Source organism: Pongo pygmaeus, chromosome 19, assembly GCF_028885625.2.
Source record: "Pongo pygmaeus isolate AG05252 chromosome 19, NHGRI_mPonPyg2-v2.0_pri, whole genome shotgun sequence".
NCBI classification, from domain to species: domain Eukaryota; kingdom Metazoa; phylum Chordata; class Mammalia; order Primates; family Hominidae; genus Pongo; species Pongo pygmaeus.
The window spans coordinates 61,731,074-61,832,361 of NC_072392.2; the positions used below are offsets into that span (position 1 = coordinate 61,731,074).

General features: G+C 43.8%; 2 protein-coding genes across 2 annotated transcripts; both read left to right on the forward strand.

The window, feature by feature from the left end:
• Positions 1-24,435: 24,435 nt before the first annotated feature.
• On the forward strand, positions 24,436-48,238 carry COIL (coilin). Its single transcript, XM_054460186.2, has 7 exons — positions 24,436-25,673; positions 35,433-36,540; positions 36,662-36,748; positions 36,995-37,042; positions 39,926-39,995; positions 44,312-44,400; positions 47,286-48,238. Exons 1-7 carry the CDS (start codon positions 25,429-25,431, stop codon positions 47,367-47,369), a joined length of 1,731 nt encoding a protein of 576 aa, XP_054316161.1. The 5' UTR covers positions 24,436-25,428; the 3' UTR covers positions 47,370-48,238.
• A 2,619-nt stretch (positions 48,239-50,857) lies between these two features.
• Positions 50,858-98,708, forward strand: TRIM25 (tripartite motif containing 25). The gene is made up of 12 exons (XM_054460187.2): positions 50,858-50,974; positions 51,719-51,936; positions 60,974-61,071; positions 71,902-73,007; positions 77,833-77,928; positions 81,918-82,151; positions 84,837-84,996; positions 87,232-87,297; positions 90,404-90,430; positions 90,752-90,835; positions 90,915-91,013; positions 94,379-98,708. The coding sequence occupies exons 4-12, from the start codon at positions 72,411-72,413 to the stop codon at positions 94,906-94,908; spliced, it is 1,893 nt and encodes a 630-aa protein (XP_054316162.1). The 5' UTR covers positions 50,858-50,974; positions 51,719-51,936; positions 60,974-61,071; positions 71,902-72,410; the 3' UTR covers positions 94,909-98,708.
• The last annotated feature ends 2,580 nt before the right edge of the window (positions 98,709-101,288 follow it).

Consider the following 101,288-nt stretch of genomic DNA (forward strand, 5'->3'; position numbering starts at 1 on the left):
GAGACATTTGATGCAGATGTTGGATTTAGGTTGTGTGACCGGATCGAAATACTAAAGGGGAATAACCACCGCCCTTTCTACCCCTCCCATCTCTTCCTTCCCTCAGCAAAAGAACTGACGTTTTCCAACACTGCTACATCTGTGAAAAGTCAGATTAAGCCAGCTGGTCATTGCAAACAGCGGGGTTTCATTTTCAGATATGTATTTTTTAAATTATTTTTCTGTTAAAATTATGTATGTTATAAACGTTTTGGAAATATGAACAAAAAAGTTATACATAACTATTGTTGGCATTTTTCCCATAGTCTTTTACGTCATTTTTAAAACACTAATAAAGATTTTTATTTCTTTTTTTTCTTTTTTGATAATTTGTCATTAGTATTACTCTGTTACGTTATCTTCACAGCAGTCATTTTAAAGAGAGAATCGAGGGTTTGGGGACGGGAAAGGAAGAAAAAGTGGATGACAGAGATGTTTTCCTCTGTGTGTGTGTGTGTGTGTGTGTGTCTGTCTGTCTGTGTGTCTTTCTGTCTGTCTGAAGGTCATTTTTACGTTATAGGGTACTGAATAACTCACCTCACAGCTAGGAGACAAGCTACAGCAGGGGCTGTAGGAGAGGCTACTTCTAAATACTGTTTCAAAAGTACATGTAACAAAAAGCAAAAAACAAAACAAAGTACATGTGGCCACTTCTCTTTTCCTGCTCCTTTCTCCCTCCCCTCGCCCTTGACCCCCATAAATGGAAGTGCTTTTTACTCTGCAGCCATTGTCTGGAGAGAGCCTTGACCCTGCCCTGCCTGTGAGGTGCCCCTGTGCTGAAAGCTGTGGCAGAGAAAAATATGCCGCTGGGTTCTGTCATGCTTTAAGCATGGGATGGTCCCGAATGCATAAAATCCATAATGCCTGGGCAACATATTGAGACCCCCTCTCTACAAAAAATAACAAAAATTAGCTGATGTGGTGACACGCGCCTGCTGTCCGAGCTACTCAGAAGGCTGAGGTGGGAGGATCACTTGAGCCCAGGAGTTCCAGGCTGCAGTGAGCAGATGTTCCATGCCATTTGGGAGACACATAAAAGTACATGCTTAGTTAAAAATAAATAACTATGTAGCAAACTTTTCCTGTCTGAAGCTTCCAAGTTGGTGTGTATCACTAGGGCTTGAAATACACTTACCCTTCCAATGCAGTCAGAATTTTAGGGTTTCAATTTTTTTGCCACAAAAATAACACTACAGCCCGGGCGCAAGGTGGCTCACACCTGCAATCCCAGCACTTTGGGACATCGAGGTGGGCAGATTACTTGAGGTCGGGGGTTTGAGACCAGCCTGGCCAACATAGTGAAACCCCGTTTCTATAAAAATACAAAATTTAGCTGTGCGTGGTGGCACTTGCTTGTGGTCTTAACTACTCGGGAGGCTGAGGCATGAGAATCGCTTGAACCCAGGAGGTGGAGGTTGCAGTGAGCCGAGATGGTGCCACTGCACTCCAACCTGGGTGACAGAGTAAGACCCCATCTCACACACGCACAAAAAAATTGTGCATTTTATAATACGTTAATATGACTTCAAAAGGAAAAAATATAAATAAAATGTCACCTCTAGTTAATGATATTCATATTAAAGTGTTTAGGGGAAGGTATACCAATGTATACAATTTTCTTTGAAATGTATCCAGATGCTGGTGCAGTGACCCATGCCTGTAATCCAGCTCTTTGGGAAACCAAGGTGGGATGATTGATTGAGCCTAGAAGTTTGAGACCAGCCTGGACAATATAGTGAGACCATGTCTCTTAAAAAAAAATCATATCCAGAATATAAGATGGATTGAGGGATAGGACAGAAAGAAGTTTGGATACATGGATAAATACATGATAAAGCAAGTATTACAGTAACATTTTCTTTCATTACAGTTTATAATCACAGGAACAAAATAAACAAAAACCACATGTAGAAACCAGATTAAAGCTTGTTATCCTTACAAGCAGTGGCGAAATTCCAATCTTCAGGGTTGGAGTGGTCTTTGCTTAAGAAAAATACCTCCTTGGTTCATTGAAGTTAGGAGTTGGGAGCTGATGTCATAGTAGCTGCAGCCAAGGCAACAAAAGATAATTGCCAAACTGTGCGACCCAGGAGAAATTTTGTTTTGCTCCTAGGAGAGGAAAGAAGAGAGAAAGATGAAAAGAAGTGAAGGCTATATAGAAAGAAAGATTAGCCAAAGAGAGTTGAGGCTGGAAGAAGAGCCAGTAGAAATTTCTCCGATGAGGAGTGGCTATGTAATCCCCCAATGGGTTCTTTTTGCCTGCTGCCCAGATAGAGCCAGCCAATTTATGAAGGCAGGGGAAATGCAATGGGGAAACAGTTTAATTTGTGCAGAGCTGGCTGAAAGGAAGACTGGAGTTTTATAATTAGTCAAATCAGTCTCTGAGGAGTAGTTTCAAAGATAGTTAAGGGGTAGGAGCAGGGGTGGCTAGGCAATGGGTGCTTGCTGCTGACTGGTTGGGTTGGAGATGAAATCACAGGGAGTTGAAGCTGTCGTGTTGCACTGATTTGCTTCCAGGTGGGGCCGCAGGAGCAGTTGGTAGGTCCAGGTGGAACCAGGTGTCAGACATGCAAAAAAACCTGAAAAGATATCTCAAAAGGCCAATCTTAGGTTCTACAATAGTGATAGTGTCTGCAGGAGTAATTGGAGAAGTTGCATATTTTGTGACCTCAGGAATAATGGCTGGCAATCCTTAGCAGAATTCAGCCTCCTCTATTTTCTTAGCCTGGTGGTCATTTAGCGTAAAGTTTGGGGAAGGGCCATTATCATTTAACCTATAACCTAAATGCCTCCCAAAGTTAGCTTGGCCCAGAAGTCCAGGAATAATTAAAGGCAGCTTGAAGGCTAAAGGCAAGATGCCAGTTGGTGAGATCAGATCTCTCCCACTGACATAATGTTCTCACTGATACAATTTATGCAAAGGCTATCAGCTACAGAACATTTTTTAAAAGTTATGCTTGTGGTTCAATTTGAAGTGGATTGCATTTCTACAATGTAAACCTGTCCTCTTGAGGCAGCTAAAAACTCTAATAGGACTGGGCCAGGCGCAGTGGCTCACGCCTGTAATCCCAGCACTTTGGGAGGCCAAGGAGGGTGGATTGCCTCAGCTCAGGAGTTCCAGACCAGCCTGGGCAACATGGTGAAACTAAATTAGCCGGGTGTGGTGGCGTGTGCCTGTATTCCCAGCTACTCGGGAGGCTAAGGCAGGAGAATTGCTTAAACCCGGGAGGCAGAGGTTGCAGTGAGCCGAGATGGTGCCACTGCACTCCAGCCTGGGTGACAGAGTGAGACTCTGTCTCAAAAAAAAAAAAATATATATATATATATATATATATATATAAAAATATATAAAATATGGCTATAAGGGAGGCAATAGGACTGGAAGAAAGATACTGGGTACTGAACCTCAAAACTGTTTTTAAAATTATATGTTTATTCTGAGAAAGGTTTGGGAGGCTAATGGAAATTGGTTGGGAGCTCCTAAAGGCCCATCCATGGAATTCTTGGTGCAGATGCTTGTGGTAAACCTTGGCGTTATGTGACTATCTTCTCATGTGTCTTCACATCATCTTCCCTTTGAGCGTATTAGTCTCGTGCACTTGTGTCAGGCAACCTAACCAGAGTGACTCCATCTTGAATAAAGGCCAGAAAAAGCCAAATCTGCTGGGTTATATTCCCAGGGGGTTGGGCCGTCTTGGTTACAAGATGTTTATGGTTGAGGGAACTAGTTAATAATGCTAACTAACAGCCCTTTCCCAAAACAAACCCCCTTCTTGGCTGGAGACTAGACTGCCTTTGCAGGACTAACAAATTAGCCACAAGATTAGAAATTATGGTTTAGGAGTAATGCGGCTGGAGGCTGCAAGATTCTGAGCCTTCCCAAATTGCTCCTGGGGATAACATCACTATAGTTAAACCTAAGATCAGTGCTTTAGATATTCAGCAGACCCTGCACTGGATGGATCAGCTGGCATCACCCAGATCGATAAACTGGCTCATCTGTTCTGGTGGCCCCCACCCAGGAACTGACTCAGCACAAGAGGACAGCTTAGATTCCCTATGAGTTCATCTTCAACCTGACCAATCAGCACTCCCGACTCACTGGCACTCCACCAACCAAATTATCCTTAAAAACTCTGGTCCTTGAATGCACAGGGAGACTGATTTGCGTAATAATAAAACTCCTATCTCCTGCGCAGCCAGCTCTGCATGAATTACTCTTTCTGTATTGCAATTCCCCTGTCTTGATAAATCGGTTCTGTCTAGGCAGTGGGCAAGGTGAACCTGTTGGGCAGTTACAGCAGGGGCCACCACGTTCAGCCCCAAAATTCTTTTATTTTAATTTCCATCCATAAAACTCTACTTGATGTAGGTGCAAACATTCTTAATAAAACATTAGCAAATAGAATTCAGCATTTCATAAAAAGAATTAATTCACCATAACCAAATAGAATTTATTGTAAGGAAACATTGATAGTTCATTATTTGAAAAACAATCAAAATGATCAACCTCATTAAAAGGAAAAAGAAGAAAATCATATAATCATATAAATCAATGCAGAAAAGAATACTTGACAAAATTTAACATCACAAGTTTAACACACAGTTTTTAAATTTATTATTTAAAAAATTCAGAAAATGGGAATTGAAGGGACCTTCCTCAACTTGATAAGCAGCACTTACAGGCAAGCTACTGTGGCTCACTCCAGTAATTCTAGTGTTCTCGGACAAAACTGAGGGTTGGGCTGCTATTTCTTGTGCCCCAATAATGAGATGCAGATGAATTAGGGAGAGAGTTTTTATTTCTGTAACCAGTTACAGGGGGAAGGCCTGGAAGTTATTGCTGGACCAACTCCAAATTACAACATTTTCCAGAGCTTACATACCTTCTAAGCTATATGTCTACGTGTAAGTGTGCATTCATCTAAAGACATAAGTGATTAACTACTTTTAATCTATAATTAAGGTCTGAGTCCTGAAGATCTTCCTCCAGAGCAACAGTAAATTTACTTAATCTAAATGGGTCCAGGTGCTGGGGTGGTTACCCTTATCTTGTCTCCTGCTAAATCATGGAGGTTTAGGGAGTTCCTTCAGACCTCCAGTAAACTTGTTTGTGGAGGCCTGGAAAGCTTCTTCAGACTCACGATAAAACTTGTTTAATCCTAAATGGGTCCTGTTAAGAATTCCTTCATTATTTTGTCATGCTTTAAGGCCCAGGAAAGGCCTACGCAAAACTCTTGGTGGGCTTTTGTTCCATCCCAGCCTTGTATAAGGGCCACTGGCTTTTAATATTTAACTTAACCACTCAGTCAATACTGAAACAGTTGTTACAGAAGCCTGCTTTAGTGAGAGCCGCCTGCCACAATCTCCACTGTCAATTTGCACATGATATCTATCATGCTTGTATATTTATTTATCACGAGAATTGCAGGGAGATGGGGTATCATAACCTTTCTGGCTACTTCCTGCTGAGAGAGGGTCGTCGTTATGGAGCACTGAACACAGCACTGGAGTGGAAGAGGTCGATTTGTTCTTGGTAGCACTCTCTGCTTCAGGGCTTAGAGGCAACGCCTGTTGAAACATAATAGTATGCAACAGCGACACATGTAAATACTTTGCAACAGCATAATAGTATGCAACAGCAACATATAAATAGGTTGCTGCTGTTTTCTTCTGAAATTTAAGTTGTTTAGTCTTCAGTTCACAGGGCTTTAAGTAAGCACAGCTTAAGTTTCAGTGATTTCCAGTTGAAAGAATGGGGAAAAAGGAAACGAAAGAGGAAAAAATTGAAAACATTATTTTGGAGACCTGTAGCCAGAAAAATTAGAATTTAATCCAAACTGTAGAAAGTAATAAAAACTGAAAAACATCAGGCAAGACTAGAATTTAACAATAGGTGTACTATAGTTTTTGAAACGTAACTTTTCTGTCTCCAGTTTCCCATTTTTACTAGAGACAAATCATGATAGGACCAATTTGCTTTATTATACTTGGCCAGATTATTTGTTTGTTTGTTTGAGACAGAGTCTCAGTCTGTCACCATGCTGTAGTGCAGTGGCGCAATCTTGGCTCACTGCAACCTCCACCTCCCAGGTTCAAGCAATTCTCATGCCTCAGCCTCCCGAGTAGCTGGGATTTCAGGCACGTACCACCACACCCAGCTAATTTTTGTATTTTTAGTATAGATGGGGTTTCACCATGTTGGGCAGGATGGTCTTGATCTCTTGACCTCGTGATCTGCCCACCTCGGCCTCCCAAAGTGCTGAGATTACTGGCATAAGCCACTATGCCCGGCCGGCCAGATTATTTGCATAAACTGCAGCAAGAATAACTATTTTTCACATAGACCTTTTAAACTGGCTTTGATGGAACTTTGTTCCACAGCAGGAATCTCAGATAAGACTTTAAAGCCAAGCCCAGTCATGGATTTGTCCCATCAAATACCTATGTGTTGGGTGAATTTCTCTCCTCTTGAGGTTCCAAGACAACCTGGGGTTCCATTGGCTCCGTAAGTCAAGTTTGATTTCTTAAAGGAAAGCACACCATTCCAGTCAAAGCCTTGGTAAAATAACCAGTTTTTCCAATTGTGTCCTGTTACAAAAGAAAACAAATTCTTAACTGCACTTATCCAAATAACTATATTGCCATAGATCAAGAATACTTAGAAATAGTTTTCAAATTCTGGAGAAAATCAGCTAGAGAGAAACAAATATGCTCAAATTTTGTTCATGGGAGTATACTAAATTGTTAAAAGCTGTCAATAGCTCAAAAGAAAAGTTTCCTTGACTCTGAAAAACAAAACAAAGAATTAGCAATATTTTAAGCAAAAAGTCAAAAGATCACTTCAGACTCCTATTAGTTCAGTTAATGCAGTTAATTCCTGTCCTTCTTGATATTAATGAGTAGTTTAGCTCCTCAAGAGTCCTGAGGCCTGGCGTGGTGGCTCATGCCTGTAATCTCAGTACTTTGGGAGGCCGAGGTGGGCAGATTGCCTGAGGTCAGGAGTTTGAGACCAGCCTGGCTACCATAGTGAAACCCCATCTCAACTAAAAATACAAAAAAATCACCAGGCGTGGTGGTGCACGCCTGTAGTCCCAGCTACTCGGGAGGCTGATGCAGGAGAATTGCTTGAACCTGGAGGTGGAGGTGGCAGTGAGCTGAGATTACACCACTGTACTCCAGCCTGGGCAACAGAGCAAGACTCTGTCTCAAGAAAAAAAAAGAAAAAGTCCTGAACATTTTTCCTCAGTTCTAATGTCACAATCTCCAAAGTTATCAGAAACCTGCATTCAAGAGCACCTGTTAGAGCTTTATAGCTAATTATAAAACCACCTTCTAAAGAGGACCAAAAGAGGAGAACAATTGTTTATGGATGACAAAAAGTTTTAGGGTAGCCATAGTTAAAGATACAATTGACAAGGAAATCTGTTACCTCTGTGGTACACAATAACTTAACATAACAATTATAATTATTATTGATAACGTATGCTAAGATATATTAGAATTATAGGAGTCTCCCATAACTTTGGAACACATACCAATAACACATTCATACAAATATAGCCCAAAGAAAGCCAAACACCATTTCATATTTGACAATTCTTCCTGCATAATTTTTATACCAAACAAGCCAATTACACCTTTACGTTAGTGTACTATTAATGTTAAACCCAATTCTAATATTTGACCATAAGGTAATATTTTTATAGACCTTTTATAACCCTTTACTAAAAATACAAAAAATTAGCTGGGTGTGGTGGCAGGCACCTGCAGTCCCAGCTGCTTGGGAGGCTGAGGCAGGAGAATGGCGTGAACCCAGGAGGTGGAGCTTGCACTGAGCCAAGATTGCACCACTGCACTCCAGCCTGGGCACAGAGCGAGACTGTGTCTCAAAAAAAACAAAAAACAAAAAACCCTTCACAATTTTTGTTAAAGAGCAGGTTAGTGCTCTAAGAGAAACCCAGTGTGCTTTTATTTTAATGCTCAATTGACAAAAACACTGGATGATACAGCTTTAACTTTAGCCAATATGTTTACACAAAGAATTTCCTTTACAATCAACCTTCCACAACTTGCTTAAACCTTCATTTTTATTTTGTTCAACTTAAAACAATCCTTTAACCTTTAAATTTAGGCAAAAATCCACATTCTCATGCCTCGTTATAATCTTTTTACCAAAAGTATATTTTACTTTCCTTACACTGCTTGCATGTAAACTGTTTCTTTAACAGTCTTAAATACATGTTACGCTCTTAACTCTTGGCAAACTTTACTTTTGTGAAAACCTTGCTAAGTTTGGGATTTTAATTATCCACTAAATGTGGAGCCTAGAACCTAGACAGAAGTGCAGGTAAGTCTGACTTATTCCAGCAGCTAACTCCATGTGTCCTAGGCCTTACCTAGCTGTAAAGCAGGCAAGTTTTACAGCTAAGAGTCATAGAGGCAATTTTTTAAATAAAGTATTTAGGAGGCCTAATCACATTTAAATTGTACAACACTTCTTGTGTAAATTCCCTTTCATAAATTCTTTCATGACTTACACAGGCAATCTCTGACATGCCTCAACTTGCTGACTTGTCCTAAATAGCCCTTTCTTTAAACAACCAGTTCAGTTATTTTACTTTAGGGCAAGAATTTACCATACAAGATCCTTTCTTATATAAATTCTCTTTTCTTTAATACCTTGTTTTATATATAACCTTTAAATAAGTTTCGAATTAGACAAAAATTAGTTACTGTTTACAAAGGACACAATTTTTAGAATGTTTTCCTACTATATATATATATGTGTGTGTGTGTGTGTGTGTGTGTGTGTGTTTTGAGACAGAGTCTCCCTCTGTTTCCCATACTGGAGTGCAGTGGTGTGATCTCTGCTCACTACAAGCTCTGCCTCCCGGGTTCACATCATTCTCCTGCCTAAGCCTCCCGAGTAGTTCCTACAATATATTTTTATTGGAAAATACCCAAATAATAAAATCTCAGTGTTTAATATAACTTTAGATTCTAAATTATGACAAGTTTGTTTATGAGTATTTATCCCGTTACATTTATCTAATTATTTATTTTAATCATTTACCTAGATTATTCATGAAAATTGTGATAGTCTTCATTTAAAGTTATGAAACTGCCATTGCAAAATTATAACTGAGCACCAACATGGCACATGTATACATATGTAACTAACCTGCATGTTGTGCACATGTACCCTAAAACTTAAAGTATAATAAAAAAAATTATAACTGAGACAGTGAAAATGATCTGACCTAACTGACTCCATCTTGCTTCTAACCTCCAAGCTATTCTTGTTCATTAACTTAGTTTATAGTTCAGCTTTGAAACAAAGATGATAACAGTCCTTTTGCAGAACAAACTTCCTTCATGTCTGTGGACTAGACTGCCTAACACAAGATTAGAAGTTTGGGTATTTAACTAAATAATTCAAGATGTAGCTCCTTCATTAAACCAATATTAATGTTTCATTTATTAAAAATTACACAAGCAAAGATCATTCTGTATTGGGCTGACTCATACTTTTGTAGCCTCTATGCCAAATTTTGACACCTTCTAGTATTTAGCAGAGATAAGTATGAAATTACTTGATCAATAAATACAAACAAAAATGTACACTGGCAACTCCTAAGGCATTTCTAATATTACTTTACCAATAATTTTTAAAGCTAGCTTATTTATTAAAGATGTTACTTAAGTCACATAAACTTGAAAAAGCATTTGACTAGTCTTTCCTTTGTTCTGTTAAAGCATTTAAGCGCTTTTATTTTTCTTTGAGCCAATTAATTAGAACTCCTTTATATATTTTCAGTAGTGAAACATGGTGTACACAAGACACAAATATATAGATGTATTAGGCATGCCAACAGAAGCACATTTTACAGATTCATAAGACCTCCTTTTTCCTCTTTTAACTGGATCTTTGAGTTCTGGACACAGCCCATACCTAGTCTTGGGTTTTCAAAAAGGAGACTTATTATGAGGCTAGACCATGTGACCAGTTTTACCGTGCACTTAAAAAATATTTTTTCAAACAAAGACATTTCTAAGTGTCTAAATTATACTTTTTCTTAAAAACTCTAGAGTAGGCCGGATGCGGTGGCTCATGCTTATAATCCCAGCACTTTGGAAAGCCCAGATGGGTGGATCACGAGGTCAGGAGATCAAGACCATCCTGGCCAACACGGTGAAACCCTGTCTCTACTAAAAAGTACAAAAAATGTGGCGGCTGCCTGTAGTCCCAGCTGCTTGGGAGGCTGAAGCAGGAGAATGATGTGAACCCAGGAGGAGGATTTTGCAGTGAGCCGAGATTGCGCCACTGTACTCCAGCCTGGATGACAGAGCAAGATTCTCCATCAAAAAAAAAAAAAAGAAAAAAAAGGAAAAAACCCTACAGTAGCTTCTGTTGCAATAGCTATTAATGAAGAAAACAGAATTCAGTCAACTGAGAAGAAAAATCTTTGCTCAAAAAGACAAGGTCCTAGGAGAGAAATAAACAAACATAAAAACAAAAACATGAAGGCCTTTTATTTTTATTTATTTATTTTTTTGAGACAAAGTCTCACACTGTTGCCTGGGCTGGAGTGCAGTGGCAAGATCTCGGCTCACTGCAACCTCTGCCTCCCAGGTTCAAGCGATTCTCCTGCCTCAGCCTCCTGAGTAGCTGGGATTACAGGTGCCTGCCACCACACCCAGCTAATTTTTTTGTATTTTTAGTAGAGATGGGGTTTCACCATGTTGGCCAGGCTGGTCTCAAACTCCTGACCTCGTGATTTGCCCGCCTCGGCCTCCCAAAGTGCTGGGATTACAGGCATGAGCTGCCATGCCCAGCCCATGAAGGCCTTTTAAATACAATATGCACATATACATATATACATCTTGAATGCTAGCTTTTAATTAAGCTGACTTTTAGCCATTTAGCTCGTAAAAAAAATTTTTCCTTCCCAGAGGCCTCTCAGCAGCAATGGACCCAATACCTCCCATTTTCATGTTTATATGATATCAAAGGGAATAAGACAGATACACAAATAAGTGGAGATGTATTTTGGGCAACACAAGGGGGAGTGCACTCAGGCAAAACAGACTCAAAACCAACTCAAAAGCTGGTCAACCAAAATTCAAAGCAGGTGTATGCATGAGCCCTTTTGCTTCCCTTGGCAGTACCGGACAAATGGCTTAACAAGTCGAGACAGGAAAACAATAGGCTCACAATTAACTCACCCTTTGAGTGCGTCCACTCCTGATCTCCATTCTTCCCCAGTAGTGAAAGAGATGTGCAATTTTGTGCATGTAACAGCCTTCAAGAGGGTCCTTGGGAAATCTCATCGGCAGCTGCTGGGATCCTCCTGAAGATTGCCTCCTTGCAAGCTGCTAGCCGTTGAACACAGCACCATCCCGTCTCTCCTGGCTGGCTTGCCAAATTTTGTTCCCAGACCAGAGTGAGGGTCGGGCTGCTATTTCTCATGGCCCAATAACAAGATCCAGATGAACTGGGGAGAAAGAAAGGTTTTATTTCTGCAACCGATTACAGGGAGAAGACCTGGAAATTATCACCAGACCAACTCCAAATTACAAAGTTTTCCAGAGCTTATATACCTTCTAAGCTATATGTCTGCATGTTAAGTGTGCATTCATCTAAAGACATAAGTGATTAACTACTTTTAATCTATAATTAAGATCTGAATCCTGAAGACCTTCCTCTGGAGCCTCAGTAAATTTACTTAATCTAAATGGGTCTAGGTGCTGGGGTGATTACCCTTCTCTTTGTCTCCTGCTAAATCATGGAGGTTTGGGGAGTTCTTTTAAGGGAGGAAACCACCCCCCCATACTGTCTTACGCCCAATTTCTGCCTCCAAAGTAAGAAAAAGTAAAAACTAAAAGGCAGAAATGAAATCCACAGGCAGATAGCCCAGAGCCGTGCCCTGGGTCTGGTTAAAGATTGACCCCCGACCTAACCAGTTATGTTATCTATAGAGTCCAGACATTGTATGGAAAAGCATTGTGAAAAATCACTGTCCTGTTCTGTTCCATTCTGATTACCGGTGCATGCAGCCCCCAGTCACGTACCTCCTGCTTGCTCAATCGATCACAACCCTCTCATGCGGATGCCCTTAGAGTTGTAAGCCCTTAAAAGGGACAGGAATTGCTCACTCAGGGTACTCGGTTTTTGGAGACGTGAGTCTTGCCAAAGCTCCCGGCCAAATAAAGTCCTTCCTTCTTTAACTCGGTGTCTGAGGGGTTTTGTCTGCGGCTTGTCCTGCTACATTTCTTGGTTCCCTGACTGGGAAGCGAGGTGGTTAACAGACAGTCGAGGCAGTCCCTTAGGTGGCTTAGGCCTGCCCTGTGGAGCATCCCCGCGGGGGACTCCAGCCAGCTTGAGTGACGCAGATCCTGAGAGCTGTCCCTGGTAGGCAATTGCCCCAGTGGAACGCCTCATCAGAGCAGCGCATGGCAGGCCCCCGTGGAGGATCAACGCAGTGGCTGAACACTGGGAAGGAACTGGCACTTGGAGTCTGGACATCTGAAACTTGGTAAGTCTGGTCTTTGGAACTTGCCCACTCCATTTGAGTGGAAGCATGGCCTGATCACCCATGGCGTGCCGGTACCGGCACTTTGGTTTTTATTTTTGACTTGACTTGGATTGCTTGATACTTTGGTTTTGGTTTTGACCTTGCCTGGATTTCCGGATACTCTGATTTTGGTTTTGATTCTGGTTTGGTGTAAACTGTAAAAGTGTGTGTGTGCCCTTTTTACCCATTCTTTGTTTTGTGGTGTGCGTGTGATGTGAGCGTGGTGTTTTATCTCTAAGAAGCATGGGTCAGGCACAAAGTAAGCCCACCCCACTGGGAACTATGTTGAAAAACTTCAAGAAAGAATTTAAGGGAGATTATGGTATTACTATGACACCAGGAAAACTGAGAACTTTATGTGTAATAGACTGGCCAGCATTAGAAGTGAGTTGGCCCTCAGAAGGAATCCTGGACAGGTCCCTTATTTCAAAGGTATGGTACAAGGTAACCTGTAAGCCAGGACACCCAGACCAGTTCCTGCACATAGACACTGGGTTACAACTGGTTTTAGACACCCCCCCCAGTGGTTGAGAGAACAGCAGCGTAAGTGGCTGGCACAGGCAAGGAAAGACCATCAGAGAGAGAAAGAAGAAGAGACAGAGAGACAAAGAGGGAGTCAAGGAAAGAGAGAGACAGAGAGGCAGAGAGAGAGAAAGAGATAGGCAAAAGGAAAGTCAAAGAGAAAAAGAGACATAAAATCAAAGAGAGAAAGAAAGAAAGAGAGATATACAAGTAGTTAAGAAAAAAACAGTGTACCATATTCTGTTAAAAGCCAAGGTAAATTTAAAACCTATAATTGATAATTAAAGGTATTCTCTGTAACCCTATAACACTCCAATACCACTTTGTTGTCAGTATAAACAAGGGTGTATCCCGAAAGCACTGAGGCCTTCCTATCAAAAATCCTTAACCTAGTAACCCATGGATGGCCCAAATGCATTCAATCTGTAGCGGCAACTGCTTTGCTAACAGAAGAAATTTAAAAAATAACTTTTAGAGGAAACCTCATTGTGAGCACACCTCACCAGTTCAGAAGTATCCTAACCGGGGGGGGGGGAAAAAGATGATTTAACATTAACCACTGAAAATTCCCTTAACCCAGCAGGTTTCCTAAAAGGGGATCTAAATCTTAGATCATACAAAGGGTCAGCCAAACCTAGGAGGAACTCCCTTCAGGACTGGACGATAGATGGTTCCTCCCGGGTAATCAAAGATAAAAAACAAGCCATCTATACCAATTCTAAGTTAATTTGGACTAAACAAGGTTAATAGCAAAGGATAATTGAAATCCCAAACTTACAAGGTTTTCAACAAAAATAAAGTTTGCTAAAAGTTAAAAGTGTAACATGTACTATAGTAACTTCTAATCTTGTGGCCTTAGACAGTCTAGTCCACAGACATAAAAGAAGTTCGCTTTGGAAAAGAATGGTTATCATCCTAGAAAAAAAAAGGAAAAAGAGGGGGGGCAGAATTTATATAAAAAGGAATGTTATATGGAAAATTCTTGTCCTGAAATAAATTAACTAGTTGTTTAAAGAAAGGGATGTTTGCAGTAAGTCAGAAAGTTGAGGCATGTCGAAGAATTGTCTGTTAAAGTCATGAAAAAAATGTGTGTTAGAAAAATAAATTTATGCAAGAAATGTTGTGTAATTTAAAAGTAATTAGGCCTCCTGAATGTAAAACTATTGAAGAAAGTTTATATGCAAGGTGTATAAGAAAAGTAAAATATACCTTTGGTAAAACGATTATAAGGAGGCATAAGAATGTGGTTTTTAACTTACATTAAAAGGTTAAAAAAATTGTTTTGAAGGTTTAAGCAAGTTTTGAAATATTAATTGTAAAGAAAATTCTGTGTGTAAACATATTGGCTAAAGTTAAAGGTGTATCATCCAGTTTTCCTGTGAACTGAACATTAAAATAAAAACACAATGGGTTTTTCTTAAAGCACTAACCTGCTCTTTAACAAAAATTATAAAAGGTTAAAAAAGTCTATAAAAATCTTACCTTATGATCAGACATTAAAAATTAAATAAATACATCTACAAAGTTTTATTAAAACTAAGTTTAACATTAATAACATACTAATATAAAGGTGAAATCTAGCTTATCTGGTATAAACATACAGGAAGTGTTGTCAAATATAAAAAGGTGTTTGGCTTTCTTTGGTCTAAAAACTAATAAAAATAGGTGCTAAAGGAAATTTCTCAGTAAGAAGGCACCAAGGACTATAAAGTCCACTGCTGATGTCCCCACATTTAAAACAAAAGGTCAATTTCTTAAAAATTATATACTTATTTTATCTTCCACTTTCCTTTCCCTCAAAACTAAAAGTCTTTTAACACATGTACCACTCCTAGAATTTCCAGTAAACCAGCACCAGCCTGAAGATCATGTTCTCATCAAAGGGTGGAAAGAAGGAAAACTCAAGCTAGCCTAGGAAGGACCCTACCTTGTGCTGTTAACCTCCGAGACTGCTGTTCATACAGCGAAAAAGGGATGGACTCATCACACCCGAGTCAAGAAAGTGCCACCCCCTGCAGAGTCGTGGGCCATAGTCCCAGGGGAAAACCCTACCAAACTAAAACTAAGAAAAATTTAACTCCTTCATCTATTCTATTAATCTTTCTTCTTTCCTTGCTCTATTTCTGACCATCTAGTTATTAATATAAACAAGTCAATTTCACCTCAAACTATTGCATTTAATGCTTGCCTTGGTATACCCTGTGGGGACTTTCCAAGTCAAAGACAGCTCTCTACTTCAGAAAAGTACCTCTGTCCCTCCTGACTCTCCTCAGACTGGGCATTAGTAAATTGGGACCACTTAATCCAGGGAGATTTTGATAAAGACCCCAGTGTCAACCAGGAGTCTTGCCCCTCGATGTAGAGCTTTTATGCCATAGTTGGTCCAACGTTCTGTGGACCACTAAAGAGCAAGGATAGACTGCCCCAACTGGGTTTTGTAATTTCCTAAAATCATACATTCATTTTACTAGAGGATCATAGAAAGACTTAGAACAAACTTTGGCAATTAGGCAGCATACCAAGATGCAAATGCCTGGTTGGAATGGATCAACTATTCCATCCGTACATTAAACAAAAGTAATTATTATGCTTGTGCACATGGCAGGCCAGAGGCCCAGATTGTCCCCTTTCCACTAAGGTGGTCCTCCAGTCAACCAGGCATGGGCTGCATGGCAGCTCTTTTCCAGGATTCTACAGCCTGGAGTAATAAGTCGTGCCAAGCTCTCTCTGCTATATCCCAAAGTCTGACACCCTGTGGGTCAGCCCCGGAGGGTGTTGGGAGACGGAGTTGGGAACTCCGTCTCCCAACACTAAGTTCACTTTGTGTCTCTCACAACAGGGAGGAAACTTAGCGTTCCTTGGAGACCTGAAGGGATGCAGTAAGCTTAAGAATTTTCAAGAGCCCTTTTTCATCCCCGAGCAAATATGTGGTGGTATTGTGGTGGACCTTTACTGGGCACTCTGCTGAATAACTGGAGTGGCACTTGTACTTTAGTCCAATTGGCTATCCCTATCACCCTGGCATTTCATCAACCAGAGGGAGGAAAAATAAGACATTATAAAGCGAGAGAAGCCCCTTACGGGTCTTTCGACTCTCATGTCTATTTAGACGCAATTGGAGTCCCACAGGGAATACCAGATCAATTTAAAGCCCAAAATCAAATAATTACAGGATTTGAGTCAATATTTTGGGTGGGTGACAGTTAATAAAAATGTAGATTGGATAAACTACATCTATTACAACCAACAGCAATGAGTTTTTCATGAGTTAAAAGAAAAACTCATGTTGGCCCCAGCCCTGGGGCTACCTGACCTGACAGAACCTTGTACACTGTATGTGTCAGAGAAAAAAAAAAAAAAGGTGGTTGGAGTTTTGACCCAGACTGTGGGGCCCTGGCCGAGGCCAGTAGCCTACCTCTCCAAACAGCTAGATGGAGTTTCTAAGGGTTGGCCCCTGTGCCTAAGAGCCTTAGCAGCAACAACCCTGCTAACAGAAGAGGCAGATAAGCTCACTCTTGGGCAAAACCTAAACTTAAAGGCCGCCCATGCTGTGGTGACTTTAATGAATACATCATTGGCTAACAAATGCTAGATTAACCAAGTACCAAAGCTTGCTATGTGAAAATCCCCGCATAACCATTGAAATTTGCAACACCCTAAACCCCGCCACCTTGCTCCCGGTATCAGAGAGCCCAGCTGAACGTAACTGTGTAGAAATATTGGACTCAGTTTATTCTAGCAGGCCCAACCTCCGAGACCATCCTTGAACATCAGTAGACCGTGAGTAGTACGTGGACGGGAGCAGCTTCGCCAACCCCTGCAAAATGACTTTGAAGAAGACGACAAGCCCTGCTCCAGTCACACCCGGAAGCTGACTGGTCCACGCACGGCCAAAGCATGAGAAAACTCATCGCAGGACTCATTTTCCTCAAAATTTGGACTTGTATAGTAAGGACTTCAACTGACCTTTCTCAGACTGAGGACTGTTCCCAGTGTATACATCAAGTCAATGAGGTAGGAGAAAAAGTTGCTACAGTCCTATTATTTTATGGTTATTATAAGTGTACCGGGACTGTAAAAAGAACTTGTTTGTGTAATGCTATTCTATACAAGGTATGTAGCCCAGGAAATGACCATCCTGATGTGTGTTATGACCCATCTGAGCCTCCCATGACCACAGTTTTTAAAATAAGATTAAAGACTGAGGACTGGTTGGGGCTCATAAATGATACGAGTAAAGTGTCAGCCAAAACAGAAGAAAATGGGATGCCCAAACAAGTCACCTTGAAATTTGATGCCTGTGATGTCATTAATAGTAATGAGTTAGAAATAGGATGTGGTTCTCTTAATTAGGAAAGAGGCTATATGGCAGAAAATAAGTACATTTGTCATGAATTAGGACTGTGTGGAAATAAATGTAGATAATGGTCTTGTGTCATTCAGGCTACTTGGATAAAAAATAAAAAGAATCCTGTCCACCTTCAGAAAGGGAAAAGTGGCCCTTCCTGTACCAGTGGTCAGGTACAGGACTCTTAGAACTAGCGATACCCTTAGAAGTAGTAATAACCAACCCCCTTGATCCTTGCTGGAAAAAAGGGGAGCGTGTAACCCTAGAAATCGATGGGGCTGGACTGGATCCTCAAGTGAATATCGTGGTTTGAGGAGAAGTTTATAAACTCTCTCCTGAGCCAGTATTTCAAACCTTCTATGATGAACTGAGTGTGCCAGTACCAGAAATTTCAGGAAAAACAATAAATTTGTTTTTGCAGTTAGCCGAGCATATAGCCCAGTCTTTCAATGTCACCTCATGTTATGTATGTGGAGGAACTGTAATGGGAGATCAATGGCTATGGGAAGCCTGAGAATTAGTACCTACAGACCCAGTTCCTGATAAATTCCTGGCTCAAAAGAATCACCCTGATAACTGCTGGGTCCTAAAAGCCTCAATCATTAGACAATACTGTATAGCAACAGTAGGGAAGGACTTCACGCTTCCTGTGGGAAGACTCAGCTGCCTTGGGCAAAAACTGTATAACAGTACTACAAAAATAGCCACCTAGTGGAGTTCAAACCACACTAAGTAAAATCCATTTAGTAAATTCCCAAAGTTGCAAACCGTGTGGACCCACCCGGAGTCCCACCGGGACTAGACAGCCCCCACTGGATTATACTGGATATGTGCGCATAGAACTTACGCCAAATTACCCGACCAGTGGGCAGGTAGTTGTGTTATTGGCACTATTAAACCATCTTTCTTTCTACTGCCCGTAAAGACACATGAACTCCTGGGCTTCCCTGTCTATGCTTCCCACAAAAAAAAAAAAAAAAAAAAAAAAAAAAAAAAAAAAAAGCATAGCTATAAAAAATTGGAAAAATAATGAATGGCCCCCTGAGAGAATCATACAATATTGTGGGCCTGCTACTTTGGCACAAGATGGCTTGTGGGGATACTGGACCCCCATTTACATGCTCAATCGAATCATACAGTTACAAGCTGTCTTAGAAATAATCACTAATAAGACCGGCAGAGCCTTGACTATTCTGGCCCAGCAAAAAACTCAGATGAGAAATGTTATCAAAATAGATTGGCTCTCGACTACTTGCTAGCAGTTGAAGGAGGGGTCTGTGGGAAATTTAACCTTACTAATTGCTGTCTACACATAGATGATCAAGGGCAAGTAGTTAAAGACAGTTAGAAATATGACAAAACTGGCACATGTGCCCGTGCAAATGTGGCATGGATTTGATCCTGGGGCCATGTTTGAAAAATGGTTCCCAGAGCCAAGAAGATTTAATACTCTTATAATAGGAGTTATAGTAGTAATAGAAACCTGCTTACTGTTCCCTTGTTTTCTACCTGTACTTCTTCAAATGATAAAAAGCTTCATCGCTACCTTAGTTCACCAAAATGCTTCAGCACAAGTGTACTATATGAATCTCTATCGATCCGTCCTACAAGAAGATATGGGTAGTAAAAATAAAAGTAAGAACTCCCACTATTGAGTGAGAGTCTCAAAGTGGGGGAATAAGGGAGGAGACCACCCCTCATATTGTCTTATGCCCAATTTCTGCCTCCAAAGAAAGAAGAAGTAAAAACTAAAAGGCAGAAATGAAATCCACAGGCAGACAGCCCAGAGCCGCACCCTGGGTCTGGTTAAAGATTGATCCCCCGACCTAACCGGTTATGTTATCTATAGATTCCAAACATTGTATGGAAAAGCATTGTGAAAAACCCCTGTCCTGTTCTGTTCCGTTCTGATTACTGGTGCATGCAGCCCCCAGTCACGTACCCCCTGCTTGCTCAATCGATCACGACCCTCTCATGTGGACTCCCTTAGAGTCATAAGCCCTTAAAAGGGACAGGAATTGCTCACTCAGGGAGCTCAGTTTTTGGAGACGTGAGTCTTGCCGAAGCTCCCAGCCAAATAAAGCCCTTCCTTCTTTAACTTGGTGTCTGAGGGGTTTTGTCTGTGTTTTGTCCTGCTACACCTTCAGACCTCCAATAAACTTGTTTGTGGAGGCCTGGGGAGCTTCTTCAGACCCACGATAAAACTTGTTTAGTCCTAAATAGGTCTGTTAAGAATTCCTTCATTATTTTGTCATGCTTTAAGGCCCAGGAAAGGCCTACGCAAAACTCTTGGGGGGCTTTTGTTACATCCCAGCCTTTGTATAAGGGCACTGACTTTTACTATTTAACTTAACCACTCAGTCAGTACTGAAACAGTTGTTATGGAGGCCTGCATTAGTGAGACATGGCCTGCCACACTAGTACTTTAGGAGGCCAAGGCAGGAGGATGGCTTGAGCCCAAGAGTTTGAGACCAGCCTGGGCAACATAGTGAAACCCCAACCCTAACAACAAACAAACTAACAAAAAAAGAGCATTTGCAAAAATCTGCAGCTAACATTATACTTAATGGCAAATGACTGAATGCTTTCCCCCTTAAGCTTGGGGATAAGGCTAGAATGTCTACCGTGAAAGTAAAATACCTTGGGACCCCCAAATCACTAAGCTAAAGGGAAAATTCAAGTTGGGAACTTCTCAGAGCAAATCTGCCTCCCATTCTATTCAGTCATCCCTCTGTTCACTGAGATGGATGCATATTTTGTTTGTCTCCTTTGGAAAGGCTTATCAGAAACTCAAAAGAATGCAACCATTTGTCTCTCACCTACCTGTGACCTGGAAGCCCCCTCCCTGCTAATAAGTTGTACCTGCCTTTCTAGACAGAACCAATGTACTTCTTACATATATTAATTAATGTCTCATGACTCCCTAAATGTAAAAAATCCAAGGTATGAGCCCAGGTGTGATAGCTCATGCCTGTAATCCCAGCACTTTGGAAGGCTGGGGGGGGCGGGGGGGGTGGATCACGAGGTCAGGAGTTCAAGACCAGCCTTGCCAAGACAGTGAAACCCTGTCTCTACTAAAAGTACAAAAATTAGCTGGGCATGGTGGCAGGCACCTGTAATCCCAGCAACTTGGGAGGCTGAGGCAGAGACTTGCTTGAACCCGGGAGGCAGAGTTTGCAGTGAGCCGAGATCATGGCACTGCACTCAGCCTGGGTGACAGAGCAAGACTCCATCTCAAAAAAAAAAAAAAAAAAAAAAAAAATCCAAGCTCTGCTCTGACCACCTTGGGTACATGTCATCAGGACTTCCTGAGGCTGTGTCACGGGCTTGCGTCCTTAACCTTGGCAAAATAAACTTTCCAAATTAACTGAGACCTGTCTCAAATTTTGGGGGTTCACACTACTTTTATCACTCATATTCAACATAGTACTGGCACTTTTAGTCAGTGCAATAAGGAAAGAATAAAGAAAAGGCATACAGGTTGGAAAGGAAGAAATAAAACCGTCCCCATTTGCATATGATATTATGTAAATAAAAAATCCCGAGGAATCTACACACATACACACAAGGAAATATGTACATATAAATCTAACAACATCTGTATGGGATTTGTATGCTTAAAACCACACAACGCTGATGAGAGAAATCAGAAAGCTGAATAAATGGAGAGACATAATGTGTTCATGGATTTAGACTCAACATCCTAAAGATGTCAATTCATACCAAATTAATATATAGGTGTAGCACAATTTCTACCAACATCGCAGCAAGATTTTTTGGAGATATACACAAACAAGATTATTTTAAAATTTATAAGAAAAGGAAAAGGAAGTAGAATAGCTAAAGCAATTAGGGCAAAGCATAAATAAAGTGAGTGAGACCCGGCGCAGTGGCTCACGCCTGTAATCCCAGCAGTTTGGGAGGCCAAGGCGGGCGGATCACTTGAGGTCAGGAGTTCAAGACCAGCCTGGCCAACATGGTGAAACCCGTCTCTACTAAAGATACAAAAATTTAGCCAGGAGTGGTGGCACCTGCCAGGAGTTTGAGATCAGTCTGGAAGACATAGTCAGACACTATCTCTACAAAAAAATTAAAAATTAATGGACATGGTAGTCCTAGCTACTTGAAAAGCTGAAGTGGGAGGGTCACTTGAGCCTAGGAGTCTGAGGCTACAGTGAGCTATGATCACACCACTGCTCTGCAGTGTGGGTGCAATCTGTCTCTAAAAGAAAACAAGGGCCAGGTGCGGTGGCTCAAGCCCATAATCCCAGCACTTTGGGAAGCCGGGTGGGTGGATCACTTGGGGTCAAGAGTTCCAGACCAGCCTGGCCAACATGGTGAAACCCTGTATCTACTAAAAATGCAAAAATTAACCTGGCATGGTGGTGTGCACCTATGAAACCCTGTATCTACTAAAAATGCAAAAACTAGTCTGGCGTGGTGGTGCGCACCTATAGTCCCAGCTACTCGGGAGGCTGAGGCAGGAGAACTGCTTGAACCTGGGAGGCGGAGGTTGCAGTTAGCCAAGATCACGCCACTGCACTCCAGCCTGGGCAACAGAGTGAGACTCCCTCTCAATACAAAAAGAAAAGAAGAAAAGAAAAAAGACTGTGTGGTGTTGGTGGAGGGAAAGACATATAGATCAATGAAACAGAACAGAGAATCCAGAAATAGATGTACACAAATATGCCCAACTGATTTCTGACAAAGAGTCAAAAGATTCAAAATGGAGGACATATAGTGTTATTAACAAATAGTGCCGGAGCAATTGGACATCAAGAGGCAAGCAAACAAACAAACAACAATGAACGCTGATATAACTCTTACACAAAAATTAACTCAGGCTATGGCTCACACGAGTAATTCCATTGCTTTGGGAGGCTGAGCTGGGAGGATTGCTTGAGCCCAGAAAGTAGGGGCTGCAGTGAGCTATGATCTTGCCACTGCACTCCAGCCTGGACAACAGAGCAAAAAACAAACAGGCTGGGCACAGAGGCTCCCGCCTGTAATCCCAGCTCTTTGGGAGGCTGAGGTGGGCAGATCACCTGAGGTCAGGAGTTCATGACCAGCCTGACCAACATGGTAAAACCCTATCTCTACTAAAATACAAAAATTAGCCAGCTGTGGTGGCGGGTGCCTGTAGTCCCCAGCTACTCGGGAGGCTGAGGCCAGAGAATCACTTGAACCTGGGAGGCAGAGGTAGCAGTAAAGAAAAAATTGATCGACCAGACTTCATTAAAATTTAGAAATTTTGGTCTGTGATAGGCCTTATTAAGAGAGTAATTAAAAAAAAAAAAAAAAAGCTCCAGAGTTGAAGAAAATATCCGCAACCCACATATCTGACAAAGTACTGTTACTGGTGGAGGGTGTTCCTGGCATCTTGAACAGAGAATTGGACAAAATGCACAAACAAAGCAAGGAAAGAATGAAGCAACAAAAGCAGAGATTTACTGAAAATGAAAGTACACTCCACAGGGTGGGAGCAGGCCCGAGCATAGGGGCTCAAGGGCCCTGTTACAGAATTTTGGGGGGCTTAAATACCCTCCAGAGGTTTCCACTGGTTTCTTGGTGTATGTCCTATGTAAATGGAGAGGATGAGGTAAAGTTAGAAAGTCATTTACTCCTCGTATGACCTATGTAAATGAAGAGGATATTTCCTGTCACAGCTGAAGTGTGAATTGGCCTTATGTTCCCTGTCTCCAGATCCTATTTTCCTGCCTCAATACTACTATCTAGAATATATAAAGAACTCTCAAAATTTAACAATCTAATAAGAGCAGATGTAAAAGACTTGAAGAGAATTTCACTGAAGAAGCGCATAAACACAGGAAAAATGTTCAACATTATTAGCCATTAGAAAATACAAATTAAAACCACAAGAGGCTGGGCATGGTGGCGCATGCCTGTAATCCCAACATTTTGGGAGGCTGAGGTGGGAGGATAGCTTGAGCCCAAGAGTTTGAGACCAGTCTGGGCAATGTGGCAAAACTCCGTCTCTACAAAGATTACAAAATTTAGCAGGGCATGGCAGTGCATGCCTGTAGTCCCAGCCACTCAGGAGGCTGAAGTGGGAGGTTCATTTGAGCTTCAGAGGTGAAGGTTGCAGTAAGCCTTGTGATCACGCCACTGCACTTCAGCATTGGAGACAGAATGAGACCCAGCCTCAAAACAAACAAACAAACAAATAAATAAAACCACAACATACCACAACACATCTACCAGAATGACTAAAAAATAGTGACAATGCCAAATGGTAGTCAGGATGTGGAGAAACTGGGATTACAGGGGTGAGCCACTGCGCCCAGCCAGAAATGCCCGAAAGTTATCCTGTATGGTGTAAAAGGGGAGTAACCCTCAGTTCTGAGGGAAATCCCTGCCCCTTTCCTCGGGATACAGAAAACTCATGAATAATCCATCCTTTGTTTAGCATACAGTCAAGAAGTAACTATAAGTATACTTGACTGAGTATACTTATAGTATGGGCTCGATGCTCTGTCCATGGAGTAGCCATTCTTTTATTCCTTTAATTCTCTAATAAACTCTTTTGGTCGGAGGTGGTGGCTCACGCCTGTAATCCCACCACTTTGGGAGGCCAAGGCAGGCAGATTGCTTGAATTCAGGAATTTGAGACCAGCCTGGCCACCATGGAAAAACCCTCTCTCTACAAAAAATACAAAAATTAGCTGGGCTTGGTGGCTCACACCTGTGGTTCCAGCTACTAGGGAGGCTGAGGTGGGAAGTCACTTGAACCCAGGAGGCAGAGATTGCACCACAGCACTCCAGCCTAGGTGACAGAGCAAGACTCTATAAAAAGAAAATCCAAAAAACCCTTACTTTCAATTAAAAAATTTTGTTTTCAATTCATCTACTGACTCCCTGCTATCTACAATTTAACTAGTCTAGTGAACTTGGGGAAGTTACTTATTTTTTTTTTTTTTTTTTGAGACAGAATCTTGCTCTATTGCCCAGGCTGGAGTGCAGTGGCATGATCTTGACTCACTCACTGCAACCTCCACCTCTTGGGTTCAAGCGATTCTACTGCCTCAGTCTCCCGAGTAGCTGGAATTATAGGCACATGCCACCACACCCAGCTAATCTTTATATTTTTAGTAGAGTTGGGGTTTCACCATTTTGGCCAGGGTGGTCTCAGACTCCTGGTCTCAAGTGATCCGCCCACCTTGGCCTCTCAAAGTGCTGGGATTACAGGCGTCAGCCACTGCTCCTGGCCTCTAGTTACTTCTTAAACTCTCTGAACCTTGTTTTTTTAAAATCCTCTAAATGAGGATAACAGTTCATAATTCCTAACTTTTGTCATGAAAATTAAAGGAGTTAATATATATTATGTGGAGAAATGTAAATTGTAGTTCAAAAAATTGAAGAAATAATGTAAAAACTGATTTATTTATCCGGTGAGAAATGCAAGGACATTTTTGTTTGGTGGTGGGTATTAAAAGGCTAAGGTATTTATATTCCACTGGATACATCTGGAAGAATGATTAACAGTGTTATTTCAAAATTTCAACATTGAGAACACACTAGGACTTAGATCTTTTACAACTCATTATGATGAAAAATTTTGTCAGCGAAATGTGTTACGATTGTTTCATAAAAATCTTTCACGTCGATGAGCAAATATCTTAGAAGACTACTGCTGAGGAGAAATGTTATTTATCCAGAGACTTGCCTTGATTAGGAGACCCTACATAGCGCCCAGTGGAAATGTAATAAAGGCATTTCACTTATTCCCTTCCTCAGCCCTGCCGTGAACAAAACTGAATGAAATCAACCACGCTCCGAGTTCTCGCCTAGACGCAGCCTGTAGTAGCCACGTTCCACCACTAGGTGGCACACGCCAAAGGCTCCGGGGGTGGGGCGAGCCGCCCGAGCACGCCTCTCGGTAGCCCCGTGGTATCTCTCGGCTTCCGTTGAGCACCGAGCAAGATGGCAGCTTCCGAGACGGTTAGGCTACGGCTTCAATTTGATTACCCGCCGCCAGCTACCCCGCACTGTACGGCCTTCTGGCTTCTGGTCGACTTGAACAGATGCCGAGTCGTTACAGATCTCATTAGTCTCATCCGCCAGCGCTTCGGCTTCAGTTCTGGGGCCCTCCTAGGCCTCTACCTGGAGGGGGGGCTCTTGCCCCCCGCCGAGAGCGCGCGCCTAGTGAGAGACAACGACTGCCTCAGGTGCGCGGCGCAGGGAGCGGGACGGCCGGGTGGGCGGTGGGCGGAGGACGCGCCTGCGCACGCCCGGGCTTGAGGCCGCTAGACCTGGTAGTTGAGGGGATGGGGGATGGGGGATGGGGAAGGGGACGAGGGTTGGAGGGGGGTGGGGCTGTAAAAATGCACGTTCGCGAACCCCGGAGATCCTGATGGGTGTAGTCAACTTTGGGGCTCAGGAATCTGCATTTTATTATTATTTTTTATTATTTATTTATTTTTTGAGACGGAGTCCTGCTTTGTCGCCCAGGCTGGGGTACAGTGGCGCGATCTCGGTTCACTGCAACCTCCACCTCCCGGGTTCAAGCGATTTTCCTGCCTCAGCCTTCCGAGTAGCTGGGACTACAGGCGTCCGCCACCAAGCCCGGCTAATTTTTGTATTTTTAGTAGAGACGGGGTTTTACCGTATTGGTCAAGGTGGTTTCGAACTCCTGACCTCAGTTGAACCGCCTGCCTCGGCCTCTCAAAGTGCTGGGATTGCAGGCGTGAGCCACCACACCCGGCCCCTATTATTTTTATTTTTGAGACTGAGTCTCATTCTGTCACCCAGGCTGGAATGCAGTGGCGCGATCTCAGCTCACTGCAGCCTCCACCTCCCGGGTTCAATCGATCTTCCCACCTCAGCCTCCCGAGTAGCTGGGCTTACAGGCGGGCGCCACCATGCCCGGCTAATTTTTTGTGTGTGTGTGTGTGTGTTATTAGAGACGGGGTTTCACCGTGTTGGCCAGGCTGGTCTTGAACTCCTGACGTTAAGTGATCCTCCCGGCTTCCCAAAGTGCTGGGATTACAGGCGTGAGCCTCCGCACCTGGCTGGAATCTGCGGTGTAACGGGCATCTTTCCCGGGATGCTTCTGATGACAGGAGAATCAAACTTGGAAAAACCCTGACGCCTAAGGGCAGGGCCAGGCTTTCTTTCAGCCTTGATTTAGCACATCCCCACGTAGCTAGGCACTGTGCGACTGTGTTCCGTGCCCATGGTGCAGATGTGCGGGAGACCTGGCCTTACCCATGGCGGCCTTCGGGGTCAGGTGCAGGAAGCTGACAAAGGGGAATCGTTGCGTTTTCTTCCTAACATGCTGTTGTCCAACCTTAGTTCTCATGTACCCGGTGTCCCCTGAGACTGGTGGTGTATCATTCTGTGTCTCACCCAGACATTTTGGGGTTCTCTCAAATAAATGTCTTGAGTCCTTTTGGGCTGTAACTTGGGAAACACAAAATAATCTTAAATATGCTTTTGGAAGTTAAAAAAATGATAATGAGGTGAGTATCCAGGAGCAATTGTAGTATGAATTGCTGAAATGTGGTTGAGTTGCCACAGTAAGATGATGGTATCTGATCATTCCAGTTTGGGTTCATATCTTGGACTGATTTATTCAGGCTTTTTTTTTTTTCTTTTTTAAATAAAGAGACTGGGTTTCCCATGCCCAGGCTGGAGTGCAGTGGTACGATCATAGCTTGCTGTAACCTCGGCCTCCTGGGCACAGGCAATCCTCCCACCTCAGCCTCCCGAGTAGTTGGGACTTCAGGCCAGGCAACGACGCCTGGCTAATTTTTGTATTTGTTGTAGAGACAGGGTTTTGCCATGTTACCCAGGCTAGTCTCAAATCCCAGGGCTCAGGCTGTCCTCTCACCTCAGCCTCCCAAAGCACTGGGATTACAGGCGTGAGCCACTGTGCCAGCCTTCCTTCCCCTCACCCCCTTTAAACTTCACCTACAGTTAATTAATTCCAGAGTTGTGAACCAGGCTATTTTCTCTTGCTGCCCTTTGTCGTTGAGTATTCCTTACCCTCAAGCATGTCAGATTCCGTAAGATTTCTTCAGAACTTCAGGGAATTTAATTTGGAACAGTAACTGCATCTTCAAATCAGGATGTTATGATTTATTGAATAATGTTCAACTGTTTCAAATGACAATTTGAAATAATCCAAATTTCAGAGTTTTTTCCCCCTTTTTATTGACTGTGAAATAGGTCTCTATTCTCTCTGCAATTCAAGGATTATTTAAATGTTACAATTCTAAGGATTGTGTACCATCCTATTAAGTTTACTTTCTGAACTGTCTCTTGCCTAATGAGTTAATAACTTGTGCTAGCTAACTATAATTATACTTTAGTGAATCATCTGGGCATTACATTCTTCATAATGAAGTTAACAATGACAAAAACAAACCATGAAAACTATTATAAGTAATAATTACAACATGATGACAGGCAAATCTTTCCTAAATGCTTCAAATGCACAGCTGCATGTGGCAAAAAATACCTCTCTAGTGACTTCAGTGGCAAATGGGCAGACCGTAGAAAAAGATGAATCTGGAAACTTCATCTTTGTTTTTGTTGTTTTATGCCCACAATCATTGTTTTTCCCTGACAAATTCACTTTTCTTCAGAGCTACAGAAGAAAACATAGTCTCTATTCTCAAAGTACCCAATATTGTTGGACCGGGACCCAAATAATGAGTTTCATGCTTTTGTATATTACCTTCTGTGATACAGACAATTAGACTGAATAGTTAGACCAAGTTATACTGGTAAGTGCAGAAGCTGGTTGAGAAAAGGGAGATCAGCATGGAACAAAATGGTTAGGGAATTGAGCAGTACCTTGAAGAATGGGTGGGAAATGTTGGATGATCAAAGCACAGCTGTAGAGACAAAAGCTGGCTGGACTTGGTAAAAAGATGAGTCTGACCAGCCAGAGCATTCTGTTGGGATCATTGGCAGTACTGAGAAGTCTAATGAGGAAAAGTGGAACCAGGTTGTGGGAATCCTGAGAAACAGCCTTTGAGGCTTTAGGTGTACCACACACTTGTATTCCACTGCTGTTTCCTCATAGCCCATTCTCTTAAGCCCCAGGAATCTGGCTTCATCTGCCCCCAGGTTTCTGACAGCAAGTTCCTAAAGGTGGGCTCTAACTCTCCTGGAGGAGGAGGAGGAGGTGCTTCTATTGGCTTGGAGCCCCCTGTGTTAGTTTGCTGGGGCTGCTATAACAAAATACCACAGACTGTATGGCTTAAAAATGGAAATTTATTTCTTACTCTTTTGGAGACTAGAAGTCCAAGATCAGGGTGTTGGCAGATTTGTTTTTTTATTTTATTTTAATTAATTAATTTATTTATTTATTTTTCTTGAGACAGAGTCTCACTCTCTTGCCCAGGCTGGAGTGCAGTGGCACGATCTTGGCTCACTGCAACATCTGCCTCCCAGGTTCAAGCGATTCTCCTGCCTCAGCTTCCCGAGTAGCTAGGATTACAGGCGCCCGCCACCATGCCAGGCTAGTTTTTTTGTATTTTTAGTAGAGATGGGGTTTCACCATGTTGGCCAGGCTGGTCTCGAACTTGTGACCTCAAGTGATTTGCCCTTCTCAGCTTCCCAAAGTGCTGGGATTACAGGCATGAGCAACTGTGTCTGGCGGTTTTTAATTTTTTTTAATTAATTTTTAAATTTTTTTTTTAATCGTGCAGCCCTCAGAATTACAGTAGATTCAGAGAGACTCCCTTATTTTTTGAGACAGGGTCTCACTCCATTGCCCAGGCTGGAGTGCAGTGGCGCAACCTTGGCTTATACAGCCTCGAACTCCTGAGCTCAAGGGCTCCTCCTGTCTCAGCCTTCTGAGTAGCTGGGACTACAGGTGCAGTTTTTTATTTTTAGTAGAGAGGTCTCACTAAGTTGCCCAGGCTGGTCTTAAACTCCTGGGCTCAAGTAGTCCTCCCGCCTTGGCCTCCCGAAGTGTTGGGACTACAGGCCTGAGCCACTGCCCCCGGCCTGAGAAACTCCCTTTTGAAGAGTCAATTCTGTAAGGAAACAGTGCATTCTGTCCTCCCTGACCCTTTTAACTCTGGCAATTAATACTTGATGAAGGCTGGGCGCAATGGCTCATGCCTATAGTCCAGCACTTTGGGAGGCTGAGGCAGGCAGATTGCCTGAGCTCAGGAGTTCGAGACCAGCCTGGGCAACATGGTGAAACCCCATCTTTACAGAAAAATACAACAAAATTAGCTGGGCATGGTGGCACATGCCTGTAGTCCCAGCTGCTTGGGGGGCTGAGGTGGGAGGATCATTTAAGCCTGGGAAGTAAAGGCTTCGGTGAGTTGAGATGGTGCCACTGCACTGCAGCCTGGGCGACAGAGACCTTACCTTAAAAAACAAAACAAAACAAAACAAAAAAACACATTGATTAAATATTAGAGATGGGCCAGGCATGTTGGCTTATGCCTGTGATACCAACACTTTGGGAAGCCGAGGTGGGAGGATCACTTGAGTCCAGGAGTTTGTGACCAGCCTGGGCAACACAGGGAGACCCTTATTCTACCAAAAAAGCCCCAAAAAACAAACAAAAAAAATTAGCCAGGCTCAGTGATGGATGCCTGTAGTCCTAGCTAGTAAGGGAGGCTGAGGTGGGAGGATCACTTGAGCCTCAGAAGTTGAGGCTGCAGTGAGCCATGATCGTGTCACTGCACTCCAGACTGGGCAGCAGAGCAAGACCGTATCTCAAACAAAACAAAATATTAGAGACAAGTTCTCATTTCATATTGCTGTAGTTAGTGGCTCCTTGGATAGTCCAAGGTAAAAAGTTTCCTGCTTCTTTTATCATATACTTTTTCCCACACCTCACTCTCCAGAAGTACCCTTGGTTAAGTTTGGGGTATGGGGTATATCTTAGAGCCAGATTTCCATACATGTGCAACCATATGTACTTATACTTTTAAACTACAAATATCATAACATACTGTTCTGCACCTTACTTTTTTACCTGTCATGGGCTATCTCAGTATATAAAGTATGTGATGTACGTCATTCTTTTCTGTTTGCTACATAGTGCTTTAGTGAATATTCTTGTATTTTTTTTGTACTGGGAAAATGATTCAGTTGGATTTATTCTTAGAAGACATACTCATTGGTCTAAGAGAAGGTACGTATAAAAATTGATAAGTACTGTCAAATTAGCTTCCAGAAAAGTTATACAGACTTGTACAACTTTTAAAAATTCACCAACTTACCCATGATAGGACTAACAACATTCATTGTACTAATAAAAATTAGAGCTAACATTTGGGTATCACTTGTTCTGAGTCAGGCATGCTCTCTCTGCATAATAAGTCACTGAGTACTGTAATTATTGTCATCCCCATTTTTATAGACGAGAAAGGCTGAGGTAATGATTTAAAAAAAAAATTACAGTGGCAGAAATAGCATTTGAACCCAAGCATTCACTTTGGCCTTGGCAGGCAATGGGTAGGGGTATCAGGTTGGACAGATGGGCATGTCAGTGTTTCTGCATAACAGAATCCTAGACGGTAAATTGTAGATTTTAAGGGTGGACTTACATTTTGATAATACCACCCAGTTTGCCTTGCAAAGAGTTAGAATGAAAAGTGGGGATGGCTGGGGATGGCGGCTCACGCCTGTAATGCTAACACTTTGGGAGGCCGGGGCGGGTGAATCAACTGAGGTCAGGAGTTCGAGACCAGCCTGACCAACGTGGCAAAACCCCATCTCTACTAAAAATACAAAAAGTTAGCCAGGCGCGGTGGCAGGCACCTGGAATCCCAGCTACTTGGGAGGCTGAGGCAGGAGAATCACTTGAACCCAGGGGAGGAGGTTGCAGAGAGCCCAGATCATGCTACTGCACTCCAGCCTGGGCGACAGAGTGAAATTCCATCTCGAAAAAAGAAAAGTGGGGATCTGTTTTTTGGAATCAACTCTCTTTCATCACTAGTGACTTAGGTAATTCACTTCTACTTGTGAAAGGACAACTGCATGCACTTTTGTTTGTAAAAGGATAGCTGTATTCTTTGTCTGTGATCCAAGTAAAGAAATAGAGAATATTGCCAGGGAAGGTGCACCTGACAGGAATGGTAACTAAGCAGACCCAGGAGAACCATTTCTTTTTCTCTGGATGGTATTTGCCTCTCAATCTTAATATTTTCTTTTTTTTTTTTTCTTCCCAGATGAGGGCTTACTGTGTTGCCCAGGCTAGTTTTGAATTCCTGGGTTCAAGTGATCTTCCCTCTGCCTCCTGAGTAGCTGGGATTACAGGCATGTGCCACCACACCAGTTTATAATCTTAATATTTTAAAAACTGAAATTATTCTCTTGGGGAACAGTAGGTAGTGGGGCTGCAGGAATCACAGGTCATACCTTCAAGCCAAATAGCTGTAGGTGCATGGTCTTTTTTTTTAAATTTTTTGGAGACAGAGTCTCTATCTGTCGCCAGGCTGGAGTGTGATGGTGTGATCTCAGCTCACTGCACCCTCTGCCTCCTGGGTTCAAGCGATTCTTCTGCCTCAGCCTCCCAAGTGGCTGGGACCACAGGCACGCGCCACCATGCCCAGCTAATTTTTGTATTTTTAGTAGAGACTGGGTTTCACCACGTTGGCCAGGCTGGTCTCGATCTCTTGACTTTGTGATCTGCCCACCTTAGCCTCCCAAAGTGCTGGGATTACAGGCGTGAGCAACTGCGCCCGGCCAATGCATGGTCTTAAGAATGGATGAGACGATGCTAAGAGCTGCTTTGGAAGGCGTGAGGGTGTTGCCACCTTCCAGGAAAGGAAGGGGTTCTCATCAACTGGATGTTACATGTGCTGTTTTCCAGGGCCTTAATAAACCACAGTGACTGAACAGAGTTTTGCAACCATTTTCAACATTTGACAGAAAGTTTGGTCCTATTTGGTCATCTCAGAATTGAAGCTTGGATCATGGCTACAAGTGAAAACAAATTGATCAGAAATGTCAAGAAAAGAATCTGATATTGTAGTGCTTCCATGGTAGTTCTTAGATTCACAGGATGCCAAACTGGCTTTTGCCAGATTAAGGATTATTTCCTTGCTATTAGATGCCAAGGTCCCCAGCTGGGAACAGAGGGGAATGTGTTTTTATAATTTAAAATCCCTGGTCACTCAGCATGTTATTTGTCTCTTTCTCCTACTCCTGATATCAGTAACTCTTATCTTGATTTGTTTGTCTGTGTAGTTATGTTTTCTGACAAATAATTGAGGATTTTTTTCAACTACCTCATTGAGGTAAATCCACAGGATTACTATGCCTTAAAAAATTTAAAGAATGCTTGTAACATATGCTCCTATCATTCACCAGTTGTTCTTTATTTTCAAATACGATTGTCTACATCTTTCCCTGGCCACTAAAAAAACTTGATGAAATATATAGCTGGATGTAAATGCCTTGTAAGTATAATGCGTGTTTTCAGCAGTGGCACAATTACAGCCTTAACCTCCTGGGCTCTGGTGATCCTCCTACCTCAGCCCCCCAGGTAGCTGGGACCACAGGCATGCGCCAACCATACTTGCCTAATGTTTGTATTTTTTTTTTTTTGAGACGGAGTCTTGCTCTGTTGCCCAGGCTGGAGTACAGTGGTGTGACCTCGGCTCACTACAAGCTCCGCCTTCCAGGTTCATGCCATTCTCCTGCCTCAGCCTCCCAAGTAGCTGAGACTACAGGCGCCCGCCACCATGCCTGGCTAATTTTTTGTATTTTTAGTAGAGACGGGGTTTCACTGTGTTAGCCAAGATGGTCTTGATCTCCTGACCTTGTGATCCGCCCACCTTGACCTCCCAAAGTGCTGGGATTACAGGCTTGAGCCACCGCGCCCAGCCTGATGTTTGTATTTTGTAGAGACAGGGTCTCCCTATGTTGCCCAGGCTGGTCTTAAACTCCTGGGCTCAAGCGACCCTACCACCTTAGCCTCCCAAAGTTTTGGGATTATAGGCATGAGCCACTGTGCCTGGCCAACAGGCATTTTTGAGTGCTTACAATTTGCTTAACATTGAGGACAATCTCAAGATTTCCATCATCATCAGACTGCACATACTAGGATTAGCTGTTGCTTGTTGATGGAGGGATGAAATTGCTTTCCTATAGTGAAATTTTGGATGAAGTAGGGTTATTCAGAGAAACATAACCAGTAAGACACACACACACACACAAATACTTACTCACTCACAGACATGGGATTTATTGTAAGGAATTGGCTCATAGGATTGTGGAGATTGAGAAGTCCTAAGTTCAGTTGGTAAGCCATAGACCAAGGAGAGCCAATGGTATATTTCTAGTTCAAGTTCGAGTTTGAAGGCAGGAGAAGACCGATGTCCCAGCTTGAAGAGTCAGGCAGAGAAACAAATTCTCCCTTACTCAGTCTTTTTGTTCTATTCAGGCCTTCAGCAGGTTGGATGAGGCCCACCCACATTGGAAACAGCAATGTACTTTACTCAGTCTAGCAATTTAAATGTTAATCTCATCCAGAAACAACCTTGCACGTACTCCCAGCATAATTTTTTTTCCACTGAGGCAATATATTTGTAAATACATATTACAGCGTTATAAAAAGAATCCCAGGATTTTTCTTCCTATGTGTTTTTGTCTTGCTTCTTCGTGGTCTATGATGCCAGCCGAGGTTGTCAGTACAGTGAAACCAAACTGGTGGGATGGGAGCAGATTATTCTGCCATTTTTCTAGATCTTTGAGTTGCACATCAAATCTGAGGCTGATTACTCCATACTTGTTTAGCCTGCCTGTGAGGTTCACAACAGTTTTCCCAGCTCTATGATCATCAGTGATTTCAGATTTGCCAGTGTAACCATGCTTCATCATTATAGTAAGAAACTGGACGATGGGGCTGGGTGCGATGGCTCATGCCTGTAATCTCAGCACTTTGGGAGGCCAAGGCAGGCAGATCACTTGAGCACTTGAGGCCAGGAGTTCAAGATCAGCCTGGCCAACATGGCAAAACCCCATCTCTACTAAAAATACAAAAATTAGTGAGGCATAGTGGGAGGCGCCTGTAATCCTAGCTATTTGGGAGGCTGAGGCACGAGAATCTCTTGAACCTGGGAGGGAGAGGTTGTAGTGAACTGAGAAATGCACCAGTGCACTTTGGCCTGGGTGATGGAGTTGGGACTCCATCTCAAAAAAATAAATAAATAAATAAAAAGAAAAAGAAAAAGAAACCGGACAGTTACTTTGGAGCTCGGCCTAATAAGAACCTGGCATTTACCTTGCTTTTCAGCTTTGTTGATGCTCTTGAGAGCATCAGCCAGGACATTCATGTGCACCACTGTGGTGGTATGGAAAGAGCCAGCGTAATTTTAACCAGATATCTGGACACCCAATAGCCCGGACAAATTGATACATAAAATTAATCTTCACAGAGTGTCATGGAATTGTACAGATAGCTGTCACTACCCTAGAGAACATAAATTGTTTAGTATTCACCTAAATTAAAACAAGAGTAAAATCTTATTAAAGAAAGCAGCCCACATTCTGAAACAAAATGGATAATCAGCATTATCACCTTTTAGGGTAGGTGACGTGCATATCGTAGAAAGATTGTGAGTTTGAAGTTAGACAAACTGAAGTTTGAATTGCCTTTCTGCTACTTATCAGCTCTAGATTTGGGGCAAGTAACTTGTCTGAGCTATAATTTTGCGATCTGTAAAATTAAAAATACTTTGTGTTGGTACTTAGAGAAAAACGTATAAAAAATGTTTGGGATGCAGTAGCTATTCAATAAATAAAACTAGCCATTTGAAAGTTGACTGTGAGTAATGCTGTATAGGCCATTTTGCTAGAAAGAGTCTTTTGTCTTTAAGTGATGTGACATTTTTTCATTGACTGATGGTAGTTATATTTTGTAGAGTCATCTCAGTATATAACTATGTCCTGGAGATGTGTTTACAAATTGCTCACTCTAGCTTTCTCTCTTGTTCTTTTGACAGAGTTAAATTAGAAGGGAGAGGAGTTGCTGAGAATTCTGTAGTCATCAGTAATGGTGACACTAATTTATCTCTTAGAAAAGCAAAGAAGCGGGCATTTCAGTTAGAGGAGGATGAAGAAACTGAACCAGATTGCAGATATTCAAAGAAGCATTGGAAGAGTCAAGAGAACAATAACAATAATGAGAAGGTCTTGGATCTGGAACCAAAAGCTGTCACAGATCAGACTGTCAGCAAAAAAAACAAGAGAAAAAATAAAGCAACCTGTGGCACAGTGGGTGATGATAACAAAGAGGCCGAAAGAAAATCACCAAAGAAAAAGGAGAAATGTGAATATAAAAAAAAGGCCAAGAATCCCAAGTCTCCTAAAGTACAGGCAGTGAAAGACTGGGCCAATCAAAGATGTAGTTCTCCAAAAGGTTCTGCTAGAAACAGCCTTGTTAAAGCCAAAAGGAAAGGTAGTGTAAGCGTTTGCTCGAAAGAGAGTCCCAGTTCCTCCTCGGAGTCTGAGTCTTGTGACGAATCTATCAGTGATGGTCCCAGCAAAGTCACTTTGGAGGCCAGAAATTCCTCAGAGAAATTACCAACTGAGTTATCAAAGGAAGAACCCTCTACCAAAAATACAACTGCAGACCAGCTGGCTATAAAACTTGGCTTTAGCCTTACCCCCAGCAAGGGCAAGACCTCTGGAACAACATCTTCCAGTTCAGACTCCAGTTCAGAGTCAGACGACCAATGCTTGATGTCATCGAGCACCCCGGAGTGTGCTGCGGGTTTCTTAAAGACAGTAGGCCTTTTTGCAGGAAGAGGTCGTCCAGGCCCAGGACTGTCATCACAGACTGCAGGTGCTGCTGGATGGAGGCGTTCTGGCTCAAATGGTGGTGGACAGGCTCCTGGTCCTTCTCCCAGTGTGTCTCTCCCTGCTAGTTTAGGAAGAGGATGGGGTAGAGAAGAAAACCTTTTTTCTTGGAAGGGAGCTAGGGGACGGGGCATGCGGGGGAGAGGTCGAGGACGAGGGCATCCTGTTTCCTGTGTTGTAAATAGAAGCACTGACAACCAGAGGCAACAGCAATTAAATGACGTGGTAACAAATTCATCTACTATTATCCAGGTAAGTATTATTTTTTGTAAGTTACCTCCTCCCTTTCCCCTTAGAATGTGTGTGGAGTTCATGTCATGGATTCACATTTTCTCACCAGTAATGATGTCACATGACTAACACTGTTTTTCAGAATCCAGTAGAGACACCCAAGAAGGACTATAGTCTGTTACCACTGTTAGCAGCTGCCCCTCAAGTTGGAGAAAAGATTGCATTTAAGGTATATTTCAAAAGAACAGTCACAGCAAAAAAGGTTCATTCCCCTTCCAAATAAACTTACTTAGAAAATCAGGTTAAATGTGTTTGTAAAAGCCCTTCCCACTGGAACCCCAGTGTTGTTACGGGTTCCTGGTAGGGCTCCCAGACTGGTGGGGGTGGACACCCCAACATGGCATGATGGAGGAGCTATGGGAATGTGAGAGGATAAGAGGGCTTATGTATTTGTGGGTTTTTTCTTCTTTTTTAGCTTTTGGAGCTAACATCCAGTTACTCTCCTGATGTCTCTGACTACAAGGTAAGGATGTTTATTTAAAAGTAAGTTGTCAGTATATTAATAAAACTGAAGTCATATTTAATACTACTTGTATGGATAATACAGATTTTTTTTTTACTAAATAAAAATGCCAGAAAGCAGAAAATGAAAACATTAATCGAAATCTCAACTTTTTAATAGTATCACTGGGAAGTCTCCCAGTGTTATTTGCCTTATACTTGGGAAGAATAGAGTAGGAGAATGACGAGCTTAATTTTTACTTTTTTAAAAAAAATATTTATTTTTTGTTTTTAAATAGAGATGGGATCTTGCTGTGTTGCCCAGGTTGGTCTCAAACTCCTTGGCTCGAGCAATCCCCCCATCTTGGCTTCCCAAAGTGTTGGGATTACAGGTGTGAGCCACTATGCCCAGCCAGTTTAATTTTTTTAGTTACTTTTTTCTAATTAGTTGAGACAGCTTATTTGGGTATTCATTCCCTCATGATTCTAAACTTTGAAAGAAAATAATAAATAGTTCTCAGCAAGAAGATTTGATTATTTTCATCATGGGAATCTATTTTACATATTTGTGGATTACTTCTGGTTATTACGATCTAGTATGATTTCTTTTGCATTATCAGTTAACCACAGGTAATTCATAAATATTATCCATGGAATTTACTTACTTAATATCTGTATGAGTCTTTATATTGGCATGTGAGGTTTTTCATAGTTCAGTAAAAGCTTAACTCAGTCAGTGGGATCACAGAACTACATGTTTCTTTTTCACCCACCAACATTTTGTTGAAAATCTTGTTAAAGTGCACTCTTTCTTTTTTTTTGATGTACTATATGGAATGTAAGACCATTTTTTAAGGTAATAATTGGTAATGTTAATATAGTAACATAGATAAAACACAAGGGAATTTGATTTAATCTGGATTGATGCCTTGGAAGACTTAAAATCTTTATAAAAACCTTTCCTCAAGGCTGGGCTTGGTGGCTCCCGCCTGTAATCCCAGCACTTTGGGAGGCCGAGGCGGGTGGATCACGAGATCAAGAGATTGAGACCATCCTGGCTAACACAGTGAAACCCCGTCTCTAGTAAAAATACAAAAAAAAAAAAAAATTAGCGGGGTGTGGTGGCGGGCGCCTGTAGTCCCAGCTACTTGGGAGGCTGAGGCAGGAGAATGGCGTGAACCTGGGAGGCAGAGCTTGCAGTGAGCTGAGATCACGCCACTGCACTCCAGCCTGGGCGACAGAGCGAGACTCCATCTCAAAAAAAAAAAAAGAAGAAAAAATCTTTCCTCAAAAGCAGGCTGGAAGAATCAGTTAATGAAGGGATCTGGTGGGTTAGTTCTAGGTCGTTGGTGTTTTGTTTTTTATCTTCTTAGGCACTTACTATCTCCTATGGATGAGGTCATCAGGTAATTTATCACCTAAATCAGGATACTTGTGAGTCAAAGGGATGCTATTAATAGTTATGCTGGAAAGATGTACAGACCTGTCTTGAACAAACCAGGGTGTTTTGTCACCCTACCATAGATAACTAATTTAATTGTGTGATATATGAGGAAATGGAAATGAATATTGTATTGATACATCCCACAACCTCTATAAATTGTAATTCTAGATGATACTGATTTTTAAAAATTGCATATTAACGGCCGGGCACAGTGGCTCATGCCTGTAATCCCAGCACTTTGGGAGGCCAAGGTAGGTGAATCACTTGAGGTCAGGAGTTCGAGACCAGCCTGGCCAACATGGCAAAACCCCATCTCTACTAAAAATACAAAAATTAGCCTGGCGTGGTGGCGTGCACCTGTAGCCCCAGCTACTCAGGAGACTGAGGCACAAGAATCACTTGAATGCGGTAGGTGGAGGTTGCAGTGAGCTGAGATCATGCCACTGCACTCCAGCCTGGGTGACAAAACGAGACTCTTAAAAAACATTGCATATTAAATTGGTATTAGTCGTCATAGTTATTAACGTTGGAAGGTGATTTGCCTACTTTAGTTGGCAAAATTTTTTGAAGATTTTTGAAATTGCTTTCAAAATCATTTTAAGAGTGAAAATTGGTCCTACTTTTTTGCTTTGACCTCAAACGCAGTTATCCAGCTTGATCATCTGCTTTATTCATTAACCTTGTCTCCAAAATTTAAATTGGTTAAATTCTGTACTCAAAAATGTATAGTCTCCCAAGCCCCTGATTCCCTGTTGAGTCTGGTTTTAAAAAACACCGTTGACTGTGCTCAGAAATTCTAGGTAGAGGCAGGAGGAACTGGTTGCTTGGCCTCTCAGTATATACCCCCGGAGGGTACCATGTGTCTCCCCATCGCCCACACGCATGGGCAGTGCATCCTCTTGATGCATTAGAAAATCAGCTCCCACACCTGGAGACCTGGGAGAAGGGGAATTGGGATCTTATCAGTGATAAAGTGCCTTCTGGTTTCTCCTGGGGGGTTGTGATCACTGTTTTAGAAGGGTTCTAAAAGCATCAGGAACCGAGGCTGCACCATTAGGATATATCTAGTCTCTCCTGATGAATGCTGTGATGGTCAGTGCTCATTTGAATATATCAACCTGGTGTGATTTTTTTCTCCTTTTCCCCTATTCAGTCATTTTTGGTTCCTTGGTGTAATCTTTACTTTCATCGAGTTGTTTAAGGTAGTGTCTGCCATTTATGATTTAAATGTTTTATTTTGCCTCTAAAGATATTTCTGTATATTCACATAAAGTGTTTATCAGTCCATCTGTTTTTATTTTCTCTATATGTGGATTTATTTTTAAATTTTTCAACTGAGATAAAATTCACATAACATAAAATTCATCATTTTAACCATTTTAAAGTCTACAATTCAGTGGTTTTTAGTATATTCACAGTGTTTTACATGTTGATTTTGATTTGGACTTTTATTTTTGAAAGGAAGGAAGAATATTAAGCCACAATCCAGAGACCCAGCAAGTAGATATAGAAATTCTTTCATCCTTACCTGGTGAGTCTTTTAGAAAAGAATTTGAAAATTTAGGCTCTTTCTATCTACAGTGGTTTATAAATAGCTTTTATACACAGGAGATGTTCTCTTCCTTGGCCTCCATATAACTGGCGCTCCCTACTTCTTTCAGCACACTGTAGCCCTGGGGGCTCATAAGAGATGTTGGATATATTCTAAAGCTGTTGGGCTAGTTCTTATTACTGCAATTATATAATTTCATAAAAGATTATATGAACTGATGAAAATTAATTATAAAAAGAATTATTCCTAGGAAGCCTAAGTTGAATGCTGACTCAGGAAATGCTATGAAATTATGGATGAGTGGATCAGCTATAAAAGATTGGGAGGAATTTTGTAAAAACTGAGGAAGATTCTGCACTTAGATTGCCTTGCAAATTTTTGCAATCTTGCCTTATTTAAAAAAAACCCAGGCTGGGCATGGTGGCTCACGCCTGTAATCCCTGCACTTTGGGAGGCCAAGGGTGGTGGATCACTTGAGGTCAGGGGTTTGAGACCATCCTGGCCAACATGATGAAACCCTGTCTTTACTAAAAATACAAAAGTTAGCCGGGTGTCTTGGCACACGCCTGTAATCCCACCTACTGGAAAGGCTGAGGCAGGAGAATTGCCTGAACCCGGGAGGTGGAGGTTGCAGTGAGCCGAGATTGTGCCACTGCACTCCAGACTGAGTGACAGAGCGAGACTCAGTCTCAAAAAAAATTTAAAAAACCCAAAACTGTAAATTGTGGAAATTGCAGACAATAACAATGGTATGGTTTATAAAAGAAAGAGCTCTATTCAGTGAACTCATAAGACCTACTCAGCTCTATTTCAAAAGATTGTCAAATGAATATACTTTTGTGTATTAAATCAAAACAAAATGTCTAAAGTGTGTGTATACATACACTTTCACATATCATTTTAAATAGTTACTGGCTTTATCTCTGATGAACCCCACCTGTTACTGGAACTGAATGCCTGGAATAAGAGGGCTTTTATAATATGTAGCTTAACTTGGGGTGTACTGTAGGGGTCCCTGCCCAGAGGGCAGGGGAGATCCCTTTTCCTTTAGAAGATCCTAAAGCAATTAATTGTTTTCTTTTTTTTTTTTTTTTTTTTTTTGACAGAGTCTCACTCTATCGCCCAGGCTGGAGTGTGGTGGTGCAGTCTTGTCTCACTGCAGTCTCCGCCTCCCAGGTTCAAGCAATTCTCATGCCTCAGCTTGCGGAGTAGTTGGGACTACAGGCACACACCACCATGTCCAGCTAATTTTTGTATTTTTAGTAGAGATGGGTTTTGACATGTTGGCCAGGCTGGTCTTGAATTCTTGGCCTCAAGCAATCCACCTGCCTTGGCCTCCCAAAGTGCTGGGACTACAGGTGTGAGCCACTGTGCCCAGCCTGTTTTCTGTTTGTTTGTTTGTTTATTTATTTACTTATTTTTGAGACTGAGTCTTGCTCTGTCGCCCAGGCTGGAGTGCAGTGGCGCTATCTCGGCTCACTGCAAGCTCTGCCTCCCAGGTTCACACCATCCTCCTGCCTCAGCCTCCTGAGTAGCTGGGACTACAGGCGCCCGCCGCCATGCCCGGCTAATTTTTTGTATTTTTAGTAGAGACGGGGTTTCACTATGTTAGCCAGGATGGGCTCGATCTCCTGACCTCGTGATACACCCACCTCGGCCTCCCAAAGTGTTGAGGTTACAGGCGTGAACCACTGCACCCGGCCCTCTGTTTTATTTTTAAATAAGGGATTGAATAAAAGATTCAGCTAACAGAAATCAGTCAAAAGAGTTTTTGAACAAAGTTCCTTTATGATATTAAGTAAATGTTTATATATAACTTAGACTGGTTTCCTACCTACCTTTTTTTTTTTGAGATGGAGTCTCACTCTGTTGTCCAGGCCGGAGTGCAGTGGGCGATCTCAGCTCACTGCAAGCTCCGCCTCCCAGGTTCACGCCATTCTCCTGCCTCAGCCTCCTGAGCAGCTGGGACTACAGGCACCCGCCACCATGCCTGGCTAATTTTTTGTATTTTTTGTATTTTTAGTAGATACGGGGTTTCACTGTGTTAGCCAGGATGGTCTCGATCTCCTGACCTCGTGATCTGCCCGCCTCAGCCTCCCAAAGTGCTGGGATTACAGGCGTGAGCCACCGTGCATGGCCAGGTTTCCTACCTTTCTTCTGATGAGGTTTCATTTATAGAAATCCCCTTTCTTAGGAATGGTGTACAGAAAAGTTTGTTCACTGTCAAATTCTGTACATACAGCCTGATCAGTGCTTGTCAGGCGATTAATAGTGATGACATCCACTTAGAACTTTTCTTCTTTAGGGCATCAAGAAATGGCTTTGGAGGCCAAGGTGGGAGTATCACTTGAGCCCAGGAATTCAAGACCAGCCTGGGCAGCATAGTGAGACTCTGTCTTAAAAAAAAAAAAAATAGCTGAGTGTGGTGGTACATGCTTGTAGTCCTCGCTACTTGAGAGGCTGAGGTGGGAGGATCACTTGAGCCCAGGAGGTTGAGGCTACAGTGAGTCATGATTGTGTCACTGCACTCCAGGCTGAGTGAGCAAGACCCTGTCTCAAAAGCAAAAAAGAAAGAAATGGATTTATCTGTTCTCTAATAGTAATGTCAGTTGTCCTTGATGTGGTGGTTCTGATATACATAAATTTCAGTTACCCTGGTTTAGTTAAGTAATACCAGTCCCCCAGCAACATTGCATATGTTAACTGTAAGTGCATAAAGTACTGCTAGCTCTTTAGTCCACATATCACTATATAACATAAATAACAGATACGTGTCATGATCCATTACCAGTCAAGTCAGTACTTTCAGAGTCCGTCAGTGACTGGTCACTGTGCATCTGTTATTCAGTTTACATACAGAGCAGAGCATGCAGTTGTGGTGCCTCCTTGTCTCTCACTGATAAACCTGCATGACATTTTACAACACGTGTAATCGAAGTAGGGAATTGGCCCACAAAGATAAAGGCACAGCAAAGAAACAAAAGTGATGATGCTGAAAGTGCCATCCAAACTGAGTTTAAGGAGAGTCTGTAGAAGAAGTAGCTCACTGTAGGAATGTTGACACTGCCAGTGAGGTGAACTTATTGACATAAATGAGGAAAGTGGTTGTGGCAAAAAGGATGAAAATGTCCCCAAAGTGACACCAGCAAAAACAAAGATTTTACAAAGTAAAAAACAAATTCTTTGAGCTATTTCACGACATTAGAAGTTGAAAGGATAAAATGTAGAAAGCAGTTTCAAACTTAGAAAGCATAGAGAAGATGCTTGCTCTGTATTATAAGTTACAGGGCAAGAACACAAGCACTGTTCAAACTCCCCTTGATAAGTTTCTTACAAAGAAATAAAACATGTAGAAAGAAAGAGAAAAAGAAAGTTAGTTCTCAGTGTTCCTAATGTAATTACAGTGTACTCATAAGTACAGTGTATGTACTTTACTATTTTTTAATTTCCCTATGTAGTAAAGGTTTTTAATGTTTTGGCAAAATTTTTTAAAACTTGTAAGACAATAATAATTTTTCCTATTGATTATTAAGAATGTTTTGCGTGGTTTCAGCTTGCACAGTCATTTTTCCAATCCCATTTTACCATAGAAAGCAAGGACTGAGGCCGGGTGTGGTGGCTCACACCTGTAATCCCAGTGCTTTGGGAGGCCAAGGCGGGCAGATCACTTGAGGCCAGGAGTTTGAGACCAACCTGGCCAACATGGTGAAACCCTGTCTCAACTAAAAATACAAAAATTAGTTGGGCATAGTGGTGCATGCCTGTAATCCCAGCTACTCAGGAGGCTGAGGCACAAGAATCACTTGAACCCAGGAGGTAGAGGTTGTAGTGAGTCGAGATTGTGCCACTACACTACAGCCTGGGTGATAAAGCAAGACTCTGTCTTAAAAAAAAAAGGGGACTGCCTGTGTTACCAAGTAGTAGGAAGCATATGTGATTTCTAAGGACAGAGCATCATTTCATATTACCTTCCCTTGTTGAAACACATAAATTAATTAATTTGGGGGATTATCTTGTGGTGCCATATTCAATTCTGGTAGTACTAATGACAGTTCATCAAGCTTATGAAGGAAAGTTTTCCTCTGATAAATGGCTGAGAAGTCCCCCTGGTCCAGGGTTTTTCTCAGGATCCCCCTGTATTGAGCACCCTGTGCTTTCCTGTACATACCCAGCCTTCAGATTTATTGACAGTTTGTTTGTGGCTGTTTTCTTAATGATATAAATTCCCTGTAGAGGAACATTTTTAACTATTGAAAAATGACTTACTCTCTTTCCTCCCTATCTTCTTGTTTCAGCCTTGAGAGAACCTGGGAAATTTGATTTAGTTTATCACAATGAAAACGGAGCCGAGGTAGTGGAGTACGCTGTGACACAGGAGAGCAAGGTAGGTGTGCTTCTCTTCCTGCGTTGCTTGGCCATTCGTTCTCTCTTGACCAATTACCTGTGGTTTGGAAGGTGACATTGCACTACAGGCCCTAGGGGGAATCTGACCTTCTTATGGTATGGCAGTACCAGTGCCAAGTGCCAAATCAGGGTGCCATCTTGGCCCTCATAGAGCCTATGTGACAAGATGCACAAATAACAAACTTTTCTTTAACAGTGTACAGTTGTTTAAAATTATAGCTATATAAGGATTCCAGTAGGAAAGGGTAGCATATTTAGAAACTTTATTGGCATACACATTCAGAGAAGTGCATATAATTGCATGGCTTGAACAATTTTCACATGAACATACCCATGTAACCAGACCCAGATCAGGAAATAGAACATAACACCCACTCCCAGAAGCCTCTATTATGTCCCCTTGCAGTCACCACTATCCCCCAAGTGTTACCACAGTTCCAACTTTTGTTTTTTTTTGAGAGAGTCTCACTGTGTTGCCCAGGCTGAAATGCAGTGGCATGATCTTGGCTCACTGCAACCTCCGCCTCCCAGGTTCGAGCGATTCTCGTGCCTCAGCCTCTGGAGTAGCTGGAATTACAGGCGCTTGCCACCTCACCCAGCTAATTTTTGTATTTTTGGTAGAGAGGGTTTTACCATGTTGGCCAGGCTGGTCTCGAACTGCTGACCTCAAGTGATCTGTCCACTTAGGCCTGCCAAAGTGTTGGATTACAGGCGTGAGCCACCGTGCCTGGCCCAGTTCCAACTTACAATAGCACAACAGTTTGAAGAGTGACATAAAATGATGATCCCATCCTCTGACTTTGTTTAAATCCTTAAATTGCCATTTTAGGAAGTATATGGTTTATACCTTTTTTTTTTTTTTTTTTTTGAGACAGAGTCTTGCTCTGTCACCCAGGCTGGAGTGCAGTGGCGCGATCTCGGCTCACTGCAAGCTCTGCCTCCCGGGTTCACGCCATTCTCTTGCCTCAGCCTCCTGAGTAGCTGGGACTACAGGCGCCTGCCACCACGCCCTTCTAATTTTTTGTATTTTTTTAAGTAGAGACAGGGTTTCCCCGTGTTGGCCACGATGGTCTCAATCTCCTGACCTTGTGATCCACGCGCCTCGGCCTCCCAAAGTGCTGGGATTACAGGCGTGAGCCACCACGCCTGGCCGATTTATACCTTTTTAAGCAGCCAGACCTACCAGAGTTGCTGGCAGTGGCTAGCTCAGTAGGTTATGGTGGCATTAAATAGAAGTTAGATTTAAGAAAATGCTCTCTTTTAAGGTGTTTATACTTGAAATGTTATAGATATTATTCTGTAAGTTTCAATATTGCAAACATATTTTTTCTGAAGTGTGAACTTGTAGAAACCCTAGCCAGACTGTATGTTTTACCTTGTCTTTAAGGTAGATGACACTTTTAGGGATTTATTCCAGAAACACATTTTTAGTGTTTGTGGTAGGATCAGCAGATTTGGCCTGGTCTCCTGTATTTCTTTATTTGCAATAGTTTTTTTTGGTTGAAATTGGAAACCACATTGGAAAATTAAACCTTGGAGGCTTTTCTCTCTATGCCCTAAACAGAGGCTTGAAGTAGAATAGAAAGCCTGTAATTAGGCTGGGCACCGTGGCTCATGCCTGTAATCACAGCACTTTGGGAGGCTGAGGCGGGCTGATCCCTTGAGTCCAGGAGTTCAAGACCAGCCTGGGCAACATGGCGAAACCCTGTCTCTACAAAAAAATACAAAAATTAACCGGGAGTGGTGACACACGCCTGTAGTCCCAGCCACCTTTGGGGGTGGTGGGGTCGACGCAGGAGGATCGCTTGAGCCTGGGAGGTTGAAGCTGCAGTGAGTCCTGAATGCCACTGTGTTCATTCCAGCCTGGACTATAGAGGTGAGACCCTGTCTCCAAAAACAAAAAGCCTGTAATTACCTTTTTTGACACTAGATGGCCCTCATTATTCATTCATAGGACCAAGCCTTAGAGTTTTTCTCTTGGTGGGCTGTGAAATAGTTCCTGTTTTTAGGTAGTGTAGGATAAGAACTACAGAGCCGCGCAAAAGGGCATCAGCAGCCTGGTGATATCCATCTGGACCACATCTAGTTCCCAGAAGGTCTCCAGGCCACCTGTCCACAGGGCAAATCAAATGCAGGGGTTGGGGGAGCTACTCCCTCCCGCAATCCCTGCATCTCCTGCTCTTAATCAAAGAAAGATGAAATATGTTTAATGTAAAATTTAGCTTCATTCTAAGTAAATGAGTTATTTATTTATTTATTTATTTATTTTCCCAGCACAGAGTTTCACTCTGTCACCTAGGCTGGACTGCAGTGGTGCGATCTCCGCTCACAGCAACCTCCACCTACGGGGTTCAAGTGATTCTCCTGCCTCAGCCTTCCGAGTAGCTGGGACTACAGGCATGAGTCACCATGCCTGGCTAATTTTTGTATTTTTGCAGAGACACATGTTGGCCAGGCTGGTCTTGAACTCCTGACTTCAGATGATCCACCTGCCTTGGCCTCCCAGAGTGCCAGGATTATAGGCGTGAGCCACCATGCCCGGCCTCTTTTTTTTTTTTTTTTAATTAAAAAAAAAATAGAAATGGGGTCTCACTAGGTTTCCCAGGCAGATCTTGAACTCCTGGGCTCAAGCATTTCACCCCCTCGGCCTTCCAAAGTGCTGGGATTACAGGTGCGAGCCACAGCTCCCAGCCTAAAGCGTTACTATACCGCAGTTGAACTCAGTTTATTGGAACCCAAATTATTCCCGTTCTTCAGTCATTCTACACAGATGGAAAATTTACTTGGCTGAAAATTTTAACTTACTAAAACCTGTATGACCTCAAAATGAAGTGCCTAAATTGGATATTTTGTCTTTTTCCTCAGATCACTGTATTTTGGAGAGAGTTGATTGACCCAAGACTGATTATTGAATCTCCAAGTAACACATCAAGTACAGAACCTGCCTGAGTATGACCTCTCCACCTTATAGTTTATGAATGTCTTGTTTGTGAAAGTGACTATAACCCAAACTTTTTTTTTTTAAGAGGATTTGGAAGTTGTATGGATTTTTTTTGTTATCTTCACTTTACTGCATAGGAAACAATCTACCTCATCATTTAAAATGACATGGGTGTCAGTTTTGTAGATCTTTGGTTTTTTTGTCAGGTTTAATTTCAGTTAACAAAATGTAAAACATGACATTCCCTGCAGATATTGTTGTATACCAGTATGGTTTCTTCTCTTTCTTTAAATGTTTTTGGCCATCAAGTAGCAGTCGTCAGTAGGAGTTTATAATACCAAGAATGTGCTGCGTATCTTGTCTCAATAAGTTTTAAGTAACATTTAAAAATATTAAAGCATGTTACTTGACCTAATTTTTTAGCATTTGAGTTGTTCCATTAAATGGAGCATCTTGTAAATTTCAAGTATTTTATACTTGCAATTGTTAAGAGTTAAAAGGTAGTTGGATTTGTCGCAGACAATGAGTTAAGGAATCCTTTCACGTTTTTCCCCACTTTAAAATTAAGGATTCTCAGGGCCCTGTGTAGAGCAGTGAAAATAAGATGTGCGTATGTGTGTGTATGACTGGAGAATTGGTGTTCCACTTGAGTGAGAGGATTGGCTGTGAGCTTCAGACCAGGAAATGTGTCATCTTGTCAGGCACCTGGCTGAGTGCGCTGGAGTGAGGATCTTGAACAGAAACTTCCTATTCTGTTATTATTCACTACAAAGCTAAAATGGCCAAATATATACTACGAAAATTGGTTTCATTTAACAAAAGATCAGATCCCTCCTTCAGCTGTACACATTTTTAAATAAAATCATATTGAACTAAACATCTCTACCGAGTTATCATGTTGAGTACTGCAAATTGTTGTCTTATTTTACAATAACGTGAGAGATTACAATTTTCTGTAATAAGAAGGTTTGCTTTGACTGATGAATCTGATGTTGCAAAGTTTGGTCCAGTGGAGTTCATCTGATCTGGGAGTCACTGTGCCAGTGGAGATGCTGGCCAGTTTTACTTTGCATGACATGAATGTGTTTCAAAATGTGCATTTATTGATTTGTAATGAGAAGTATTACTCCCGAAAGGATGAGAGTAATGTGAACAGTGAGATCTTAGCACTGGGGTTCTGTGTAGCACAGTTGCCTTCCAGGGTTTGGAAAACAAATTAAGATAACTAGTAAACATTGACCAAAGGAAAATGTTGACCTCAGGGTGTGTTTTCCTCAGATTATAATCAGTTTATGAGCCACTTTTTTCCTCTGTTGTGTTTGTCAGACTATGAATAGAGTCCCCTAGAAGGATTAGGAAGTCAATTTAGGGGGGCCATGACCAGCATTTTGAAAAATAAAATACAATAGAATAGAAAAACAAAAAGTGCATTACATCCAGCGATGCTTTTCTTTTTTTGAGACCAAGTCTCACTCTTTCGCCCAGGCTGGAGTGCAGTGGCATGATCTCTCTCGGCTCACTGCAACCTCTGCCTCCCAGGTTCAAGTGATTCTCCTGCCTCAGCCTCCCCAGTGGCAGGGATTGCAGGTGCCCGCCACCACGCCCCAGCTAATTTTTGTATTTTTAGTGGAAACGGGGTTTCACCATGTTGGCCAGGCTGATCTCAAACTCCTGACCTCAGGTGATCCACCCGCCTTGGCCTCTCAAAGTGCTGGGATTACAGGCATGAACCACCACACCCGGCCACCATTTTTCCGTTTTCTTGAAGTGCTTAAGTTCTCCAACTCCAACCATATCACTGATACAGTTGGTCTCTTCTTTGCTGTCCTCCTGTTGGGCACTGCGGTGGTAACTTAATTACCTGCTAACTTTCCTTTTTAGCTACTTCCAAATCTGGATTTGTTGGGTTATTCACTTTCTGCTCCCTCAGCTGTTCCGAAGGGATGACATCACAAAAACTCTTTTTCACGGGCAAAAGAACTAGCCCACTCAACTGTGGATACCGTTTGGTTCTAATTTTCAACTTCTTTATACTTAACAGCAGCTGTTGCAAACTTTTTCCTTAAGCCTTCTTCCCCCAATGTCAGCTTGACAACCTTTTGCAGTTCACAAACCAAGACAGGCAGGAACATGTACCTCTCCTTTGTGCCCTTCCCTTCATTGTAATGAATGCACTGATCTGTTTTTCTCCCCGCTTGACTGTTCACAGCTCTTGCTTGCAAGACCTGCTATATCAGTGTAGGTCTAATCAGGAGGGAGAAACCACATAGTAATCCAAACAGGAAAAGTTTAATATAAAGAATTCCTGATTCTCACTGGGATCGGAGTGATGAGGAACTGGCTAGTAAGAAGTAAAGAGAACTCAAAATACAGGAATAGCAGATACAAGAAGCAGCTACTACCCTGGGGCTGAGATATACACCCAAGGAAGAGCCCCCAGACTCCGCCCTCAGGCTGTGAGCAGAATCCTTTGGGAAGGCATGGCTCTACCTCACTGAAGGACATGAGGAGTCACCACGATACTGCACCAGCAGAACTTGCTGGAAACCTGTCATCTTCCAAATGTTGACACATTTAATTAAGCGATATTTTAAAATTGCATTTGTTAATATTGCCAAATATGTGATCTTATCAGGAAAGTCTTAAGTATCGGGAAGTTGTCAGCTCACGATGGCAGATACAAGTTTTCCAAAATTCTAATTTTTGCTTGAAAGCTCAGTTTTTCATTGGCAACAAATACTGTTTGTTCTTGAATTAAGTGGTTCACTTTATTGTCAAGAAAATGTGGGCCGGGCACGGTGGCTCATGCCTGTAATCCCAGCACTTTGGAAGGCCGAGGCAGGCAGATCACCTGAGATCAGGAGTTCAAGACCAGCCTAGCCAACGTGGCAAAACCGCATCTCTACTAAAAAATACAAAAATTAGCTGGGCGTGGTGGCGCGTGCCTGTGATCCCACCTACTCGGGAGGCTGAGGCAGGGAGAACTGCTTGAACCCGGGAGGTGGAGGTTGCAGTGAGTGGAGATCGTGTCACTGCACTCCAGCCTGGGCAACAGAGCGAGACGCCGTCTCAAAAAAGAAAATGTATACCAATCCCCAAGTCTGAATGACCACAAGTTTTCTGTCAGTATTTCAAGTAAAAATGGTATTTTCATGAAAAATGTGGCTAGTTCAGCTTACAATTCAAATAATTGCATAAGTGCTGTTCCTTGAGATAACCATTGTATTATGGAATGCAGAAGTGCTTTATGTATTCTTACGAAGGTGTGTCTCTAAGGGTCAAGACTTAATAATGTTAATAATTGTTACTCTATCAAGGATATTAAGGGCAGTTGGCTTTGCCCCTTACTATGAGTGCGTGGCCCAGTGGTGCCACTGGCTAGCAGATTTGTGCTGAAGTGCAGCGGTTCATTCCGTATTGGTTTTGCACCATCAGAGCAAACATCAGTGCTGTGAAAAGACAACATAATCATAGTAGCTTTGACCTTGCAGATCCCTAAAAGGGTCTTGAGGGCAGCAGTCCATAGACCACACTTGGAGAACCACTGACATCGTGGAAAGAAAACAGGTTTTGAAGTCAGATTTGGGTCCACATCTGAGCCAGGTTACCTAGGGTGAGTGTCTTCGTTTGCAGCATGGGCCTAACCCATGCTCAGACTTACAGTGAAAAGTTAAAATCATGCTAGACTAGACCCTGGCACACAGCAGATGTGCAGAAAGTATTGATCTACTCTTAAGCCTCTAATCAGACTCAAAAGAGGGTGATTAATAAAGTTCAACTCATTAATATTCAGAAAAAGAGTAATGACTGAGTTATTAGCATGGGGTATTCTTATGATGGATTCATTTCACTTTGCAAAAGTTACATATATTTTGAGACAGAGTCTCGCTCTGTCACCCAGGCTGGAGTGCAGTGGCATGGTCTCAGCTCACTGCAACCTCCGCCTCCCAGGCTCAAGCGATTTTGATGCCTCAGCCTCCTGAGCAGCTGGGACTACAGGTGTGCGCCATTGCACCTGGCTATTTTTTTGTATTTGTAGTAGAGACCGGGTTTCACTATGTTGGCCAGGCTAGTCTGGAACTCCTGGCCTCAAGTGATCTGCTCACCTCGGCCTCCCAAAGTGCTTGGATTACAGATGTGAGCCACTGCGCCCAGCCTGCAAAAATTACATTAATTTAATCAAAAGGATATTTGCATCCTGCCTCAAATGGTTGTTCACTCTAAAGGTTCACTGCCTAAATATAAGAGTGCAATCAACACCCAGCGCATGAAACAACCAGGTGTACCCATGAGAATGTGATAGCCATGAGAATATATCTTTCCCATGTTCTTTTTTTTTTTAATGAAATGACTTAAGGATCTACTGCTGTGATCTCCCGTGTTCTGATGGACTCAATGAGGAAATAATGCAGTGGTCTAAACAATGAGTCTCAACTGGAATTTAGGCACCAGATCTTGTGGCCATTGGAAGGTCTTATAACGTTAAAACCAGAAGCCACCTTCCAAATAAAGAAGCTCACCCTCCACTTTACTTCTGAGACAACAGACTCAAGAGGAGATGACATCACAGAGATGGTGAGTGGTTAGAGTGTGGCTGCCACAGTGATGACCCAGGTGCAAATTCTGCTTTGGTCTTAGTCACTTCACCTTAGGCAAGTTCTAACCTCTCTAAGCCTCAATTTCCTCATCACTGTACCCACCAACAGTAGTGTGGTGAGGACGGAATGAGATGATGCATGCAAAGCAGTTAGCACAGGACCTCGTACATTGTTAAGTGCGCATGAGATGTTATTATTTATGTTTCTATTTTGTGACTTGCCTAAGGTCCTGCTCCAGATTTTCAGAACTTGCATCCCATCCTTGTAAATTTATTTTCATCTGTTACAAACAACGTGTGCCACATTTCATATAGCTGCCATATTTAAACTCTAGTTACATCTTTGGGTAGGAGGAAATCAGTCACCTATTTCTCATCAGAGATACTTTTATCTTGTAGGGCTTGGGAGGTTTCTGCTGACTACATTCATCCATTGTCTCCTAACCGTTGTGTCTTCTGATGTTGAATTGACATAGCTTTCTTCCCACTGCTCTAGCCACTTAAAACAAATGATCCCACTTTCAAAGAGGTTATATTAAGACAACAGCGGCTGGGTGCGGTGGCTTATGCCTGTAACCCTAGCACTTTGGGAAGTCAAGGTGGGCAGATCACTGAGGTCAGGAGTATGAGGCCAGCCTGGCCAACATGGCAAAACCCTGTCTCTATCTACTAAAAATACAAAAATTAGCTGGGCATGGTGGCGGGTGCCTGTAATCCCAGCTACTCAGGAGGCTGAGGCAGGAGAATCACTTGAACCCGGGAGGCGGAGGTTGCAGTGAGCTGAGATGGCACCACCGTACTCCAGCCTGGGCGACAGAGTGAGACTCTGTCACAAAAACAAAACAAAAAAACCCAACCCAGTTTTGTGGGGTTATTAAATTGAACAGGAGAGAGAAGTCATTCACAGATGGATTAATGAGAGATTACAGGAAAATAAGCACAGTGAAACCCCAGAAGAATGCAGTTGGGATATAATGGGAATGGTGTTTGCCTCCTGTCTTCTGCAGATGCTCGCCTCAATCATTTTATTAACCTTGCAGTAACAGAAACCCACATGATAAGTGACCAGATTTAGAGACACCATTTACAGGGTTTTGGCAGGGTTTCATCATATAAAATGTGGCAATTAGATTGTGCCACTGCACTCCAGCCTGGTGACAGAGCGAAACTCGGTCTCAAAAAAAAAAAAATAATAAATTGGCAATTAAGGTAATGTCTGGACAGGGTGCAGTGGCTCATGCCTGTAATTCCAACACTGGGAGACTGAGGTGGGAGGATTGTTGGAGGCCAGGTATTCCAGACCAGCCTGGGCACATAGCGAGACCGCATCTCTACAGAAAAATAAAAACAAATTAGCTGGGCTTGGTGGTGTGTGCCTGTAATTTCAGCTACTCAGGAGGCTGCAGTGGGAGGAGGCTGCAGTGGGAGGTCAAGGCTGCAGTGAGCTATGATTGCACCACTGCACTCCAGCCTAGATGACAGAGCAAGGACTGTCTCAAAAAAATAATATAAAATAATGATATTTGTAGGGTACATTGGGGTAAGCAGAGCTGTAGAGCTCAAAGTCTTGGAATGCAGGTAATGTGAGCCATTTGAGCATACCAGTGCGTTGCAACAGAGCAGTTGGTTTAGGGGCAAGGAATTAGTAGTTTAGGACCAGAATGCCCTGACCAGCCCTGACTATCCCTACCATCATGTTGGTCTGGCCACCATCAGCATAGGAGAAGCCATCACTGCCATTGTGGCCCCAGATGGAGACCCACAGCTGGAGACAAGAAAATTATCACAAGGAAGCTTTGGAGAATAGAAATGACAGTAGCTATGTGCCAGCTGTTTTTCCATGTACTTTACATGTATTAATTCATTTACAAAACTTACGAGATAGGTACTGTTATTTTCTCCCTTTCACAGAAGAGGAAACTGAGGCACAGAGGTTAAACTCCTTGCCTATGAATACAGCAAATGAAAGAGCCTGATTGAAACACAGGTTGTCTTCTCCAGAACTTGTACTCAACCACTATGTCCCATAAAGAAACAGGTGCAGAATTAAGTGAAAAAGTAAATTGTAGCACATTGTATACTTACAGAGTTTATTTCTCATTTGAATTTTAAAAGGAAGCTCCTTGGGTGTGGTGGTATGCCTGTAGTCCTAGCTACCTGGGAGGCTGAGGTGGGAGAATCACTTGAGCCTGGGAGGTTGAGGCTACAGTGAGCTGTCACTGTGTCACTGCACTTCAGCCTGAGTGACAGAGTGAGACTTTTTCCAAAAAAAAAAAAAGGCTCCTGATATAGGATATGGATAAAAATGTTCTGGAAGAACATACATGAAACGTAATAATAGTCACTGACTGCTCTGCAGAGGGACTGATGGGTAAGGAGCTTCTTCCCTTTTTTTTTTTTTTTTTTTTTGAGACAGAGTCTCTGTCATCCGGGCTGGAATGCAGTGGTGCTATCTCGGCTCACTGCAACCTCTGCCTCCCAGGTTCAAGCGATTCTCCTGCCTCAGCCTCCTGAATAGCTAAGATTACAGGCATGCACCACCACGCCTGACTAATTTTTGTATTTTTAGTAGAAATGGGGTTTCACCACATTGGCCAGGCTGGTCATGAACTCTTGACCTCAAGTGATCCACATGCCTCGGCCTCCCAAAGTGCTGGAATTACAGGCAAGAGCCACTGTGCCTGGCCATACAACTTTACAAAAGCACAGCTTAGTTTTTATTGACTCCAAATTAGGAAAAATGGAGAAAAAGGAAAAATAATGGAAACATTATTTTGAAGAGTTGTAGCTAAGAAAAATTAGAATTCAGTCCAAACTGTAAAAAATAATAAAAATTGAAAAACATTAGGCAAGATTAGAATCTAGCAACATGTGTACTATAGTTTTTGAAACAATTTTTCTCTCTCCAGTTTCCCATTTTTACTAAAGACAAATCATTATAGGACTGATTTGCATTATTATACTTGGCCTAATTATTTGTATACAGTGCAGCAAGGATAATTTTTTTTTTTACATAGGCTTTTAAATTGGCTTTGATGGAACTTTGTTCCATAGAAGGAATCTCAGATAAGACTTTTTAAAAGCCGAACCTGGCCATGGATTTGTACCATCAAATACCTATGAGTTGGGTGATTCCTCTCCTCTTTCGGTTCCAAGATAAACTTGGTGCTCCTGGGCCTGTCAGAAAGTGACATTCTTTACTTATCACGGGTCAGAAACCCTGTACAGGAACTGTAGACAAAGGTATGAGGCCAGTTTTTCCAAGGGGTTCCTACTGGCTCCATAAGTCAAGTTTGATTCCTTAAAGCACACCATTCCAGTCAAAGCCTTAGTAAAATAAGTAGTTTCTCCAGTTGTGTCCTGTTACAAATTAAAACAGATTCTTATTGCACTTATGCAAATAACTGTATTGTCATAAGTTAAGAATACTCACAGTTTCCAAATTCTGTAGAAATCAGGTAGAGAGAAAAAGACTCCAAATTTTGTTCATAGGCGCATACTCAATTGTTAAAAGCTATAAATAGCTTAAAAGAAAAGTTTTCTTCACTCTGAAAAACAAAACAAAGGATCAGCAACACTATAAGCAAAAAGTTAAAAAGATTACTTCAGACTTCTATTAGTTTAGTCTATGCAGTGAATTCCTGTTCTGCTTGATATTCATGAACATTTAAGGTCTCCATGAGTACTGAAAGTTTTTCCTTAATTCTGATGTCACAATCTCCAAAGTTATCAGAAACCTGCATTCAAGAGCACCTGTTAGAGTTTTATAGCTGATTATAAAACCACCTTCTAAAGAGGACCAAAACAAGATAAAACTTGTCTGTGGATGACAAAAAGTTTTAGTGCAGCCATAGTCAAAGACACAATTGACAAGGAAGTCTGTCACTTCTGTGGCACATAATACTTTAACATAACAATTATAATTATTACTGATAACATACATTAAGTCATATCAGTATTATAGGAGTTTCCCATAATTTTGGAACACATACAAATAACATATTTATACAAATACAGCCCAAAGAAAACCAAACACCATTTCATATTTGACAATGCTTCCTGTATAATTTTTATACCAAGTAAGCCAAATATGTCATTGTTGGACTTTAGGGAACCTATTAATATCTTAAAGAATTACTTAGGTCAGAAAAAGACATAATGTATCATTTAATTTTGGAAACTTTGTCAAATATCAAAAGTTTAAAACACTTTATATTACAAAATAGGATCCCAGGTCATTGTAAAATAAGTCATTCATTTAACCAAAGTAATAATTCAAAGATTTTTTAAAAAGGCAAAAACCTTCATTCTTTGAGACAGGAGACTTAATTTTCCAAACAATAAGCCCTAATAAAAGCGGCATGAAGACAATTAAATTTTTTTCAAAAATTTTATAAACAATCTATAAAATTTTTATCTTGACCCTAAGATATAACTTCCATAAACCTTTATAACCTTTAATAAGGAGTTGGTTAATGCTTCAAGAAAACCCTGTTAATTTGACACAGGGGCCCATATGCTGGTCTTGCATCAGTGTGCCTTTGACATTAATGATTAATTTATAGAGAAACTGAACTTATTTTATCTCTCAAAATCAGCCCTTACAATCTCACATGCTCACCTCTTCTGCAATAGTCCCTGGGCCTTGAGGAGTTGAATAGCTTTAATTTCTGGCCCAGTGTCTAGGAATGCAGTTTGTTTTGATTAGCATCTTCTATTGGGCCTGAAGATGAGGCTTTAATTGCTGCCAGTATTTAAGATTTAGCAAGACTTGGTGTTCTTTTTGGACCCAGGAGTCAAAGCCCTGTAACTCAATGTCACAAGTACTTTAAAAGGGCATACAGAGAGATACAGAGATGTAATAACCTTAATTTAAACAAATTTTAATCTCAGTTTTTTCCCTAAGCAAACCAAAACTTAATAATAATATGACAACTTGATCGTATAAACTTTTTTTTGTTTTTATAAATCCTCTTTGTCTTGAACATCCCTTTCTTAAACAACCAGTTATTTTACTTTAGGACTAAATTTACCACACAAGATTCTTTCTCATATGAAATTATTTCTCTTTAAGCTTTTTAAAATTATTACCAAAAAACCCTCTTTATTTTCATAACTTTCTTTACATCGCTCTTATTTCTTTGTTCCTTTTACCTTGTTTTATGCATGACCTTTAAATAAGCTTTAAATCAGATGAAAATTGTTCACCTTTTTTAAAAGGACACTTTTTTTTTTTGAGATGGAGAGTTTTGCTCTTGTGGCCCAGGCTGGAGTGCAGTGGCACGATCCCTGCTCACCGCAACCTCCGCCTCCCGGGTTCATGTGATTCTCCTGCCTCAGCCTCCCGAGTAGCTGGGATAACAGGCACCTGCCGCCATGCCCAGCTAATTGTTGTATTTTTAGTAGAGACGGGGTTTCACCATGTTTGCCAGGCTGGTCTTGAACTCCTGACCTCAGGTGATCCACCTGCCTCGGCCTCCCAAAGTTTTTTGGGATTACAGGTGTGAGCCACCGTGCCTGGCCAGGATACATTTTTTTAAATAGAAGGAATGTTTTCCTACAATATATTTTAATTGGAAAATACCCAAATAATGATATACCTATTATTTAATTTAACTTTAGATTCTAAATTATGACAAGTTTGTCTGCAACTATTTATCCCATTACATTTATCTATTTTATTTTAATTGTTACCTAGATTATTTATGAAAACTGCAATAGTCATCATTTAAAGTTATGAAACTTGCCATTGCAAAATTCTGAGACAGTTAAAAATATATGACCTAACGGACTCCATCTTGCTTCTAACCTCCAAACTGTCCTTGTTCATTCCTGAACTTTGGGAGTAACTTAGTTTGTAGTTTCACTTTGAAACGAAGATGATAACAGTCCTTTCCGAAACACACCTTACTGCCTGTGGACTAGAGCGCCTAAAGCCACAAGATAGAAGTTATGGTAATCTTATTAAATTCAAGATGCAGCTATTTTTATTAAATCAATGTCAGTGTCTTATTTATTAAAGATGACATGAACAAAGGTCATTATGTTTTGGGCTGGCTTTATAGTTTTGTAACCCCCATGTCAAATTTTGACACCTTATAGTATTTGGCAGGGATAAGTATGAAATTGCTTGGTCAATAAATGCAAACAAAAAGATGTATGCTGGCAATTCTTAAGACATTTCTAATATTAATTTACCAATAATTTCATTTATTTATTTATTTTTTGAGACAGAGTCTGGCTCTGTCGCCCAGGATGGAGTGCAGTGGTGCGATCTCGGCTCACTACAGGCTCTGCCTCCCACATTCATGCCATCCTCCTGCCTCAGTCTCCCGAGTAGCTGGGACTACAGGTGCCCGCCACCATGCCTGGCTAATTTTTTGTATTTTTAGTAGAGACGGGGTTTCACCGTGTTAGCCAGGATGGTCTCGATCTCCTGACCTTGTGATCTGCCTGCCTCGGCCTCCCAAAGTGCTGGGATTACAGAGGTGAGCCACCGCGCCTGGCCATTACCAATAATTTTAAAGCTAGCGTATTTATTAAAGATTTTACTTGGCCGGGCACGGTGGCTCACGCCTGTAATCCCAGCACTTTGGGAGGCCGAGGCGGGCGGATCACAAGGTCAGGAGATCGAGACCATCCTGGCTAACACGGTGAAACCCCGTCTCTACTAAAAATACAAAAAATTAGCCGGGCGTGGCAGCATGCGCCTGTAGTCCCAGCTACTGGGGAGGCTGAGGCAGGAGGATGGTGTGAACCCAGGAGGCGGAGCCCGCAGTGAGCTGAGATTGTGCCACTGCACTCCAACCTGGGTGACAGCGAGACTCTGTTTCAAAAAAAAAGATTTTACTTAAGGTATGTAAACTTGAAAAAGCATTTGACTAGTCTTTTCTTTTTTCCTGATAAAGTATTTGATTCAAACACTTTTATTTTCTTAAGACAACTAATTAGAGCTCTTTTATATATTTTCAGCAGTGAAACATTGTGTACACAACACACAAATACATAGAGATATTAGGCATGCAAATAGAAGTACATTTTATAGATTCATAAAAACCTGTTTTTTTCTATTTTAGACTTTCAGATTCTTGATAACCTCTTTCACAACCCTAGGCAGTTGTCAGTTAAATAGCCTTAAATTTGCATATTAAAGGAAACAACTCAGTTGAAAATCAAATAGCAAAATTTACATCATAAGGTATGGAGAGACAAAGTCTGGTGTGCTAGAGGAAGATTAAAGAGGGATGCCAGATCAAACATAAAATTACAAAAACATAGGATTGTACAAGGAGACCAATTTTATTTAGATAGGTATTACCTGTCTGTTACCTGGATCTCTGGGCAGAGCCCACACTGAATCCTGGGTCTCCAAAAAGGGAAAATTACTATTAGGCTAAACCACGTGATGTTTTTACAGGGGACTTAAAAATTTTTTTCTGTAACAAAGACATTTTTAAGTGTTTACACCCCATGCTTCTTTAAAAACCCAAGAGTAGCCTCTATTGCAATAACTATTTTAGTCAATAAATCAGGTAACACCATATAAAAGCAAGCAGTTTACGGGCTTAGACAAACTTGTCTGTGTACACTCTTGGGATTCCATAAGGAAAAACAGGTTTCTCCCCTAAAGGGATTCTGGTGCCTTCTCCGTTTGCTTTAAGGAACTCCAGGCTATTATAAGCTATTTTAGGTCCCCCATACAGCAGAGGGTGCAAGAGAAAGGAGAGATAGCAGAAGTAAATGAAGAATTCAGTCGACTGAGAAGAAAAAACTTTTGTTCAAAAAAGAGACAAGGTCCTAGGAGAAAAACGAAAATATGAAGGCCTTTGAAATATAAACACACATATGCACAGATACACACACACATCTTGGATGTTAGCTTTAAATTAATGGTGATTTTAACTATTGAGCTCCTTTAAAAAAATCTTTTTAAATCTCATTACCATATTTCAGCGAGGACAATTGCTGCTATTTCAGAAGTACAGCCAGCCATTGCTCTTTCAGTTCAGCCTGGCTAGCAAAAAGGTGGCCTTGTTATGTAAATAAAGCCCCTTAGTAGTCAACATTTTTCCACTTTTTTTTCCTTCTGCTGGCTGTTTTTCTCCCCTCACCACACTAGCTGGTTGTTAATCTTAAATTTAGCCAAGAGAAACCCCAATTCAGTTACTTACCTAGGGATGGGTCTCAGGCTGAAGACAGCTCTCTACCATCCTAGAAGCAGGAAAAAAATTACCTCATCTTCCCTGTTGTAAGTGAGCTGAAACTCCATAAAGGAGTTACCTGCTTTCCATCGTCATGGAAGCAGGAAAAACTTGCCTTCCTTGTGTTGGAAGCAAGTAAAACTCCAAAAAAAGGAGTTGCACAGCAAAATAAACTTTAGATCTCAATCAAATATTGGGAAATCGGAGATTCTCTGGAGGGGGTGCTTCCAGGCCTCAGCAAATTGTCCTATTGGTTTGAGCCATAAAGATAGCTCAAGCTGGTGCCAAGCACCACTAGGAGATTTGTCAAAGGTCAGGGGCACCTCCACGCAGAATCCCTCTGTGGTTACCAAAATGTGAACTTCGGAAATCTGAGACAAGTCTCAGTTAATTTAGAAAGTTTTGGTCGGGCGCGGTGGCTCACACCTGTAATCCCAGCACTTTGGGAGGCCGAGGCGGGCGGATCATGAGGTCAGGAGATCGAGACCATCCTGGCTAACGCGGAGAAACCCTTTCTCTACTAAAAACACAAAAAATTAGCCGGGCATGGTGGCGAGTGCCTGTAGTCCCAGCTACTCGGGAGGCTGAGGCAGGAGAATGGCGTGAACCCGGGAGGCGGAGCTTGCAGTGAGCCGAGATCGCGCCACTGCACTCCAGCCTGGGCGACAGAGCGAGACTCCATCTCAAAAAAAAAAAAAAGAAAGAAAGTTTATTTTGCCAAGGTTGAGGATGCACGCCTGTGACATGGCCTCAGGTGGTCCTGACTATGTATGCCCAATGTGATCAGAGCACCGTTTGGTTTTACACATTTTAGGGAGACAGGAGACATCAATCAACATATGTAAGATGAATATTGCTTCAGTCTGGAAAGGTGGGACAACTCTAAGCGGGGAGGGAACTTCCAAGTCATAGGTAGGTAAGAGACAAATGGTTGCATTCTTTTCAATTTCTGATTAGCTCCTTCAAAGGAGGCAATCAGATACGCATTATCTCAGTGAGCAGAGGGGTGTCTGAATGGAGTGGGAGGCAGGTTTGCCTTAAGTTTGACTTTTCCCTTTAGCTTAGTGATTTTTGGGCCGGCCCCAAGATATTTTCCTTTCACAGTGTGTAGTGGTATCTCATCGTTGTCTTAATATGTCCCATCCCAATGACATATGATATGATGTTGAGCATCTTTTCATATGTTTATTTCCCATCTGGATATCTTCTTTAGTGAGGTGTCTGTTCAGACCTCTTGCCCATTTTTTAAATGGTTATTTTATTGTAGAGTTTTAAGAGGTTTTTGTTTTTGTTTTTCGAGATGGGGATCTTGCTCTATCACCCAGGCTGGAGTGCAGTGGTGCAATCCTAGCTCACTGCAGCCTTGAACTCCTGGGTTTAAGCAATACTCCCACCTCAGCCTCCTGAGTAGCTGGGACTACAGGTGACAGCCACTATGCCCAGCTTAAGAGTTCTTTGTATATGTTGGATAAAAGTCCTTTATCAGATAGAGAGTATATCTCTGCCCAAAAGGGGTGTGGGACATTCAGACATTACCAGGAACTGGTGGGGAAAGAGTAATTGGTGCTATAGACAACATAAAGCAAGTGTAAAATTTCTGACGAGACGGATGCCATTTACCCTTATTACCTGACAGGATTTAGGGGAAAGTTACCCAGGGGAGGTAAACACGGAGCAGGCTGCTCCCAAATCCAATTAAAAAAATTCACTGTCCTACCTGCTACATTTAAGGTTGCCCTTATCTCCGTCCCTTTGATGATGATGTTAGATCTGAGAGCCAGTCAGAGCAGAAAGCCATTCTGCTCAAAGCCATTATTGGATCGGGGTCTGTGGGGGACTTTTGGCTCTTGGGACAGTCCCTTTTTTAGTGGCTGAGCTTTTGGCGCAGGGGGCAGGCCATGTGGGCTTTTTCCCATTTGGCCCATTGGGGCACTTTGTCCTCCAGCAGCCTGGCTTTCCGCACAGATAGCGATTAGCTGGGAGGGTATTCTCAGGGCAGCCTAGAGTGACTGGGAGACTTGTAAAGCAGCTAATAATTGAGCATGCCTCTTGTCTTTCCGTTTCTTCTTCTCCCTGTCCCTGTTCTTATTCTGGTCTCAGTTATAAAAGACTGAGGAAGCTAATTGGAGGATTTCTGAGATGGGGACACTAGATCTCAAAGCTAATTTTTGCAATTTTTTTCCTGGATAAAAGTCCTTTATTAGATACGTCTTATATAAATACTTTCTCCAAGTCAGTGGCTTGTCTTCTCATTCTCTTGATCCTAATAGATTTTTAGCTTTAGGAGACAGAGTGAACAAAATTTTAAAAAATGTAAATGGAAGCTGGGCATGGTAGCTCACACCTGTAATCCCAACATTTTGGGAGGCCATGGTGGGCAGATCACTTGAGGTCAGGAGTTTGTGACCAGCCTGGCCAATATGGTGAAACCCCATCTCTACTAAAAATACAAAAATTAGCCGGGCGGGGTGGTAAGCACCTGTAATCCCAGCTACTTGGGAGGCTGAGGCAGGAAAATTGCTTGAACCTGGGAGGCAGAGGTTGCAATGAGCCAAAATCATACCACTGCACTCCAACCTGGGTGACAGAGCGAGACCCCGTCTTAAAAAAAAAAAAAAAGTGTCCAGGCGCGGTGGCTCATGCCTGTAATGCCAGCACTTTGGGAAGCTGAAGCAGGTGGATCACGAGGTCAAGAGATCAAGATCATCCAGGCCAACATGGTGAAACCCCATCTCTACTAAAAATACAAAAATTAGCTGGGCGTGGTGGTGCATGCCTGTAGTCCTAGCTACTTGGGAGGCTGAGGCAGGAGAATCGCTTGAACCAGGGAGGCAGAGGATGCAGTGAGCCGAGATCATGCCACTGCACTCCAGCCTGGCGATAGAACAAGATTCCGTCTCAAAAAAAAAAAAGTAATTGGAGACAGGGTAGTGCTGGATTAACCAAATGGTGGATATGATCTAAGTTTAGGGCATCGGTAGAAAGGGGAATAAAAGCCACGAGAAACATAAAGTTTTGAAAGACTCTGATATTGGCTGGGCGTGGTAGCTCATGCCTGTAAGCCCAGCACTTCAAGAGGCTGAGGTGGGAGGATTCCTTGAGGTCAGAAGTTTGAGACAAGCCTAGGCAACATGGCAAAACCCTGTCTCTACAAAAATACAAAAATTAGCTGGATGTGCTGGTGTACACCAGTGGTCCAAGCTACCTAGGAGGCTGAGGTAGGAGGATGGCTTGAACCCAGGAGGCGGAGGTTGTAGTGAGCCAAGATCATGCCACTGCACTCCAGCCTGGGTGTCAAAGCAAGATTCTGTCTCAAAAAAAAAAATAAATAAAATAAGAAGTAGGTTTACTAGCTGTTTAAAACAAATATAATAATATAATACTGTGGGGTTACCATATATGCAGATGTTAAATACAACCACAGTAAATGGACAAGAACAGCAAACGAGAGGGTAAGTGAAATTTTAATGTAATAAGGTTATCATATTTTATATGAAATAGTAAAATTTGATTTATTGATTTATTTATTAGAAATAAGGTCTTGCTATATTTCCCAGGCTGGTCTTGAACTCCTGGCCCCAAGCAATCCTCCCAACCTCGGTCTCATTGTACAATGGTAACTATAAATAGACTGTGCTAAGTTAGAGATGCATGTTATCATCCTTAGGACAACCACCACGAATATAGTAACACAAGGAAATTTGGGAAAGTAAAACAATATGTGGAAATTAAACAACAGACTCCTAAGTAGCCAATGGATTAAATAAGAAATCACAAGGGAAATTAGAAAATAGTTTGAGATGAATGAAAATGAGAATATTCCATACCAAAACTCTTGAAATGCAGTCAAAAACATGCTTAGAAGGAAACTTATCACTATACATACCTATATTAAAAAAAAAGAGGAAAGAAAAAAAGAAAGATCTCAAATCAATAACCTCAAATCACCAATTTTGTTGATAAAATCCAATACCCTTTCATGACTAAAACACTCTGTAAAATCAGGAAAAAAGACTTTCTCAACTTAATAAAGGGCATGTAGAAAAGAAGAACAAACTAAACTCAGAGAAACAAAAGGAAGGAAATCATAAAGATTATAATGGAAAGAAAGGAAATAGATAATAGAAAAACAATAGAGAAACTCAATAGTGTCGAAAGTTGTTTCTTTGAAAAGACTGATAAAATTGACAGAACTTTAGCCAGATAGAACGAGAATAAAAAAGAAGACTCGGATTACTAAAATCAGAAATAAAAGTCGTGGCCGGGTGTGGTGGCTCACGCCTGTAATCCCAGCACTTTGGGAGGCCGAGGCGGGTGGATCACAAGGTCAGGAGTTCGAGACGAGCCTGGCCAAGATGGTGAAACCCCATCTCTACTAAAAATACAAAAATTAGCCGGGTGTGGTGGCGCACGCCTGTAGTCCCAGCTACTTGGGAGGCTGAGGCAGGAGAATCGTTTGAACCCAGGAGGCAGAGGTTGCGGTGAGCCGAGATCGTGCCATTGCACTCCAGCCTGGGTGACAAGAGCGAAACTCCGTCTAAAAAAAAAAAAAGAAATAAAAGTCAGGATATTACTACTGACCTTACAGAAAGAAAAAAATACTATAAAGGAATACTGTGAATAATTGCATACCAACAAATTAGATAACCTAGATTAAATGGACACATTCCTGGAAACTCAAATTACCAAAACCAACTTAAGAAGAAATAGAAAACTCGAATAGGCCTACAACAGGTAAAGAGATTGAATTAGTAATCAAAATTCTTCCCTGAAAGAAAAGCCCAGGACCAGATGACTTCACTGGTGAATTATGCAGACATTTAAAGAGAATTAACGTCAATCCATCACAAACTCTCCCAAGAAATAAAAGGATAGAGAACATTTCCCAATTCATTCCTTGAGGCCAGTATTAGCCAAAGACATCACAAGAAAAAATTACAGAATCATATCCCTTATGAATATAGACACAAAAATTCTCTACAAAATACTAGCAAACCAAATTCAGCAACGTATAAAAAGCATTTTTTTTCCATAATATACACCATTATACACTATGACCCAGTGGGATTTACCTCAGGAGTGTGAAGTTTTTTCAACATATGAAAATCAGTACAATTATACCATATTAATAAAACAGTAAAAACTCATAAGTATCTAAATAGATTCAGAAGAAGCATTTGACAAAATCCAACACACTTTAATGATAAATATACTCTGCAATTTAGGAGCAGAAAATTTCTTCAACCTAATAAAGGACATCTATAAAAAACCCATAGCTACCCTCATACTCAGTGGTGAAAGACTAAAAAATTTTTCCCTAAGGTGAAGAATAAGACAAGGATGTTTCCTATTGCCATTTATGTTCAGCATTGTACTGGAGACTCTAGCCAGAACAACTGACCAAAAAGGAAATAAAAATAAAAATTACAAGTTACAAATAAATTAAAAAATAAAATATTGGAAAGGAAGAAGTAAAACTATTTCTACTTACAGATGACATAAACTTGTATATAGAAAATCCTAACGAATTAACACATAAAAACTATTATAAGTAATAAACTAGTCCAGCAAAGTTGCAGGATACAAGATCAATATACAAAAATCAATTATATTTCTATGCAATAGCAGTGAACAATCTGAAAATGAATTAAGAAAACAATTCCGGCCAGGGGCGGTGGCCCATGCCTGTAATCCCAGCACTTTGGGAGGTCAAGGCATGTGTATCATCTGAGGTCAGGAGTTTGAGACCAACCTGACCAACATGGAGAAACCCCATCTCTACTAAAAAAAAAAAAATACAAAATTAGCCGGACGTGGTGGCGCATGCCTGTAATCCTGGCTATTCAGGAAGGTTGAGGCAGGAGAATCACTTGAACCCAGGAGGAGGAGGTTGTGGTGAGCCGAGATCGTGCCATTGCACTCCAGCCTGGGCAACAAGAGTGAAACTCCATCTCAAACAAACAAAAAAGAAAACAATTCTATTTACAATAGAATCAAAAAGAATATAATACTTAGGAATAAATTTAACAAACTAAGTGCAAGAATTGTGCACCACAAATTAAAAAAACTTATTGAAAGAAATGAAATAACTAAATAAATAGGAAGACATCACATGTACATAACTCTGAAGACTTAATATTGTTAATACGGCAATACTCCAAATGACTCCTCAAATTGATCTGCATATTCAACACAATCCCCATTAAAATCTGAGCTGGAATTTTAGCAGATATTGAAGAGCTGATGTTAAAATTCAAGAGACCCAGAATAGCTAAAACAATCTTGAGAGAGAAGAGCAAAATTGAAAGACTCACATTTCCTGATTTCAAAATTTATCACAGAGATACAGTAATCAAGACTGTGGTGCTGGCATAAGGAGAGACATAGACAGAATAGAATTGAGAATCCAGAAATAAGCCCACGCATTTAGGGAGAATTGGTTTCAGCCAGGTTGCCAAGATATTTCGACTGGGGAGAGTATAGCCTTTTCAACAAATGGTGTTTGTATAACTAGATGTAAAAGAATGAAATTGGACCCCTACCCCACACCATATATAAAAATTAATTCAAAATGGATCAAAGACCTAAATGGGAGAGCTAAACTATAAATCTCATAGAAGAGGCCAGGTGTGGTGGCTCATGCCTGTAATCCCAACACTTTGGGAGGCTGAGGCAGGAGGACTGCTTGAGCCAGGAGTTTGAGACCAGCCTGGGCAACATAGTGAGACCTGTCTCTATAAAAAACTACAACATTAGATGGATGTGTTGGCAAGTACTTGTGGTCCCAGCTACTTGGGAGGTTGAGCCCAGGAGGTTGAGGCTGTAGTGAGCTGTGATCACACCACTGCACTCCAGCCCGGGCAACAGAGCAAGACCTTGTCTCAAAAAAAAAAAAAAAAAAAAAAGAAAAGAAAAGCACAGGATTCCAATAGACATTTTTTCCAAAGAAGATATACAAATGCCCAACATACACATGAAACGTTGCTCAACATCATTAGTCATTGTCATTGGGAAATGCTAATCATAACCACAATGACGTAACACTTCACACCCACTAGGAGAACTATACTAAAAAAGATGGACAATAACACATGTTGCAAAACTGGAGCCCTCATATACTGCTAGTGAGATTATAAAATGGTACACTGGCTTTGGAAAACAGTTGGCAGTTCCTGGAAATGTTACACACACAATTACCACATGACACAGCATTTCCACTCAGGTATATATCCTCATGAGAACGGAGAACACATGTTCACACAAAACAAGAAATGTTCATAGCAGTATTCTTTATAATAGTCAAAAAGTGCAAACAACCCAAATGTCCATCAATGGATGAGCGGATAAACAAAATATGTGGTATATCTATGATTGTAGCCATAAAAGGGCCAAATATTAGGTAGCCATAAAAGGGACAAATTACTGATACATGTTACAATATAGATGAACATTGAAACGTGCTCAGTGAAAGAAGCCAGGCATAGCAGAACATAATGTTTGATTCCACTTATATGAAATGTCCAGAATAGGCAAATCCATATAGACAGAAAGTAGATTAGTCATTGCCAGGGGCTGGGATACAGAGGTGAATGGGGAATAACTACTAAATGGGTATAGAATTTCTTTTAGAATAATGAAAATGTTCTGGAATTAGTGGTGATGGTTGTACAACCGTTTGAACATACAAAACACATTAAACTGTACACATAAAAATATGAATTTTATCATATATGAATTATATCTCAATACAAAATATAATGTAAAATACAAAATAATGGAAAAGGTCTGTCAGTAATGAGCCAGGTTAAAAAAAAAATAAAGGAATAATAATAATATGGCAATATTACAATCTTTTGGCCATAAATTCATTAAAGGAAATGAACAAATTTCTTGAAAAATACAACTTACCAAAAACTGACACAGGAAGAAATAAAAGTCACTCAGCCAGGAAGGTAATAAATAAATAAAAATAAACAAAAGAAGAAACAAAAATTCTGAATATTCCTATAACAGTTAAAAAAACTGAATTAGTAATTTAAAACCTTCTTATGAAGAAAATCTCAGGCCAAGATAGTTTTTTTATTTTTTTAAGGACACATGACTGTGACTCAGCCTCAGGAGGTCCTGACGTCATGTGCCCTGGGATAGCTTTAATAGAAGAGAAAGTTAAGGAAATTTCCTAGAAGGCAGAGCAAAAAGACAAAGAAGACCAGTTCAAGAGGTTCAGAATCCATGAATTCTATCAAACATTTAAGAAATAATGCCAATTTTACACAAGCTCAGAAAATAAAGGAAAGAACAGTTCTCAATTAATTTTGATGAAGACAGCATGACCTTGATAGCAAATCCTGACAAAGATATTACAAGAAAATTTTAGACTACCATCCCTCATGCACACAGATGTAAACACCCTTAACAAAACACCAACAAATCAAATCCAGCAATTTATAAAACAATAATGCATCATGACCAAGGGGGTTTATTTCAGGAATGCATGGTTGGTTTGATGTTTCATTTGTATAATTCACCATATTGACCAAATCAAGAAAGAAAAAAACTATGATCATTGTTGTTTAGAAAAGTATTGATAAAATAAAGGAGAGTACCTCAACAACAAAATGATCATAGTTATTATGGAAAAGATAGAAACTTTGTTAGAACTCTTTACACTTAATTTATGGTTAAGAATAGATTTTTGTTTGTTTGCTTGTTTTAAAATTTCATCATGTGGGGGCATGGGTACCATAGTCTTTTCCATATCTCAGGAATGATAATCCTAGGGCTTTGTCTCTAGCCATTTGTGTGATCGTAGGTCATTTAGACTTCTCTGGTCGTCTTTCAAATGAGAAAAAGAACAGATGTCCTTCATAAAGCACTGAGGACTGGAGCACTGGGTGTTAGAACCACACCCACAATCTGACCTTAAATTCTATGAATTGTCATTGGTAGAAATAACTGGCAGATTACATTTGCAGACAAAGTTTATTACTCCACCTAATTTTCCCAGCCTACAGATGCAGAGTGAGAATCTGATTAAGATAGCCAGCCATCTGCTGGATTAGGCCATATAGCTCCCTTTTGACTAGCTGGGTCATATTTGACTTGACAACATTGTTCTACTGTGGTTACTGATGATAAACACACCCTCCAGCCCTGGGGACAGTCCCTGGACCTCCAAAGCCCATTTAAGGATTAATGCTCATGATGCCCCAATCCTTCCTATGTTACTGTAATTTATGTGTGTTTAAACAAAACAAAACAAAACAAAAAACACAAAAGAAACAAGGCCGGGCACAGCCGGGCACGGTGGCTCATGCCTGTAATCCCAGCACTTTGGGAGGCCAAGGTGGGCGGGTCCTGAGGTCAGGAGTTCGAGATCAGCCTGGCCAACGTGATGAAACCCCATCTCTACTAAAAATATAAAAATTAGCCAGGCGTGGTGGTGCGTGCCTATAATCCCAGCTACTGGGGATGCTGAGGCAGGAGAATCGCTTGAACCCAGGAGGTGGAGGTTGCAGTGAGCTGAGATGGCGCCACCACACTCCAGCCTGGGCAAGACAGAGAGAGACTCCGTCTCAAAATTAAATAAAATTGCTGGGATTTACGTGTGTCCGTCCTTCCTTCCTTCCTTCCTTCCTTCCTTCCTTCCTTCCTTCCTTCCTCTCTCTCTCTCTTTTTGTTTCGTGGAGTCTCACTCTGTTGCTCAGGCTGGAGTGCAGTGCCACGATCTCTGCTCACTAGAACCTCCGCCTCCCGGGTTCAAGTGATTCTCCTGTTTTCCTGCCTCAGCCTCCCGAGTAGCTGGGATTACAGGCGCCCGCCACCATGCCTAGCTAATTTTTGTATTTTTAGTAGAGACGGAGTTTTCATCATGTTGACCAGGCTGGTCTCAAATTCCTGACCTCAAGTGATGCACCTGCCTCATCCTCCCAAAGTGCTGGGATTACAGATGTAAGCCACCGTGACTGGCTCATGTGTTTCATTTTTATTCTACAATATCCCATGAAGAAGGTATTATTGGGATTCTTACTGTCCAGATGAGGAATCCATACCCTAGCAGGACCTGACTTCTCCCCATATTCCTCTTTACTGCTTTATGCTGTTGTCTTCTTCCTGTTTTAGAAGGCAGGCCCATGTTTGACTCACATCTTACTCATTTAGCACTCAGTCTGTTGCATGCCTATTGCACAGTAGGTCTTAGTAAATATCTACTGCATGGAATTTGATAAAGTATGGCCCTCCTATTCATCCTCATTGGTCTAACAAGCCCTTCTAAACCAATCAGCCTGGAAAGTGAATTCCACATTCTGGCATAAATCACCAGGCCGCCTCACCCATGATAAATAGGTCAGAGGGGATTTCACAGTGTTTCCTGGAAACTGCTCCACTCCTCCCTTTGGAGGCAGCATTTTATGGTAGGAAACTCTTGGCTTCGGAAAGCAGATGGGCTGTGTGCCAATGTCCATTCTTAGACAAGTTATTTAGTTTCTCTAAGCCTCAGTTTTCTCATCTGTAACTTTTTTTTTTTTTTTTTTTTGGTGAAATGAGATTCTATGCATAGCTTTCATTTCCTATCCCCTTATCCTTCTGTCTTCCTCCTCTCTGTACAAACAAGATGTGGGACAGGCCCATGGTGTCTCACGCCTGTAATTTTGGCACTTTGGAAGGCTGAGGTGGGAGGGTTGCTTGAGGTCAGAAGTTCAAAATGAGCCCAGGCAACATAGAGAGACCTTGTCTCTACAAAACAATGTTTTTAAAAATTAGCTGGGTTTGGTGGCACGTGCCTGTATTCCCAGCTACTTGGGAGGAGTGCCACACCCTAGGCAACAGAGCAAAACCTTGTCAAGAAAAGAAAGAAAGAAAGAAAAAAGAAAAGAGAAGAGAAAAGAAAAGAAAAAAGAAAGAAAGGGAATACATAAAAGGTAAATGGTAAAAGGTTTTAGGGGAAAAGGAGTCTGCAGAACAAGAATTAGGGGAACCAGGAGTGAGTGATAATGGGGAGGTCAGCGATCCTGAGCTACAATCCCAGTCCTGCTTTGCATAAATTGAGACTCTCATTCCTAAAATGGACTGGCAGTCTTGCAGGGTTTATAAGGATTATAAGAGATAACCATGTGACTTATCTAGCACACAGAAGGTACCCCATAAATAGCAGCTATTACAAGGTAATCTAAGACATTTACCTTTTCCTCATTTTGCTACTCTGTCCCCAAAGCAAACTCCAAATAACTCCTTCCAAAACACCATCTTTCTCTTTGCCACCATCCCCCCTCTTTTGAACACTTCTACTCTCCTGTCCACCCATATGTCCTGCAGTCAAGCCAGAGGAGGGAAAACAGAGCAAAAGAAAATATTAAAGGAAATACGTTTAAATCAATAACTTTGAGAAAAATATTTAAGTTCCAATATTGTGTGTGTGTGTGCGCGCGCGCGACAGAGAGAGAGCGAGCGAGCGAGCGAGAGAGACTGAGAGAGAAAGCCTTTGTTAAACTGGGTAACTCCAAATCCCAGGAAAGTAGAAATGGGAATTTGTATAAAAGCATGATACATCAGTAGAATGGAAAGAAATCACCAGGTTTAAATTTGAGTGTGTGACTACGGCCTCCAGTCTTCCGGGATTGTATGTCCGCATGTCTGAGTCCGGGACGAGGAAAGAGGAAGGATTAAAAAAAAGAAAAAAGAAGAAGAAAAAAAGCACTGTGGTTTAACAGTTCCTTTTTTTTTTTTTTTTTTTTTTTAAAGGTTGGCCCATAATATGACCAGGGCTGTTCGCGGGGACGGTGGGGACACCTCTGGTCTCAGATGAGTGCTGGGAAGGAGGGGACTTGCTCCTGGCGCAAGTTTGTGCGGAAGCGCGCTGGACCTGGGCTCTGAATCCGGGGGTCCGGGGTTCTGCACCCAGGCGTCAGCTTCCTCATCCACAGAGTGGCCCCCAGAAGCCTCCAGGTGGTCGCGAGGATGCTCTAAATCCCGGGGGCTAAGGCCTAGCCCGGCGTCCAGCGCCCAGCCCGCGGGAGCTCTCGGGGATCGGAGCGCGGCCGACCTTCGCCAGCTCGTAGGCGACTGGGACTGTGGTGCCCGCAGGCTCCCGGGAGTACCTCGCAAGGCCCGCCCAGTCCTCGCCGCCCGCCCCCCCGCACCCCACGTGACTTCCCGACGGCTTCAGGGACTGCCCCCTCGGGCTAGGTTTCGTTTCCTCGGCTGCCTCGGAGTGCGGGTGCAGCAGTCGCGTCCCGACCCCTGGGAGCGCCATGGCAGAGCTGTGCCCCCTGGCCGAGGAGCTGTCGTGCTCCATCTGCCTGGAGCCCTTCAAGGAGCCGGTCACCACTCCGTGCGGCCACAACTTCTGCGGGTCGTGCCTGAGCGAGACGTGGGCAGTCCAGGGCGCGCCATACCTGTGCCCGCAGTGCCGCGCCGTCTACCAAGCGCGACCGCAGCTGCACAAGAACACGGTGCTGTGCAACGTGGTGGAGCAGTTCCTGCAGGCCGACCTGGCCCGGGAGCCACCCACCGACGGCTGGACGCCGCCCGCCCGCGCCTCTGCACCCAGCCCGGGTGCCCAGGTGGCCTGCGACCACTGCCTGAAGGAGGCCGCCGTGAAGACGTGCTTGGTGTGCATGGCCTCCTTCTGTCAGGAGCACCTGCAGCCGCACTTCGACAGCCCCGCCTTCCAGGACCACCCGCTGCAGTCGCCCGTTCCCGACCTATTGCGCCGCAAATGTTCCCAGCACAACCGGCTGCGGGAATTTTTCTGCCCCGAGCACAGCGAGTGCATCTGCCACATCTGCCTGGTGGAGCATAAGGCCTGCTCTCCCGCGTCCCTGAGCCAGGCCAGCGCCGACCTGGAGGTAGGGAATGGCCCGGGAGGGTGCAGAGGGCAGCCTGGCCTGCTGGGTGGTGCAGAGCGGCCACCGGGGGCCTCTCTGCCACACTCTGGACGCCCTGGGGAGATGGGCCTGAATTCGAGGCCGGGGCATCTGCAATGTCAGAGTAGAAAGGGGCTGGGAGATTATATAGTCCCTTCCCATCATCCATGAAGACAGGTTAGGTTGCTTGCCATAAGCCTGTCATTGTCTGATGGTGTTTATTTTTATTTTTTTGAGACAGGGTCTCGTCCCTCTCACCCAAGCTGGAGTGCAGTGGCAGAATCACAGCTCACTGCAGCCTCGACTTCCCGGGCTTAAGGGATCCTCCTACCTCAGCCTCAAGAGTAGCCGGGACCACAGGCTTGCTAATTTTTTGTAGAGATGAGGTTTCGCCATGTTGCCCAGGCTGATCTCGAATTCCTGAGCTCAAGCGATCTGTCCACCTCGACCTCCTAAAGTGCTAGGCTTAAAGGCATGCGCCACTGCGCCCCACCATCTGATGGTGTTTAGTAGAGGGTTTTGAATGTCGACTATGAACGTTGGAGGTTACCTCTGTTCCCTCACGAAGTCCTGGTGGCACCCAGGAGGTGGATATGATTTAGTTTCATTTTACTGTTGAGGATACTGAGGTCCAGAGAAATGAACTTAGCCTGACCTAATGCAGTAAATGGCCATGCAGGCATTGCGACCCGGGTTAGTTCGATTTCATAGTTTGCATTTCTCCCCATGGACCAGCCTCGTATCCAGGTCCGTAGAGTCTGGAACACCAAACAGTCCAGGAAGCCTGAGGTCATGTAAGCAAAAGCCTTTGGTGGGCCGGAGAGTCCCTGTGATCAGGAAGGGTTGTTATTAGAGGCCTAAGAGGGAGGGTGGGCAGAGTCCCAGTAATCACTGGATCAGAGCCACAGGGAGAGCCAACACTCTTGCACCATAGTGTCCTCCGTCCTGGCCGTGTGACTTTGAGCATGGGGTTTTGCCCCTGGACCTGGGTCCTCACCAGTATAGTGAGGCTGTGGGACTAGGTGGATTCCTAAGGGCCTTTCAGGTCTGCAGTGTTTTTAGGTGGTTTGGGGATCATACCTTCTCCTTGTGGACTCAAAGCAGAGGCGGAAATCAGACCACCTTTTGTTACATCAGCCTAAGATCCAAAGCATGGCCTGATTTCATTTCATTCTCATAGCACCTTCAGGAAGAACAAGACCCGTCTTCGTGTTGTCAAATGAGACAGTAGCCTGAGCAAGGTCAGAGCTGGGGGTCTGCATCCAGCTTTGTGTAGCATATACACAAAGCTTTTTTTTTCTTTTCTTGGCTTTTTTTTTCTTTTCTTTTAGAGACAGGGTCTTCCTATGTTGCCTAGGCTGTTCTTGAACTTCCGGCCTCAAGGGATCCTCCCATCTCAGCCTCCTGAGTAGCTGGGACTACAGGTGTGCCACCATGCCTGGCTATAAACTTGGCTTTTTTTTTCTTCTTTTAGAGACAGGATCTTACTCTGTCACCCAGGCTGGAGTACAGTGGGGTGATCATAGCTCACTGTAATCTCAAACTCCTGGGCTCAGGTGATCCACTTGCCTCAGCTTCCTGAGTAGGTAGTACTACAAATGTGAGCCACCACACCTGGCTAAGTTTTAAAAAATTCTTTTGTAAAGACAGGATCTCACTATGTTGCTCAGACTGGTCTTGAACTCCTGGCCTCAATGCTTCTCCCATCTTAGCCTCCCAAGTAGCTGGAACTACAGGTGTGCTACCACGGGGCCTGGCTATAAAATCAGATTTTTTTTTTTTTTTTTTTTGAGATGGAGTCTTGCTCTGTCACCAGGCTGGAGTGCAGTGGTGCGGTCTTGGCTCACTGCAACCTCCACCTCCCGAGTTCAAGCGATTCTTCTGCCTCAACCTCCTGAGCAGCTGGGACTACAGGCGTGTGCCACCGTGCCCAGCTAATTTTTGTATTTTTAGTAGAGACTGGGTTTCACCATATTGGCCAGGCTGGTCTCGAATTCCTGACCTTGTGATCCACCTGCCTCGGCCTCCCGAAGTGCTGGGATTACAAGCGTGAGCCACCACGCCCGGCCCATATATATATATTTTTAAATCTTTTCTTTTAGAGACAGGTTTTCACTGTCACCCAGGCTGGAGTACAGTAGCATGATCATAGCTCACTATAACCTTAAACCCTGGACTCAGGTGATCCTCCTGCCTCAGTCTCCTGAGTAGCTAGGACTACAAGCAGCACCACCACACCCAGCTAATATTTTAAAACATTTTTTGTAGAGATGGGATCTCACTGTGTTGTCCAGGCTGGTCTTGAACTCCCAACCTCAAGGGATCCTCCCACCTCAGCCTCCCAAAGTGCTGGGATTACAGGCGTGAGCCAGGAGCCTGGCCTAAACTCTGCTGTTTAATCCTAACAACAGGCCTTCCTCTGCCAACGCCTGCCCCCACTGTCCTGACTTGCTGAGTCCTATAACAGGTCTGCTTTTTGAGCCCTGCTACTACTGCTCATCACTGTTGGCAGAGCCAGTCTCAGCTGGGCAATGCCTTTAGCCTCGGGGGCTGGGTTGTCTTGGCCACTGGTATGGCCGGACTTGAGACTCTGGTGCCTCCCATGTGGAAGACCCAAGTCTCCAGTCTGTGAAGGGATCCTCAGGATTTCAAAAAGTCCTTTACCTTTGATTAGGGTATTACTGCCGCTACCAAAGTTTTTGGGTCACTTTCCTTTGGTCTGGAGTCGTGTGGGCACCATTCATGATGAGGGTACTGCCGCATGTGTTTGAATTAATGGTGTATCAAATCTTTCAAAATATAGGGCTCAGGTTGTAGTGCTATGAGCAGCTCTTGAAAGTGAAGCAGTTGGCAGCCTTGGGGTGTTCTGAGGTCTCTTCCTGCTCTGAGGCCAGCAAGGCCGGATGTATGTAGGCCTGGTCTTTGGCCCACACCTTATCTTGGCCACTGTTAGAGGCCAGGTCGAAGGGCAGTGCCACAGAGGTCAAGTTTGAAACATCATGAGCAGCTTGGGCTTTTCGGATTGAGTTAGTGTGGCCTTGGTGCCTGCCTCCAACCCCTACATGTGACTGTCACTGGGTTGTTCAAATCCAGATTCAAGATCAGGTTCTGCCCAGAATATCTTGGGTGGAGTTGAAGAGTCTGGGAAGTGGAAGAGAGGGCCAGAGTATGTTGAGCCTGCTAGTTACCGGAAGGAAATGGTTTTTTTCTAGAAATCACCAGCGTGCTCAGTTTGGGCATGTGTCTATGATTTTAATATCAGGATCTTAGCTGTGCCAGTTACTAGTAGTGTAGCTGGGGCAAGTCACTTAATTGTTCTGTGCCTCAGTGTCCTTGTCTGTAAAGGCTGGGTAATTCCTACCTCACAGTGTTGTTCTTAGCTTTAAGTAAGTTAATACAGGTAAAGCACTAGAACAGTGCCTGGCATACAGTAAGTGCATAATAAATACTAGCTGCTGCTGTTACAGTGGTGGTGATTTTCCTTCCCATTTCTGTGCCCCAGTATTTCGTCTGAGCAGGGAGGTAGGAGACTCAGATATTGATTATGAAAATTAATTGAAATCAGATGAGGATATTAGCTTCCTTCATATACAGTTTGCCTTTGTTTCTGGAGGTGGCTAGGACTGAGCAGATTTGCAGCTGGGCTTCAGCCCCTGTGAGCTGCTTCATCTTTTTTTTTTTTTTTTTGAGACAGGGTCTCACTTTGTCACCAGGCTGGAGTGCAGTGATGCCATCTTGGCTCACTGCAGGCTCAACCTCCCAGATTCAAGTGATCCTCCTGCCTCAGCCCCCTAAGTAGCTGGGACTACAGATGTGCACCACCACACCTGGCTAATTTTTGTATTTTTAGTAGAGACAGGGTTTTGCCATGTTGCCCAAGTTGGCCTCGAACTCCTGAGCGCAAACGATCCACTTGCCTGGGCCTCCTAAAGTGCTAGGATTACAGGCATGAGCCACTGCGCCTGGCTGGCTGATTCGTCTTATTCCCAGACCTTGGTGGTCCCAGTCTGCAGTGAGCCTTGGACTCTGATTTCTGTCTCCCTGCCCTGGGAGGCTGACAAAGGCTCCCAGCCTTGTTCTGGGATTGGCAGATGCCTCTGGAGAGAACATCCTAGATATCAGGTTTATCTCTCTGGGTCCCCTTCCCCCTTCTCCTGGACCTTGACTTCTTAATCCTCTGCTTGATTGGCTCTCCAGCATCTTTTAGCAGATATCCCCGCTGCCCCATTATTTGGACTGCTTTCCTGGCTGTTTGCAGTGGGAGGATTGGTCTGAGTGGCCCCACCTGCCATTACCGAAGCAGCTGTCCCAGCTCATTCTGTTCCTGTGTGAGCTTGGCCACCTTTCTGTCCTCCTTGCTTGAGTTTCATTGGCTGTAAAATGGGTAATTAGAGAAAAACTCATAATAATATAAGCTGACATTTAGTATGTTTTTCCTAAGATCCAGGCATTGGGCTGAGTACTTACATTGTTTCAATTAATCCTCCCAATAGCCCTATGAGCTGGGGACAGTTGTATCTATTTTGTGTCCAAGAAAACTGAGGTGAAGGACACAGTTGCACAGCTGGGAGTTGGGACTGGAACCCTGGTCTGTACTGTCCTCTGAAAAGGATGAAGGGAGGTAGTAAGTATTAGAATGCTTCAAAAAGCTCCAAGCAGTCAAGACTCAGGTGACAGGACTTGGGGTGGCAAGACTTGGGTGGAGTGGAAGAGGAAGGAATCTATCCTGTGGGATAGATCCAGGGATGGCTTCTGGTGGGGCTGAGCTGAAGAGGTGCATTCTCAACCTCATTTGTTTTCCCTGCAGGCCACCCTGAGGCACAAACTAACTGTCATGTACAGTCAGATCAACGGGGCGTCGAGAGCACTGGATGATGTGAGAAACAGGCAGCAGGATGTGCGGGTGAGTGGCAGGGCTCTCCAAGGCCAGCCCTGCCCTGTGGCTTCGCTCGGCCTCCACGCGGGACAGGTGTGGCTCTGACCATGACAAGGCTGGTGTTGGGTGCACTCACAGTGTCAGGATGAAACATCAACCTTGCAAAGCATGCAGACAGCTGTGTGTCTGAGAGATATCCTTTGCAAACCCAAACCAAAAATTACCTATAAGCCCAACTGTGGGGGAAATCATTATAAATTAGGGTTAAAAAGTAGTAATTCAGAAAAATGGTTATGATATAAAGTGGGAGAAAAAGAGGAAGCAAAAGTATATACCTCCTAGGGTTGCATCTATTTACAAAAAAGAAGTATATTAGTTTCATAGGGCTACTGTGACAAATTGCCACGAACTTGGTGGCTTACAACAACAGAAATGTATTCTGGCAGAGTTCTGGAGGCCAGAAGTCCAAAATCAAGATATTGGCGTGGCCACACTCCCGAAGTCTCTAGGGGGGAACGCTTCTTTGCTTCTTACAGTTTCTGGTGGCTCAGGCATTCTTTGGCTTTTGACTGCATCACTCTGATCTCTGCCTCTGTCTTCACATACCTGTCTCTTCTTCCCTTAGTGTCTTCCATCTCCAATAAGAACCCTTGTCATTGGATTTAGGGAGCACCTAGGTAATCTACGATGATCGAATCTCAAGATCTTTAATTGCATCTGCAAAGACCTCTTTCCTAAGTAAGATTACAGTCACAGGTTCTGGTATATGGACATGTCTTTTGGGGGCCCAGCATTCAACCCATTACAGAGAGCATGGAAAGAAACTGAAAGGGAATGTTATAGAAGGATCATAGTGGAAGGGTTGGAGTGGTAAATTAGGAATGGTTTTGTTCCCCCTGTTTTTCAGACTTTCAATACGTTTAAGTTGCTTTTAAATGGAAAGATCAGATTTTTACCCTTTTTCAGAACTGCAGCACCAGTTTTATTGCAGCAGTTATGGTTTAATTAGATGAGATCTAGGTTAGAATACCAGCTCTGTCACATACTGGTTTATGTCGCTTTGGTCATGTTGACAGACCTTTGAACCTTCATTTCCCAATTTGCACAATGGAATCACAAGTTCTTTCTGAAGATGACTGTGAGATAAATGAAAGAATGCACATGAAAGTACCTGTATTTGTTAGAGGGCAGGCTATACTGCTGTAACAAAGATACACCAGAATTCAGAGGCTTAAATATGATCAAAGTTTATTTTACCAACTGACAGTCCAAACCCACACATGAGTAACCCAGACTAAGGGTTCATGTGATTATTCAGGGATTAAGGGTTCTCCCTTCTTATTACCCTACTATTCCACAAGGTATTGTCCCAACCTCTTTGGTTGAAGCTGGGTTACCATTACATCTTTGTTCTAGCCTGTGAGAAAAGGGACAAAGAGGAAGTGGAGGACAACAAGCAATTTTCCCTTACACAAGTGACACAGTGTTGCACATATCACTCCTGGGCATGGGTCACTGGAAGGAGTTTTGTCACATCACCTAGTCTAGCTGCAGGGGAGGCTGGGAAATGCAGTCTGAGCAGCCACATGCCCAGATGAAACTCCAGGGATGTTCTCTTACCAAAAGGAAAAAAGGGAAAATGAACACTGGGGGACACTTGTAGTCACATTAGAAGTTGCACAGTGAAAGATTGGCAAAGAAGGCTGGGCGCAATGGCTCATGCCTGTAATCCCAGCACTTTGGGAGGCCGAGGCACATGGATCACCTGAGGTCAGGGGTTCAAGACCGGCCTGGCCAACATGGCGAAACCCCATCTCTACTAAAAATACAAAAAATTAGCTGGGCATGGTGGTGCATGCCTATAGTTCCAGCTACTTGGGAGGCTGAGGCAGGATAATTACTTGAACCCGGGAGGCAGAAATTGCAGTGAGCCGAGGTCACGTCATTGCACTCCAGCCTGGGTGACAAGAGTTAAACTTCGTCTCAAAAAAAAAAAAAAAAAAAAAAAAATTGGCGAAGAAATACTTGAATTCCTCTCTTCCAGTCTACTGTCCTCCTTGTGTGTTTTTCTCTTTGTTATGTTTGATTCTGAGCTATTGTCTTAGTCCATTTTCTGCTGCTATAACGGAATACCAGAGACTGGGTATTTGCAAAGAAGAGAAGTTTATTTGGCTCAAAGTTCTGGAGGCTGAGAGGTCCAAGAGCATGCTTCCGGCATCTGGTGAGGATCATCCATAGTGGAAGGATGGAAGGCGGGAGAGCGGGACAGGAAAAAGGAGGTCAAACCCCTGTGATAAGAATATGAATCCATTCATGAGGGCAGAGCCCTCGTGATCTAATCACCTCAGTGGTAATTAAATCTCAGCATGAGCTTGGGAGGAGACATTCAAACCATAGCAGCTATTGAGGCTACCCAAGATGTGAAACAAAATTGCAGCTACTAAAGTAGTGCTGTCCAGCAGAAATACAGTAGGAGTGCAGATGTCATTTTAAGTTAATTTGAATAGTACATGAGATTTATTGTATTTTATTTGTCTATCTTTTTTAGAGACAGGTCTCCCTCTATCACCCAGACTGGAGTGCAGTGGAACAATCATAGCTCACTGCAGCTTTGAACTCCTGGGCTCAAGTAATCCTCCTGACTCAGCCTACCCCCCTTCAACCCCCCCTATCCAGGAATACGGTCCATCTAATTTTCTTTTTTATTTTTGTAGAGAAATGGTCTCTCTATGTTGCCCAGGCTGGTCTTGAACTCCTGGCCTCAAGCGATCGTCCTGCCTCGGTCTCCCAAGGTGCTGGGATTATGAGCATGAATCACTGCACTTGCCTGAGATTTATTTTAACATTAGAGTTTATTTAATTTGGTATATCTTAAATATTATTCTTTCAACATATCATCAATTTAAAAGTTTTAAGATATTTTACGTTCCTTTTTTTGGTGTGAAACCCTTGAAAGCCAGTATGTATTTTACACTCATGGCAAGTCTCACTTTGGACTAGCCACATTTCAAGTGCTCAATAGCCACATGTAGCAAGTGGCTATGTTATTGGAAAGTACAGTTCTAGAGCATAATATTCTCTAGAAATTTTCCAGAGCTGCATCCTGACTTTTTGTTTTGTTTTATTTTATTTTATTTTTTTTGAGATAGCGTCTCACTGTGTCTCCCAGGCTGGAGTGCAGTGGCACGATCTTGGCTCACTGTAACCTCTGCCTCCTGGGTTCAAGCGATTCTCCTCCCTCAGCCTCCCGAGTAGCTGGGACTACAGGTGCGTGCCGCCACAACCAGCTAATTTTTGTATTTTTAGTAGAGACGGGGTTTCACCATGTTGGCCAGAATGGTCTTGATCTCTTGCTGACTTTTATTTTTAAAAATTGCCCATGAACCGCCTTTAGCTTAAGCAATAAAATATCATCGATGCAGCCCCTCCCATCTGTTTCTCCCTTATTCTATCCCCTTTCCTCTCTTCCAGAAGTAACCACTCTCCTGAATTTATTTATTCATTCCCACGCATTTCTTTGTGCATATAGCCATTCTGTTTGTTTCTAAGCTTTATTGAAAGAACATCATATGGTGGATCTTCTTCTGCAAGTTGTTTTTCTCTCATGGAGATTTATCCAGGCATAGCTCCAGTTATTAATTTTCATAACTGTTTAATATTCCATCCTATAAATAGCTCCCAGTCTTTGCATCAAGTCATCTTCTGATGGATGTTCAGGTTGATTCCAGGTTTTTGCTACTTCAGACAATGCTGCCTGTGAACATTCTTATGTGTGTCTCAGGGGCAGGTGGCTGCGATTTTTTGTAGCACATATTCCTAGGACTGGAGTTGCTGAGTCGTAGCCTATGAGCACCTCCAAATTTATTAGATATTGCCAAGTTGCTCCCCACAGTGGTTTGTTCTCCCACAAAGTACAGGTAAGAGTTCCTGGAACTCCACATCTCACCCACGCTTAGGGCTGCAGCCTTAGCATTTTTGCCCCTTTGACGAGCGTCCTCTTACCTTGGCCCTCTCAGATGACTGCAAACAGAAAGGTGGAGGAGCTACGACAAGAATACACGGAAATGAAGGCTCTCTTGGACGCCTCAGAGACCACCTCGACAAGGAAGATAAAGGAAGAGGAGAAGAGGGTCAACAGCAAGTTTGACACCATTTATCAGATTCTCCTCAAGAAGAAGAGTGAGATCCAGACCCTGAAGGATGAGATTGAACAGAGCCTGACCAAGAGGGATGAGTTTGAATTTCTGGAGGTGGGTCGCCATGAGGCATTGTTGAATGTTTTTTTTTTTTTTTTTTTTTTTGCCTGATGTCATGCTGTTGATGATAGGGCCCTCAAGGGGCTGGGGACTAGAAGAGGTCACTGGAAGCATCCCTGAGACACATGCTGTATTAGTTTTCTGAGCTGGGCAACAACTTACCACAAATGTAGGGGCTTCAAAAAACACATATTTATTCTCTCAGAGTTTCTCTGGCTCAGGAATCTGGACATGGCTTTATGGGTGGCCTGTATAGGGTCTCACCAGGCTACAGTCTGCGAGGGATGGCCAGGCTGTTTCCTTTGATGCTCAGGGTTGTCTTCCAAGCTCATGTGGTTGTTGGTAGAATTTAGATCCTTATGGTTGTAGGACTGATGCCCCCCACAATTTCCTGCTGGTTGTGTCTCAGATTGATAGCTGACTTCTTCAAGGCCAGCATGAGAATTTCTCCTCCAGAAAGATGCAATCCCTCTTTTAAGGGCTTTTACCTGATTAAGTCAGGCCCACCCCAGATAATTGCCCTTTTGATGAACTCAAAATCAATTGATTTGAGATGCTGATTACACCAGCAATATTCCACCCCATTTGCCATATAACATAACCTAATCACAGGAGTGACATCCTATTTCATTCACCGTCTTGCCCATACTGAAGGGGAGGGCATTGTTTAGGGTATGTACATCATTCGGGGTCGGGGGCTTGAGGGCCATCTTAGAATGTTGCCTACCACACACACTCCACCTCTTCCTCCCATCCTTCCTCCAGCAGCTCCTGGAAGTGTGTGTTAGTAGTCCCTTTTGCATTGCTATAAAGGAGTACCTAAGACTGAGTTATTTATTTACTTTCTTTATTTATTTTGAGTTGGAGTTTCGCTCTTGTCACTCAGGCTGGACTGCAGTGGTGTGATCTTGGCTCACTGAAACCTCTGCCCCCAGGTTCAAGCGATTCTCCTACCTCAGCCTCCCGAGTAGCTGGGATTACAGGTACATGCCACCATGCCCAGCTAATTTTGTATTTTTAGTAGAGACAGGGTTTCATCATGTTGGCCAGGCTGATCTCGAACTCCTGACCTCAGGTGATCCACCTGCCTTGGCCTCCCAAAGTGCTGAGATTACAGGTGTGAGCCACTGCACCCAACCAGACTGAGTAATTTATAAAGAAAAGAGGTTTATTTGGCTCACAGTTCTACAGGTTGTACAAGCATGGCACCAGCATCTGTTTGGCTTTTAGTGAGGCCTTTGGTGAGGAAGGAAGCTTTTACTCATGGCAGAAGGTGAAGCTGGGAGCAGGCCTGTCACAGGGTTAGAGAGGGAGCAAGAGACAGAGGAGGAAGTGCCAGCCTCCATTAAACAACCAGTTTGTGCAAGAACTCACCTGTTACTGCAGGGAGGGCACCGAGCCACGCATGGGGAATCCACCCCCATGACCCGAACACCTCCCACCTGCCCCACCTCCAGCATTGGGAATCACATTCCAACATGAGATTTGGAGGGGACAAACATCCAGACTGTATCAAAGTATCTTTCTAAAGCATGGGCCCCCTGCTGTTTCTGGCCTCATGTCCCTTAGCACGGCCTGCAGGGTCCTAGGTGACTGAGCCCTGCCTGTGCCAGCAGCCTCATCTCTTATCACCCATCCCTGGCTCATGCCCTATGCACTCACTGTTCCCCAGACACAGTGGGTGTGGGTGGGATGCCATGCTGGGCATTCTTGCCTAGTGAGTCGTATCCTTCCAGGGCCTTGGATCCCATTGCCACGCCATATCGGTGTTCCCGGGCATGCCACACTGCTTCTACAGTAGCATTGGGTGATGTTGTTTCAGACATGCATTTTTTCATGGCTGTTTTGACTGTAAGCCCATCTCTTATTACCCTCATTCATCCTCCTGCCAATGTGATCAGCACATAGCAGAGTGCTTGGCATATAGTGGTGTGCCCCACTGATTGAGTGACCTGCAGCTATACCTGAAAGGCCCAGATTCCTTGTTCAGATCAGGGGGTGGGAGAGACAGTGCAGGAGTAAATGGGAACCTTGTCTCTGTGCACTGAGGCCTGATGCGTGCCTAGTCTGGATGGCGTTAAGTTTCATCCCAAGTGTTCATTCCTGTCTGTTGGAGCAGCTGCCCTGAGCTCTTGAAGGATCTGTGTGCACATCTAGGCTTCTTGATACTGTACAACCCTATTTTTCTCAAAGTTTGGGAATTCCAGGAAGACCCTCCCTTCCCATAAGATATTCCCTGGCTGGAATCCACATCCCTGGAGATGTCCCTGTCTGTTACCAGAATGTGTGATTAGAGCTGTTCCCCTAGGATTGGGGTGGTCCTGAGTTTCCTGTGCTTTTCCACCCTTAGCTGGAAAAGTGGAAAGAACATTGTCCTGGGGGATCAGAAGACCTCAGTCTCAGCTGTGTCTGTGCCCCTAGCTGGTGGAGTTCCTGCCATGTCTAGACCTCAGTTTCCCCATCTGTAAGATGAATGACCTCTGGGGTCCCTTCCAGCTCCAGATTACTGTGTCTTCAAGTGTCATTTAAACTCCTGGTGACCTCTGGCCTGTAATTTGAGAAGGCCAATTGGACTTAGCACTCATGGGCATAGGGGAGAGCCTCCTGGGGTTGGTGAGGACTGAGCCCAGGTCCCCGTTTCACCAGAGCTGCCTGCACTAACCCCCTGGCATGTTCCAGAAAGCATCAAAACTGCGAGGAATCTCAACAAAGCCGGTCTACATCCCCGAGGTGGAACTGAACCACAAGCTGATAAAAGGCATCTGCCAGAGCACCATAGACCTCAAAAACGAGCTGAAGCAGTGCATCGGGCAGCTCCAGGAGCCCACCCCCAGTTCAGGTGACCTTAGCAGCCCCCTATGCTGCCCTTTGTGGAGCCCTGCAACCCGATGGGTCCCCTCAATGTTTTGGGATGGGAGATTGGGGTGTGATCCCGAGCACTGGGGCCTGAGTTTCAGGGCTCCTGAAACATCCGCCCTCTGTCTGGAGGCTGGTGGGAGTCTGCTTCATCCTGACATTTTAGGATCTTTCCTAAAGCATTTTTGGGGACTTGATGTTAATGCTTGGACTTTCTGGACAGATAGGCTCTTTTGGCCTGTGATCTTGAGGCCAACTTAGATGGGTTTTGAATGGGCTAGGGCTTGTTATTCTGTTTGGTGGGGGAATGGCTCGTTTGGGGGAGAAATCTAGAATTCCTCTTTGTCACCCCCTTTTCATCACCCCATATCCAATCCATTGCCAAATTTCACTTCTTTCAATCTCCTTACTCAGTCTGCTGATCCTAGCACTGCTTGCCTGTTCTCCATTGCCATCACCTGTTGCCCCGTGACTGTAGCAGCTTCCTAAACCTTCTGCATCTGCCGCTGGAGCCAGAGAGGGATTTTCATGATGCAGAGCTCATGTCCTGGGACCTATTCTGCTTTGCCCGCTCACTAGGCTTCCCATTACTCCCTGATGCAGATCAAGCCCTTGACCCTGGTCTAGATGCCAGGTCAAGCCCTGATGGTCTCTCTCCAGCCCCAAGGTACCCCCCACTCTCCTCTGGTGCATCTCTCTGCATTCAGTTCCTCAAATATGCAAAACTTCCTGCTACAGGGCCTTTGTGTTTGCTCTTCCCCACTCTCCAGAAGGCTTGAACTCCACCGTCTTCCCTAATTAACTCCTCTTACCCTTCAAAGATCACCAAAACATTACATTTATAGCCAGCCTCCCCTGCCACTGCTCCCACTCCTCGGACTGGGCCCAGGGTCCTTGTCATCCTCTTGGGACTCTTGCATGGGTAGTATCGCACTCTTCCTCGGGATCCCCGTATATCTCCCTCGTTAGGTTGTGATCTCTATGAGGTCAGGGGCTGTGGCTTATTTATTTATTTATTCAGGGATCTTGCTCTGTTGCCCAAGCTGGAATGCAATGGCGTGATTATAGTTCACCGTAACCTCAAACTCCTGGGATTAAGCGATCCTTCTGCCTCAGCCTCCCGACTAGCTAGGACTAGAGATACACACCATCATGCCCGGCTAATTAAAAAAAATTTTTTTTTTTTTTGAGACAGAGTCTCGCTCTGTCACCCAGGCTGGAGTGCAATGGCACAATCTCTGCTCACTGCAACCTCTGCCACCCAGGTTCAAGCATTTCTCCTGCCTCAGCCTCCTGAGTAGCTGGGATTACAGGCATGTGCCACCACACCTGGCTAATTTTTGTATTTTTAATAGAGACATGGTTTCACTATTTTGGTCAGGCTGGTCTTGAACTCTCAACCTCAAGTAATCTGCCTGCCTCAGCCTCCCAAAATGCTGGGATTACAGGCGTGAGCCACCGGGCCCAGCCTAAAAAATTTTTTTTGTAGAGCCAGGGTCTCGCTAAGTTGTCCAGACTGATCTTGAGCTCCTGGCTTCAAGTGATCCTTCTGCCTTGGCCTCCCAAATCATTGGGATTACGGGCTTGAGCCACTGTGCCTGGCCTGTCTGATTTTTCTTCAACGCTATTTCCCTAGTGCCTAGCACAGAGCCTGGCCCATAGTAGATCTCTGTTATGCAGTCCAGGATTGGGCGTGAATCTCAGCTTGGCCTGCCGAGTGTCCTTGCAGGGCTTCTGAAATCGGTGGCGGTGCAGCCCCATTGTGGAAGTGCTGCGTGGGGGCAAAGCTGTAGGTGGCTGGTATGTGGGAGGAGGGGAGAGAAAGAACAGTGGGAAAAGAACAAGTGTTGACCCAGCCTCCGCTGCACGACCTTGATCTCATTCAGGAGTCACATCAACCATGAGCAAGGTGAAGTCATCCCCATTGTGTGCTCGAAGAAACCAAAGCTCAGAGAAGTCTCAGAGGCCACAGAGCTGGGTGCTGGTGGAAAAAAGACTTGACCCTCGCTACATTTTAAAAAGTCAGAGAAAAGAGGGAACACACCAAACTGGTTCTTAGATCACCTTGTTTGTAGCTCTTGTAAACAATGGGATGGGGAAGGTCGGAGGAAATGGCTGTCTGTGTAAACCCTCTGCCTGCCCACCGACCCATGGCAAAGCTGGTTTCTAGGGTCAGTGAGAGGAGCCGCACACACTGAGCCCTTCTTCTCTGACACAGGTGACCCTGGAGAGCATGACCCAGCGTCCACACACAAATCCACACGCCCCGTGAAGAAGGTCTCCAGTAAGTAGCCCCACCCCTGTCTCCATGGCAACAGCATGGCTGTGGCCTCCCTGGGCTCTGGCCAAGTCACTTCCGGCCCATCCCGAGTCACTGTGGGGCCTGGACCTCAGTGGGAAAGAAGTTGGCGGCAGTCCCCACTGCGGGGGGGCTGTAGGGCTGTGGCAGAAGCTCCCCTGTCCATCAGCGTTGCATGTTTGGGCTGCCTGGAATAGCAAGATGCCTGAGGCCGGCTTGTTTTGAGAAATATTTACTATACCCAAGGCCTTGGGCAGAGCCTTGGGCGAGGAGACTGATGGCGGTCCGGGAAGGGCGGAGGCTAAACCTCCTTGGCATCTCAGCAGTGTTCAGCCTCTGGGTTGTAATGGGCTTCTGCTATTACCATGTTTCTCAACCTTTTTTTTTTTTGGTTTCTCACTATTACCCTCCTCCTGCTTCATCCCCAGAACCATTTGAGAAAATTGTTTTCCTAATTACAACCCATGAAATTTTAATACCACCCATCTACTGCATAACTGTTTATGTTCTGTGCTTTTACACATAAAAAGAGTAATCTTTTTTATTCCCTCTCCCCCAAGGATCCATTTTTGCCCTCCTAGGGGTTCTATCCCCCTCATTGGGCAGGCACCTGCCATTGACATGGGGGTTGAGGAGAAGAATGGTCCTGTTTTGCAAATGTGGACAATAGCGATATCGAGGCCACAGGATGATTCTGAGTGATGAGGGGACACTGATTGCGAGAGCTCTTTATGAGCCATATACCACTGAGATGTCCATATACCACTGAGATGTCCATATACCGCTGACATGTCCATATACCGCTGACATGTCCATATACCGCTGACATGTTCGTATATTGCTGACATGTCCGTATACCGCTGACATGCCCATATACTGCTGACATGTTCATATACCACTGACATGTCCATATACCACGGAAATGTTAGCTGTCATTGCTTCCCTGAAAAGTCGGTGTGAACCCAGGAGGGCTGGCTGCACACTGCTGGTGTTGGGGGGATGAGAGAGCTAGGGCTTGCTCTTTGTTGTTGTTGTTGCTTGTGCTTAGTGTTTAGGTCACCTGTAGCAGGCAGAGTGTGGTATCGGTCCCCGAATGGAACAGAGTCAGGGCTGGGATGGCTGGTGCAGATGGAGGAGGGAGGCCTTAGCTGGGCCAGAAAACTTCGAAGGGTACTTTGTGTGAAAAGGGAAGTGAAAGAGCAAGTGGAAAAGTACTGTTGACCTGTGTCCTTCCCCAGTCACCTTCCTCTGAAAGCTCCTCCCTTGGTATGAATGAGGTGGGGATGCCAGCCAGCAGGCAGGTGTGTTCCCCGGTGAGGTGAGGTCCTCCTGTCACAGCAGAATGACACCCTGGAGAATAAAGTTCAGGAATGAATCGAGGCTCCTCTAGGCTGAAATGGGGAAATAGGGGAGGGGGGACGGACTAGTCCCAGAGCAGAGAGATGTCTAAGGGTAGGTGATGAGGGAGGTGCCTGTGCCCTAGACTGATGTCACAGCCTGGGCCTCCCAAGATGCTGGTCCACAGGGAGTGGGTGGGAAAGTGGCAGAAGGGGAGGAAATGGGACAGAGAGTGAGCGACTGCGAGTGATGTGACTTCGAAGTAGGAGAAGCGGTAGCAAGGGGGCTTTGTGGTGTGACGGAGGTCTGGGGGAGGTAGAGAGTAATAGGAGAGAGCGGGGCTTATCTGTAATGTCAGGTGTCCTGCAGGTGGGCAGGTATATGATTTCAAAAACGCCCCTTTTTGTTCCAGTGTTGTGGAAGGTGGCAAAGAAGGAAGCTGCGATCTTCTAGCCCACTTGAGTGGACTTTGGACTCACCTGGAGGGCTTATACACCACAGATTGCTGGGTCTCACCCCCAGCCTTTATGATTCAGTGGCTCTGGTTTGGGGTCCAAGAATTTGCATTTACTATTTTTTAAGAGACAGAGTCTCACTCTTTTGCCTAGGCTGGAGTGCAGTGGTGTGAACAGAACTCATTGCAGCCTCGAACTCCTGGGCTCAAGTGATCCTCCTGCCTTAGCCTCTTGAGTAGTTAGGACTGTAGGCATGTGCCACCAAGCCAGGCTAATTAAAACAATTTTTTTTCTTTTTGTAGAGACAGGATATTGATATGTTGTCCAGGCTTATCTTGAACTCCTGGCCTCAAGCAATTCTCCTACCTCAGCCTCCCAAATTGCTGGGATTACAGGAGTAAGCTACAGTGCCTGACCAATAATTTGCATTTCTTAGGGGTTCTCTGGTGATGCCACTGCAGCTGGCTTGGGCACCAGACTTTGAGAACGACTATTTTAGCCAAACTCAGTTCCTGTAGGTAGACACTCCAGATATTTTTAAAAGACTTGGCAAGTATTTTTTTTTTTTTTTTTTTTTGAGACAGGGTCTCATTTTGTTGCCGAGGCTGGAGTGCAGTGGCAAGAACACAGCTCACTGCAGCCTTATCCTCCTGGGCTCAAGCAATTCTTCTGCCTCAGCTCCCAAGTAGCTGGGACTACAGGTGTGTGCCACTAGGCCTGGCTAGTTTTTTTTTTTTTTTTTTTTTTGGTAATTTTGTAGAGATGGGGTTTACCCATGTTGCCCATGCTAGTTTCTAACGCTTGAGATCAAGTGATTCCTGCACCTCAGCCTCCCAAAGTGCTGGGATTCCAGGCGTGAGCCACCGTGCGCCCAGCCCTTGGCAAGCATTTTTTTTTTTTTTTCTGATTCCCTATTTGGTTTTTGTGTTTTTTCCTTTATGGAAATATAATTTACCTGCAGTAAATCTGTTTTTTCCCTGCAGTAAATCTTAAATGTGCAGTTAGATCTATTTTGACAAATGCATACATGTGTTACCATTGTCCAAATCAAGATAAAGAATTTCCCTTTCTCCAGAAAATTCCTTCATGCTCCTTATTAGTCAGTCCCTGCCCCTACGACCGCTCATGCTGGTTTCTATCACTATAGATTCATTTTGCCTGCTGACTCCTTCTGTTTTTCAAATTAGAACATCCTTTTATTTGTCTGGGTCAAATTCATGCACATGAATGTTATTATTTTGAAAATGTCATTGTGTTGTGCCTTAAAAGATCTTAATTCTGAAAACTTTCTTTTGCAGAAGAGGAAAAGAAATCCAAGAAACCTCGTAAGTTATGCATTTCTGCAACTGTTCGTTTCTTGAGACTGCCCGAGCACAGAACTAAATGCTGGTAGTGAGAGTTGACCTCTCTCATCAGGGTTCTGTGATGGGTTCTATATGATTCCATTCTGTAATGGCAGCAGGCCTGAGGCTGGAGGGGAGGACAAGCATAAATGAGATGAATAAGGTGACTTTAGCCTTGTCTGTTGTCCCCTGTGTTGCCCTGCTGTTCAGGCGTGTGTTTGTAGAAGTGGCTCTTAATCAGTGTGGAAGGAAGTAGAGGCCATCCCGTTGCTCTGTATCATGTTTCCCTTTCCTTACCCCCAGCCCCTGTCCCTGCCTCACTCATCAAGCTTCCCACATTTGGAGCCCCGGAACATTTAGTGGATTCAAAACAAGCTGGCGCAGAGGGTAAGTTATCATGGGCAAGGGGCTTTGGGGTGTCCACTCTGAGTTTGTTCTGCAAATCACTCTCTGTTTCCTCTCCCAGCTGCAGCCAAAGCCACCAGCTTGCATCCGAACCCAGCATCTCTCAAGGCCAAGGTGCTGGAGACCTTCCTGGCCAAGTCCAGACCGGAGCTCCTGGAGTGTGAGTAGCTTCGGGGCTGGTGCGCAGTTCCTCTGGTTCTGTCTCTCCTGCGCTGCTCTGTGCAGCTCTCTGTGATGCCAGCTGGCCGGCTATATCAGCCACTCCCCTTCACTTGTCCTTTACTTTGTTGCTCCCTTATTTTCTCCCAGTCATCAGTGCCTTTCTTTACTTTTCCTAACCAGCTCAGATTTCACAATTGGTCCTTTGACTCTCCCTCTTGCCGTCTAGTCTGGCCCAATTGAGCTCACCTTTCTCTGTGGGTCGGTGCCTACATGTCCTCTGCAGAGAAGGCAGGGCGATTGCGGTCACCGGCCTTCACCCGGCGTCCCGTTGCCGGCACGCCTGCCCTGCATCTCCTGTCTCCTCCCCACCACTCTCCAGAGCCACCATTCCCAAGACTTCCCACTGGCCATAGCTCCATCCTTCTCCCTGTCCCGCCCACCTTCTGCTTCACGGAAAAGATAGACACTGTAAAAGGGGCTCCCCCTGCTCTGTTATTGTCATCGCATCTGCATCTACTGTACCCCCTTCCTCGCCTCCTGGCCCTGGGCTCTGGAGTCTGCTCCCCACACGCTCTCTGGAATCTTCTGCTCTTAGGCCTTTCCATTCCCATCTCTTCACCCTCAGCATCTCTACCTAGGCTTGCCTATCCGTAGCACGTTTACATCTCTCCAAATCACAAAAAGAAACCCAGCAAAACTGTCTCAGCCGCAGCTCTGTTTCCTGCCTCCCTTTCACCCGAATGCTTGTTAAAAATGCAAATTACTAGCTGGGTATGGTGGCTCATGCCTGGAATCCCAGCACTTTGGGAGCCCGAGGCGGGTGGATCACCTGAGGTCAGGAGTTCAAGACCAGCCTGGCCAACATGGCAAAACCCCATCTCTACTAAAAATACAAAAAATTAGCCGGGCATGGTGGCACATGCCTATAATCCCAGCTACTTGGGAGGCTGAGGCACGAGAATCACTTGAACTTGGGAGGTGGAGGTTGCAGTGAGCCGAGATTGTGCCACTACACTCCAGTGTGGGCAACAGAGTGAGACTCTGTCTTAAAAACAAACAAACACAAACAAACAAAAAACCCCAAAAAACAAATTCCTGGGCCCTGTTCTAGCCCTACAAGATCAGACTCAGGCAAGCACGGAAAGCTGTTTGTTTAGCTCATTTCCTCCATGATCCTTTTGAGGACAGTTGGGGAAAAGCAGCTCTGCAGATTTTCTACATTGGTGGCTCTCAACTATCTGCGTGTTGGAATCCTGGGGAGCTTTTTAAAATCCCCGATGCCCAGGCTGTCCCCCAGACTGGTTCATTCAGAATCTTGGTGTTTGGCTGCCCAGGGTTGCAATGTGGGGCCGAGGTGGGAGCCTGAAGTCTAATCCTCGTGCTACTGCATTCTGACCTCTGTCCTGCCCTTGACCCAGGCAGCTCTGAGGTCATCAGTGTCCTCCGTGTCACAAAATCCAAGGGACGCCTTTCAGCTTTTATTTAGCTTCACCTGTCAGTGGCATTCCTCCTCCTTCTGACACTCTCTCCCCTTGCTGCTTGAGCCGCTATACCCGCCTGGGTTTCCACCCACCCCTCCTTTGCAAGCTCGTCCAACCTGGAAGTGGGTGGAGTTCCATTGTCAAGGCCAGGCCTAGGGCCCTCCCACTTTCTGTCTTCTTGCTTCCTTTGCACCTCCGTGCAACACTCCAGGCAGCACCTGCCAGTGGTACCCACTTCCATGTGGTGGCCAAAGACAATCACTGAAAAATACAGCCTTTCCTTTATCATAAGCAGCTGCGGCAGGCTTGGTGGGGATCTGTGGGTCCCTTGCTTTTTCAGGGCTGGCCTTCTTGTAGCCCTCCACTGTCCCTGCCCTCCATGAGAGGCCCAGACCAGCCCTGGGCTGCAGCTAACTCTTGCCCAAGCTGCTAGCGGCGGTGCTGAGCCACGTGTTTCAGGAGCTGCTGTGCACTCTGTGGCAGCCGCATAAACAGGGAAAGTAAAGTTCTATCAACTTAGGGCCTTTTCCATCCCCAGCTTATTCATTTTGCCTGGGGGGAAACTCGGACTCCAGTGAAAAGTGTCATGCCCCGAGCCACCTAGCAAGTGAGCAGGGACAAAAGAGACTAGGGTGAAAGCCCAAGTCTCTTGGTTCCCAAGTTCCCAAGCTAGGGTTTGTCCCTGTCTGCCTTGCTGCCCCATAAGGTGTCTCCCATGGGTCCAGGATCGCTTGTGAGGGCGGAGGCAGAGGAGATTGAGTATGGGGACGACACTAAGGGGAGCTTAATCCTCAGATGTCCTGGAACTGCTTGTAAATGGCAGGAAAGGTGGGGAGGGCATGCTAGTGTCACACAAAGATGTAGTCAGGCCATGTCTGTGCATACAGACCTCGCTTGGCTCCCTGCTGCCCAGCAGTTAAAGTCTAGACTCCTAAGCCCTTCCCTTTCTAGCCCCAACATGTTTCCCTTCTCCTGCTGCATCTGTGTTCCCAGCCACCCAGCTTCCCTGATCCCGGCACATGCCAACCCTCTTGGCACTCCATGGCTTCACCCTCACTGTTCCCTCTGTCTGGAACAGCTTTTCTCTCTCTGTTCTCCTCTGTCTAGTTCTCGTCTTCTGTTACTTGGCTCCAATTCCAGCCTGCCAGTGAAATGTTCCCCAACTGTAGCATCAGTTGCCTTGTCTCTGTGTCCCTACAGTGTGTGCCTACCCTTTTGGCAGAGTGTGAGTCTCATGGTGTCGTTACTGATGGACTTGCCTTGCTTGCTGGAGTGTGAACTCCATGAGGCCAGGCACCTTGTCTCTCTGGTTCATGGTTGTGCATCTTGTGCCAGAATCTGGTGTCAGTCAGGTGCCTGGTAAATGGTTTTGGATGGATGAATGGACAGACATATGGATGACTGATAGATGATAGATGGCTGGCTGGCTGGACAGAATGGATGGATGAATGGATGGATAGATGAGCTGATGAATAATGGATGGGTGGATAGATGAGTGGATGGATAAATGGACAGATGGATAGATGAGTGGATAGATTAATGAATGAATGAATGGATAAATGGAAAGGCAGAAGGATGGATAGATAAGTGGATAGATGGATGAATGGAAGAATGGATAGATAGGTAGATAGATGGGTATATGGATACATGGGTAGATGGATAGATGGATGGATGGATACATGGATGGATTGATGGATACATGGATAGACAGATAGATGGATGAATAGACAGACAGATGGATAGATGAGTGGATAGACGGACCAATGGGTAGATGGGTGCATGGATGGATAAAACTAGTGAATAAATAGTACCACTTTGGCAAAGGTCTAACAGAGCACTTTGGGCCCCTTGTAATTAATTCGTTGGGGTGATGTTTTCTCAGATTACGTTAAAGTCATCCTGGACTACAACACCGCCCACAACAAAGTGGCTCTGTCAGAGTGCTATACAGTAGCTTCTGTGGCTGAGATGCCTCAGAACTACCGGCCGCATCCCCAGAGGTTCACATACTGCTCTCAGGTGCTGGGCCTGCACTGCTACAAGAAGGGGATCCACTACTGGGAGGTGGAGCTGCAGAAGAACAACTTCTGTGGGATAGGCATCTGCTATGGAAGCATGAACCGGCAGGGCCCAGAGAGCAGGCTCGGCCGCAACAGCGCCTCCTGGTGCGTGGAGTGGTTCAACACCAAGATCTCTGCCTGGCACAATAACGTGGAGAAAACCCTGCCCTCCACCAAGGCCACGCGGGTGGGCGTGCTTCTCAACTGTGACCACGGCTTTGTCATCTTCTTCGCTGTTGCCGACAAGGTCCACCTGATGTATAAGTTCAGGGTGGACTTTACTGAGGCTTTGTACCCGGCTTTCTGGGTATTTTCTGCTGGTGCCACACTCTCCATCTGCTCCCCCAAGTAGGCAGGCTGTAGACACTTGGGCTGACTGCCTGCAGAAGTCCCAAGACCCTAGTGAAAATACAGCAGGCAGAACTCTCCTTGGATAATTCCCCAAGAGGTCCCAAGGATTGGGAGCATGGGAGGGGAGCTGGCGGGAGGGTGGGAGGTGGGATTTAGCCAGGAAAGGGGTGACAGTGATTGTGTTGTGGGCGAGGAGGCGTTTCCACCCCCTGGTGTCTATCAGGGCAGTGTGACCTACTCCCCATTGTTCTGGAAATCTCCAGGCTGCTGGGCAGCTGGGCAGAGCTCTGGGGAGTGAAGTCATGAGTGCCCGATTCCTCTTAGAGAAAATCCATAGCTACTGTAGGTTCTGTCTTGGGCCACTTGGATCTGAAGGCTGCCCCTTTGCTCTCTGGGGTAGCCTTCAGATCTTGGTGTTTTGATTACTCACTATAGATGTTTTTAAAATTACAAAGTCATTGAATTTCAATATTACATAACCTCCATTACCCGCATGTTGGTGCTTGATCTCCTGGTTATTATCTGTGCTTGAGGAAACACCCACAGCAGTGTCTACCCAGAACAGTTTCCTAAAGAGGCATGCCCTCTTCCTCCACTGGAAAATAGTGCGTTCCCTTCCTACCCTGCACACCCATCGCCCCCACACTGATGGTTTCCAAACAGGAAACTTTTCAGCTAAGGCTTCAAACCATGATTGGAATGAGCCTGTGTTGGATTTGTGATTCAGGGTCAAGGTGACCCTGATCCAGTTTGGGTGGAAATCCTTCCTAAGTATCATAAGAAGCATCTTGGCAGAGATGCTTTGGTGGCAGCCATGAGCTTTGCTGGAGGCCTTGCTTCCCATAGCCTTGGCTGTGGGGCAAGGAACTCTGCCAGGCGAGGGGGACGCTGCCCTGGGTCAACAGAAGCCTGGTGGGTTTGCTCGTATTAGAGTGTCCTGCCTTCTTACTGACAACTCTCCTTGGTGATAGCCTCTCTCCCCTGGATTGTGACATATGGAATGACAGTGCAGGTACCACTGAGGCTAGCACAGTCAAGCTGCCAGCTAAGCTGGATCCCTAAAGCCTGCTATCATGCAGACAGGCTATGCGGCTGCCTCAGGGACCACACTAGACCACTTGCTGGGGTATCAACCTACCACCAGAAGGGTCTTTTAGCAAACCTCACGGGGAACAGGAACATTCCTGTTCATCCCTGGCCACAGGCTGCAGACCCAGCACTGGCCCTTGTGTGAGTCAGAGCCTGGGGCTGGCCCTAGCCCCTTCTACTGCCTTCCTCGTTTGAGCCAATTATATAAGCTCACATTGATCAGGGAGGGAGGGAAAGAGCTAAAGAGGGTCACACAAGTGGCTATTTTCCCTGCAGTGTTTCTGTGGGGTGAAAATAACCCAGTCCACTAAGGGGCGGGAGTGAATGGATTGCTGGATTTTCCCCAAGCTCCTTATAGCCTGATGTTGTCAGGATGTGAGTATGAGGAATTTAGCCTCTTATAGTGAAATGAGTCCAACTCTGGGCTTTGCTTAGAGGAGAGCTCCGGTCAGGCTTCTTATAATATGAAAAGAAGTCACCATTGGGGAAGTAAAGACCCCAGACCTTTTCATATGGATATTAGAGAATGTAATGCATCTCAGGTCTCGTGCTGGAACTCTAGGGCACTCTAGGCAGGCTCAGAACACTTGATATTCCTGACAGGTACACACCTGACATGCAGGTACATACCTGATCGGTGTCATCTCCTAACAAGGATTTTCAGTTCCTCGGGAGAGCAATAATCTTTGTAGGAAAGACATCCCTGCAATAGGTGATATGTGGTCCTTAGAAGTTTTCTTCCTTTACTACTTGGAAGGAAAGTTCTTTGGTTATTCTTCTCTGCTTTTGAAGATGATCAAAAGCATCTTCATTGATTTTCTGAAATGAAAGCCTTGTCTGAAACCAATTAATACTTGGGAAACAGCTGGGCTTGGAGGAGTAGGATGCCAGAGATAAATCTATGGCTCCTGCTCTGGCTCTCTTCTGCAGAAATGAGGGCAACAGTGAGGCCACTTCCTTGGCAAATGTGCAGCTCAGGATAGAGAAGCAGGAGACCCTCTGTTTAAAAGAGAGGCAAGTAGGTAACCAAAGCCAAGCTCTGTGCAAGGTGCTTTGGAGTTGTAAATTGAGGAGTGCATCTTTGCTGTCTTGAACCATTCTGTTTGCAATGGTGAGACCTTACATAACCTAGCCTTGCAGGGCCGCCACACAACCCTGGAGTCCTAGAGTTGGAGGAACCTTTGTATCCATCTGACTTCTCATTTTGTGGAATATGATGAGAAAGTAGAGGATCGCTGTGTTCACCACTCTTGCTGTTCCATTAGGGAGGAGATGCCTGCTAGCATGTGTGAGGGGAACACTGATACACTGGGAAGTATCGGAAATTCCCAGAAACACAAACATAAAATAACTATCCTAGACCCAGGTACTGGGGACTGTCTCAGTCAGTGTGGCATGATAAATAAAAGGTTAGGATCAAGTCTTTGTATTTTTCAAGATGTGGTAGCTGATTATTCCTGTTTTAAGTCCTCTGAAATTGATCTGCAATCAATAATACTAATATGTTATCTTTTACCATATTCTGCCTCTCACTATTGATTTTAATTAGTTAGGAGTATTTGAACTGTTATTTCTTGAGCTTAATATTTTTTTAGAGTTAACTCTTTAAGGAGATAATCATGGCTGTAGACAAGGCCAGGGCTGGCTGACGTGCCTTAGAAGCTTTGAATGCAATAAAGCAGTGTTTGGCGTTCTCCTGCATTGTAGTGCGGGTAGAAAATGCTATTTGTTCATCATACTGTTGTCAACAGATGAGCCGCCCACTACAGACAGCTACTGCCCAGGGACCTGCGCAGGCCCCACCCAGGGGTTCCCAAGGGTTGAGATTTCTGCAGACCTATAGCCAGCACACTTAGTCCTGCCCTAGATAGAGTTACTCTTCGGGAAGCTTTTGATAAGAAATTCTCAGACTGATAGCATGTCTGTCTGGGCTTTGCTGCAGGACAGTCTAACTGTGGGGGCTAGGGGAAAGCGGGGGGAGTATCGATCAAAGAGTAAGCCACACACTAAGCCACACACGGATAATCAGTTACTAGGGATGGAGGTGTGAGGGCTCATTATATTATTCATTTTACTGTTGTATATGTTTGAAAATGTCTATAATAAAAAGCTTTAAAAAAAAGAAACAAAAATATTTCAGGCCAGCAATGGGCCCTTCGTGTTCAGTGGATTTTATCCTTGTTTCAAGTGGGGTAGGAGTTCCAGGAGGTGTGGATTGGAGGTTGTCTAAAGAATTCGACTGGCCTTTGTCCTTGCTTCCTGGGAGGGAGACTTTCAGTCCTTGACATTTCCAGGGTAATAGGAGTGTCTTTGTTATTTGTGAGGCCGTGGGATCACACTTGAGCTTATGCTAAAAGGTGGGATGACTCAGAGCTGGGGCTGGTCACCAGAAAGACTGACCATGTGATTAGAGGGTTGAGGCTTTGAGTCAGCTTGACCTATGGGGCGGGGGACTGGAGGCTGAGTTTAATCATCTGGCCAGTGCTTTAATCAGTACATCATGAAACCCTAATAAAAACTCTGGACGCTAAAGCTCAGCATAGCTTCCTGGTTGGTGAAGCTGTGGCTATGCCAGCAGGGCAGTGTGTCCTAATTCCACGAAGAGGGGACATGGGAGCGCCGTGCTTGAGACCCTTCCAGACCTTTCCCTGTGTCTTCCTTGGCTTGTGGAGCTGATTTGTATCCTTTATAATAAAACTAATCATAAGTATAGTCCTGAGTTTTGTGATTTTTAGTGAATCATTGAACCTGAGGAAGGTCATGGTATCCTCCTGGGATTGCAGCCAGTTGGTCACAAGTGCCGGTGGCCTGGGATCCCCATGTGGGGCTGGTGTCTGAAGTGAGGGCAGCCCCGTTGGGGACTATGTCCCTTCACTGGTGGCATCTGATCCAACTCTGCTGGTCGTTGTTAGAATTGTGGTGCAGTACACCAGGTGGTGTCAGAACAGAGGTGGTGGGATCTGCACACCTTGAGTAAGCCCTTCTCGACCAGCCTGTTGGAACAAAACACACTGCTCTTCACGGGAGCCTCCCGAGTTTCTTCTCACCTGTGTGAAGTCCCCTTGGTTTACTGTCCTGAGTTTTGTTCTCTCTCATCCCCAACCCCTCTTGTAGTTTTTTCTTCCTCACTGTCACTGTAACCATAAAAATACTCAGTATGTCAGTGATAGACTTGTCCTTCTATTCAGAGATGACTCTTCAACTGTCCAGGGACACTTTTTTCCAATAAAAAGTTCAGGATGGTAATTTGTGACTCCTCACTAAAGGCAAGCTGAAAGTGCATGTGTGTGTGTGTGTGTGTGTGTGTGTGTGTGTGTGCATGCATGTGTGGTTTTTAAGTCATTTGTGGTCTGCTAGAGTGACCCATGGGCTAAGTTTGGACTTGCTCATAGGTTTTACATCTGTTTTCTCATCAGTTCCCAGGTGGTCTTGAAATGCCATAGCATCGTGAATAACCGATGGATCTCCAACCGTTATTGACCTTGGAGTTGCAGTCTACCTGTATTTTATTGTAGATCAATTCCAATACATAAAATACAGGAAGACTCTAAAAAAGCAAATCAAAGAGTGAAGGGGAAATGATACATTTAAAAAGCCTGTTTTAAAGGGGGCAATTTGGAATAAATGCACACACAAAATGGGTCCTTTTGCTGATGCCTCTGCTGCCTTATTGAGCTGTATGTCCTTATTCCAGGCACGTCTCCTTTCTGAGTCTTAACTTTGCCTGCATTAAAGGTTCCATGAGGACCAGATGAAATTTTTGAGGTAAAAATAGGTCGACATTTAAAATATGGTGCATGTGATTACTCTACCTTCTCTACATACCCATACACACACCTGAATTTTGACGGAAATCCAGTTGGGGGCTGCCTTGGGAACTAGGACACAGTATTATAGCCAAAGGGCCTTTTCTCTTAACCGAGGCATGTTGGCATTGCCACCACTCCCTTCTTGGGGTCACATTCCCCACAGAGTTCCTGTACCCAAGGGCTGCTGACATTAGGTGAGCCCCACCTACTCCCTTCCCTTGTGTATTTGAACTTTGTTCTTCTCCTTTCTGCCTCACTATATCTCCTTCCTCCCTGCCAGCTTCCTGAGCTTGTTCTGTGAACCACAGACAAGCCATTTGCATGCCCAGGCTGTGCTGAGCCCTGTTTGCTGTCCTTGGCACCCTGTCCCTGATCTGGGATGGCAAACCAGGCAGGTGTTCTCAGATGGCTTCTAGAGATCCAGCCACAGATGCCTCTCCCTGTCTCCCACCCCAAGACTCACTTCTGTTCTATCTGCCCCCTGGAGCTTCATCGATTTTTTTGTTTGTTTATTTATTTATTTTCTGAGACTCTAGCCCTATCACCCAGGCTGGAGTGCAGTGGCCTGATTTTGGCTCACTGCAACCTCCGCCTCCTAGGCTCAAGTGATTCTCCTACCTCAGCCTCCTGAGTAGCTGAGACTACAGGCATGTACCACCACGCCCAGCTATTTTTTGTATTTTTAATAGAGATGGGGTTTCACCATGTTGGCCAGTCTAGTCTCAAACTCCTGGCCTCAAGTGATCTGCCCCTTGGCCTCCCAAAGTACTGAGATTACAGGCGTGAGCCACTGTGCCCAGCCTTCTTCATTGATTTGTTCATTGCCTAGCCATGAATTCAGCATGTGGAAGAAATGTTAATACTTTGAGGTAAACAGACAGACTAGGGCCACCTAGAGAGCTGGTTGAGTTTCCCATCAATGTAGGTATAAAGATAAGTTGGACACGTGGTGGGGCACCCAGATCAGTTGTCCTTTTCTCTTAATCACTTCACTATTTTTCTAAGAATGATACATGGTTGATATGGGTAGGCTTTGTGTCCCCACCCAAATCTCATCTTGAATTGTAATCCCCGTAATCCCTGCTTGTCAAGGGAGAGAGCAGGTGGAGGTAACTAAATCATGGGAGTGGTTCTCCTATGCTGTTCTCGTGATAGTGAGTTTTCACAAGATCTGATGGTTTTGTAAAGGGCTCTTCCCCCTTGGCTCAGCACCTCTCCTTCCTGCTGCCTTGTGAAGAAGATGCCTTGCTTTCCCTTTGACTTCTGGCATAATTGTAACTTTCCTGAGGCCTCCCCAGCCATGCTGAACTGTGAGTCAATTAAACCCCTTTCCTTTATAAATTACCCACTCTCGGGCAGCTCTTTTTCGCAGTGTGAAAATGGACTAATACAATGGTCATTATGAAGGAGTAAAGCAGGACAGAAAATTACAAATAAATCATCTCAAATACTACCATCTGGAAAGAAATCTGTCTCTTAGTGG

Coding starts and splice junctions, on each gene's coding strand:
- COIL (XM_054460186.2), top strand. CDS start 25,429: ATGGCAGCTTCCGAGACGGTTAGGCTACGGCTTCAATTTGATTACCCG. Junction 25,674..35,432: donor AGAGACAACGACTGCCTCAG/GTGCGCGGCGCA, acceptor TTCTTTTGACAG/AGTTAAATTAGAAGGGAGAG. Junction 44,401..47,285: donor CTGTGACACAGGAGAGCAAG/GTAGGTGTGCTT, acceptor CTTTTTCCTCAG/ATCACTGTATTTTGGAGAGA.
- TRIM25 (XM_054460187.2), top strand. CDS start 72,411: ATGGCAGAGCTGTGCCCCCTGGCCGAGGAGCTGTCGTGCTCCATCTGC. Junction 87,298..90,403: donor CCCCGTGAAGAAGGTCTCCA/GTAAGTAGCCCC, acceptor TTTCTTTTGCAG/AAGAGGAAAAGAAATCCAAG. Junction 90,836..90,914: donor AAAACAAGCTGGCGCAGAGG/GTAAGTTATCAT, acceptor TTCCTCTCCCAG/CTGCAGCCAAAGCCACCAGC.